Source organism: Megalops cyprinoides, chromosome 8, assembly GCF_013368585.1.
Source record: "Megalops cyprinoides isolate fMegCyp1 chromosome 8, fMegCyp1.pri, whole genome shotgun sequence".
Lineage (NCBI taxonomy): Eukaryota > Metazoa > Chordata > Actinopteri > Elopiformes > Megalopidae > Megalops > Megalops cyprinoides.
The window spans coordinates 29,329,114-29,459,093 of record NC_050590.1 but is presented as its reverse complement, the minus strand read 5'-3'; the positions used below and the strand labels follow the sequence as shown (position 1 = coordinate 29,459,093).

The window sequence follows — 129,980 nt, the reverse complement described above, 5'->3', positions numbered from 1 at the left end:
TGCACATTTCTTCTGTGGTGTCGGTGTATTCCCCTTTGAAGTGCTAATACTGCAGTAACAGGTAAGGTACTTGATGCCTCCTCTTTGACTTGAGTTCCTTACCATTCTAGGTCACAGACAAAAGGAGAGCACACACACACACACACACATAGGTACACATGCAGGCTACAAATATACACATAAAGCACACACACATTCACAGATAGGCTACACATATGCACAGCATACACACATGCACACCCACACACACACATAGGTAGGTGGCAACTATGGGGCGGCAGTGTAGCATAGTGGTTAAGGAGCAGGACTTGTAACCGAAAGGTTGCCAGTTCAATTCCCCACTGGGACACTGCTGTTGTACCCTTGGGAAAGGAACTTAACTCACAGTTGCCTCAGTAAATATCCAGCTGTATAAATGGATAACATAAAAAACTGTAACCTATGTAAGTCGTCTCTAGATAAGTGTCTGCTAAATGCCAATAATGTAATGTAATGTAAAAAGGTAGGCTAAACCTATGAATGTACACACACATACACAGTGTCACACACACGCACATGCACAGTATGTACACCTGGACATGTGCATAAATACACACATATGCGCACACAAAGACACAAAACAAATGCACACACATACATGCTCAAGTACACGCACACATGCACCTGCATACACACGCACACAAATGCATGCACACATTCAGACATACACTTATACAAACATATACACACATATATGCACACATGCAAAGTATCATACTTTACTTTAAGTATTATACTTTTCTCCACTTCAACCTCTGTGGACAGATAGGTGTAGGTAATCATCTGCGCATCCTCTGCTAAACATCCTCTGTGACTCCACTCATATTCATACAATGAGGCTTGGAGGCATTTCACTTATACCCATTTTCCTATATCTGGGATATATATCTGGGATAATGATGCTGGCCCCAGACTTACTTCAGGGTTTGTTTACGTCTGTTCTCTTCTCCCCTCATTACTCATGCTGTTTGAGGGAATCCCTATGGATTTTGCCAGTTTACTGCAAACCTTTTTAATTTTATGACCAGGTCTTGCCAAAATAGGATTTTTTTTTTCTCTTTTCTGAGCAGCAACTCCTATGCCGACCCTGTGTTGTAACTCCAGCTAATCTAACATTAAGGAGGTAGTAATAATTAAAAATGTACTGGCCGAAAACAGTAAGAACATAAGAAGAGAAACAGAGAGGGCTTATTATGAAAGCTGCACATACACACCATATAAGCTCAAAGAGAGAGGACCCTAAGGCTTATCTTTGATATTTTATATTCAATACAAACCTAATTGCTTAAAATATTTACAAACTTAAATTACATTTTAGGTCTTTGAGGGTCTACAAGATCTTGCCTTAAGTACACATTTCTGTTGAATCTACATCGATCCCATTTCATGTCTACTCACAGGGGGGAAGCTTGTTTTTTTTAGTCTTCTTTGTAGTTTAAGCAGTGTATTAATTTTGTACGTCTCCATAGCATTCCATTCCTCCACTTGTTGGTGTCTTTGTATTAATGTATTTCTGAAGATATTTCAGGGGGTTATGTCTTAATCCGGTAATTGTTTTTCGTAAAAGCTTTGTGTTGCAGTGATAAATACCATTGTGTCTGTCAATTTCCACACATAAATAAGTCATCAATAAGCCCTTCCATAATGCACAGGGGCTCAGATTGTTGATAGAAGTGCTAGGTAGGAAATGCATGGCAGTGCTCAGTGCTCAGATGGCTGGCAGTTCCTCTTTGGGCTGGAGCTTCGAAGAAGGTCTGAGGTGGAGGGGTGGGGAGTGTCCTCCTTTCAGATGCTGTGAGACTTAATATAGACGTATCGGAATGGCTGTTCTCCAAGAGAGCTTGTTTTACTGTGTAAGGAATTAGTGGAACAAGAAGTCATCTATTGGTTATTTCTCCAGACGGTGCGACCCCTCCGGCTTGTCTGGCTCGTCCAATCCCTCACACTTCTGCCACGTGGGGAGTGGTTCGATTGCTGAGCAGGCTTGCAGCACTTTCCTCTCCTCTCCAGACGATGCCTTTTGTTGGAGGACCACCGGTTCCACATAAACAACTGGCATGTGTTTACAAGGCCTGTACAACAGCACCTATCTGCCAGAGTCGAGATTGTGTTCCTGCGGCCGTAGATGTTAATCTCATACCTGTCAGTTAGAACAGGCATTTCCTCTAGCCGATAAGCCCTTGGGGTATTGGGGTGGAGGGGCCAGGGGGTTTCAGAGAGGGGGGAGTCGGTTTGGTCAAAGCTACGGCCAGACAAAGACCCTTTATAGGTGACCTGTACTTCTGAGGCCTCCCCGTTCTTTCCCACCCAATGCTGAAGACAAGGCTACAGAGGGTCTGTCTGTAGCATCAGAGCACCAACCTGCTCTTCATTCACCCTGGAAAAGCAGGGGATAAGTAATAAATGACCTGCAATGAGGGAGCAACATCCACTCCGGGATGATCAGGATTGGTTTATGCATTGACCTCTTCAGAACAAAGCAACACCGAAACTCAGAGGCCCAGGAAAAGATTCGCTGGGCAGCCCTCCCTCTGAACCCATCCCCATGGAAAGCACTCTCAGCTCCCTGCACATGAACTGGTGTTGAGCTCAAACTGCCTTTGATTTCCCTGCTATTTGCCATATGCGGCTCCATCGTGATTTTATATATGAATTAGAATGGTTTCCCCCCCAAGGCACTTTCCTTTAGCAGCTATTTGGTTGGAGTGTCTGAGGAACAAAGTCTGAGAGCCTGAACTGTCACTACACATAGTAATTGTGTGATCCATTCCTTTCAGCCTGGTATCAGATCTCTTATGTCTCTCTCTCATCTCTTCCAAGGGAGGTGAACAGTGGGGGATCAACATTGTTGCTTTGGGGTAGAAAACCAGCTATTCCTGAGAAAAATTGATATATATCTTGTGCATGCGCAGGAGGAAAGCCATCCCCAGTCATTCCTTATAGAGCCATAAACATGCCAGGTCTCTGCTCTGCCCAGCACTGCAGAGTGACCTCACTCAGCTACCCTAATCTGCCAATCAAATCCAATTGAGGGTATCACGATGCATTTAAGAGAATCACTTAGATTGTGTGGCAAATTTATTTAACCCCCCCGCCCTCTGAATCCAATGTTTTATTAATTCCACTTTAAAAGTCAGATGACTTCTGCCTGTGACATTGGTGGGCAGCTCCTAAAAATAATCCAATAAACAGAAATAAAAAAGATGAGGTTTTTTCTTCACTTTCACACCAGCACCTATAGGTATCACTTTGCAGGTGAGAAACATGGCAATGGTGTGGTGTACCTCTGACTCCCCCAGGCATTTCGGCAGCAGGGAAAATAAAAGTGATCAGCATTTTGGAAAGAGCGAGGAGCAGGGTGCCCCTCCCTCTGATCCGCCTTGTCTATCTTATCTTGTCAACTCTCAAAAGCACTCAAACATGTTTAAACAACTCCCCTCTCCATTTAAAAAGCGAAACAGTGTAAAAAAAACCCAAAGTGATGTTTGCCGAACATCAAACTCTGTTTTCAAGTGGAGGGGAGAAGGGGGGATTGCCACTGGCTGTGTCTCCTTTGAATTTGTTAAAAGACAGTGAGGTGCATGGCTGCTGACAGGGGCCCTGTTGTATGGAGGAGCTGGTTGTATGCCTCCATTCATTTCACTGTGTCTGCCGCTCTTACCTGTATGTGTGTGTGTGTGTGTGTGTGTGTGTGTGTGTGTGTGTGTGTGTGTGTGTGTGTGTGTGTGTGTGTGTGTGAGAGACAGACAGGAGAGCACATCCAGCAGGAAAGAGGTTGTGTGTGAATGCCATACAGACTCTCACACACAGTATGTGTGAGGTGAAGGTGCTTAGCTTTGCTGAGTCCTTCCCTGAGCTCAGACTCTGTTAATCTCACACTGGGTAATCCCACTTGATGATTTTTTTTGTGCCACACCCTAAAATAAACTGGTATTTTTGCATATTATATACTTTCAGTAATGATGCAAAAGTGTTTGCTACTAGTACTGATTATCCTAATATTTTGTTTTGTTAGGATTTTTTGCAGCACCATTCTTCTCTGGAGAATTTTCCTTCTGTACCCTGCATAAGATTGACATTATTTTGTATTAGAGCTTTCCACAGAGTATTGGAAAAGCTCTTTCTTCTTCGGACATGACAGATTATGGAGAAGGCCCACTGCGGTTTGCAGTTATATATCACTCTAAAGGAGACAGATTGCAGTTCTGTAGAAACTAAGAGCTGGTGGGGGGTAGGGGAATGCCGCCCGCATCGGGTCACCTGTATCCATGATGCGCTGAAAGGGTGGGGGCACTGGCTTTCTGTGTGTGCTGCCACACCGTCAGGCATCACCGGTCGCTGCCAACTTTCAGTCTGACTGATTGCTACAGATGCTCTTCCTCAAGTATTCTGAGTCAGATCCTTAGCAGCAGTCTTTTGGGACAAACAATGGCACCTGCTCCTCACAAGACAGTGGGCCCGTTAGCCCATTCATGTATCTTTAATGAAGCTGCAGGGCAGATGGCAAGAAATGGCATTATCCAGCACTTAGCACCTCCAAGACAAAGGCAGAACAGCGGCAGTGCAACAATGTGCTGTATTTACTGCAAGCAGGAGGAGAAGGTGCCCAAGCGCTCCTCTCACATCTGCCGCACTTCACTCTCCCAGACGCCCCAAGATCACCCTGCCAATTAAAATATTCTGGGCACAAAGCCGACCGTCATGCCAACTCCAGAGTAACCCTTGCAGGGTTGGTGCAGGGCTAGCAAGAGCTGGAAGGAGGAACAGACTTTTTTGTCTTGGAGTTGATCTGTAATATGGCGAAACTGGAGCGGGATTAGTAGTGAGAGATGGCATTCACTTTATGTTAAATTGACATTATCATCTGTCAAAGGAAAATAATTGTGGTAATCCATTAAGTTATGAAATTCGCTCTCCTCGCTGATAGCCAGAATTTAATAAAGGTTTAGAAAAGGGTGCTAGATATTTTTTTGTGCTGCTGTTGAGTCATTTATTGTTTGCTGGCATGCTACTTGCATTTTGTTTAATCACAAGATATTAGCCATTTTTCAATAAGACAATGCACCACTGTGATAATTGGATGATCACATTATATTACATTAACAATTTAGTATTTGAATTCATTTTTTCATATCAATTATTCCTGCAACATTATTTTACATTTCATGTATGCATAAAGATGATGATCATTAGGGTGTTTGTTTTATATTCTGCAGTGTTCATATTAATGACAGAATAAATAAAAACAGAATTAATTACTTTGTGAAATTAATTATGCTTTGCTGGTTGTTATTAAGCAATCTTTCCCATTTTAGAAGAATAGCAGGTCACTTTGAAATCTTAGCTGTTGAATAGTTCATTTTGCTAGGTTAATATGTGGGGTTAATCTCAATTATGCATGCAGCTACCTTTGATGACTTATAGCAAGGTGCTTGAGTGGAACCCAGATGTGAAATGTAACACTAAAGACTTGAAACCACTTCAGAGAATCTGCTGTCTATAGTGTGATTGTGGAATAACAATTCACTGCTGTCAGAACAGAAAGCTATGAACGGGGCCAGATGTTGCTTGCCATGATGAAATGAAGCTTTCTGACATGAAAATCTACACCATTGACCATAACCCGTGTAGTGACATTAATCTTTCCTCATGTTGTGGGTCCTTTAGTTTTACCTGGAGTATCTTTCATCGGGACATCAAATCATGTTCTCAAGCCAAAGTGGATTCAATCAAAACTTTTTGAGAAATAATGGAATCGGTTTAATTGTAAAATGGGAAGGTTAGGTTAAACCCCAACAGGCTTTTTCGATGTGTAACGTTGAGTTTAAAAGCACTGTAGGCAGAAAGTGAATGATTTCACATGAACTCACTTGAACAGAGGGGTCAATTGAGTGATCTGATAGGCTTGTATGCGCAGAGGGATTAGGGCCAATTTAGCCAAGACTGGACTGCGCAGTGGGTAAAATGTGGATATCATAAGGAGGCTTAGCTCAGCTGTAATGCAGGGAGAAATGGCCGCTGGAAGTGTGTTGATTTCATGCCCCAGTGCTGCAGCAGTAATTGTGCCCAGGCCTGCTTTTATTGCAAGTTGATTTTAAAGAGGACCGAGTGGCGAAACGTACTGTAAAGTGTTTATTTTCGTGGGGTGACCTTTATTAACCCCGTTTTCCAGGCGGGTTCCCCAGAGGTGGGCAGGGGTTGGCTGGCGGATTAACCCTTGCGGGCAGTAGCACAACTGCACCCTGTCAGGGAGAAGCAAGAAGGGGGACATGACAGGAAGATTGGACCTCTGTTTTAACTCCAGGCACCTGTCTGAATAAAGTGAGTGCCCGGGGGACAGCGACCACATGTGGCACTGCTCTACACCCCCGATGCTCACCCAGCATTTAGGCAGCCACACTCCCTTAGAGGGGGCTCGGAACAGTAGAACCAGCTGAATGTTGAAGGTTAATAACGGCAGATGGAAACCGCTGAGACAGTTTGAGGGCTAATGCGTGATGTACCGTACCGCCAAGCATGGCAGCTGATGTTAAAATGAAATATCGCAAACGGACGAGGTCCGCTGGGCCCCTTCCAGTTTAGTGCAGCTGAAAGCAGACACCGTAAATCACCAGCCTGCCCAGCCTTTTATTGTCTTTATAAATGATCTTCCAAAAAATATTAAATGGGGGTAGTATTTCTGAGGGAGCTTTGCCCTGTCAGTCAGTGTTGGGGAAAGGTGTTCTGCTGAGCACTCCCCTGCTTATCCTGTTCCTCTGTGGGAGCCTGACTTTGCCACCTTTTCTTCCATTATTGAAGGTCTTGGCACTGTCTGGACTATGCACAGTAACGTCACCTGCTGAAATTAGTCTGCCTGTTTTTTTAGATGAATCAAACCTTTAAACTGGTGTAATCCTTCCTTAGGTTTGTATGTACAAGTACAGTGTGGTTAGTGGATGGAGGCCTCCTTGTCTTTGGCATAAAAGTGCTGAATCCCAGTGATGAATAATTTTTTCATGATCATGTAGTCCTGAGATGATTCTCTCCAAGTGAGTGTTGGGGGATTTATTATGATTCTCACTTTAGACACCTGTAAGTACAGATCAGTCTAGTGGTCCACATGCTGCTCCTCTAACGCTTCTTGCAGTGTGTACCCCTTTCACAGTAGTAACAGCAGCAAAGCACTGAAAATGAAATCATGGTATTGTTCAACTACCTCAATTCAAGCTACAGACCAGTTCTGGGCAGAATACAGCTGTTTGTCATTTTATGCCCATTTACACAAATCAATAACTGGGAAAAGAGAAAATTTGACACATTGCTTCACCTTTGTGTGGTGGATGTGATGTCTTGCACTGTTGTTGGCCTGCTGCAGAAATTGCTAAAGAACACCAGAGAATTGAACTCTGAGAACAGAGTGTTTACAGCTGTTCAATCTGACATCAAGATGATTACACCTTCACAGGCAACATGAGTGTTGTATAGAAATACTGTACTCTACATCTTATTGTTTGGACATTCATCATTAACCAATCTGAGTGGCTACTAAAATGCACTTTTGCTGCATATCCACGGGTATCATACATGCATTAGAAAGGGGAAATTGGGGTGTGCTGAGGTTCAGAACACACAGCTAACCCGGTTGCTTGCTCCGACACGTAGTTAGTACCCAGGCCCCGTCCCGCACTTTCCAGAGCAAGGCAAAAAGTACATGCAGGCAGGGGGATACAAGGCCTCCATATCCACATTGTAACACCTTTGACACGGAGGAAGAAACAAGGAGAGCCAAGCCCTTTGATGTGATAATGTGAAATTGGTGGGGATTAGGTGAGAATGAGGCTGGGCCGGAGATGCACCTGTCAGGAAGCATTTGGCTGTCGTCTGATCTCTGCTTTCTTTGTGTTCTGCAGGTCCAGGGACACGTACCGCCGCTCATGATCCCCATTTTTCCACACGACCAGCGCACTCTGGCAGCGGCAGCAGCCGCCCAGCAGGGCTTTCTCTTCCCTCCTGGAATTACATACAAGCCAGGTAAGCTCTCTCTCTCTCATTCATCATCCATCTCTCTGCCTCTCCCTCTCCATTCAACTGGATTTATTTCATTCAGTGAGCTTTATTGGCATGGACAATAAACATGCCTTTGTGTCATCAAAGCAAAAGAAACTTTCTTACAGAGAATACACAATAATACAGACATGCCTTTTTCCTACACCACTTATCAAGATGAGTTCCTGGAGTGATATGTATGTATGTGCATTTATGTCTGTGTCTGTAAGTGTTTGTATGTGTGTGTGTGTGTGTGCGTGCGTTAATGTGTATGTGTGTTAATGTGTGCATGCCTGTCCACGCATCCTTGTGTGTGTGCTTGTGTGTGTTCATGTATTGGGAGGCCACATTGTCCAGCATGGTATGTTTTCACAGCTTGTGGCTCACTGAAACAATGGCCATCTCCTCACACGCCCCGCAGTTTATTTTCACTGTCTGTCACTCAGTCTCCCTCTCACTGCACTGTGAGGTGGAGTGGAGCATCCACTTTTTCCTCATTCTCCTCCAGTTCATATCCTCCATATTTGCTATCACTGGATCTTCACTTTCCTTTTCAATGAGCTTTTCAATTATGTTTTTTCATGTACTTTCATTCCTGTACATTTGGAGTGAAGTCATCACATGGGGTTAACAACCCCACAGGGATGTCTCTCCTTTTAAACTCCCAGAGCAATCCTGTCACCCTGTCAAAGCAATTAATGTCCTGTCCCGTGATGGGTGTCACCTTGTTGGTGTCAACCTCAGTGCACACGGCCAGGCATGGGGAACATTAAACTATGAGGCGGTTTACATGTGGAACAATAGATTGGATATACCAGCGCTGGAATGTAAACAGCACGTCAACATGAAAGTGGCTTTATAATGTGCTGATGGAGGGCCGGTAACACAGCACATCTGCTGAGTAAAACACACAGGGAGAAACAGTCTCAATGTGCAGCGCGCGCTATTCCCAGGGCACAAGGCCAGTCACCACCTGCTCACGCAGTGTGTTTTTAACTCTGGCTTTTTTAAACTGCATTCCTGCATACATTCTGGGCTGGGAGGTACAAAACATATAATGTGCACAGAACTCCATGCTCAAATTGTAACTTCTAGGTCAGTTGTTTAATTGGTATGTTGTGTGCATTTAATGGGACTAATTAAATTAAATAGGAAAGACATATTCAAGAAATGATAGAAAGACAGAATGAGCGCAAGAAGAGGAGGATAAATCCTTCCTTCCATGTGAAAATTGACCGTGACAGGTCAGGATCAGAAAACGCACTGCTGTTGTTTGAACCTTCAATGAAAGGCTCACAACTTTTCCTGCCTGAACTGAATGCAGCACATACTCTCATGAAGATGAAACTATGCAAGGTGCAAATACTTCTTTCTCAATAGCACAAGTGCCTCTTTTAGCTTTGTTTGCAAACAAGAATATTTCAACATTAATGTTATTATTTCACTTTTATTATGTCAGTTTATATAAAGTTCAGTAAAAACTGGTCCCTTGCTGTGTAGAATGAACCGCATATTGGTATACCTAGGACTCTGACAGTGGGTCCCATGTTGGCTGGAGTGTATAAGGGAATGGCATGGCTGCATTTCTCACAACCAGCCGCCCCCCAACCAGGACAAAGATAGCTGGAGCCCCAGGGGTAGAGTGAGGTGTGGTGGGTGCTCCCAATACCTGTCCCAACACGCCACTGCCTCCCTTTGTGCAACTGGAAATAGAATTGCTCCTCACGCGAGCATTCCAGCACCCAAAAGAAATTTAGAAAAAAATATCTGGGCCCCAGCTGGAGCAGACATCCTGGGCTTGGATCCTACCTCCTTGTGAAAGGTGGAGCTAAACAGCATCCTTAACTTCTCTATTCAATCCCTGCATTCTGTCTTGGCTCTGAGAAGTGCCAGACAAGTGTCTGTCTGCTCCCTGTGTTATTTCTGCTCTGCAACAAGTGCTCTTCTCTGGTTAGCACAGGCTAGGGCTTTCTCCTGTATCAGACCACATCATTGACTCATCAAAAGACCTCTTGGAAATGAGCATGTACAGATCAGGTAAGGTGCAGAGAGAGCTGTCAAGGATCTGTATGAAACATAAATTTGGAGGGAAACCCCTGATATACACAAACAAACCTTTTGTTTCCAGTTCAGCCTTTGATTTGTTGTCAACGCCTCATCAAAAACACTGAAGTAACACAAAAGGTGGGTGTGTGTGTGTGTGTGGGGGGGGGGGGGGGGGGGGGGGGGGGGGTAGTAGTCAGCAGGTGAGTCTCACATCATGCAGGGTGTGGCAGCTCTGCCAATAAATGAACTATAAAGCTACGCACTGAAAGGAGAAACTCAGCTGTTTTAGAGCTACAGAGGCATGACAGGCCGGAACAAAGCGCCAGAGGGGGTTCTTTTTGCAAGTTTGACTTTTTAATATGTTTGACATGGAAAATGTTTTAGTCCAAATAACAGGAGTTATTATGAAATCTCCAGCATGGGTTGCCTTGTGTATGGCCCATGCATTATGCATGAGAGTGTAAAAAGGAGGAAAGCACCAAGGGGGAGAGAAGACCGCAAAACAATTCTTGCAGCTCACTGAAGTTACTAGCAGTCTATTTTCTTTTTCATCGCACACAAACACCCCATCAACACGAACCCACACACACGCACACACACACACTCTCTCACCAAACACTCAAGCATGCACTTCTCACACCATGAACCTATCAATGAAAGTGGTCAGGTAATATCGCTTTGCATACACAAGACTTACCTGCATGCTTGCTCATACACCTGTTTCAGTGTAAACCTGTGAAATTCCACTAAACATATCATCAGCAGTCCCCAGTGTCAGAGTCATAATATGAAGCCATCAGCACGAGTGCATGCGAGTCACGCTGTTCATGACCCATGCTTCCCGCAGCGCCACCAGGAGGCCAAGCCAGTGTAGTGGCATGGCTCAGCGCTGTGCCCAGTGGTCCGGCTCGGTGTTAGAGCCTTAATGCAGGCCATTCTTTCAGAAAATAGACGCAAGATGAGCTGGAGCAGGGCCCGCCACTCCACAGGACACTTTGATATGGGGCCACCCCCGCTGCACTTATGAGGTTACAATGGCTCATGGACATCCTGCTGGAGATGCTGCTATTCCATTGCATTCCTCTTAATCAGCCATGGTTGCAGTTTTGAGCATCTTGTTTCTGTTACTGCACTTTATCACAGCACTACAGCAGGAAGTCAGACTCAAGCTGGACACCCGTGCTGCAAACACTAACCTTATCCTAACCTTAGCTTTTCAACTGAAAACTTAGAAACACGTAGAATCTGGCTCATTTTTGATGGGTACATGTCTGTGGCATTTCTGTAGTTCTCTCAAGCAGTCTGCCAAGAGAAGACTAGTTGCTGACAGAATATTAAAAACCTGTTTGCCCTGGGCATCAGGTGTGTGAACATGGAGTGGCACTGGAGGGAGCCGCACTCCTTCACCTTCTCATTACTGCTGAGAACAAGCTTTCGTGTCCTGAAGCATCAACCAGAGGCAGCCGGGTTGCACTGGGTAAGACACGCGGGCGCATAAAGACAGAGGGGGACGATGTCGAGCGTGTCATCTCTCTCCTAATTGCCCGCACTCCTTCTACAACGTGACATCTGGCTGAAAAGGAATGCACTATGAGCTTTCCCACTATTATCATTACAAGCAAAACCCTTTAAACATTATTTAACAGCCCTGCTCTCTGCTGGTCCTTTAAAGAAGGTGCAAAAATGCAGTGGTGAAATTATGAAATTTAACAGTCACTGTTAGGGTTTTCTCTCTTATTAAGCATCAGGTAGAGAACTGAGAAGAACGATGGGACTTTGATAAAGCTTTTTGCTATTAAAATGCTCCTATATGTTATAAATTATGAGTCCAAGAAGGCACTTGAAGGGGCTTCCTTATGATGTTGAAGGGAGGTGGAAGCCTCAGGCTAGATTTTATGGTTTTCTAAAGTCCAGGCTTTCACACTACCTGATACTCTCAGGTCAAATACCCCAGCTCCAGACAATGGAGGGGCCCTGGAGGCCTCTGGCAAAACATAGAGTCTTCAACAAGGCCGTTTTAGGTGATAGGTAAGACTGTGCTGGGACAGGAAGTGATCCAATCCCACTGGATCAGTGTGAACCAGGTGCAGGAGACCCCCCCAACCCCCCTGACTCAAGTGGCCTTCTGAACAGGATTCAGTTTCATAGAGGAAGACTTGCACAGAGGCCCAGCCTGCCAGATTTTAGACTGCACCTTCGACTCCACTCTCAACTGCAGAACTTTGTCACATCACAATTGATTCTTCTCCCACCCTTCTATATACACAGAAAATTATCCATTCTGGTGACAGACAGAAGCGGATGCAACACCAAAGAAGTGTGGCACACATATTAGCTAAATGGTATCCATTACCAGCTTCCGCATAACTGGTTTAATTTTCCTTTGTTTTAACTTTGCAATTTGATGTCTTGGATGGGTTTTCTAAGTGAGAAAGTAGGGGTGAATGAATATGTTGGCTAGTAGAAATCAAAGGCATAAGAGAGATCTAAGCAGGGGCCATCTCCCCTTCCCATGTCCAGTTCACTCAAACATGTGCTAGAGCCAGACTCTCTGGCCTTATCAAGCATGTTCTTTCAGTGTGACCAAACTGAATCCAAGATGAGTTGTTCTGAAGAATCACACACACCACGGCTACCTCAGCCAATTTTAACTCTTAAAACATTAAAAAAAAAAACAAGAACGCAAACAGTCTTTCAAGAGCTGTGTATCGTTAGTGCTCTACTGAAGGTGCTGGCCTCTGAACCAGAGGGTCCATATCCTAGATGCTGCAGTTGTATCAAAAAGCAGAGTAAATTGCCTCAGTTGCTCCAGTAATTCACCTTTCAGTGGGGTTGCAGAAAGTTTGAGGGAAAACTGTCAGCCTTCAGAGTTGCCCTGGAGGAATGTGCTATGCAAACACATTGCGAATTGGTATGAAAAAGCTCCACAGGCAATGATAAGTAAGAAACAAGGCACATCCTATATCTGGGGTTCAGAGTGCACCCCTGGCCAGATCATCCATCCTGATTCAGCAGCTCACTGCCCAGCAGTGGGATGCATGGGGTGCAAGGGAGGGCGTTGCCCAAACCCCCAAGCACTGAAGACTAATTGCTCGCACAGTGCCCGCTGGCTCCCAGCACTGAGGCACACAGGAGCAGAGTTTGTGAGTGATCCGGCACGGTGCGCAGCCCAGCTGAGGCTTTTGTCGGTGCAGATGTTTGGGCGGGGAGCCGAGGGCCATGTTGGCACTCGCCCGGCTGCCGTGGGGCCGCTCATTGTCTCAACCTGTGCGCATTGTTCTCTCCTCCCGACAGGTGATAACTACCCGGTGCAGTTCATTCCATCGACAATGGCAGCTGCCGCGGCGTCAGGACTCAGCCCGCTCCAGCTCCAGGTATGTGCACCGGCAGAGAGAGTCCTCGGGATGGCCGCCAAGCCTGTAGCAGAAAATTGCTAACCAGCTGTATTCTAAATAATGGCCTGCATGCTAAATCACCCTGGAGCCCGCCCCTTCAGCTTAACACCTTACGTGTGCAATTTATCCCCTTTTTATAGAAGATTTAACCCCCTAGTACTGGCAGCAGTGGGAGCAATAATGGCAATCATAACAGTGATGGCAGGAAATAAAAGTCACTCTGACTCCCTTGTTTAAGTCCGGCTAAGGTGAAGCGGTGCAAGAACAGCACACTTTCTGAGTGATGTAGACATTTATCTGCAGCCTGTGGCTGATTGTACTCTGCTACTGTGTGCTATTGTTTGTGCATTTTATGTTAAAGCACAAATACTGTTTTTCACTAGGGTGGTGGGCCTGTCTGTGGAGATGTGTAAGTGTGTTCCTCAACAGAAGGGTCTATGGTTAATGTGAATTGCTGGGGTGAGCAGGGAATGTGGGTTAACACTGGAGTTAAGACTGAATCCCCAGACAGGGAGTGATTCTAAGGCCCTTCAGGGGGCTTTGGGAGTATGCCCAGGGAACGGTTACACTGCTGAGCTTGTGTCATAGGGTAACTTCCAGCTCTTATGTTTAATAAAGATAATCTGTGCTCCTTCCACAAATCTCATTATCATTATAATTATCACTGTTATTAAGCTCTAGGAAAGCCTTGGTCTTGGTCTTTTCAAATTGGCAATATGTATTCCCTAGGTGATTTCATTGAGATGTATTTACATAACAAATACTCAGAACAGACTCAGGAAACAAAAAAACCCTCTGTACAATTACAGTAATGTCATTGCTCCTGCCTGCTCCGCTCACCAAATTATCAAAGCAGCCTCGCCGTCCTGTGAACTTTGAGGATGCATGATGTCTTTTGAAACTTATCATAAATATTTAAGGTTCCTTGAAACTACTTGAATAAGAATCTTGAATGTAAGGAGTGCCTCCTTAGCACTCCTTTGAAACAAAAGAGCAAGTGGGGGTGGGGGTTGGTGGGAGTGAGAGATGGAAGAATCTCTGCATCTTACTTTTTTTGTGGCTGTGGTTGTTTTGTCAACAGTCGTCGATAAGCCATTGATAGCGAGGAGACATTGAGGTTGACGATAGCCTGGGACTGTTGCGAAATGAAAGGGGGTGCATGAGAGGGAGGAGTGGAGAGAAAAGAGAGCCTCTCTGATACGCCAGCCCAGCGTGTCCTTCAGAGCTTACCACTCTGGGCGCTAATGGGCCTTGGCAAGTCCTGACAATGCCTGCAGCTGTACATGAAGGGTCCTGCTTTATCAAGAAGCCATAGAACAATAAAGAGCACGCAAGGTGCAGGAACAGTCTGCTCATGTTGAGCATGGGGTATCCATGTTTGCGTGTGTGTGTCTGTGTGTGTGTGATTATAGGTCTGAGAATGTGTTAGAATATGTTTGTGACCATGGGTGTATGCATGCCTATATGAACATTTCAGTGAATTCACCTGTGTGCATGTTTGAGTGTATGTACATGCATGTGTGTGTGTGTGCGTGTGTGTGTGTGTGTTTATGCAAGTATGTCTCTGCGTGTGCATGCATGTGTTTGTAGGTATAAGTGTTCATATGCCTACATTCTTGCTTTTGTGTGTGTGTGCGTGTGTCTGTGTGAGTGGGTGACGTGACTAGTCAGTGCTCACTGGATAGAAGACACCCCTAGCTAGGCTGAGGATGGCATGGTAGAGGCAGAGGGAGGCTATATTTAGTGGCGTACTCTCCCAGATGGAGGCAGGGGTGCTCATATATCTGAAGTTGGAGGGACTCCAACCATTAATTCTGATCATGTATTTAACCCTGGGAAGGAGCTGAGACGAGGTCTCCAGGACCGTGACTTGGCTGACCTTTAGAGAATACAGTAAACAGAAGAAGGTGCATTCCCAGTAATTGAAGTCTGTCCGCCCACTGTATATTCCAGCCTGCGGCTGCTATTTGCTCTGCACAGATACTCCCCTAAAACAGCAAGGCTAGTCAAACATGCCCTTTCCTCACCCGCTGTGATCAACACATCACGTGACTGCTCCTGCTACCTCCACCAAGGACGGGCAAGGTAGAATGATTAAAACATAATATCAAGAGGCAGCAAAGGAAATGATTAAATTCACTTTCTACTTGGCAAAAGCATAAGTGCCAGTCTCTGTACCAGGGAGGGAAGGAGGCTGTGTCTGCCTCACGTTGGAGTCAGCCAGGGACAAAAGGCAGCCGGCTAGATGTGTAAAATCAAGATCAACAAAAGAGGGAAGAACTCGCAACACCTGATATGCAGTGAGATGCAGCACTACCTTGTCCAGCAGTCAGTTCTAGTCTGCTAGGCTGCGCTGAACAGCAAATTTCAGTTCATCCTCTAACAAGCCCAGCTTTTTGGCTCGTCTTGGCTGACATTTACTGTACATGCAAATATCTCAAGCCTGAAGTACAAATTACTGTATGGAGTCATGATTCATGAGCACAGCCTGTAGTTGAATCAAAGTACTCTGAGCGGCATCTGCAGCAATGGTTGTATCACTACCAGTGCGAGTGGCATTGAGGAAGAGGACCATGCTGTACCTGTTGGGTCATGCTTGCTGTGCATTCGGTGCAGGGCAATCAGAGGCCAGCTGCATCCATTTCTCTAATCACAAAATCTCTCCTTGTCAGCATCCTGGCAAGGTATCATTTTAACCACTTTATTCTGTTTAGATTGTGAAATATATGAACCTTAAAAAATCATCTCATTGGAGGAATTAATTCCCACAATGCTGCAGAGGTAATGTGCTCAGCCATCCAGGCACCAGCTGGCCACACTGCCAGTCTTTATGTCGGCAATGCACGCTTTAACAATTTTCAGTGTCATAACAGTCCGGGGACAGGAGCGCAAAGCCTCTGACCACACGCACACATGCACAAACACACACACGCACGTGCACCCACACACACAAACACACACACACAAACACACACACACACACACACACACACACACACACACACACACACATACACACACACACACACACACACACACACAGACACACACTTTGTCCCTCACTCTGCCCTGTTTGAGAGGAAAAAAAACAGGAACAGCTACAAAAGGTTTTCGCCCAATCAGTGAAAATGAGGCTTGGCCGGTAGCATTTGGTAGCAGTAGAGTGTTAGAAAGTGTAATTTGCTTGTCAATACAAGGCCGCGGTGAGCGCTGCTCCCGGCCCTTCCACTGTCACCAGGCATTCCACCACGCACAGTAATTTCACTCAATGCTTCCCTGACAGATTGCTCCCCGTCCACAACTCACAGGAGAGAACACGCTTAAACCATTCCATGGACTGAGTGCCTCTCTTCATTACCTCTCATTGGGGGCTCAGATGAGCATGGGAGGCCCAGGAAACAATGGCTTCTTCCGGGGCTGTCCTGGCCTTATTAAAACTGACACCTCTCACCTAAGGTGGAAAATTGCGTTGGAGATTGCGCCCAATGCTGTGCCTGTGGCAACCGAATGCCCTGTTCAGTTGAAGGGGAAAAAACACAAAAAACAATAACACCTTGGTAGAATTATTCTAATTTAAGTAAAGAATTGCACTTTTATTCTGTTCAGATTGCCACTTAATTTGTTTGCCAAATGCGATCACCTTGCGTCAATTGCATAGAGGAAAACGATTTCTCTGAAGCCATTCTCTGCCTGATATATTGTTTGCTCGTTTTTACCAGGATTTATAAACAAAACAGAAGTGAACTTTGAGAAAGGCCTGTTTTTTATCATTAGAAGCAGACTTTTCCGTTTAAGCAGTTTAAAAGGCTGCCTTATTGGATAAAGCAGAACATCTGTGCCTGCCCTGTTGCCTGACGTGCTGAGCGCAGGCCCGTTTTGGGTCCCACTGGCTGCCCATTCTGCTCTCAAACCTCCATTCTTTCTTTTCCCTTTTCTAATTGCTCGGCCCCTGCCACATCCTTAAGCTTTAAAGCATTGGATGTTAAATTGCTTGAGTGGTGATTTTACACTGCAATTACCATCCATCACTCTGGAAGTGGCATTATTCAGAGCCCATGGTAAGGTTCCTTCATCCCCTGTGCTGTAAACCAATGAAAAGAGCAGAGTGCTTAGGATTGCAACCACAGAAACATTCTACATGCAGCACTGGTAGAAAAAAAAAACACCATGATGAAAACTGTGATGGTGATGGTGAACACCTAGAGGTGGAACCCCTCAGATGGAGACAAGGACAGAAGGTGACATCAAAGTGTCCCTTTGACCACATGCAAATCTGCTCCCTGATTGGGAATGCGTGACTTGCAGGTGTCTTCTGCTTTTTGCTATGAAATGTAGTGCTTTGGCTCCAGATTTAAACACAGAGAGCAGATGTTTTCTATGACTGTAGGCATAAATGTGGGGCCGTACTGTAAAGCAGTGGCACACATTGCACAGTAGATCCTTGGATGTACAGGTGGGCAGACAGCGGGACAGTGGGAGGGGCTGTGTGTTTGGTGCAGGGTCAGCAGGTAAAGCTGAGTTTGGAAGGATCCAATGTGATCTAATGTGTGGGTGACTGGGGCATGGAGAATGCACCCAGCACAAGGCAGCAGGAGCACAACCCAGGAGCTAGCCTGCTTTAGCAGCATGCATCCAATGCAGCAGGGACCTTGTGTGTGTGTATGTGTGTGTGTGTGAGAGAGAGAGAGAGAGAGAGAGAGAGAGAGAGAGAGAGAGAGAGAGAGAGGGAGGGAGGGAGGGAGGGGAGGAGCTTGGGCTCCAGCAGATGAGACAGATGTTGGGCCATACTGGAAAGCATCGGCGCTCTGCACCAGGGCACCTGCCTCTCCCCCCCGACATCTGGGCCATCCTGGGTTGGCTGGCCCGCCTCAGGCAATGAGCCTTCTGCAGGCCTTGTGGCGAGGGAGGCTGCACTGCCTTTTAAGTGCCTGGTGCAGCCATGCAGTGGTAACATAGTCCTGTCGACCCCAGAGCACAGCAGTGGCAACACCACCGGAACCATTGGGGAGGGGGAGGAGGGGCAGACAGACACCCACACTGCATTAGACTGACCCCTCCAGATTGCCTCTGGAACAGCAGAACACTGTGATGAATCAAAGCAAAGAACACTCTCCCTTGGGCTCAGTTGATCTGGTCCCAGCGAACCAATAAGGGGGCTCTTGGTTTCTCCTGCTGTCTGAGAGTGTAATGTACCATCATAGCTAGAAGCACAAAAGCTGTCCATACGCCACTCAAATCTGCCACTGCTTTTCATGACATCTGTCATAGAGCTCCCCCCTCACTGTTCAAGAACAAACAAGATGCAGGAATATGTTTTTCTTTAGAGAGATGTTTTTGTTGTCTTACATAGCCAGTAGTGATCCTGTTAAGGGCTGCTGCCCCATAGTCTGTCCCCTATCCTCCCTCTCCCTCTCTCCCCCAGTCTTTTTATTTCAGATTGAAAAACACATCAGTGCAAAGAAAAAACTTTCTCATGCATATTTGTGCTGCCCAGTCACTCTACCTGGGAAAGACCACCCATAGGCTTTAGTCATTCTAAACCTTTCTGATCTCAATTTAAATGACAAACAATTCTATATTTGACATGAACTTTAGAGTTTTTCAAAACATTTTCATTTCATTGATAGAGGATGTAGTAGTAGAGTACCTTGTTTTGATAGTCTTGTGGTTGTGTGTTGGGGTGTCATTGTGTGATCTGTGTCATCTTGGCGTGGCATTGTCACAGGGGGAAACCATTACCTCTCACTCTTCCACCTTCAGCAACTCCAGATGAGCAACTTTTTTTTTTTCATTTTTCCATTTTCTCCCCAATTTGGAATGCCCAATTTGTCATCGATGTTCGGTCCCATTGCTCAACCCCCACTGTCAATCCGGGAGAGCGTGGACAAGTACTTGCCCTCCTCCGAGACACATGATGTCAGCTGCTGCTTCTTTTTCGCACTGCTGTCCACAAGCCAAGCTAGCACAGAGATGAGTCCGAGGAAGACATTTCATATGCAGCTTTGGCACGTGGACCACAGGCGCCTGATCGACCAGCAGGGGTCGCTGTTGCTAATGGGACCGAAGCCCCTGCCCACGTACCCACCCCTTTCCCGGGCGGAATGAAGCCAATATGTTCTGCCTGTGAGCTCCCGGTCACTGTCAGCTAGTGACACGGTCGGGATCGAACCCGGGCCATAGCTTTCAGTCTGCACTCGGAACGAGTGCTTTTACCGACTGAGCCACTCGGGAGCCCACCAGATGAGCAACTTTTAATTAGCAGAGGCTAACCAGCTGAACCCATGTCAGGCCTTTGGTGGCCTACTCTCTGAAATGTGTTCTGGAGGGAGGAATAGAGAAACAGATGGGGGAAAAGAGTGAAAGAGCTAGAGTTTGAGCAGTGAACGAGAAAGGTGGTGTACAAGGGAGGTGGAGAGAGAGAGCAAGGGAACGGTAGAGGCAAGGAGGAGTGTGTGTAAAGTGTGTGTGTATGTGAGGGAGAGAGGTAGAAGTGGGGGCTGGTGTCATGGTGCTAGGAGAGGTGGGGGGTACATCTGCAGCACAGGAGAGTGAATTGAAAAGTGCCATTTCCCAGGTCTCTCTCTTTCTCTCTGTCTAACTAAGCTGTATTGCAGTGAGTCATTTAATGCTCAAGTGGACAAAGGTATTACCTCAGTCACTGGTGTGGATCAAGCCCTTTCTCTGAGGCCTCCTCCTGCTGAAACTGTACAAGGAGATGAGCTCTGCATGTCCTCCCAGCAGCCCTCCTTATGCACACCTGCACCCACACACACATGCACACCTACACACACACAGACACTTATAAATATACATACACACACATGCAATGCACACACACAAACACACACACACATACTCAGGGTAAAAATGTAGCTGTAGCTGTACTGGAGAGAGTCTCCGTTATGCTGCTGGAGCTTTGTTCTGTGACTGTCTTTTGTTCATGTTTCTGTGATATGGCAGAAATAGCAGCATCCCCCAGGGGCCACTGGGGGCAGTACGTCTGAGCTCACCAGCACAGCAGAGGCGGAGAGGGGGAGAGGTAGAGGTGGTGCCCCCTTGTTGAGTCAAGTCTACCAAGAAAATAATGAGAAAGGAAACTTTTCTCTTTGCTTGTATGATTGATTTCAGGAAAGTGTTTAGTGAAATAATAACCTGGAGTTTAAAAACAGCAAAAGACAAACACTGACATTTGACAGATCATTTGAAGAGGAAAGACACGCATGGGTACAAACACTGTAAGCTCTGTGTCTTGAAAGCATCTATTAACTGTTTCTGTTTTAAGTGTTTTTGATTCCTCATGCATACAGTACTGTACTTTAGAGAGCTGGTAGAAAGTAATGAGTCTATGGAGAGCCCCCTAGCCTCAATGGAGTGAGGTGCATCTACATGTGTTTTCCTTGAACACGATAAGGGTTCAGAATTAAACACTGTCAATGATTAGAGGAGGAAGAGAAGTGAGATCTGAAATGTCGCTGCTCTGTTGGTCAGCGGCATGGAGCCAGAACAGCCTAGCCCCCAGTCCCTGTTTAGCCATTGACTTTCAGCTTGACCCTCGTTATGGCCGAAAACTTCTGCCGCTGTGGTGAGGCAAGATGGCGGAGGATGGGGGTGGGGGGAGGGTCTTGGTGAAACCGGGCAGATGTCCCCCAGTCAGAGTCTCTGAACATGTGTCTAGCTCAGTGACTTCATGCTGGAGTCACTGAGGGAGGCTTAAGCCTCATCTCTTCTCAGGCATTGAGCGACTGCTTTCTTACATTGTTGCAGGAGCAGCTGCATGTGTTTCTGTGTGTCACCCCTGACCAGAACATCCAGGAATCTTTCCCAGTGCACTGCTCACTTCCTGCCCTTTGATTGCTTCTATTTTCCTAAATTCTGGTATCTGGCTGTAAAACAGCACTGGGCAGCCCGTGTGTGTCACCATAAGCTGAGACCCATTAATCAGTCCTCACAAAAGGCAGGCTTGCTGTCTCTAATTTGTAGTGAAGCTAAATTATGCTCTTTTCCGGAACAATGAAGTTCTCTCTGTCCAAGGTCAGGGTCTCTGCCCATCTACAGCACTGTTAACAAACATCTGTCCAACAGACAATGCTTCAGCTCCCACCCAGAGCCCCCCAAGTAGCCTAGAGCCACATCGGGATGTTCTTCCATATTCACAAACGAATCAGGATTAAAGCCACACCATGCCCCACCCCACCGCCACCTCACAACCACCATCACCTCCAAAAAAGCCTGTAACAATCAAAACAGTCGTTACACACCACAGCCTGTTATGTGAACTTTACATTGCTATGATCACTACAAGTGATATTTAAAAAAAACTATTTTGGCAGGGGGAGGTGTCCTAAAACCAATGAGCAACTGTTTTGGGGGGTGTATTTGGTCAGGGCCTTTCGCAGTGGGAAACTACTACTACTAGGGGCCTGTCGTTCCCACTACTGATGTAGCGCTGTTCGCCCCAGGTCTGCTAAAAGAATGACCCCTTTGTGCGGCGCTAATGTGCAAAAGATAAAGTTTCGTATAGCAGACATATGTGTTTACATCATGAGATGTGCCTCTCGACAAAAAGTTTCAGCTCCGTCTGTGCAGTTGAAGGCAGTGCTGGGCCACCATCGCGATGCGGTCAGCACGTCTTCCCCCCTGTTAATAAATGAAGAACGTGTGTGGTTGAGCTCTGCAATGGAAATGTTTTTTTTTTTGGGGGGGGGGGCCTTAAAATGCTCACTGTGCTATACGGACACACTTTGACCAATGGCTCAAGGACCAGTAAAGGAGAATCATTGGCATGGTCGAAGGAGGTTCGTTCAGAGTAGAGGGCAGCATAGAATGAATTGTAAAAAGTAAGGCTTGTGTAAACTAGGTAAATGTTTTACGGGTTTGGCTACTTCTATGCATGAATTAAGGTCTCCCCCAAAGAAACTGGACTGTCCACCTGGTCTGGAGGTGTGGTGAGACAAAGACTCTTATTTAGGGTGATGAAAGGGATGGAAAGCAGGGCAGCGGGCGTGTGTCCTGCTCCCTCCATGCTGCGGTATCTCCCCCTGAACTGGGGCCTGAAAGGGCTGCATTTAGGTTTCACTCTGAGGAGGTCGTTGAACAGGCAGCTCATTTTTGCCCAATCCTCACCACTTGCTGAAGAAGACAAAAACCTATTTAACCATTTTCCTGGTCGCCAATCAATAGCCACCCATAAGGCTGAAAGAAGTGCAGCCCCCGAGAGAGAGTGGAGGCGGGGAGGAAAACACTGTTGTGCTTGACCCCAGTTATTTACTGTGCACTTTGGAAATATACAGTAGCACTTCAGTGGGCACATTATTGTGCTGGGGTATCAAAACTGTTATTGATGGAGGGAAAATAATAGAGCAGTCATTTGGATTTAGTCAAATTAGCACAAAATGAGCAAAAAGCCAGTTGGAAAGGTTTCGGAGCTCTGGGATTTTCAGGTCTGTTTGTCAATTTGTAATTTAAAAGCTGTCAGCATTTTGGCCACAAAGGGATGAAGTACAGTATGTTCTCAGCTTCCAGTTGTTGACTTTGTGTCTCCTGGTGATCGGACTTTGCCAGAATGTGACTGCGGTGCCTGGAAGTTTGGACATGATACAGATTTTTCTCTCTCTGTACATTCCACACTGGTATCATCTTGTAAATTTCTACAGTAAACAACTGGTTAATGAAACACTTCAGTAATAGCTCCTTTGTAATGAATTCCTCCTGTTCTGCCTTCCTAAAAAATACCCAGATCTGGTTAAAAAGTCCAAATCTGGATCCAGAAGCGTTTGAATCAGCGCTCATCAGACATTTGCCCTGGCGGTATAAATATCAGCCCTCACAATCACAGAGAGATAAACCTATCGTTGTGTGGCTAGATGATTGACATTTTGCGCCCCACCAATCATTCAGACCACATATTTGCGTGAATCACACATCACCAAAGGTTGGTTCAGTTACAGATTTCAGTCCAAGAAAAATAAGCACTATGACATCCATGCTTTTTGTTCTGGGTCAGGCCTTTTTATTTGTGTTTAATACGGCCTGTGAGGGCTGTCCAACTTTCTTTGATTTCCTGAGAGTGTGGCGTTACACAGAGGGACGTCTCAGGTGTCCTTGTTGTTACTCGTTATGGCTACGAGCTCCAGGAAGCCCAACAGCGAGACGTGGGAGAAATCAGATCTAACAACAGTCTTGCATTCAGTCTGGGAGAGGAACCTCTGATGAGGGGAAAAATCTCAATCCAAGGCCGTTGTACTGAAGCCATCGCTGTGTGGTTTGAAGGCTGCTGTCTTCCCCTGGATTCAAGCTTTAATATACAGTTAAAACCTTTCATGGAGGGCCCCTGCCAGGATGGAAAAAAAGAGGAAAAGGGAGGAAAAGCTTTGAATGGTGGCTGGCTCTGGACGTTAACGCTGTGTCGGTTTCCTTCCCGCAGCAACTGTATGCCGCCCAACTGGCCAGCATGCAGGTCTCTCCTGGAGCCAAGATGGCGTCTCTCCCACAGCCCCCCAACTCGACTGGACCCATTTCGCCCACTGGCCTCAAGAGCGAGAAGAGATCCTCCAGCCCTATCACTCAAGTGAAGGTAAGCCCCACCCCTGAGCAGAGGGCACACCTTCTTTCACTATGGTGGAGAGGTGCTTGACCCAATCCACCCCTCTGTGCTATTTCAGTAAATCAGTAAAGGTACTGGGGCTTGGAGCTCAATGGTGCTTTGCTCAACACTTTGGAGGCCATCAATCTTGAGGGCTTTAACTAGGCCCTCTCTCCTCCTGGCCATAACTCTGTGGACATGGTTGCTATGGCTATGGTTGTTCCCGGAGAGCAATTCTTTCTTGGAACACATGGCTTGTGATGACAAAGACAAGCGCAGTCTTTTCTGTGTCAACAGGGACTAAACAAAACTTACAACAACAGTGCACTGCACTGAAAATGTATTAATAAAGTGAAAATGTTTTCATGATTTTTTTTGTACTTAAATAACAAACAGCAGCCCCTCCAGGGTATTCAGTGCCATATGGTCCTGCACTCCTCTTGAGAGCAGAGAGAGTATGCATCATCTTTATTCAATGGAACTGTAATGAGAAACACGCGTCCATTTGGAAAAGTTTAAAAGAGTATCACAATAGAGAGGGGACATAAATCATGTCATTAAACAGTAGTGTGCTGTACTGGGAACCTATTCAGTTTGCCCTGTTGACAAACATCGCTCCCCGTATTCCTGGCATATTGCCCCAGGGGGCCCAAACCGCAGGACAGCATTGCGCTGTCTACTCTGGATGATCACTAAATTGGATCCATGTCAGTTAGTGTTTGTGAGAGAAAGGGCACTGTTAGGATCTGACACAAATATTCCCACTGCTGCAGCTCTTGTGGCTATTTTAATATGGCTCTTAATTTATTTTTCTGGTTGCTGCTTCAATTTGCTCAGAATTCCTGAACAAAATGCAATCCAGTCATGAACTTTCAATGTAAAGAATGAGAAAAATGCTGCCAAATGCTGGAGGTCTCCTGGCCACTTCAGCAGACATCTTTAGGTTAATGAGATAGTTGAGTGCTTTATACATCCACTTTTAGCTTTATTGAATGGCAAACAGTAATTACCACTGCAGTATCTAGCCTTGGAGACTGGGCTGTGCTAGGCCATATGTTTTCCACAAGGAAGCACTTCAGCTTTGAAACCTGATGCAGTTAAATCCTAAACATTATAATAATCTTGTCTGAAAACACTATCCTAGAAACAGTGCTTGTTGTGGCCATCTCCACCCTGGCATCCACTGGTGCGTGTGTGACATTCACCGCTTTGCCAGGTCACTGGTACTCTCAGATAAACAATGCTTCCTGCGTGGGGGCCAAGTACAGTGCCCTGGGGGACACTGCAGCTCATATCCCATCAGCCTCAACAATGCCTTTACTGCCCTGCACTGTGCTGATGTGCCCAGGTTCTGATGAGCAGCCACAAACCAAGTGGAAGCTCACCTCACACAGCCTTCTGCTGAATGGCCAAAAGAGCTCTCCCTGGGTCTGACAGGCTATTCCGCTTGGAATCATTCCGCAAATTGACATCTACTCCAATCGGCCAAGTAAACATGTTTAACTCAGACCCCGCTGTTATAAAGGTTGTGCCCAGTTAGCTCTTGGAATTCATGCACTGTATTACCCTGCCTGGCCTTAAAAACAAAAGAACACATTCCAATGTACTGAAGTGTGCAATATGTATTTAAAGCAGCAAATGGATATGGATGGCATTTTAATGCAAATGCTTTGTGAAAAGAATTGTGTAATGAAAAAAATGTGGCATATGGTAGTATCAGGAAATTATGCTCTCAGTTGTCAATATTTGATGTGCCTAAGTACTGTAATCCTTTATTTATTTGCACACCTAAGTGGCTTTGTTTGATGTTTTTGAACCTTTTTTGCAATAATACCAGAAAGAGGTAACCTGGGAACAGAGTAGGGAAAATGAAGCTGTATTGAGAGGCAGTACCTGCAGTAATTAGTCTAAACAAAGCGGCCCAGTGACTCTGAGGAAGCCATGATGGCAAAGAGCCGGGAGATGAATGAGGAGCTGCAGCCTTAGAGGAGTTGGGTAATTAGTACGCTCAGTGCTATGAGCCGACAGCATTGTCTCGTGTGGTAGGTGTGAGAGTGCTCTAATGGAGGGCTCTTGCTCATGTCTGTCTCCTCTGTCTCCCTCCACAGCAGGATGAGGGAACACAGCCCCTCAACCTCTCTGCTCGGCCCAAAATAGCCGAGTCAGTCAAGTCCCCCACGTCCCCCACACACAGCCTGTTTCCAGGCAGCAAGACCAGCCCCAACAGTCTGACTAAGGGTGGAATCCCCAGCCCCATTGGGGCTGGCATGGGACGGGGCTCCTCTCTGGGTAAGAGATACACACACACAAACGAACGCACGCACGCACGCACATTGGCACGCATGCACACCTGCACACATGCACACACACACTCATATACACTAAAACACCCTTAAATGCACACACATATATACCCATAGTACATACATGCCCACAAACACACACGTGGGCATGTGTACACATACACACTCTTACAAACAAGCACATTCACAATGCACTGCTTCACACACTGGTGGAAAGGCTCTCTGAAAGCGTGCTATTAAACCCAGGGAATGATGTTGCTAGACATAGAGAAGCAAGCATTTATAAATCACTCGGTGAAGGGTTCTGTTCTCAGAATAGCTCATAAATCCCAATGCCAGAAGTCAAAAGTCACACCCCGGTGTTAAGGGACATTCCAGGCTTTAGTGAGGAGAGGGTCAAATTTAGCCCTCAAATAAGGCCATTGATGATAATAGTCTTAATGACTTTAGGGAAGGGTTCTCATGAACTGTTTTTCCCCTTGCCAAACAACCTGTGGCAACAAACATTTGTTATAGGACTGCTTGTCATAATCTGTACTTTTCTCTGATTTTGCACATTTAGATCAAGAAATTGGGAACTTGAGCACATTTGGTGCAGGGACAGTGAAGGGAATAACTTCAGCCAGTCCTGCGCAATCCTCTGACTGTTGGTCATTATTTATGCTAATGAAACAGTTGATAGATTTCTATTTCAAGTCAACATGAGTGACTGGCACCACTGTAAGTGCTTACTATTCAAAACCCTCCTGTATCTAAGACTCTGAGAGTTGTTGGAGCTAGTTGTGTGTTATTTATTTGGAAGAGCTCTTGGGTGTTATTGTCCCCCCCATATTAAGCCTTTTTATCCAACCTCAGCTATATGTCATTAAATGCAGTCTAAAACCTCTCATTACACCAGAACAATTTAGCTGGCCTGCATATATTTCCATATTCTTGGATCTCCATGACCAGGGCTTTTAAAACAGTAACCGTGTTTGTTTTTCTTCTATTTCTGTGCTTTTTTTGTAACTGCTACCCGGTCTCATATCACTTTGATCTGTTAATTAGACGAAGAGGGCAAAACAGCAAGCTTGCTACCTCATTTAAAAAACACACACACACACAAAGTAGTTCCTAGGTAACAGGAGAAAAGGGAAGACAACTCTTAAGACACCATGCCATGTCTCTCTGAAACTTGCCTTCCCTTGTCGCTGTGACTTATAACCGTGAGGTTACCTAGAGTGGTGTTGCCATTAGGGCAACACACTGTTATACACCTTGCTTCAGCTGATGGCTGCATCCTGTGTCTGCAGACATCCTGTCCAGCCTGAACTCCACTGCGCTGTTTGGAGACCAGGACGCAGTGATGAAGGCCATCCAGGAGGCCCGTAAGATGAGGGAGCAAATCCAGAGAGAACAGCTTCAGCACCACCAGCAGAGCATTGACTCAAAGCTGTCTGCCCTCAGCGGCATGGGCCTCAACAACTGCAGGGTTGACAAGGTGGGAACAACATCTGCATCACACTCACGCATGTGTGAATGTGCACACACACACACACACACATACAGAACAAAACTATGGACTCAAGTGTTTTTTCCTGAGCCCAAATTCTTGAGAAAGTGTTTTCAGAAATGTTCCCCTCTGTAGCTACCAAGACTGATTGGTCTGATTGGTAGAGCAGACAGCGGGTTCTGTTGGTGCTGGTGCATCTTGTCCGCGTGGAAGGGGAAGCGAGGGCACTGTGGGTCCTCTGCTGTCCAGGGTGGGCAAACTGTGATGTCTCTGCCCAATTAAAGCAGCCCTGTGCCCTCTTCGGCCCCCGGTGCGGGACAGGGCCTGCTTTGTAGCAGGAGTTCTCATGCTCCCAGGGATTCCCTTTAAAAATATCTTCAATCGATGAGTCAATCAAGGAGTGAAAAAAAAAACACCATCTTCCAAGTGATTGATGCCATATTGCCAGTTGGCTATGAGGAGCAAGCAGGAACTGGGAGCGTAGATTCATTAATATTTCACCACCTGACACTTTCAACCACCAGCCTCAAGTAGGTCAATGTACATATAAAAAAGCCTATGAATATCTATTTTGATTTAGTTTATTTAATTTGGAATTAGGGGTAAAAAAAAACGACTTGAGAAGTGTGCTTCCTTGCTTGGTGGAATACATTAAAAGGTACCCAAAGTATGTCAAGATCAACTCACTGTTTTTGAGTGCCATTTGTCCTGGCAAACCAAATAACTTGAAAATTAGGTTTATGGCGTAAGGTCCCTGATGAAACATTCATTTTGGAAATTCTAAAAATAGTTGTTTCCTGTAAGTTAGTGGCAATGTTTGTTGTTGTTTGTTATATAGTGTTACCTAACAATCTTTATGCCATTCTGGCATTTTGCTTGTTTCCTCCCTCTTTTGAACACGTATGTTTACAATCTTTACAGACCCATTTAATAGAAATCCACCATCATTCTCAGAGGCATCCAGGGGGAACACAAAGTGGAGGGCAAGACTACTAATGTCGCCTACATACAAATCTAAAAATGACTCATTTCCAAAGGCTTGTAAGCAAATGAACACTTTTCATGATTGCAGCCATGTCAAAAATTCCTTATCTCTACCGTGCACAATTTCCAAATGGCCTTTGTTTCTGTTCCTTTGTGAAATTTAGTGTGAAACTTCCAGTAAGGTGACTGAGGCAAGTCAATGCTGCAACAATGGGTGTGTATGAGTGTGAAGGGGGGCTACTCCCTGCTCACATGCACACATGTACGCAATTGCACACACACACGAACACACACGGAGGTCCCTCTGTTGTCTGTGAGGGTTATTAGACACAAAAAGGTGCTTCTGTGGTCAGCCATGCACGAGAGAATGCGTTGGGACATGATGTGAATGTGTTGCCCGAACAATACTTGAAAAGGAGGGTTGTCAACAGGCAACAGGCGCACACCTATCTTTGCATTGTCCTCACCAGGTGGAGCTTAGCACTCACCCTCCCTCCTGTTTGTTCATTTCTGTTTTGAATCCATTGTGTGCGGTTCCTGTCAACCAGTTTTTAACCGCTCAGCTCAGCCAAGCAGTGTGGATTATTCTTTAGTTTTTCCACTTTTCACATCTGTGCTAACAGCACAATACAAGGTGTGTTCTCAAGTTTACACAGGAGGAAAGAATAGGCATAAAGGCTGTGACTTAGTGTGCTGTCATGAGATCCTTCGATGTGACAATGCAAACAAATAATAAGAGACTGCTGTGTTGAGGAGTGAGGAACTGCTTGAGGTTAGACACTTTGTCACTATTATGTCATCTCATCACTGTAGGTAGCCACACACACCATGGACGCCCTAGCTTTATGTTATTCACTTTCATTTTAACTCCCTCCCAGCTCAGAGAACCACATCTGCTGCCTGTGCCAGGAGAAATCCAGTGAGCATCCATGACTGGGCATCATTTCACTATTTGTGATCAGGAAACCCCACCTAGTCACATGCTCAGGATCTGTTGGAATGGGGGGAATAAGAGGGGGTGGCTACAGAGCCAACCCCCATGTCTTAAGTCTGTGTTTAAAACGCACAAATGCCCCTTCACAGGCTAATAAAAATCCTGATTAATACCAATGTCATACCATCCATCTGATGCAGTTTCTTATCAGGGCATGGAGGGTGTGGCTACACATCACACATCACTAGAGGGAAACAAGACAGTGCATCCGCAGACAGAAGTGTAGAAAAATTATTTAATTCAGCCCGGAAGCCAGATTTCTCATACCTGACCCTCCCCAGCACATTCCAAGTCTGAGCAGCTTTGTATGTTCCAGATAAGAGCTTTTGCTTTGGTCAGTTTCAGAATATTAATATTTCAGGGGAGTGCCTCACCTGACATAAATGCTGGACACTTCCTAATAGCTCCCTTCCCAGTTGGCTGTTTGGAAGTTTATCACTGTGAAAGCTTACATGAAGGTTCTGGAAAGGTAACTTAAATGGGATTAAGGAGAGGTTAAAATCATCTGCTGGGGCGGTTGGAGGGGATATTAAATATTGATTTATCCCAGTATAACGACCTGAGCCAGAGAGTGGGGCTAAGTGCTGCTTACAGATGGATCAATTTATCTTTTAATACAAAGTGTGGCTGCTGAGCACAATGGGAAGGCCCACAATTTGCTCCTGCTGTTCAGACCCACCCTCTTTTTCTTTTTCCACCGCCACCCTCTGAGGTAAAGGAGAGGTTGCAATTAGCCCTCCTGTCCTCAAGGTGGACATGTTAAAATATTCATGGCTCACAAAATATGAGAGCAGGCTATCTATACTTGGCTATTATCAGTAAAAGGAAATTCTTTCATGACCTATTACTGTTCCCTTTTAGAGCTATTCAACATTATTAATATTAATATAATTTGTTAACATAATTAAATCACTCATCCAGGGTAAACTACAATGCAGTTCTGTCGCTTTAACATTGCATAAATCTGGAACAATGACCCTGCCAGAATTCTGCGCTCATTTTCAGTGTCCTGCCTGCCACTTTTTCAGTACTGGCACTCTACTAAATACCATTTCTGTGCATTGTCCTACATGCCCATTCATGCATCTCCACTGTTAGACATCAGCACTAGTCCAAAAACAAGCACCTCTGTTTAACAGTGCTGACAGCAAAGGTGAAGACATCAGACACATTTATTTATATATTATTTAATAAATACTATATAAATACTATAGATTTTAATTTAATGACTTGTAAGGAAAGCTTTTGTTTATCCAAGGCATAAGGCCACTGGAGGGGCAAGGCAATCATGTGTAATCCACTGCTGACTCACTCCAAACTGGAGTCAAAAGGTGAAAGGTCACTGTGTTAACCTATTGAACAACTCCAGCCCCCAGCCACCCATCTCCCTGCTACATTATTGACGAGTGGAGTTTTTGCTCTCCCTACCCAGTAGCAGGGGTGCTGAGTATATTCAAATGGGCCTTTGCTGGCAGGCCACAAAATTCCTGCTCTGGAACTAGCAAATGTGCACCTCTCTCTCTCTTTTTCTCTGTGTGCGAGGGCTCTATTCAGGCCAACCCTCACAAAGAGTCAGAGTATAATCTTCTCTGGTCTGCAGCCCTGGAAGCAATTTTCTGCTCCTTTTCGACTGCTGTCTTGGAAATTGCCAACCTCGGCTTTTTGGCCACAGTGTAAATCCTGGCATACGTTGGTCTCAGCCGTCCAAATTTGATTACGTTCTGGTCCCAGACACTGGCTGCGGCCAGCAAGTGGCATTGTTGAGTATTGCCTTACCTTAATGCTTTCCTCAATTGTTCACATCTGCCAAAGATGTAAAAATAGCCCCTTTTTCTCTACATGAGGGGCCGGGTGGGCATGTGGGTATGTGCATGTGTGCATTAGTATGAACAAATGCCATTGCCTTTGTTACAGCAGAAGACAGGAAGATGGTGTCCCAAGTCAGTCTCTGACCTACGATTTTCCACTATCACCGTGTGAAGTCACAGATCGCTAAAATATGGCAGCCATCGACAACGGTGACGGGCCCCTGCACTTGCACCAGGGAGCAGACAACAAAGGGCCAGGGACAGCAAGCAGCCACAATGGCTCATTTATATCGGAATCGGGACAGAAACTTTAGAAATGGGAAAGAAAGGCCTCTGTTTCTGTCAAGTCAGCTGTGACTGATCTGTGCGGCAGATTGTTTTTTATTATTGAGATTATTATGATTGTAAATGAAATGCTTGATATGGGAGTGATGGGAGTCAGACTTAACTGTTCCTGGTGGAGCGAGTCAACAGTTCAGGGTCATTTGGAGCTGGAGACCCGGAGAGAGCAGGGAGCTAATGATCTCAACACCGTGCAGAATAAAATCAGTGTGAGAAAAACTCTCCAGCAGCTCTCCATTCCAGCACTGGAGTGAACAAATGAAGGAAACTGGTACTTTGCAATTTAAAGGAGAGGTCCGATTAAGAGGGGGTTAATTCAGTATGGTGTCTCCTAAATTGAGAATATGGGCACCACTGAATACAGTGCATGTTACAGCTTAGTAAAAATCAGGCTTTAATGTGTGATGATAGGGTATTTTATGTCATTAAAAGCAAAAAAAGCTACAAAGTTGGCAGCATGCCCAGAACAGCTCATATTTGCTGTCGATCTTGCTGCCTAATTGAGCTAAGATGCTGGAAATTCACTTCAGTCCAGGCTAGTCAAATCTGTGCCGTTGCAGTAGCGGGATATGAGACATTAAAAAAACCAACACAAAAAAAAAAAAATTAGCCTGATTTGTCCTACAGGGTCTTGGGTCAGTGTTTAGAGGGAAGATCTGTTCCCAGATCTGTGTGGCTCCTGCCTCCACCATTGACTTTGCACAGGGGGTGTATTTTCTTGAATACAGAGCTGCAGACCTCATGAAAGAGGCCCCCGGCTTACCACACAACTGGATGTGCTTAAATCTAAATGCCCCATAACTCCAACTACTGGGGAGCTGCATAAATTATAAATAACACCGCGATGGTGCACATGTGGGATTAAAGGCAGATGAGGGGTGAAGTGGATGTGACTCTTTGCACTGAGGTGCAGGCCTTGTCTATATCTGGCTGCGGCACAGAGCTCCTCAATCCAGCATCAGGACGTCAGGATAGCTTAAGGTCCAGCACTTGGGCTGCATGTGACCTCTCCACAGAGTCCGACAGCTGGTCTGGGCTGTGCCAGAGTGTCTGTGTCCCATTATGGTCAAACAGCGTTCCACAGTAGCTCCAGAGCCTCCCCATGCACCTGGTAGACTGCGATAGCTGCCATGCAAAGACTGAATGCACAAGGTGATAACGGCAGTATTTTGTGAAAATATTTTGTCAATTTGTTCCCATGCACCATTCATTATGGAACTTCACAGAGGAAGCAGGGCAGTCCTTTCGCACATCAGGCTATAACAGAAAAACGGGGTGTTCACTCCTGCTCATTTGAACCCCTTTTTGGTCAATTTGTCCCTTTTTCCTTGCTCTCTTATGTAATGGTCATTTGTGAGGCAAAGGTAAAACACTCTATAAGTTCTTTTTTCCTGAAAAACTGCATCCACTTTTAACATATTAAGGTTCCTTATGAGTGATTGTGTTTTTCACAGCAGTCAGGAGTGCTCATATGACTGGAAGGCATGTTGCTTTCAACATGCTATTTATAAAAGAGGGGGAAGTGCGTGGTGGACCGCATCTTGGTGCGTAAATACAGGATGGCCAGCAGCACAATGCAAAGAGCCTCCTCAACCCCCACTGCCCAAAATATGTCCTGTGGGCTGAGCAGCAGTTTTCAGGCACATGTTCTGTGGTTTGTGTGATTAAAGCCTTCGTTAGAGCAGCGGCGTTGGCTCCCTTTGGATCTGGATTAAAAGTTCATATGTTCCACCAGCGCTGCCATTGGCCTCCGCCGGCATTACTTCACTGTGCAACCATTCTCCGTCGAATAAAATGCAGTTGTAACCAAATTTGAGGCAAAAAAAGAGAGAGAGTGGAGAGGATCGGATTATTGTGGCTGCCTTTTTCCACTTCTGCTTGGAGGGAGTCACTATAATTTTAGATGTGGACTTGAAGGCCGCATGCTGGATTCATTTGAGGGAACGGGCAGTGGCTAATCAGAGGCTGCAGTCAGGATGGGAGGGGAACCTGATGCACTAGACCATCTTATGCATTGTCTTTCTGTCATTTAGCCCCCCCATGCCCATTCCACATGTGCAGTTCCCTCTTTCTTCCTGCAGGGGTGCAAGAGAAGTTCCTTGGCCATTTCCTCCCGTGTAATGCACATTATAAATATCATTTATGGCACACTATTTACCATAAACGGGTGGTGAGCATCTCTCCCCTGCCTGGACGGCCAACGTCCCCATGAGCTGCATGTCCTTTACTGCTCCACTGTGGCAGAGTGATCAGTAAAAATTTAATGACACCATAAAATAATAAAAATGCCATTAATTTATCACAGCACTTGATGCGCAGATTGTAAAGTAACATTACTTCACTGAATATTTTCAAGCCTTGAAAAAGAAAAAAAAGAGAAACCTGATGTTATGCATATAAATTACTTCCATAATTTAAAGTATAATCCTAATGCTCAGATATAAATTATACAGGTTATAACCAATAAGTATATAAAACACAGTATATAAAATTTTAGTGGGAATTCATTCTGCACCACTGTGAAGATGAGATGAGTTAGTTTAATGGTCATTAACGCATTGCTCCTTGTAGATTTACTATCACAGTGAAGAAAAAGAACTTTGATCAAGGACTACGATGTGCGTTGTGTTTGCTCCCTGAGCATTTGATAAACAAAGTTGCACATATGCTTGCCCCAGTTTATATGTGCAGTTATATAAACAACCCTTTACATTCTTGTAAGTTTTATATAAAAATTAAAATTGTCATCAATATGACCTGACTATAGCATTAACACTCCATCAGTTGCTTATTTGTGGAACAATAAAAGTATTTTACCATATGTGGATAGAAGTGAGAATTGAAATGCTGTTATGGGCATCACTTCATTTCATGAACTCTGGCTCAGATTTAGTCCCCATGGATTGACGTTATGGCATTCTCTGATCAGTATCCACATACGATGGGTGAATGGAGGGGTTATTTATGACACACACTGATGAATGACCAGCGTTCAGCTATGCTTCCCCCACTCCACCCTAATATGAAGCTTAATTATATCATGAGTATGTGTGTGGGTATTTGTGTGCATGTGTGTCTGTTGGTGGTGGTGGGGACTCCAGCTGATTTATCACAGTTGTACTGCTTGCTTCCCAGTGGAGCATCCGAGGACCATCAGTGGGATTGCAACACCCATCCTATGCTAATCATGCACCCGTCCATTTGTCATCTGGCTGTACGAGTCCTTCATTTAGCGCGATAATCTGGCCCAGTGATCAATAAGGTGGTGAACAGTGTGTCACACTAAGCAGAGTGCTAGGAAATATCTTAGCTTTACACAGTGCCCAGTGGGGGCTGCCGTGTCTGTCATAATTAGAAAACACTTAAATGAGCAAAGCGCATTCAGATAGGCAGGCAGCCTTTAATGACAGGCCATAAGCAGGGAGTGGTTAATTGTACATCAGAATCACTCAGATGTCCATAAATAATTGTGGCACCTTAAAATATAATGGGAAATTATGTCTGCAGCACTTTGTGGGTCTTTCTCTGTATTTTTGCGTAACACTTACTTTCATGAAAAAACAGGGAAGACTTGCAGCTCTATGTAAGTTTTGAAAATAGTATTCGAAGTGGCTTGATGCCTTCTTTTTCCTCTTCAGGGTTTGTCTTTGTTAACTGGCATGGAAGAACTCTGAAGGCATTTTTAAAATAATTATTTTGGAAGAACAGTTTTTAACAGGTTTCTCTCGCAATGCATTTATCTTCTCTGTGATCCTTTGTAAACAATCTGTTTGGTCAGTGTAAAACAAAATCAACAAAATGATGACTGAAGGCTGAATAAGTAATTGTGTTTGGAATCAAAACAAGCCCCTTCGGCTTCCTCCACTGTGGGCTAATGAAGGCTTTAGCTTCACTAATCGAGTTTGGTGTGCAGAGAGAGCAGTCCAACGCTAAACCACTTCGGTCAGAACCGAGATGTAACCAGCAAGCACGCAAGCAAACAAAGAGGCTGATCCGATCCAGGTTGGGTGGTAGGGGAGCTGCTAGCTTTGTGTGGGGAGCCCACCTACGTACATCCTCAAACTGGTTGTGATGAGCCTTTACAGGGGAGAAAGCAAAGGAGCCAGCACACTTTTGGCAAAGATTGAATTCTCACCATGGGGGTAACACAAATGCTCTCCTCTCAGAATCACAGTGATGCTCCTGTTCTTAGTACCCTCCAGCTGAAACCTGGGGCAGTGGGGGGGGATTATTTGTGTCATGCCGAGCCAAAGAGTCCATCCCCGCTGCAGACTTTAAAGGAGAGGATCTGTGCTGATGGCCTGTACATTTGGTGTAGAACTAGGTCATTTAACAATGGAGCAAGCAGCAGTCAGCACTCCACTCCTGGATAATACATTAAGTGTAATGTGCGACAACTAGTCAGAGACCCCCAAACACTGTTATTTTATGCTGGACATGTCATGTAATATTGTCGTAGAGCGGAGGACGACATGGTTTCGTTGCATGCGCAGTACAATGCAATGCAAGGTTTAATGTTAGCACAGGGGGAATGGGAGGTGAGGGAAACACAGTGCGTGCTGCTGGGATCTGAGCAGCTGGGATGGGGGATGCACAGACAAGATTATGACTAAATCTGAGCACAAACAGGACTTTCACCACCCCATTATACATGACACATTCAGGATTCCTCTTCCCCAGATCAGCTTCTCTACTATTTATTTTCCCCTTTTACAACTTTACATCTTTCATTCCCTTTTGAAAGACCAGTAGATTATGTTAAATGTTTGATATTAGATGAATGAACTTCATATCTAAAGCACAGAGTATAGAAAGTGAAAGTGGCAGCACTGTTTTTGCCGTCTTGCAAGAGAGCAAAGAGGACAGCAGTTTGGGGTGTCCTGTTTTGTGTGGTGTGAGGCCCAGTCAATAATCAGCATTTTCCCCCATCCTGCAGGAGCGGGTGCATTTCGAGAGCCTAGGCCACCACCTTGGGAAGCTGGGGGAGGAGGGGAAGATGGGTCACCGGGTCATCGACCTCACTCGGCCAGAAGACATGGATGGTGAGCTCACTCTTTACCTTCCACCCTGTAGCAGAGCAGGGGCAAAAGGGTGCGGCTGCCCCGGGCCCACGATTCTTCCAGTTACAAAGGGGCCCACCTTGGGCCCAATCTGCCTGACTGAACATGCATTTTTGTTCTTTAGTTGAATATTTTGAATAAAGTTTGTTTGTGTGTCTTGATTGCAGCAAAAAAATAAAAAGTCAGACTGAGGGTGTAATGGTTTCAAACTACCCCTAGCTAAGTTTCTCGCCGCATTATTTATTTTGAATGAGCAGAGACACAGTATAGTTACAGCAAACTTTATGCGCTGTCCAGTATCCTTGTGTAAGTGTACAAATAGAAAAATTACACCCTCTGTTCGAGTCCCAAAGTAGGAACTAGGCGATTGCTGCCTGTCTTGCTTTACTTCCCATTGCTGTCACTGCTGATGGAGCTGCGATATTTAGCTATTTTGAATGAGCAGAGACACAATAGTTACAGAAACTTTTATTCGTTGTCCGTTATCCTTGTGTAAGTGTACAAAGAGAAAAATTACGCCCTCTGTTTGAGTCCCAAAGTAGGAACTAGGTGATCGCTGGCTGTCTTGTTTTAATTCCCATCGCCATCACTGCTGACGGAGTCGCGGTATTTAACAATGGTCTCATGCAATGAGGTGTGCTGAAATAGTACACCTCATTGTAATCCGTATTTCTGTCCATTCCGCCCTTCTGTCTCCATAAGTTTCCCCTTGGGTCTGTCTTGCATCTCTATACAGCCTATAAGAGGCTGTATACAGGCTGTATAAGAGCCCACTACAGGTCCTCGCCCCCTCTGCAATGAGCCATCGGCTCCACCTGTGCTTCCACCCAACTAGAACAGCCACTGCTGCTGCTCATTTACATTCTTCTTACCTTCTTCTTCTTCTATTTCTTCTCCTCTCTTCTTCCTTTATCTTATTACCTCCATTACTTTTCTCTACCCTGCTCTTTCTCTTGCTCTCTCCCCACCTCCTTCACCTTCTCCTCTAAAGGCCTAAATCTCACTCTTTTTATCTATTAGAGATTTGTTCCACAGCCTCATTTTATCTTACCTCCATAGGAACAGTCTGCATGCAGTTTCAGCTTTCTGCTTTCAGGACATGTCCCTAATTTTATTAATGGTTTTCCTGCGGTCCTCAGTTGTTTAAGAGTGGTTTCAGTTTTTTAATATATAAAAATACATCCAATGTGTAGTGAGCTTGGGTGAATTAAGTTCAATGGCAGCCTGCATTCTTGCAGGTACAGAGTCCACAGTGTAAAGGTGTGAGGTCAGTGGCTGGTGCCGCCCCAGCGTCTGTCGACTTAGTGCCGTTTAAAAGTTTTCGCAGGTAGGTGAGGCAAGGAGAGGGGGCAGGAGGACAAAACTGGCCCTTCTCCAGCCCCTGCTTTGACTGAGACACTGCTTGTTTGAGGTCCTCAGCGTGGAGGTGTAAATTCTGGTAGCACTTGCATGACAAAGCGTCATCTCCCTTTGTGGCCCTGGCATGTAAACAGTGGGGGAGAACGATTCTGCCCGCCAATATTTGCCAGACGTAAATATTTGTAGCAGTTTCCATGGCTCTTCAGAGCTGAAGCAGACAAAAATGGATCAGCCCCATTTTAAAGCATTAGATAGTGTCAAGATGGGATGGTAAATATTTCTTGAGAGAACACGAGTCCCTGTCATTGTTAGATTACTGTTTGTCTCAAAACAATTCAGGCGAAAAAAAAAATTGTTCGTCCATTTTCAGAGAAGAGCACCGCACCTGCTTCCCATAAACCCCCTTGTTTATAGGTTATCGAGATTCAGCCACATCCATCATAGCTTAGTTTGAAATATAAATCCATAAACAGAGGAACGCGGACGTGGACGCAGCGAGGCCGGATTGGATGTTTACTTGCCCACAGGAAGTCCCACTCTGGGATGTCCCCGCACAGCTGTGCCCCAGGTTCCCCTTGCTAGCAGGAGCTCTCTTTGTGGACAACACAGAGTTGCAAGAAGGAGAGGGAGGGGAGACTTAACACCAGTCTGGGTTCCCAGTGGGCCATGGGTTAGGACGAGGAGCAGTGAGAGGGGCCAGTAAGGGCTTTTCCCAAGGGTAAGAGGAGCCGTGGATGGGCGCCAGGGCAGTGCACCAGCACAGTCACCATTTTCATCTTTCTACACATATATCTTTCTCCCTCGACAACCCCACCAGCAAAACAAGGATGAGTTATGTCAAAAACGTTTCGTGGTGACGCACCCACATTAAAAAGTTTATTTTCGCTACCAGAATGCATTTAGAAACTCCCGAAAACAGCAGTTGCACAGTTTGTTTCGGAGACCCTGAACTGGAAATGCTTCAGATGGGCAAATCAGAGAAGATCTACGTCTGCTCTTTAAAGAGGGGAACATGGTTACATGCTGTGTAGCAATCCAAACAAACGTAGAATGGCCTAGCTGAAAAAAAATATCGGAACACACATTAAAGGAAATGCGCCTGTTGCATCAAGCTAATTTTTAGAAGCACAATATAAACACTTCAAAGGTCATGAGGTAACCACCCACTTAAAAGACTATCTGAATTTTTTTCAGATTGCAAGAACTTTTTTCTAATAAAGAGTAACCAAACATGAACACCTAACATTTGTTAGTGAATTGAGGACTCTGTTAAGACAATTTTATGGGTCATGTTGATGCTCTTTCACATGATAAAAATGACTGGCTGCAACAGAACAGAATCAAGTTGTGTTTAATACATTTGCCAGCACATGGAAAAGAAATGCAGCTTTGTAAAGACCATCAGTATAGCACCGCTCTGTCATCGCTGCAGCTCTCTGAAAGCTTTAGGTTGCTTAAACCAATATTTGTAATGTACGCAGCAACCAAATTAACAGCTGCCAAAGTTCTAACAAGGGACTTCGGAAAGTAGGAGCTGGGATATGGAGCTAGATAGAATTTCCTTCATTTCACAAAGCCACGAGCCACATGCATCAGCTTACCGCAAAGTCATTAGGTCTTTTTAAGCTCAGATGAAAAACATTAACAAATACCACAAAAGGCTTTAGTATGGCCCCTTTGTACAGTCACATATGGCAGTTCATAAGTTGTGTGCCACTTGGGTCGTGTGCTTGTTTAAACTGCCTCCGTCTGACAGGGCCTAGGGAGAACAAAAGGGACGTTGAGAGATCCTGGGCAGGAAACAGACTAATCTAAACGCGGTTTGTGCTGATATCAGGGGAGGGGACACACAGGGAGCAGAGAGGGGAGGGGCCGATCAGCTATTAATGGCCACTTGACGCCATATGGGCAGACCTATAAAACAGGTATTTTTTTCCTGTTGAGAATTTTTTTTCCTGTAGTGTTGTCATTTTAGCATTTAATAATATGAAATCAATGTTTTTGTTGTTTTCTCAGCAGCTTCTTAAAACATTCACTGTCAGTTTCCTGTTGAGAATCAGATGGTATTACAAATCAAAGATCTTGGAGAAAAATTCTCATCTTTAACAATACCAGCTTGTCAACATTAGAAAACCTATTTGTTTATTCCAGGAAAAACTTAGTGAAATCAATGATTTGAGTTTATAACTCACAATATATTTTTGGGTAAAAAAGTCAGTTTACTACACTGAAATTCTCAATGATACCTACTCATGAAAAAAAACAAATGTATAAATCCATATTTTGAATTATTTATAGAATAGAGAAAATAACATTTCTCAGAGTGGCATATTGGAGCATCTGGTGTGCTAAGTAAAAAAGTACCTTTATTTCTGCACTTGTAGTCCTTAGGTAGAGTTAGGTAGAGTTTGTTTTTCAAGTCCTTTAAAACCATAAGCCTGCATGTCAGTCTGGGTTACGTTTTATTGATATGTTCAGAATCACCAGAGGGGACAATGTTGACATGCCTGGCATGGAGTTTGCAGGCATGCAAGGTGAGACATATCAGACAAAACAATATGTACAAGATGCAAGTAGTAGCATGTCAAGCATTTGTCCTGATATAAATGCAGCAGAATTCAAAACATTCAGCTTAGATGTACAGTAAACACCCACAGATGTTGAAGTAGGCCTTAAATTGCTTTTCAGAATGGAATTTGTTATGGTTTAATTGCTCAGATATGAGTGATGAATTGAATGGGGGCACGAGACAATGTGTCATATCCGTCATGGCCATGTGTCCCGTAAGCTTATCCCCTTCCAGCAGAGAGGCTCTATTGTCAGCTGTTAATACTTTTATAGTGAGGCCTCTTTTTACATGAGACAGTAAGGAAGCTGGCAGGCTATTGGGATTGTTGCTTGACCGAGCACATTCCTCTGTGACAGGCTGTGTGTGTCACTGGAGCAAAACCGGGATGTGAGGAGTGTTTCTTGGCTCCGCCCCCTGAGCGCCCATCGAGTTAGGGCCTGCAGCAGACAGGTGTGATAGCCTGCACCCCTTTTTCGCACTCTCTCTCTCTTTCTCTGTGTCTCTATCTTCGCAGTCTCTCTGGCCTTCTCTCTAGGTGCCAATAACTCACACAGCCTCCTTGTGCTGTCCCCTGCCCTCACCAAGAAGGATAAATTTAAAAAAGATTCATGAATCACTCCATCATATCACACACAAGGTCTCATAAATCACAATAAAATATTTAAGGTGAAACCCCACCCCAGCAACCTGCCGTACGCACACACATACACACACACACACACACACACACACACACACACACCTGGGGGGATGCCCTTGTCAACATTAAACATCTATATTTATATATTTATTTACACAGTTGCACACCTTACTAAGTGCTTCCTAAAAAATGCCTGTCAGACAAGCATCAATTAAGGCTCATTTTTTGAATGTAAGAGTAGTAGTTGTGCAGGTGTTTTTTGCAGGCTGAGGATGAGAGGCTTGCTGTGCAAGCTGGTCCTGCAGCTCATTGGCTGCTGTTCTCTGAGGTTGATCTTGATGATGAAAGCAGGGTGTTGCAGGACCACCCATGGACCAAAACAGGGCAGAGGACAGGATCTGTGTCCAGCAGCTGGACACATGTGTGCTGCCACTTCTCATTCCCTCAAAGATGCAGGTCGTGGAGATGACCCTCCTGCATCACGGAGCATGGGGCTCGTTGTCGTGGCTCAGATGAATGATTGCATTCAGAGTCAAGAACCATTTTGTGCCACAACAGAAGGGGTGACCAAGTGTGAAAGAAAAGGCTTCCATAGTTATGGGGGGGGGTTTATTTTGTAGCTATGCATACAGTGCTCCATATGCCGCTTTATGTATGCCAGATCAAGTGCACCGCATAATGAATCAACCGGTCATGAATTGCCATGGCAGGAAGGAACTGAATCATGAATGTGCTGAAAACATAAATGAAATGAGATGTCTCGCTCGTCACCGAAAGCCAACTCTCAGCACCAGAATCCAGGCCTTGGTGGCCTGGTTCTAATCAACTGATTGAGACACCGCTCTTCCTCCCCGGTGATTTTGTTTGCGTTGTCGTGTTGTGGGCTCACCTCCAGCTCTCACCCTCTCTCTCTCGCACGCGTGCATGTGAGCGTGCGTGCTGGTATATAAATAGCTGAATCAGTGTCAGCGGTGAAGTAATGGCGCGAGGGGGTGTCGTAAATTAGACTGTGCGATCGGCGGGAGCAGACACTGGCTGTCGCGTTTGAGCAGGGCCTCGTGCTCCTGGCGTAATGGATGCCTTCATCTGGCCTGGCAGTCAGCAGATTGCCCCCGCGCTGATGGATGCTGTCAGGCCCGTGCCACACTACATTTCACCACACAATAAACAGGGCTGTCAGAGGCGCGCAAAGTGAGATCAATTCATCCCATGCGAGCTTGGGGCATGCTGAAACGGGGCTGCGGCGAGGCGCTGCGTTATCCTCCTCCGCCCCCCAACGACCTATGCACGCCTATCTTCAGATGCCCTTTTGTTTGCCACTAGATGCCAGTGTTGTGGACTGGTGCCACTGACATGTGGGAGCGCCAACACCTGTGGCTTTTTGTGTTCAAGAACTACCTGTGAAAAATGCTTGGACAGTGATGGTGGCATTTTTTGCAGCAGATCTCACTTTATTCTTTTATCGGGGTTTCATGTAAAGCAGGGGAGAAGTACTGAGCGGACATATTCTGTGTTATATCACTGTGTTTATTTAAATGACTCAGCATCTCTTTCTTGTTCTATAAATTGTCTCGATGTAAAAGTAGGATAAGCATGCTGACTTTTAGGATGTTGAGTTGCGAGGTATGGTACCTGGTTCACTGCAGTCAGATAGAGCCGTCTGCCACTTGGCCAAACATCTGAAACACTCTGCGTCTGTGGCAGCAGCTCTGTGTGTCTGCCGGCAGGCATGAAACGTCGGGAGATTGTGCTGCCTGGAGGCGTGTAAAAGCCCCGGGACCCTGACAGATGCACCATGACAGTGTGAATAAGCAAAATGTCCTGGCTTCTCAGATAAAGAGGAGTCTCTCTGGATCATAAATGTGTTGGTATGATTGTTAAACATGAACCGGTGAGAATGGATTTCCAGCAGGATCTGGAGATCAGCGCCTCCTGCTGGATAGTCTGCATAAGACCTCACCTCACTAATCTGGGCAATTACAGCCAATTACTGCAGCCCCAGCAGGTACCAGGCTGGACACCTTCCATAGAGGCTGCATGTACATGCATTATACAAGAAAATGAAAGTCACCAATTTTTTATTCTACTGCCATTTTCATTCAGAAATACATGGAATGAGCAGTGGGTGAGTGTCTTGATAATAATATCACTGTCCTCAGCTCCGTCCACTGTCTGATTTTTTATTTCTTTATGAAGTGAAATGATAATAGAAATCAAACCAGGTGACGTGCCAAGATGGAGGGTTGAAGATCCTAATGAATGCGCATCGCATGTGGCAGATGAATTATTCATTAGTCATTCCAAGCTTTCTTATCCACTTTTTGGATCATTAAAGATGCATCGTAGCATATGGAAAGCTTCTTTTTTTTGTTTGTTTGTTTTATTTTTCAAGCCTTGTTTATCGACATGTTTTTGTTTGTTTAAATATTCATACGGGTTTTCTTTAATTCTTTCTCATCTTACATATGAAAGGAAGCAAATGTGTAAGCAAACAGAAATAATTTTCTCTCCAGCAGAAAGTTAAATGGAAAAAAAATCTAGCATTCTGATTGTGAATGTTCTGATTGAAACACTGTGCTGGAGTCCTCCGTATTGGCTGGCTTTCCTCACATTCATGTGTTTAATCTATCCTTAAAAGCTTGTTTTAGTAGGAGTTTGGCTTGGTTTGTTTTCTCCATCCCATTTCTTCTCCATACATGAATAGCTGTACCTCCTATTTGTTATTTACATTGGCATTCTTATATGTCCTTTTCAAAACTTTACAAATGTCAGCTTGAAACATATTGGGTCGAATATAGAAGGCTGAATGCTTGTGGAGACCCTGAGAAAATATTTAACAGTCATTCAGTGTCATCAAGCTCCTCTTCTTTTGGTTTGGATGGGCTTGGAGGGTGGCTTGCTGAGTTTCTCATAATAAAACCTTGTTCCACATTTAGAAGCATGGGTGGCCCAGTTCAGCCAGGTCCATTTGGAGAGGAAGTGTGAAAAATGTCCTCCACACAAGTCTAATGCCCTGTAGCATTTGATAAGAAAGGATGTTCTCAGATATCCTAATGTGGCTGGAAGGCAGTAATATGTGAACCACTGTTTCGGTGCTCCTTGTACTTTCACATGGCAGAAGGTCTGGTAGGCAGTGAATTCCACCATTTGATTAATGGCTTGTGTTGCTGTCTCTTCTTCCAGCTCTGGTGTTTACAGGGAGCAAAGAAGTCAATGGCTCTGCAGATAAACCAGAATATTATTGTTGGCCAACAGGAGGTGCCAGCACCACCGAGGCACGTGTCTACAGGGAATCTCGGGGGAGGAACAGCAATGAGCCCCACATTAAGCGCCCCATGAATGCCTTCATGGTCTGGGCCAAGGACGAGCGCCGGAAAATCCTCCAGGCCTTCCCGGACATGCACAACTCTAACATCAGCAAAATCCTCGGTAAGATGACCAGCTCACATCCTCTCACCAGCTAGGCCTATACATGCCTGTCTGTATCAAAGAGGGTGCTGCCAGATTCACTCGAGTTGAGACTGCTCAACCATCAAAGCAGCCTGTTTAGAATAGTGCTTGTAGTGGTGCTGGGTTCGAGAAATCAGGGAACATGAGTTTAGAAATCTAGAAGATGGTTGTCCTGTTTATATTTGGATAACAACTCACAGAATAGTAGAATAAATAAGATCACATTTGATATTAACATGGATATCATAATAATGAACAGCTGATTTAATGCCTAGATTAAAACATTGTCCATAAAGAACATGATATACACCATTTTTACCTGATTATCATTACAATCTATGACTGAGGAGTTACTAGATATGATTGATTTTTAAATCAGGACTACATAGTACACAACTGTAAGATTTGTTGAGTTTTCAAATTCCAAGAAAAAAATAACTTTCCTTTTTTAATGAGCAGAAGTCTTGCTGGTGGAATAAATTATTAAAATCTCAATACAGATTTTCAGTTGCTAAACAAGAAGTGTAATTGAATATAATTCTATTTAAATATGAGTTTGTCTGAATGTAAAATGTAATATGTAACACTTCTGAGAATCTACTGTAAGCAATTAGTGTAACAGATGAAACCATATTAAATTCTGAGTTACAGTTCAGCAGAATAAGCAGGCAAATACCTTCATGAGATCGTTACAGCTCTGTTGTATTTATTAGTGAGACGAGTAGACACTCTTTCCATACAGATAAGGAGGTTAAAATAATACCCACGAGCAAAATTTTCATTATGTTACCATAGTTTTTCATGCCTAAGAACTGTATAGTTTAGATCCTGATATGTTCCTAAGTGTCACCCCGCAACCATGAATACCCTTTCAGCTGTGCATAAGCTTTCTGCTGTTTCATTTTTGGCAAAGATGATAAATGTGTAACATTTAAATGCACATAAGATGAAACAACAAGAAACAGAACAGCATTCATAAAACACTGAAACACTGTCAGTCACTAGAATTCATTGGAAGAGCTGCACTATTCAGGACCTGAGAGCAAACTGTGAATGCAATTCAATGGCATGCTGGAAATGTTTTTTTTTTTTTTTTATGAAAACATTCCTATGTTGGCTCTAGTGCATGTTTGAATTAAATACTGTTTGGTACATGAAAACCCACAGAGAATGAGGGGCAATCTTGTAATGAATGTTAATTATATCAAGAGATAAAAAAATACATTGCTTTAAGCAGATTCAGTGCATGCTAATTAATTTTACAGCCGTTTTTACTAATTTGAGTGTGCTTCATCAGTTTAGTTTTTTCCCCTCTGCTGATTATTAACCAATGCACAACTGTGATGCTTAAAGTGTGCACATTTTTCTAATATAATTGAATGGTGGAGTCACTGGTGGAAGCAGGACAATCGTACAGCATGAAACTTCACCTCAGTCGAGGCGCCCTCATGTTCAGATGGATTTACAGCCTGTCACGGGGGCACTGTTTGTTATGAAAAATGACACCGCTAAATGGGTCTCTTCCCTCAGCGCTGAAAGTCAATAGATTACTGCTACTAAAAGTCCCGTCAGACAGGGGAAAGTGCATATCCAAAATATTTACTGGCCTGTTGTTTCTGGTAATACAGAGGAAGGCTAACCTGGGAGGAATCTGATACGAGTGTTTTTCAGCGTGGGTGAAATAACACAGCTGGAGAAAGGCTGCATTATGTTGTGAAAACGTCGTGTGGTGGTTTCCTGAGAGAAGAACAAGTTTAGATAAACCTTGGTAAACAGCGAGAGAGACCTGGATTCCTGGGCACATCCTGTCTGCTGCATGCAGTATTTATAATCTGTTGTAATTAGACGCTGCAGATGTGCACTGTTCTTGGAGCAATCCCTCTGAGGACCTCTGGGCCTGGTGATCAGCTGCTTCTGCACACACACAGACACAGACACACGCACACACATACGCACACACACAAAACATTGTACAGGATGTCATTATTTCATTTCTAGGAAACAATGTTTAATGAATCACTTTTTTCAATCACCTCTGTGTTATGTCGGCTCAGAATAGGCTTGGATGTTATTCATTGGCTTTGCTGTCTGATGCACATGTCTAAACAATTCAACTGTATTGGTCTTGCTTTTGAGTTCATCATGGCTTTTAAGTAATGACTCACTAAAAAGAGGAAAATAGAAATTTCACCAACTGGGCATACACAAATATTGAGAAAACTGAAAATACCCCAGCCCTAATCAAACATTCAGAAGAGCTTCCTGTCAGGGTGCATTCTCCGAAATGTCACATGGGGTTATTATATGGTAAAATAAATGTGTTTCATTGGAGCGTGAGTGTGCCAGCCTTGGGAGGACCATTGATTTGGTCCACTAAGCAGAATGCTTTGAAATCCTCTTTTTGAATTTCTGTCCTGAAAATGTTCAAGGTGAGCCACTGAAAAAGTACTGTTGATCTCTTTGTGTCCCTGGCACCGCTGGCAGGCTCACGCTGGAAGGCCATGACCAACCAAGAGAAGCAGCCGTACTATGAGGAGCAGGCTCGTCTGAGCAAGATCCACCTGGAGAAGTACCCCAACTACAAGTACAAGCCCCGGCCCAAGCGCACCTGCATCATCGATGGCAAGAAGCTGCGCATTGGCGAGTACAAGCAGATGATGCGCTCACGGAGGCAGGAGATGCGCCAGTTCTTTACTGTGGGGTAGGTGCCCTGTATGGGAGGGCAGTGGGACAACAGAGAGAGACTCAGCCCAGCGCCCATGATAGCAGCAGCAGGCCAAGTGTCTCAACAAGCATGTTACCTTCCCCACATCTGCCATTGTTGCTGTTTAAATATTTGCTGTTCAGATACATTGGATGGGTACCAAGTATATTGTAATCACTGCACCCCTTTTTAAGAATTTGAATTGGAGTTGCAATTCATTCAGAAAGAATTAACCTCATTTACCATATCAGCGTATCACCCCCTTGATGGTGGGCCCTGATAAATAGACTGGAATAGATGAACAGTCCCCTAAAATAGATCAAATTACAAAAGTATACATTTCAGTACTTGACAGAGCTTTCACACATCACACTTACAGACTTACAGAAAGTTGTTTTATCGTATTAAGCATTGTTCTCTCAGTGAGTTCTAAGATCAAGTTAACAGAGACACTTCATGAGGGGCAGGCTCCAGGATTTCACCTCCCTCCCAAGCAAGCAAGCATGTGCCAACTTCACACACTGAGACCTTGACCCCATAATGGACTCGATTACATTAATACTGCAGCTCATTAAGTCATGTTTCTTGTGATAAATGGCTTTCGCACACAATCCTAATGAACAGCCTGTTAACAGTAACAAGTCTCCATTTTTCATAAACATTTGTTATTCTCACATTACACATGTTGGAGCGGAGACGGAAAGCGGTCCTGATGGTTCTAATGAAAAACATTTGGGCAGCGTTAAAATGAAATGCAGCCCCCATTCAAATGTGTTTCCGAGAGCGCAGCTTTAAATTCACGTGAATTTTAATCGTCGTAATTTATTGAATCAGGACAATAGCAGGCTGGCACGCAGTGAAATCGAATGCAGACATTATTATAGGGTATAAAATGTAAGTATTAATTTAAGAAAAGGCCACAGGGCAGACGTCTCCAGTTTTACTCAATAATTTACTGTGTGTGGCCAGCTATGAGAGTGCTGCTCCAGGTGTCCACACTTCACCAGTGAGAAATGCGATCACTGGAGTTTCAATCACGCTGAAAATTACAGGAGAGAGTGCACGAGCCAGCAATTGCCTCTGCATCATGAAAAACAGAGAATCTTTACACAGTTCAATCCAGAAAGGGATTCTGGATTCTCGTTCTGTCAGGATGACTCAATTATTTCTGTTGAGTTGTCTTAGCTTTCAGTACATATAGAAAACTAAAGGTAATCTTCTCACTTAATGTAGGCAAATTTCAAGGATTGACTTGAGTGATATATTCTCTTACTGTTCCTTCTGTTTTTAGATAATCTCAATTCCTCTGTTGAGTTGCATTATGGGAGATTTAGCTCCTACCAGGTGTAGTTCTCATGTCAAAACACACTTCGAAAAATGCTCCATTTGAGTCCTTTATAACAGAACAGACTTGTGGCAGAATGTACTAAATGTGGCAGACTGGAGATTAGAATCAGACAGGCTCCTCTTGGCTCCTAGCTCTGCTCCTAATCTGTCTCCCTGTCTGTCATTCACACTGCAGGCAGCAGCCACCAATCCCCATCAGCACCAGCGCAGGCGTGGTCTACCCAGGTGCCATCACCATGGCCACTACCACGCCCTCCCCACAGATGACATCGGACTGCTCCAGCAACTCGGCAAGCCCCGAACCCACCATCCCTGTCATCCAGAGCACCTACGGCCTAAAGATGGAACCAGGAGCCATGGTGGGTGGTGACACTGTCAATGGTGAGGACGAGATGGACATGTATGAGGACTTTGAGGACGAGCCCAAATCGGACTACAGCAGTGACAATGAAACGCAGGAGCCGGTCAATGCCAACTGAGCCTCCGGGAGTTGGAAAGAGACATACTGCAGTGAATCAGAGAGAAAAAGAAAGGACAAAACAAAGGAGGTCAAGAGAAAAAGAAAATAAAAATAAAGACTGACAAAAAGAGAGAAACTCATTTTCAAATGTATTCGTCAGGAGCCTGCATACAAATATGAGGCTCCAACACATTCAACAGCTATTGGTCTTAAGTGTTTCTTAATGTGTGAACCAGTTTGATTGTTTTTCATTTTTTATTTTACTTTATATTTTTATTTCATCATTTATTTTTGTTTGTTTTGTTCGCTGACATCTTAGACATATAGGTCATTGCCTATATAACTTTGGATGTCAGGACTTGAAATGTAACATTTAATATGAATCCATAGCTCTCAGTCTTACTTTATTTCTTACGAATATATACATGTTTTATTTTCTTTTGAATGCTTTTAGTAGCTTACATTACTGTTTATGATGGGGGTTATATATTGTCACTCAGGTATGCTGTGCCAGCCAACAGCTTGTGAATGTGTTTTTAATCTGAACTATTTAAAAGAGAGAAAAAAATACTTCAAAATTACATATTGAGGTAAAATATTGAACAAGTCCACAGTTGTGCTAATGTGCACAGGGGGAGCCTCAGATGCCCTGATTATCATAGTTGCTGTTATTATAATTATTATGACATTATTATTAATAAGAATAATTGTTTCTTTCATTTTATACAGTTGTAACTCCAGATGTGCCAAACTTTTCATAACTTTCCTTCAGATATATCTAAATTTGTTAGTCTTAAAGGAGACACTGCAACAGTCTTAGACAAGCTTTTGTATCTCAATGGAAAAGGTATAAAAAGGCCATCATTTCTCCATCCTATTTCCTTGTACGTAGTGAAGTACTCAGGAATCTGGAGACAGGATGTTGTCAGTTTTGGACGTGATTGTCACAGTGCACATGCCCAGTGGCTCCTGCCTGTCGACATCCCAAGAGATTCTAGAGTCACAACCACCAGTTTCCTCTGTCAGCTGTACCTGCAGTCTGGAGTCTACGGTGTACTAGTGCACCCCGAGATGGTCTTTACTTAGCCCTAACATTTAGTCTTATACTCCGAGTTCTTCATGGCAGTGACTTTTGTAATCGGCCCAGGATTCCAAGGGGCCAAAATCTTCCAATCTGTGGAATTGGAACGACAGCAAAAGACAGCTTTGGTTGCATTACAATCGCAAATTGCTGTGGTGCAATATGTACAGAACACTCTCTTAAACGCCTCAGCCCCTTGCGGGACATAACATTTAAATTCCTAGATCCGAAAGGCTTTTTCCTGCGCTTAAGTCTATACAGATACTGTAAATCTTAATCAACACAGAAAGTCTTAATGTGGAGCTCTCAAAGTGGGTTCAAATAACGTAAACATCATTATGAAGTCTTAAGAGAACTACCAGTCTGAAATGGTAGACCAGGCAGCTGCATTTCTGAATGAGATAAATTAATTATTGCCGGTTACTGCAGACACGAGGCTACCAACAATCACAGCAGCAATCGTTTACATAAGAGGCCATCTGAGTGTAACGTGCAGCTTCAGACAGATGCTAGATTCATTTATAGTGTACAAAACAACAGACAAAGGAGACCATTTTGGATCTCTCTGTTAGCAAATCAGAAAGATTCACAAGACCATATAAGTGATTAAAATGCATCATTGCTACAGAGGCACAAAAGGGGGCTGGCCCTCAGTGACCTCAGAGTCATGAACAGTGCACAGGTTGTCACCTTGGTAAAGGACAGCCATCAGAGGGTAAGCGGCCAAGGCCAAGCCTTTGGCTCTGGTCCCTTGCACCCCCACCCTGCCCACTCAAATTTTCCAACCCCCAGACCTAATTAAGTCAGGTGTACACACCCTCCTCTCTGCCCAGCCACCCAGCCACTGCTACCTGTGGCAAGCCCTACCCCAAGGGGGAGCCATCTGGCTCCGAGTAGCAGTGAGTACGGAGGAGAGGGAAACAATAGCCAATCCTCTGTGCTACTGATTGTGTTCCTTGCTCCAGCACTGGTGAGCAGATGGAACAAGCACATCAAGCTGTGGAGGATTATTAAAATGACTGACGAGACCGTATCACCTCAAATTCAGCATTAATAATGTATGATTCCTGTCATTTTCCATATGCCCTTGAACCAACAGATTCAAAAAATAAATTAATGATCTGGTTTCCGGTCATCTCTGTTTATTTGCCATGGCTGGCGCTGATGGTCACTGTATTACTCACAGCAGTAAAAAGGTACTTATTGGTGTTTTGTTAACTTCATGCACTCTGAGCTTTGGCTGTTGTGTTCCCATCAAATTTACATTACTCCTCTTTCTCAAGTAGTGTATTCAGCACATTGTAGGTGTTAAAGGATTTTAGGATTTCTAAATCTGATCCCCATTACTCTCTTGTTTTTATTATTTTGTTGTTTTTGTTTTTAAGAACATTATTTTTTCATTACCTTTAATTTGCTGAATAGGATTTTCAAACTGAATTTCTCTCCCCCCACAGGGCAACATTTCAAGGTGTTTTTACATTTCTTCTGTTCGCTGGTTGATTTTTTTATGATTTGTACATTCTTTATGACCATGCCAAAATAATACTCTGCAGGCTGGTGATAAACAAAGGACTGTTTTTGGGACTGAAACTTGATTGCGCTTGTATTACAAAAAAAAGAGAGAAAAAAGAAAGAAAAAGTTAACTCACACAGAGACGTTTCATAAGTGTTATGAGCACTGGATATAAATGGTATTTTTATCAGTTCTGACTAATGTGAAGCTGTTGTACGAAAAACAAAACAAAACAAAAAAAAAAAAACAAAAAACAACAAAAACTACATGAACAAAAGTCACCCGTTTGGACTCATGTGGGCATGTCCCACAGTTGCCAGATTTGAGTTGTTTTTTCTGTCTAGTTATTTTGTTTATTTATGCAAAACTTCATGTTATGAATGGACACTTTGTTTTAGCTCCAGTGCTGCCTGACAGAGAATGTTCAGTGAACTTGCCCAAAGGCGAAAACAGTGACTGGTCAACTGAGACACACCGGACTCCAGAGACACATTTTATTGGTCCCTTATGTTTGTGTTGTATTTTGTATTTGAAGCTATATAGTGCATATAGACATTTTATTGTATTTATTAGCCAGTGTTGGCTCTAAAAGTGTCAGTACAACATAATAAAAAGGACAATCAAAAAACACAAAAACAGTGAAATTTAAACCTGAATTGGAGCTCAAAACAAAGTTTCTTCAAAGTTTTTTCCTAATTCACCATGTCATCATAGGCTTTAAAAGAAAATTGTAAATATAACATAGGAAGATAGAATTCTATTTTTGTTCATGAATACATAGTGAAGTGTAAGTTATGTATTTGACTGTTTTATTATTTTTTTCCTTTTGGTTTTGTTACATCAATGTATGTTGGTCCATGTTATGAATATCTGACAAGTCACTGTACCTCATGTACACGCTGAATTTACAATGATGAAAGAGCAGTATTGGACCTCTAGCTGGGATGGCTGGGCACCTCACTTGTTAGTGTTTCAATTACATTCTTTGTTTCTGTTCAGGGACATGGTCGTTCCACACTTCTTATGCTGTTACTCTGCTGGTTGAAGAAGTTATCAGATCCCCAATGATACACAGCCGATGACAAACTCTTGTTCATTTCAAGGAGCTTTTGAATGATTTTATTCAGGCCAGCTCCACACTGGAAATGCAAAACTGATTTCACAACTCACAACCAATCAGTATAATGTTAAAAAACAAAGTCCTTGCATTGGCTAGTATACATAGCAAGCACTTAAAGTGTAGATGTTTTCTATACACAGTGTGTGTTTACAATTAAGATGTTACAAAATGTCTTGATCTCATTTGGTGAAGGGATCAGTTGTTTTTCAAGCAGCAGTTATAACTGCCTCAGTGGGAGAAATTAAAGATAACATAAAAAGAGAACTGCATTTTAAAAACAGATATGCATGCTTTGTTTGCATATGTTTATTTTTATTATAGAAATGAGTAGGTAACAAGGCTCTTCTAAATGCAGTCTATTGAAAACACAAGTGAGGTACTTGGTGAGCTTAGATTATAGGGGACGTGCAAATATTTATTAGTCTGTATGCAGCATACTTCAGAGCCACGAGTGTGCATTCTGCCAGTCCTTCTCTGTCTTGCTCATGATTAAAAACTGACAGGTTACGTTAGCCCGTCTAGCTTGTTGCAAGTTTAGTCCGCTTTGCATTTCTGTTCATTCATTATCGTCTTTGCCGTGTAAAAGCAAGGCAGGTAACTGAAAGACAAGCGTGTAAGCTGTTACTGCATAACTTAATCTTACTGTAACATTTTCCTGATGTTGGAATTTGTTTGTGATGTATATTGTGAGATTTTTTTTCTCTGTGTTAATTTAATCAGCACAATTCACTGACATGCTGGACTGACATGCTAGCTGCTGTTCAGAAGTGTAAAATTTTGCTGTTGGGGACAAACCCATGCTGTCATTAATGGTACTTTGCTTTTTTCCTTTTTCCTTTATTTTCTCCAGCAGCGCTGTGTGTGGCTCCTCTGTAGCTAGAGCTGCTGCTGTTTTGAAAACCGCCAACAGGCTCTCACAACAAAGTTCAGAGTAGAAATCCCTTTTACAGCAGGTACCGTGGCCCACGGCAAGGTATTGTTTGGGCGTTAGTAGAGATAATAAAAATTAGTGTCTGTTGCTGCTTTTGAAAGAAAAAAAAATGTTTTAAATCTGAAAATGTAAATAGTTTATCAGAATATCTTGTACAGTCCAGTGTAAAGTTTCTAATTGAACTTAAAAAAAGGTTGCCATCACATTTGTGTTCACGCTCTTCTTTATACAGTAAAAAAGACAGCTATTTGCTAAGGATATTATTGTTTAAAAAAGAAAAGAAACTAAAAAATTGTTTTTTCTGCTTGGCTTCAAATGTAAACCAGCAAAGTCATTGGTTTCCATGTGCAGTATTGACGTGAGGTAAACTAAAGGTAAAATAATTCTACAGTGGTACGTACAGAGATCTGTCTCCTCTGTTTTGTTAGTATTAATATATCAAAGACAATACACCGGTTGAGTGACACATTCAGGTGTATTTAGGCACCTTAGCTTTGTGTACAAATTCTTTGGTCTGTTTCCCCACAGGATATATTCCTGGCATATTGTAATGTATAACAATCGTACACACACACACATATATATATATATATATATATATATATATATATATATATATATATATATATATATATATATATAGACACACACACACACCTTAACAGCTGATGTAACATGGACATGGCAAGGGAGGATCCTGTTGGGGGAGGTGGGTGGATGTGGGTGGGAAAGAGTGGATAGGGGTCTGTTAATGCCTGTTTACGCTCATTTACCTCAAGAATATCCTCCTTTTCCTAAAAAAAATACAATGAAAAATGCATCTCACCATCACTCCATTTTTGTACTGCTGTTGACACTTACAAATTAAAGAGAAATTTTGTTTTAAGATATGACCCTCTGTCTTTTTGCAAACATGGAATATTTTACCACGTGTTTCCATTCAACGTAGATTAAATATTTTTGAAAAGTGTGATTAAATTAGGCTTATAACAACATACTAGCGTAAATCACATGGCAAAGGTCAAAACACAATAAACAAATCACTTGGTATAATAACTTCATGACGTTATTATTCAGAATAATGACACTCTGAATAATAATATCACGCCCTGTTGCTATTTAGTTTCAAAGATTGTATTCTGTTGCAGCCTGGAAAATGACATGACAGACTTCTTTTTATGAATGGAGGAATGTCTCACCTTAAAAACAACTGCTCAGTAGTAGATTCTGGATCCCAATCCCATGCACAGAAGGAGGTGTGACTGAAGCATTATCCAATATTTTCCCCCTTTGTATCAATAATAAACCACTTAATCTTATTTGCTTATCATCTGTATTAGAAAGTGTAAAAGAGCTCAGGAGTCATGAGCAAACACTGCACATTCTCCAGTGAAATATAAAGCAATATACACACAGACGCATGTAAAAACATTAAGAAACATATGAAAACCAATAAGGCCATATATACACAGTTCTATAGAGCAAAGGATCTATGGAAAGTTTTATACTGAAGCTTGTGATGAGTGGTATCTGAAGGGATTTTGGGGACCAAGACAGAATGCAAATTAAGCCTTTGACACATGCTGTTAATCAGTATGTAAATACAATAAGACTCCACATGCAATAGTTCATGTGCTCAGAGGGGAAATGTGTGGTTTACATTCTTTTGTAAATATGATATTGCAATTTAGAACCAAACCAGATAAATAATAATAATAATAATAATAATACAGCAATGAAATAAATTGCCTCAGCACATCTCCAAGCCCATGTAAGCAGTCAAGGATAATTTGAATCATAGAGAACGTTTGAATCAATGGAACGTTTGCAAGAAACACGTGTAGTGTGCAGTAGCTTTTCAATGTATATTCTCCAGTTTTATTGTGTGCTCAAGTTTGGTTTTTCCGGTTTCGTTACTCGTTCGTACCTATATCTTGCTAAAGTCCACTTCGATGTCCGTATAAAACAAATCGTTGATGTAAAGCTGTTAAGACATTTTAAAATGCACAACAGGTGAACATGCGGAAAGAATGCCTCACGGTCAGTGAAGTTCATTATGGGAACCAGACCAGAAGGAAAAAATGAAAACATAACTATGCAATGTATGGCTTAAAGTTATAAAGAATATATAAAATATATATATATATATATAAACAAATATAAAGGATGTGAGGCATTGTCAATCGATTGTATTAAAATTGTCCAAGATAACACCGACCACTGTATGTACACAAAAAAATTATTTATAAATTGTATTTATCTAAAATAATAGTCTAATTATTATAATTTGGATTAGCCCCCTCGATCTTATTTTCCTCAGATATAAATCGTTGCTACTCAATGTAATCCAAGTCAAAACGAAAATAATTATCCGTAAGGGACTAAAACAGAGAAAAACGCTGCTAACAAAAAACAGCAGTCCCCAGATAACAAAAAAACAAAAAAAAACCCCATTCTCAATGCCATGTAAAAGCAGGCCTAATGAGGCTACTCTGTATGTTGTATTTACCGTCGAACTGAAGAGTTCGGGGAGAGAAAGGCCAAAAAGCAGGTTTCTTTTTTAGCCATGCTCAGGTCTTCTGGGCGCAATTTATTTCATTTTGATGACTAGTTTTTAAAATATACAAGAAAACTGGAAAAGAATGAGAGAAGATATGATTTTGTTTCCAGACTGTCCAACCCCACGCGTTACAGTATATTGTTACCTCTTTTTATATAAAAAACGTACTTTTTATTTGACATTATGAATAAAACACAAAAATATCTATAAAAAGTTATATGTAAAACGCACTAAGATAATAATAAAGTCATTTATTCTGAAACCATTTAAATCATTCACGTTTATAGGCAACTTTCATTGTTACCTGAACACTATGGCTAAATCACTGACTTGCAAGTTAGGCATTTAATATATCCAGTACGGTTCTGGCACTGCTGTATTTACCTTCGTGTTGTGCAGTATTTTGCTCTTTTAGTTAAAAGTTAAAGTAAAACAAAAGATACTAATTACGTTAGCAAATGTTGCACGTCTTAATCTGTTCCCTCCCTGTTTATTCTGGACAGTGAAAGTGAGAATGACCGAGTGCACTGTGGGAGATGGAGTCCTTTCGCCAGTTCCTCACCGCCACTCTCCTTCACACTCCGCAGCCGCTGAGAATGTCTGTGGAGGAGGTGCGTTGGGCAAACAGATATAGAGTGGGACCGTCTGGCCCAGGTGTTGCAGGCAGAGAGGACCCGTAACCTACAGCAGGAAAGCGCGAGGAGGCCGCCGCCCAGCGTGTACTCTCGTTGCCGGGGCTGGCCGCGGCCGCCTTGTGGAAAAGCCTGATAGAAATAAATCGCCGCAAACCACATGCATTTATTCATCTCTCGGACTCCTGCCAACTGTCTCATCTCTGCTGGCACAGGTCTCCACTGTGCGCTCGCTAACAGGAGGCTCAGATCCCCACGTTTAATGCTGTTTAAATAGCATGTAAATAAGTGGCACGGCACCAGTGTTTCCGTTCGTTATTTTTACTTTTAAGTGGGGTTTTGATCTGTGATTGTTCTCTGTATTGAAACAATAGTGCGAAATCCTGTGAAATTAAACAATAAATATAGAAGTAGCCAAAAGCCACCACACACGCGCGCACATGCACACGCATATATTTAAAATGATTACTGATGCCAAATTGGGGCAGCTGCTTTTGACAGCTTGCATTTGGTTTGACATCAGATCTTCTCAATAACTTAGTTAGCCCCTCAAACAGCTGTGTTGCTGGATGAATTTAAATTTTGGGAAGCAGTCTAAAGGAAGGCAGCCTCTCACTCTCCTCCCTCTAACTTCTGTTTTTTTTTTTTTTTTTGGGAAGGGACTCTTGAAACATTTTGGAAAGCCATTTAAATGTGCCTTTTGTTCTTTGCATCAGTCATTTGTCTTCCCTGTGCAGTAAGCCCTTTTCCCCAAGAGCATGTGAAAAAGCCACATTTTAACTACTCCGTGTATAATAGGCGCCTGTGTTAGCTTCATCCAGCTCAATGTCCCAGCGGTAGATGGAAAATTAGACATATACTGCTGAACAATAAATCTTATTGTAATTCACAAAGCTAGCATCACCAAGAGTGGGCTGGGGAGAAATGCTTTGCATGTGTGTGCACACATGTGTGTGTATGGACATGTGCACTTGAAATCATACTTGTCCCCCTGCCATTTTAATCTCATAAAATAAGTTATAATAATTTACATTTTCCTCTTCCTCCCCCTCCTCTTTTTGATATAATGTGCTCTCTGTGGTTGCCATATGGAGGGATGGGGGGTTGTGCTGTTCAGCCTGGAGAGTGATGTCGCAGCCCTTAAGTGGCCTGTTTAGATGAGCTGTCACAGTGTTAGTACAAAGACGTAGGTGTTTGGGCTGCAGATAATAATTAATACGCCGTTGCTGTGCACCGGCGGCTGGGCTGTTATTTCATGACCCTGATGACTAAACATTGGAGGGAACTGTGCAGAACAATATTTTACTGTTCTGGAGCCCCTGCCTGCGCTGAAGCTCAATGGCATTGCCAGAATCCAATGAATCAGTCAGAGTGCACTGTCGTCTTGAACCTAGCTGCTGTTTATCTGATTTTCCCATTAGATGTGACATCAGGGCTTTATTGTACAGGGTTTGGCACGGGTGCAATGCTATCGCACTTGAGAGGATGAGGGTTGTTTAAAAGGAGCTTGCAATATATATGTAGCATTTGTCTGTTTATGGCTTTATTTTTCACCGCATTTAAACAGTGTTGGCCTTTTTTTTCAATCAACATGCAGTGCATCCCAAATATTAGAAAACCATGAAAACTAGTGTTTTTTTATTAATACTGTTTTTGGCAAATTATGAATTTGGCAGCTGAAATTTGAGATGTGTTTTGTACAAATGCAGAACAAAATGTAATTTAATTTTAATTCAGTATTAAGGACAAAGTGGATTTTGATTAAAGTGGATGAAAACTTTGTTAATTTAAAGGCAATACCAATCTTCATTGTTTCAGGAAATTCATTTATGTCCTAGGTATTACATGAAAGTGCTTAACAGTATGATCCTTTCTTGCATAATTATATTTTTAGTGTTGTAATTTGTCTTTGATACTGTGCATGATACAAAAATACAGTCATTCTCTGAGAGAGAGCTACATTTTCATTCTTGTTTCTTTGCTGATCGAAGCCACATTTGTAATTGTGCGTTACCACATGCTGGGTTCGGTTTCCTGAAGTAAATGCAGTGAATTTACAGATTTATGTAAATACAGACTGTGTGATTTCTGAGTTATGAACAGGATCTTGTGTTTGTTGATATTCCCAGAAGTATGAGTCGAAAGCAAAGGTTCAGTAACCTCAGCAAAAAAAGACAGAGTGAAAATCTGAAGTGATGCCGGGGAGTCTCCTGAATTGGCAATGTTACGAGAACTAAGTGCTCAAACTGTTTAGGAAATGTTAACTCAGATCATTGCATCGGTAGCAGCTTTGAGATATTGCACATACATACATAAAGTTGGCTGGGTCCCCGAGTCATTTTTTTAATCCGCCGAGGTGAAGGACTTAAGGAATCTTGCTACTTTCACAGATGGTTTAAAATAGATTAGTGTGGAATACTAGCTCCCAGAGATGTGTGGACCCACCAGGCTCCCTGTCCCTATGCCAGCACTCTTTGCCGAAATGCGGAAGTGCCTTCCAAAAGTCGTACAAGGTTAAACTCAAACTTTATAATCCTAAAGTGTCACCTGATTTACTGTACCTTGTCTCTGCCATATATCTTCCCATGTGTGGCAGTCACCAGCTTCCTGTGTCTGACAGGCACCTCTGTTATTCTAATGTTTTATAATATTCTGGACCTTCCAATACTTCACTTTCAATTAGCTTTCCAATTCCCCCCCTCCCCGCACACACACACATATACACACACACACACACACACACATACACACACACACACTATGGCATGACCTGCCAACTGAAATGTTCTCTGTCTGAATTTACTCGGCCTGAGTTTTTATTTTCCTTCACACAGTAAGCAGCCATCATCTCTAAATGTTTTCTGGAGGCCTGACCCCAATCATTTTCAGACATTTTACAGATTGTTCAGATTGTTTACAGATTGAGCTGCCCTCTTGGTGAGTTCAGATTTCTTGGGAAACAAAATTTTCCTTTTTTAGTGTCCTATCATAACAATGGCACTGAGCATAAAGGGCCTTGCCTGCCATTGAAGTGGATGCAGTCACTGTTTGGCTGGCAAAGCTCATCTTTAATTGTTTAACTTTTTCCCTGCCTCGTCGATGGTCTGACGAAACGCTTCCCCAGGCCAAGTTGCCAAGTCAGTCACAGAGAGGGAGGGAGAGAGGGAGTGGGAACCACAGAAGAGTCAGCATGATGTTTTGTGTAGGCCAAGACTGCTGACATGCCCAGGGAGCCAGACACACAACTGTGGGAAAGCTCAAAGGGTCCAGTTTGGAGTTAATGTGGAAACACAATGGGACAGGGCGAAAGAGCACACTGTGTTTTTGTTAAACTTGTCACCCGCCAGTTCTTAGGAACGCAGAGGAGCCCTGTGAATCTTATGCTCTTTTTTTTCTGGCAGGCATATTTTTGTCAGCTTTCGCAGGCATTTTTGTGACTGGATTTTAACAACGGAAAGATGTCTTAAAAAGTGACACATCCTCTCACAGGGGCCAAAACCTCCCATTCAAAGTAGGGCTCCAAAGGAACTGATGTCAGAACACAATAGGATGCAATTAATCAGTTCCTCTGTCGGCAGCAAGCGGCGCAGTCACCACGGCAAACTGCCCTCTGAGAATAGAGCCCTTTATTTTATGTGGGAGGAAATATGAAGCAATGCATGCTGCTGAGATTCAGAAAGTACTTTAAACACTAAATAGCTATTGCGGAACAATAATTTCTGGAGATGGAAAGCAATGAATGTGGGGACAAGGGGAGCGACAGGAGGTTGGGAGGTGGGTGGGTGGGGGGGGGGGGGGGGGGTACACACTGCCTCATACTTCCAGATTGCAAGCATTGCATTAGTCGCTACTCGGCTTGGGGCTACATACAGGCTGTCGACAGTAGCTCGCAGTGGAGCGCCTCTGGTCTTCATTAAGGAATAAAAGGTGTGCCACAGGGAGGACTGCTTCTGAGCACGACCCCCACTCGTGTAATGTTTCCATCAGATGTATGATGCAGGAGAAAGCTCCAGCTGAGGCTTGAACTGATTGTTTCAGTGTCTGGACTAAAACGGGCCAAACAGGCATCCAATGGGAGCCCCTTGGAGAACTCAGTACAGGCTTCTTTTTAAGAGGAGTTTTTAAAAAGTACCAGGACTGTGTCAGAAAAGTGACATGCTGACTGTTGATTGTGCAGATTCTTTTTATTCCTTTTGCATTGTTTTTTGCATATAATTCAGCCTTTTTAGCAGAGGCTTGTATAGTTAAATGAATGTTACACATTGTACTTGTATTTATTCAGGTCGTTGCATTGCTTTTATTTGAGAGCACATTGTGCATCTGTGAGAGTAGATTTTGAAGATTCTAACAAAATTAAAGTGTCTACACAGGCACGCGCAATTGTCTCAAAAGCTCACTTAGCTCCTTTGGGCATACACCAGTTACTTGGCCACACCTTTATGAATATGCATGTACTGCTAGAATGCCCCATTAATTAGGAATTCATGCATTTCTGAAGAATCCAAGTCATTTACTCTGAGCTCTTAAGATAGCTGTGTCACCAAATGAAGAGAACTCCTCCTTTCCTGTCTATGGCAAAGGGAAAACCTACATTGTATGAATGCAGCAGCCATGATCATTTATTTGCATTGTGGCTGTGCTGGAGTCTTTCTTATTGCTCGTGATGGCACTGTTGCATGGCAGAGGCTGTGTCACTCTGCTGCTTGGAGAGGTCGGGGCCTCTGTGAATGTGCCTGTGGGGCTGGGTCCAGAGCCCCAGTCTGAGAAGGGCCTCGTCGTCACGTCCTGCCAGGGACGTCTAACCTGCACAGCTGAGCCAGTTAATATTACAATACACAACATCTGTCACTCGGATTTAGGTTCGCTTTATCCGCCGACAAATCAGAACGCCCCCCCCCCATCTGTGAGCGCCTTATTCCACGTCTTTTGTGCTGTGTGCTTTGACTTTTGTGCTTTGGTACAGAGTTGAATTAACAGGTTGGTGTTGGCTGTAAGGCTTCCGTTACTCACATGTGTGTGACTCTGCCATACTGGCTGGTGCATGGTGCTGCTATGTGGCTCTTCATTGGTCCCCTTATTGTGTGGGGAGTGCGTTGCGGACTGTTACCCGTGAGACAGAGAGGATGCAGCGCTTTGGCTACAGTACATTCTAGGACTATGAATTTAACATGGGGGGGGGGGGATGTCATCTTTTCAGGGAATTATGGAGCATGACCCCCTGGACGCAGTCAATGAGTCACAACCTCCTTGTTTGCTTAGGAAGGTATTTTTGTAAAAGGCAGGGGTACTTCTTTGCTGTGCAAGAAGTGCACCCCAAGGAGATGCAGTCAGGGGGACTAGGGAAACTGTAAATATAAATGGCACCCGGGAGGGAAGGGGTCATGTCGGGGGGAAGGGGGTTAAAAGAAACAAACAAGTGCAAGTCATAATAACGTAAATATAACATAAAAATAAATCAATGACTGCCAACATTTTAATGAAATGACGTCAGCTCTGAATAATTGGGATTTCAGTTTGCTACCACAGCCTCCATTTAGGCATGTGCTGTGTGGGATTGATGGAGAATACAAGACTGGACATGTCAAATGGTAGTCAGAGACAAAAATCTTTCATATTGCTGTTAATGTTGTTACGCATATGAATGCTCTTTCTGGGGCTTTGTTAGGTACTTCATACGGTGTAAGATGAAAAATGATTTATTTTTTTGCGTCTCATTGGTTGTATGTTTAACAAAAATCTCAGTGAAGAGTGTCTATTAAATAAATAAATAATCAGGGTTCTACCAAGGTGCTTAAAGTGCCTGATGCCCAGAAATGTAAGTACTGGAATACCTAGAAAACATACCCTTTTCATCAAGTGCTTGAAAAGGTGCTTAAAACTAAAATAATCTGGTCTCTAAAATTGACATTCATTAGAATTGTCATCATTGTGCGATTGTGTCGCACTGTCGCGCACCTGCCAATGTGGCGCGCACCGATGCACAGCAATGTCGCTAACGCGCCTGTGTCTCTCACCCCTGGTTGAACCCACACAGCCGTTAGCTACCGTTTAGCAAACCGGAAACGTTTGGCTAACCGAGATGACAATGCTTACTTTTTTTAAAAAATGCCAGGAAAATATAAATTCAGCCCGGTTTGACAGGATATGGAAGACTACAGTAACTGGGTTTTGCCCGATAACAAGAATCTTCATCGAGTCCGCTCTAAGCTGTGTGCAAAGGACTTCGACTTTGCCAGCATGGGTGAATCGGCCCTGAAGATCCATATGAAGTCCAAGAAACATAATAGTGCAGTCGTTGTTGGTTCAGTGCGCGACTTTTGTGAACCTAAACTAAGGAATCAACAGGTAAGGCTATTAATGATCCTAATCGATGCGGCAAGTGGTCAGCCTAGTTAGCTAACATGATGATGGCTAGCTGATGATAACTGAGACCATGGTGACAGCCAACGTCCTCTGCATTGTTCTAACAGGGGCTGCTGTTCATGTTTGTAAAGCACAGAGTACTTATATAGATTTTTTTTTAAATATTTATTTATTTTACAATTGTGTTTGATCAATTGGTCATAGTAAGCTTGGGAAGAGACGCTTGTCCAGAAATGTTTGAAAATGACTAGATGATTTTTCCGTTCTGAATTTCAATGAGTATAATCATCACTGTGTTTTCTACATGAACCACTGGCATGGTTTCGTTTTCCCAGGAACATTAAGCAACAGCTGTAGCAGGCGGCTACAGATTGATTTTGTTTAACGCATCGCAGTATGAACAGCCTAGAAAGCAACATAACTTGGATACCACATAGGCCTACTTGGAAACAACATACTTAAAATTATATTGTGTTTAAGATAAATATGGTAATTATACTCAGATAAGGAAGATCACATTTATTATAGAAATTCGCTGCTCACTTGAATGCCAATCTCTTCCTATTACATTATTAAAATTATAATAATAACGGTTACCGCTAATTTGTAATTGGTTGGTTCGGTTATCTTACGTGATATATCCCATGGCTCTTTAGGCCAGCGTTACTTGCGCCGGAAGAGTTAAACTTGAGTCTACTTACAGCCTAGGTTGTTTTGCTTGCCAAGGCAACTGATCATTTGAAGCAAGAGAATTCATTGTTAGATGTAATAACTGTAGAACATCGTTTAAAAAACCAGAGCCAGTGCTTTGATGATTCCAGACTTTTGAGTTTGATCAGCAGGCTACGGTATGTATACTGTTTGTTTCTGCCCCTGTGGGTATGGAGCAGCAGCCTTCTCTATTATCTTAGCAAGATTTCATGCATTGTATGTGGACATGTGCATTATATAGTCATACCTTTACTTTCTACTTTTACAGCGTTTATGATTGTTTCAACACCAGTACATGAATATCATTAAATGGGGTCCACATGTGTACAATTTTAAGCAATTGTCAACTTTTTAATTATTTTTTTTTCTATCATGCTTTTAGAGAACCAACATACATTTGAATTACTTGTTCTATGCTAGGTCATTGAGAATGGGGCAATAGTGCTTGAAAGTACTTGAATGTAATTTCATGTGGTCTGCATGAGCCATAAATAATGAATAATTATATAGAGGTTTGTCCTTTCTATGAAAAAAGAAACAATTTATTTTCAGTTGCCACTGCCTGATGTTATTTGCTTTGGTTGTAAAAACACCAATTTCCTTGCTTTCATTTTTAGTCTCAAATGCAAACTAAAATGACAGAGTTCATATGATGTTGCTGTTTATTTGTGTAAGCAGGCAAAAAAAGGTACAGTTTGCGGATGGGTAAGTTGAGCGTGCCAGTCCCCTTTGTCCTGTGTGTTCAAGTAGTCAGCATGTGAAAAATTAATCCAACACAAAGAGCGTGATGCTCCAGCTTCCAACAGCTGCTCCTGTTAAACCTGAAATTTTTACTTTGTGCTGTAGGTAAGGAGCCATAGACAACATACATACATATTCAATTCACAGGCTACTGCCAAACTCTTTGACTGCACCTGTTGCAAAGGATTAGAACATCTGTTCATTGGGGTCTTGATGCAGGCTTTTTGAGTCCAACTGTCCTGTTTACAAATGGGACTAAGTGGTGAAATCCTATACAACAACAGAAAACTGCAACCCAGGAGTCATCATAAATGACCAGTGTACAATAGATTATGTGTTTTAATTGAAACACTCCTGTCAACCTTTTTGATTTAGACAACTACTTTGTTAATTCTACTGAAGATATTTATGAATACAGTATTGTCAAATACGTAATCTCTAATTCCTTAAATGTGAGAGGGGGTGATAATATAACAAGCATTGCTGTTTTGAAACCCATTGGTTAAAGTTTGCTGGGTGATATGGTGAAAGTGAGAATTTGGGAAGAAAACCTGTGGTGTTTAAGGAGGAGTGACTGCTGCTGGTGATGTGCACCACATCATCATGAGGGGAGGGGTCACAGTCATGGTTTCCACCCGATCCTTTACCACCTCTCTTTCTTGCTCTCTCTCCTTCAGACTCCAGTTAAAAAGATTGACGCCCAAATAAACTGATGTTAATTAGACACACTTTGAAATCCTTTGCTCTGTTCCCTCCATCTCAGGCATCCTGGAACTGGTGGCTTATTAAATCATTTGCTGCTCTTGGGTGATCTGCTTTTGAAACCCAGTCTGACCCTCCAGGCACAATTTATTTTTATTTCAAAAATGATTTTTACCAGCACATTTTGCTTCAGTTCAAGAGAATTATAAATCATTATTACACAGGCAGACACTTCAAACATTTTGTAAAGTGCTTTCTGCTCGATGAGGCATCAAAGGAAATGCTCTAGCTGATGATTGTAACACTGTCATGCATCCATTCATTAATACATTAAAGTTGGGCTAATATTATTAACATGCTCCTCAAACTACAAGAGGGTGTTGTTTTATTAAAAGGCTTTGTTACAACCAGAGGGGTGGTGCACTCCCAATATGGTATTACAGGAAACACCAAAGGTTTTTTGTTAAACGAAATACAATGATGGTGTGAAGCATCAAAAGGTGAATTATCTTATGTGAACTTCACAGAGGTAATTGTGAAGATGCGTGTACTCTTTAAAGAAAGGGAGAAGTAATGTACAAAGCAGAAGCTAACACAGGACCATAAAGAGACTGCACTGTAGGGCTAGCATTGTCTGAACTTATCTGTTGCCCATTTTTAGGTTTATCCAGTCCATGGCTGATACTGCTTAGTTCCAGTGTCTTTTGAGATGTTAGCTTTCTCAACAAACATTTCTGCAAAAGTTACTTTGAGGAATGTTAATGGGAAAAGCTACCATTTCAGATTCCCTGGATGATTGTAAAATAAATAAAAGCTGATTCACGTCCCATGAATACTTGGACAATTTTGGTAAAGAAAAAGTAAGCCATTTCATTTTGTACTATAAACTTCTGGTCCACACTGCTGTGCATCTCTAAAAGATTTGTACAGAATTCTGTAGTTACATCAGTCTTTTAAATTCAATTTAGAATGATCATAAGAGATTTGCATTGAAATCCAAAGAAGAAAGGTTAATGAAAAATCCCATTTTCTACTTAATTCTAAAGGCCTTGGTCTCTCTTTTTTAATGTTCTGTCTTTTAATTAAATATCATGCATTCAACAAATGATGTACCATAGAAAAGTGGTTGGATTGTTCACCTCGAAGGCGTAGTTGCAACCTTGATCAATGTAATTGTGTAGTGCTGTAGTTCTAAAGTTGTTAAGAATTGTATTGTTGCAGTCTTGCAAGGGCCTCCATCATGACCCATGGTATAAAAAGTGGCCCCGACACCAATTACAATTGTACAATTGCATAGCCTTGTCTCTCAAGCTCATTTAGCCAGGGACAAAAACATAGCAAGGCAGTTCAATTACCCTCCACCCAGGGGTGTCAGAGCTTTTGATTCTCCCCACTACAAAAATATTGCAATTTGAATGTGCCTCATTAATGCAGTGTTCCCTTTACATTTATTCCAACGCTCAAGATACACAGCTTAAGCATACACATTAAAACATTTCTGTATTGCTATTGAAATTAATATGAATTTAAACACTACAGAAAGAGGAAACTAGCAATTCATGATAAAGGTTTTTTCTATATTGTCAAAAAAAACCTTGAGGATGTAAATTCACTCAAACTTTCAGTCCATAATTTCTGAGGCTGTTTAGTTGGGAAAGGAATTTTAGAGGACTCATTAGGTATCAGTTATCCATTCATAACCTTTGGTGAGAGCAGATAAGTAGACGCAGCCCAGGATGGGTATGTCCGTTTAATAGGAAGTCAGTAAAAGCAAAAATAGTTATGAGAAGTTCATTTTAATCGGGTATCTGAGCTAGTCATAGGGGGTCTTGAACACTTCCTAGATCAAGAGAGTTCATATATCACCACTGACAACATGGTGAAACGAACTATAAAATATTAACAATAATAATAGAATGTGCCATGTCAGCAAAAGCAGGCGCTGAAATTTCCTCTGTATAATAAATGTCAGCATAGCCTTTTGCCTTTTTCCTTGGTTATAGTTCTTCTTAAACTTAAGTGTATTACAGTTTGGTCTGGATTTGTAATTGAAGTTTGAAGAGGTGAACGGATGGGCTAGAATGTGAAAAAAAAGATCATAATGAGAAGAATCATTAGCCAGTTTAGCTAATGATGTGCAGTTACAGTAAGTTCCCATTTTTGGGAAAGCACTAGCTGTGCAGTTACAGTAAGTGCACTTTTCATTTTTGAAATTGGCAAGTATCTCCACTGTGGTTTTGACCAGAAGACACAAGGGCTTCTGTTAATATGAAACAATCATCTATTTCCCAAAGTAAAAATGGATGAGTTGTAAAGTAAAAGGTATAGGTGTTTTAAATGGTATAAACCCATTCATTACATAAATCTGAAATTTCAAGGTGTCAGAAATTTGGCCCCCTTTTTAAACTTGCATGCTAATTTTCACTTCTAGATGTTGATGCTGGTAAACCAAACATTGCAGTCTGTATTCTATTAAGCTTTTGATTACTAAATAGTAATTCAATTTTTTGAAGCCTTCTCTTTTCAGTATGTTTTTTATAGGGTGTAATGGAGTGGTTTGAATTATAGTGTAACAGCCTCCCTTTGGAGCAGGCTGTCAGCATAGCAGTTGATCCTGATTTGGCTACCCAGCCCAAGAGCAGGCCAGTTGTCATTGTTTAACCTTTAGAGCTCCTTCTCTGGAGCCACAGGAGAAGTGTCAGGAGGCATAGCTCTGAAAAGCAACGGCTGGACCTAGCGAGGTGGTGATGTATTTGGATGATGATCACATCTAAATTATTAAGAATCAGCTTTGATGTAAAAATTGAGAAATGCTTGACATCTAGTCACTTATATGAAGACATTTTGTGATGTATTATACTCTTCATAAGCAAATACCCTAGTGGTTGGGAATGTGAAGGCTGTATGCTGCCTTGTTAATGCATTATGCCATCTTTGCCCACATGAAAAGAAAAGGCAGGCTACTGTATGGGATGGTGGTTCAGTGCATGGAGGATCGGTTTTGCATTTTTAAGGAAGATAGGTGTCACTCCACAGTCACTATTGTACACAGTTATTGTACTACCGGTCCTCCACTAATCTGATGCGGTTTTTAGTTGGTAGTACGTGTTTATGCACTATGTGCAAAACAGATGCAGAAAGAAGTTTACTTGTTTGGTGAAACTTGGGCTTGTTTCAGCCGTGACACAAGGGTACTGCTGATGTAAGTATTATGAGCAAAGCAATGGTGTGACAGGTGTTAATGTAAACACTTTGAAACTTCGTTTGGTGTGTTTTGCAAGAGCTGCGGAAAAAAGTCAAGCAGATGCTTGTCAGAGTACATGACTGCTAAATGTTCAAAATCCAATTTTCAACCCTACAACTGGAGTAAGATTTGTTCAGAAGACAGAATGAAGTGAGATTTGATATCCATTTTTAAGGATCAATCAAGCAGAAATGTTTAGTCCCTCTGAAATAAAATTAATGCACAGTACTCTGTAATTTATAACTTGATGATTGAGAACTTTGTGTCCATGTATTGACTATTTTGCTGTTTTACAAGGATGTCTGATACTTAATTACATTGCTGTTAAGTATATTTTTTTTCCCTCACTGCTTGAGCATGTCCCTGATAATATTCCTCTCCAAACAGAACAAACAAAAGAAACATTTTATGCAGCATAGCAATCTGTTCTTTTTTCCATTCTAGTTGATTTTGTATTTGCCTGAAAATAACCTTCTTATAGTTTTATGATCACTGTTTGTTATTGTGGCTTTAAATTGTCTGACCAAATAAGGAAACAATTACAGGATGTTGGCTTAGGAAGTGTGTCAATTTGCCAAATAAGTTTATCTTGATTTTCATTGTGGCTAAAAACATTTGGAGAGTTTTGCCAAGTCATTAAGCAAAAACACTCAGCTCCAAATGATTCAGGCAATTGTATTTTCAGCATATTTCTCAGAATTAGTTTGCTGTTGTACATTATCAGGGAATTGTATTTATCACTTACAATCCATTTAATAAGTAGCAAATTAAAACTGAGCTTAATCATATAAACATACTTATTTTGGAACATAGCAGTATAAGATAGTTAAGAATGATACAACATGATAGGATGTGAAATTCTTTATTAGCCATTTTTCATCTGCTATTTGTCAGTCATGACATGCATGTCACTTATTAGTGCTGTTTTTGATTAGGTAGTGTTCAAGGAAGTTTCATAGCAAAGTATTCATCCTTCTTTTTGAAGTAGTAGTTGAATCTTGCCAAGGCATACCTGAAAGTACAACAAAATAAGCATTGTGAAGAAGACTGGTAAAAAATGGTCCGCCAAGTAACAGTGTTATTGTTAATTTTATAGGTTTAAGATTCGGATGCCTTAACCTTACAGACAAGGGAATGATGGACATGTCATTACATTGGTGCTGAAACATATATTCATCACTACCTTTTGTATGCCCAACATGATGTTTACTGTGCAGTACCCTTTCCCCAAATTATGCCATTTTCAGCGTATTCTTTCATAGGTGAGTCAAATTTGTACATAATTAACAAACCATGGCAAATGTTTGAGTGATCCACAGAGTGAAAGAAGCTCCCAGTCTTATTGGAAAGGGTATCAAAAGGCAGTCAGTGCACTCGGAAGACATATTTGCAGAGTTCTTTGGAAAATATATTCAAATACTTTGCCTAGAATGTATTTTTCACTAGCATATTTGCATGAATATGAAAAAAGTGCAGAGGCTGAATTAACTGAAATCCGTTACCGGTGCTGCTGATCAGTGCCATGTCACCAGCCCGTCGTGTCGCGTCAAAGGAGATGAGAACTATTAGAACTAAATGACTAGGATGAGTCTTTTAAGCTCAGGCAGGAGTGTCTTTAAATATTTTCTGTGCCTGTGAACTCTTTGATTTAAAAAGTTACTGATTTCCATAGATGTGGCATGTTGCCATGATGCTTGCATTCAGGAGTGAAGCATTATTTGTTTAATAACCATTATTACAAATGGGTTTGAATAATGCCACATGAAAGTGGTTCCTTTCAGATACAAAAAGGATGTGATTATGGTAAAACACTTCTAATTCACACCCTGCTCTCAACCAGCATTTCTTTAAAGACGAAAAAGGGAAAAGTACTGCTGCACTAATAAAGTGATGAGGATAAAAAAGAGAAGTGAGAGATGAAGGTAGGATTAAGTTAAATGTCAGTAATGAAAGAGAAGATAAGACTTACCATGTTTAGAATAACTGAACAAGAGACTTGAGCAGCATGCAGGAAACAGATGGTTGTACAACAAACATTTAAATACAGTGTATTGTGGCATTTTGCTCCACTAGTGAGGAAGCCATTTTGTTAATAAGGTGGAAGGTAAAAAAAAAATCACTGTGCTTGTTTTGATTTCAAATTTGACATTCATAAATGTGTTAATCAGGATACATATTTTACCACAAAATGATTTTTAACTGGATATTTGCATAACTGGGAAACCAGTAGAGAAAATATTGTGACCTAAAAAACACCTTCATTTTTAGCCCCTCTGAGTTCAGTTGTGCAAATAAATTAATTAATTTTTTTATTTCCTAATTGAACTATAATCTGCCTGATGTATAAAAGGCCCTGTAAAAATGTAAAAAAAAAAAATAATAATAACCCACAGCTCAAATGATGTGAAAATCTTATGGTTCAAAACATTGATGCTTTTGTTTTTGTTGTTTTATATTGGAGCATGTATGTTGGATTGCTGTTCTAACTGCATGTTTTTAGTAACTTCAAGTGTTAACTTGAAGTCCATTGAAATTCTACAAAGGTATTGTGCTGTTTGTTGCTTTGAAGGTATTTGAAGTGATCTTTGAGCCATAATTTTCATTTGATGTGAATAGGTAAAACCTGTGTACTCTTTACAGGACTTCACAGGACGATACTCCTTTACCCATTGTGCAGTGAGGAAAAATGGTGCTTAAATGGGTAATTTTTACAGCAGTAACATGTCTTATATAAAAGTATAAGATCTCAGTAATATTAATGGCTGAGAAGTGCATTGTTATTTTGTTCTTTGCACTTGTCCTTGGAAATTGTGTGTCACTGAAGAACCAAATCTTCAATTTGACTACAGTTTAATGAAAGCCTGAAAATGGAAGAAATAAAGGACATTGTCGTGTGGTTGAGTCATGCAGTTGTGTACAATGACACTGAAAGGTAATGTGAGGATTTGGAAAATGAAGAAATGGTATATGGCATCATAATGTTCATTGACATGCTCAGGTCAGCCTCACCAGTGAAATGGATTTGAAAAAAGGGGATGTGCTTGGAAAAAAATGTAAAAGATTTCATTCTGTCAGAGGTAAGAAACCTTCCTTTGTGAAATAATTAGCCTGCATTTGTAATTGTTGTCCATCTTCTAAGTAGTATTATCTCCCTGTGATAGCAGCATGGGAGCTTTTTTCTGCTTGTGTCTTTGAAGAAATTCTTTGAAAAGTTAACAAATGTAAATGTCAACGAGGACGTCACATATATCAATAAAGGTGAATGGATTCTAACTACTGTACCTCACTGACACAATGACATAAGAGGCGTGGGGAAAGATGTGGTATGATATAGAGTACTTGCGTTCATATATTCTCTTTCTGATGTTATTCTTGTTGTTATCGTGATGCTCTGGCCCTGGTGAGTTTGCCTTTTTTAGTCTTAACATTGAGCATGATATAGAATGAGGAAAACCCACATTGCTCTGGAATTTCCAAGACTAAACTAGGGACTATGTCATATTTAGTCCCATATAACAAGCGTAATAGAGTTTAGAGTGTCTGGTCACCTAAATTTTATTGATTCAGACTGGGACAGAACTGGTGGGAGGAGCAAATGTCAAGAGACACAAGCCTCTTTTGCCTCCATTGAAATATATGGTGTCCATTTTTGGGAAAGCACTACATTTACATTTACATTTATTTACTACTCACCTTAGAAGTGTACCTCACCAAAGATATGTGGAGGAGCTGTGTCATGCCCCACTCATCAGTGGTAGAATAATTATTGTTTCATTAAGCAGTGACAGTCCTTGATAAATACATGCACTGTGCATTGGTGCTTGAATCACCTTTTGCAACACTTGGACCCACACACCACGTTCACACTCATCTTTCTGTCACATACGCACAGAGAAATGTAAGGCAGAGTAGTCAGCTTGTTGCTTTGAGTCACAAGGACTCTTGCTGGCACTCCCCAGTCAGTCCTGCTGATTTATTTTATTTTGTATTCATTTTTTATTTTCAATGAAAATAACTAACCTTGATATTTACTGATCTAAAACCTTGATGCAGCAATGGTATTTTAACAGAAAAACATAAAACTTGCCTCATTATTGAGTGAGATGTAATTTAATTGGAAATGGAAAAAGTTGGAGACTAAAGTTTTGCTTTTGTTTGAAAAGGAAAATAAAAAGCCTATGGATTATATGACCTCACTGGCCATGTTTTATCTTCTTAATTCAGATGTGGTTAAGGTCATTCTAATGTAATTGTAATTGCAAATTCTCTTTTAGGGAAAATTAAGATGCAAATTTCACTCATACAGTATAATGCTATTTGCAGGTTAAACACAATATGCTAGAAATTTTGTTTGGAAAAATGCTCCTATACCACCCGGGGTTTTCCTTGCAAACCAATATGTAAATGCACAGCAAAAGCTGTAAATAATACCTCAGTAGTGTGTCTCGGTTTCCAGACAGCATTTATGACACAAAGGTTTTGTAAATCATAGTTATTTTTCAGTCTGGTATGGCCATCAATTTTTATGTGCATTTGTTTTTTTTTTGGAAACCATTTTGTTACTACAGCAATGCAGAGATTACAATATGCATGATATTATCTTTAAATGAATAGTGATGGTAACCTGCATACTCTGGTTTTAGTCAAAGTTACTCCATTGTATATAACTGACACTGGCAGTCTTGTGTCCTGTCTGTAAAGATTATGAATTCATACTGAAGTCTGCTGTGTCATCTTAGAACTTGTTGAATTTTCTTGTCATCTCAGAATGAGTGTAGTGCTTTACTAGGATTAGCACTACACAACTCTTACATTGTTGAAGCAGATACACTCAGAGGTAATATTCTTCCTGTATTGCTTCTCAACAAACATTTACAGATCACAGGAGTTAAGATTAATGGACACAATTAGGATTTGAAAAAGGTTGACATTTAAAGCACTTCTATAATTTAATAACAAAAGCTGATGAATCCATTCCAAATTTTTTTCATTTAAAAATATTCAGATTTTGCACATAGCCTGGCCAAACACACAAGCCATTAAAAGATGTTTATAAACTGCATGAAATATCTACAGTGAAGGGGAAAGAGAGAGAGGCAAAGTTTTCCATTCTTCACAGTGATCTCCCCATTGTCACTTGCATTTGGCTTTGATTATGCGCTGGCCCGAGGCGTCTCCCAGCCTGAGAGGGAGCCAGCAGTAATTTAGTTTATAGAGATCATATGGCAAGGAAACCGGGCTTGAAAGACACAACTCCAAGAAGCGCATTTGATGAATTTCCTATGATTTTAGCCTGGCTTTATTCTTTCCTGTTGTGGAACAGACACCCCACAGCACACACACCGGGCTGGGGATGAGTGAAAGCGGGGTCCATTAAAATTACAATATACACACTGTGCATTTTTTTTTTTTTTTTGCACATCTCAGATTGCACTTCCTATCAGGAAGAAGGGGACTCTGTACAGGATCTCGATATGGACAGGAAACCACACAGAGCGAGGGTTGCCTTTGTCATTAACAATTAATGCAGTAGCAGTGCCCAGGATCAGCTGCCACCAGAAGCATGTCAGCACAGAGAAAGAGGACCTCACTCACAGAGGGAGGCAGCTGAGTGGCTGAGAGGGATCGCAGATATGGCTCCATAGAAAGACAGCCTTAGAAACATAAAACCCTGCTCGTGGAAAAGGGAGGCTTTTTAGTTTTGAGTTCCCCAGCTGACCTACCTTAATCACAGCACAGGGGTTGTCTGCTGGTCTCTCCCCTCTGATAACCCCCCACCACCAGCACACACACACATACACATACACACACACACACACACGCATGCCCCACACCCTGCCCCACCCCCAAAGCACCCTGCTAGTGCCACTCTGCATTAATGTGACCAAAATGTCATCAGGTAGTTTAATGCCCCTTAATATCATTGTATCGTTTACGTTCCTGAATGAAGTGGAAATGAATCCCATCTGGGGATTTTTGGAAGCCAAGAGAGAAGGGGGTGGGATGGGGGGGTAAACTGACAGGCTATTTAGACGTGCTACTTCACTTTGCATTAGCGTGTACAGTATCAGGAACAGGGAGCCAAAGGGAGGCAGATTCTAGTCAGCGTTCACTAGCCCTGCAGCGACGGATCACTTACCTCAGGAAATCAAAGTCAATTGTGGAGTATCTGGCTTGGAGAAGAGCCCAGAGGCCCCATGAAAAGTGTGAAACCTGCAGGAAGAAAGAGAGACTCATTGAGAAAATCCATTATCGCTCAAGAAGCCAGAAAGCATGAAAGGAGCTGTCTTGTTTAATACGCTGGTTGATAAAACACTGCTGTGGCTGGAGGGATTACTCAGGCAGCAGTGACACAACACAAAGAGGGTTATCGATACAAGGAAATGTTTTGAGAGTGACTGCATTATCCTGCTCTCAGGAACAGGCTCTGTTTAATGTGTGGAAGTGTATTTCTGTGTGTGTTTGGGAAAAACCTGAAACAAGTTCTGATTTCCCATCGGTGCTGTAGATTTCAGCTTTGAACAAGACAATCCTAGTGCCTGGCAACGTGACGTATGAAAACTGACTAGCCATTGAATAGACAGTATATTTCTGTATTTTGGTATTCCTCCCTTTTTTGCGCTTAACAGAACATTGCATAGAATGACTAATATGTAGTTCCCAACCCTGTCTCTTCCAAAAGCTACTTCATTTAGCCTGCATTGTTTATGACTTTCAGGGACAAATGTACTCATAGCTACCCATCTTTCACACAGCAGGGGCTGTGCAGTCAGGCTGCCTGATCATTGCAGGAAAGCTAGGGTTTCGCCCCATCGGGTTTAGGGCCAGGAAGGTTGCTATCGTGTCTCTGTGTGGATAATCCAGTGAAGACGGATCGAAGTGCAGTTTACTTTTGCGTGCCATGGTTTTGTCTTTATCCTGGTGTCTTGTTGCAAAGAATTCCAAGCCACCCCACTCCCACCCCTGGAGAAGATTTAGTAATGTTAATGCACAATGTTTAGTTTGTTATAGGTTACAATCTGTTGTGCGACAGTCTGGTAGTCTGACAGGAGTGGAGAAACACTAGCAATGCAGAGGTCCAGTTCCCCATATCTGAGTGTACAGTGACCTCCAAGGTGACATTTCTACACAAATGTTGCATGGTTTAAGAATCAAAGCGATTGCTGTTAGCTTAGCCTGAAGTGGCATCAGGTATGTGCCACCACCGGGTTTGAGACTGCTGACCCTTTAAGCTTCCTTCAGTCTCTTAAGCTGATGGGTGCCCCAGTAGATTTGTTTTTAATACGCTGTGATTTTTAAAGCTCTTTTGCCTTATCCCTGTCCCACTGTCTCTTTGGACCTAAGAAGTAGTTAAAGCAAACATCATATCCTGTACATCAAGAAAAATGAGCAAAGGCAACTAAAACTATAGTCTGAATTTTTCTTTTTTCACCTATATTTCATACAAATATACACATTTTATTCAAGCAATGTCTACAATAAAACAAGAAAAGGCCATTGTAGGTAGTTACAATCCTTTAATTAATTAGGGAGGATTTCATTTGAGCTGTCCTTTCATGTTAGTCAATTGTTTGTTCCCAAAAGCTTCAAAAGAATATTACCACAGCCATTTTCATTCAAAAATAAATGCTATAAGCTGTGATAAACTAAAGACTGCTTTGAATTTGTTTTTGATGTAAACACAAATGTGATATGGTCCCTTGCATTGCCCTCTAAGATGAAGATGTGCTTAGAGGAACTTGCCTGGAAGAGTTATGTTTTTATCTTCCCTTCTATTTATCTTCTGTGGTTAACAGCACTCCTAAATTTACTAATGAAATCAATGCAGATGTCAACCCTGTGGCCCAATGATGTAATTACTGTTTTATTTGATAATCAAATAATGGGTGGAATGAAATATGAGGATGTTTTGTTTTGGCAAGTTGCTGGCCCTTGTGTCTCTTCCCACACTGAGATGGAGCACTGCTCTAAATTATGAATATGAACTTGCATTAGAGATGTCATTAGCCTGACATAAAACATAAACCGTCAGAATCCGCCAGAGAAGGGAGTCGCCGAGAGAGTCTTGAAACAAAGCGTGTGGCTCTCTATGCTCGCAGCGTCCACACGTCGGCTGGAATGACATTGCGGAGCCACAGCGTTTGGCCCGGAGTTGTGGAGAGCCCTGTGTCCTTTGGCTAACTCATGCAAGGATTTTGATAATGAAGCCACTTCCCCTGTGACTGCAGCAGTCATTGGACTCTCAGGAGACACCAGTGAGTCTCCTCTTTTATTGAGCACTAGATCAGACTCATTTCTTGGGAAGTGTCCCACTTTAATCTGTATCCCATGCTCTTAAACAATGTCGTGTTTTGTTTTCTGCAAAAATTGTGGATGGAGGATTTGCGGAACGTAAAGTTAGTTGTCCTGCCTGTTGTTTCAGCATTCATGCATTCAATGTTGTAAATAATATTCTTAAGGGCTAGACACAAATATTTGTTCATTTTGATTAAAATGTCTTGTGAGGTGTATTGTTTTGAATTGATACGAATTTCTAAAGTGTTAAACTCTTTATTGTTTTAATAAATGCTGAGGTTGTTTCTTTATGCTGGAATAGGACTCCATAGTAATTTGCAGAGGATGCTGCCTTACAGTGGACAAGGGGAATATTTAACTGGATGAGAGATTAAGCAGCCTCCACCCCAGCGCCTGCTTGCACATGTACTGTAGATTCTAGGCATTCAGATGTAAATTTGACAGAAATTATTACCGTTCATACTGACTTTCATCCTACGTTTATGGTTATGAATCTGGCAGGAGTTGGGTATTTTAAAAGAAAACATTTAACATTTATTTGTAAGTAAAGACACTGTCACACCACTCTGTAACCTCTCAGAGAATTCAATGCATTATACTCCGGTTAAGAAAAGCACTGTTGGATTTGACTAACTTTGACTTAGGCTTCCAAAAATGAAAATTGTTCTACAAACCAAATGAAAATTTGGCAGGTGACCACAGTTTCTTTTGTAAGTTCCAAACCACTCTACATCAAGCCCACCAAAATACATAGAGTACAGTATGTATTTTGATCAGTAGATCAGTAGATTCAATCATCAGATAGTGAGCAAAGCATTGGCCTAAAAGAAACTTAATGCCAATGTAGTGCCTACACTTTGATGGTGTACTTGGATTTGTCATACTTTTGCATACTTTTTTGACCCTTGTGTATTTTCATTGAAAGTTGAGAATTTCTGTCAATTTAATTACATTTTAATTTATACATTTTATTGAATTGTCTCATTTTTATTCACATTTTCATTCACAGTGCATAAAGTATGAAATGAATATTCATGCACATCTATACAAACCTTTCAAGTATGGAATGACAGTGTTTCTTAAACACTACTTAATTTCAGTATTTTATTCCTCAAGCACACCTCCCAGTGAGCATAAAAATGGCACACTTGCACTCTTTCGTACTGTAATAAATATATCAATCTTACTTTCTGACCATTGGGATCCTATTTTATTAAGTAATTCAGCTAGTGTTTCTTCCCGCCACACCCTGTGGCGATGAGCAGTTTGATAAAGCACATTCATACCGTGATGTCAGGAAGCAAACCTCTGCTCAAAGAGGTGTGCACGACCCTGCCCTGGAGACACACCCAAGGACAGGGCATCAGAACTGTGTGTAAAACTGTAAAGCTAGACTTAAAAGGATGTAAACATATGGGTTGTTGGCGGGCCACGTGTGCTCGATACATTGGCCATGTCAGCATTAGGCAAGGGATTGGGGGGCAAGAAGTTCTAATTTGAAACATTCAGCCACACCAGCGTCCAAGAATAACAAGACCTACTATGTAAACCAGCAGTATTGTAGTCACCCAACAGCTAGTTCTATGTTCTCTCCCGAAGCCTAAGAATTGAAATGATACCTCTATGAATCCCTGGCCAGAAAAAATAGTTATATTGAAATACATTTTAAAGCTGCACCAGACCCCAACCACCCCTGCGCCCCACTGCCAGTCTTCTCACATTATTGAGAATATGTTTATGGTTGTTTTTAGTGGCTCAGTTTCCAAATGATAACAAACAACTTTGTTTCTCACTTCAAGTTATTGATCTCTTAGAAACATATTACTCATTTTGTACAAATTTAATGTATTTTTAACAAAAATTTTTAAAAAGTTTTTATTCTCATGGTCTCAGCTGCAGAGTGTATATCATGTTCACAATTTAGATCTGTTTAATTTTTTTTTTAAACTTGTGTTAAATTTGTCAAAAACCTGTTCATGTTCTGACACCATCTCATCCAGTGTGGGTTTGCTCAGGAACTATGAAACCAAAAATGAAACCGTAGCACTTGTGCAACAGATGGTATCCATATTTTTCGAGAGCTATCCCAGAGGGATCAAGAAAGCCAGAGTCAGTTCTTAACTGATGCTCCAGGAGCATAATATATTTTACCTATTTTCACTATGGTGGAAGACCAAGTGAAAAAGCATTGCATTGGAATCATATAATGCTTCACTTTGAAGAATAGTGGTGATTATTTAGTGCTCATTATATTGGTAGACTGATTAGTTTGGTAGAATTAGTATGCACAGTGTATAATGTGACTGTGTAGTTTTTAGGCCGCTCACGGAGTTGTGACCTGTGGCCTACTTTCCAAGAGATGCTGCTATGTTGAACTAATCATGCACACAAGGCACACTGAAAGTGTGTACGTGGCACAAGGCCGTCCCAACGGTGAGGCCTATGATTTCGAGCACTCATATAGCTGTAGAAATCACTCATGTAGCTGTAGTTCAGTATTAGGTTAGTCATGACATGTTTAACCATTTGGGATGATCAGCACAACCAAGGTACCTCAGTTCCTAGAAGCTTCTTTTATAATAAAGGTTTTGTTCTTAGGTGATATAGGGGTTCTCTACCCGGCTGAACTTTCTCCCACTCTGCCTCCCTTGTCAGTGTCTGTGACAAAGAGGAGTTGGGTCAGAGTGTACTCCTTATCAATCTAGAGATACCTTCAGAAGCAATGTTTTTCCAATTAGGCGCCAGACTCTAGGCGATGCAAGGACAGTTATAATTAACCACTCTGGACAGCTCAGGGATGGTATAAGATGTTCTTTGTTCTTTGTTTAGTACAGGAGCAACGCAACAACAACGTGGCACGGACCAGAGTCGTGTACATATATCTAGGTGTGGGTGCGAGAATTACCTAGCCGCACTAGAGACAGACTGAGCGTGAGGACGAGTGTGCAAGGCTTAAGACTCTAAGTGAGACTTAGTGCGTGTAGTACCTGAAGCCGACCTTCATGTATGAAGTCTTGCTGTATTGAAGACCATCAATAAAACCTGTTTCTACCTCATCTTCGACCACGCTCCAGACTGAAGTTCTTTGTGTAACAGTTTATTAGTTAGCTTGCGAGAACATCAATTCACCAAGAGCCAACAACTTGGTGCCGTGACTCGGATCCACGAGGAAAAGGAGAGATCCTGCCAGAAAGTGAAGAGAAGACACTTGCGCGCTTTCAACATCTGTTGATCTTCTCTAACAATTGGTGAGCCCCTTTCCTTACCTTGCTGGGTTCCAGAAAGAACCGAGACATTTACAGAGTACATGTAACACTATAAGTAAAGGCTAACAGTTAGACAAAGAACTGTGAAGATACGTGCCTACAATGAGGGAGCTGTAATCATTGTATGTTTGATGTGTACACGAGGGTGAAAGAAAATTTGCAAACTGCAAAGTGTGTGGTGCACCTTGACTGCAGAGAAAAAGAGTCTGTAGTGACCGGTTAAATGCATAGCTCCTTTGGGAGAGCGCTATAGCGGATATCCTACGAGTAAGGGTACACTGGTGGAAAATTGGCATTTGTATGTGTACGCTTGAATTCGTGGATGCACGTGCCTTGTCACGGAAGATCGCGATATTCCTACAGTTTGAAATAGATCTGTAGAAGCCCGTCAGGGAACGGAAGAGCTGTCTAGACGTTGATGTGTTTTATTTGTTTTATGTGTTTTTGTACTGTCGACAGTGAGCGAGTGAGTGTGTGTGTATATATCTTGTGGTTTACGGTGTTTGGATAAAGAGCTCTATTCAAACAACCGACGGAGTGAAACTCTCCGGGAGGAGGAGAGTAGTGTGTAAAAGACATCTGAGTTTTCCTAGTGAGAGAACTAGCACTGGTGTGACAACAGCCTGAGATTAATGATAATGGCGGGTGCTCAGGGAAACTCTGAACCTGGTGCTGACAAAACGGAGCAGATTCCTACTACTGAGAAGGGTGGGAGAGCTGCGCCCGATGTTGATTTTGAGACAATGGTGGCAATGAGTACGGCGTATTTGCGGTCCACTTTTAAATTGGAACAAGTTGAAAAAGAGATTGAGCAAAAGTATGGGATTGAGCTTGAATCTGGTGGTGTGTGGCCAATTGATGATGTTAAGAAAGCTTGGGGAAAGTCGCAACGTGTGCCTGAAAAAGAAAGAACTCCTGGACCTGATTTCGGGAAACGAGTAGCCCCCTCCATGCAACCCCTCGCAGCGGCAATTGAACAACGGAACGACGGACTTCATGTGTGTGCAACAATTAATCGGATAATTGAAATTGATTTCCTTTTGGACACGGGAGCTGAATTGACTGTGATACCCGCTTCACATTTGAATGGATGTGCATTACCTGTGACAAACAAGACACAAATAGCTTGTGGTGCTGGAGGAGAAAGGTTCCTATTAAGACAGACACAACCCCTATCAGTGACAGTGGGACCGGCAGAGATCATCGTCAGTCTGTGGGTTGGAAAGGTGACGCAACCATTACTGGGAATGGATGTATTGCTGCAACTGAACTCCAGTCTGACCTTCTCGGAAGGAAAAGTGACATGGAATTTGAGAAAACTGCAGAAGCCAGAATTGGCACAGCATCCAATCTGGGCACAGGGCAAGAACGACTGTGGCCTCCTGGATATGGAACCTGTCACACTTACTGGGAAACCGCCTCCATGCACACGACAATACCCCATCAGCAGAGAAGCAATAGCAGGGATAAGGCCAATCGTCAATGAGCTTGAAAAACAGGGCATCTTGAAGAAGACTCAAAGTGCATCCAACAGCCCTGTATGGCCTGTGAAGAAAGCCAACGGCACGTGGAGACTGACTGTCGATTATCGGAAGGCGAATGAGACCATTGACAAGCTGACACCGCTTGTGGCAGATCCGTCCATGATCTTCAATACGCTGAAGCCGGAACATCAATGGTTCACTGTGATTGACATGGTGAATGCGTATTGGACAGTGAAATTGTCTCCTGAATCGCAAGACTGGCTGGCCTTCACAGTAGATGGGCAACAATACAAGTGGGAACGGCTGCCTCAGGGCCTGCACAACAGCCCCACTTTGTACCACCAAGCTCTACGAAGACATTTGACCTCAGAGGACGTGCCGTCAATCACGTCTGAAGTGATTCAGTATGTGGACGACATCTTGATTGCGTCAGTGACGGAAGAAGAACACGACAAAGATGTGGCGGCCCTCTTGGATTACCTGTATGGGAAAGGACACAAAGCAAGTTTGGAAAAAGCACAGATTGCACAACAAGCAGTGGTGTATCTTGGACAAAAGATCTCACAAGGGAAGAGGGAAATCACACAAGATCGAACAGTCGCAATTCGGAACACTCCTGAACCAACAACAGTGAAGGAACTTCGGTCCTTCCTGGGCCTCTGCAATTTCAACAGGGCCTGGGTGGAGTCCTACACTGAAATTGCCCAACCGTTGACTGAAATGCTGAAAGGTCGACGGGAATCAAAAGAGCTCATACAATTGGATGAGAACCAAAAGGAAGCATTTGAAACTTTGAAGAAAGCATTATGCGAATCACCTGCGCTGGGCATCCCGAATACGGAAATGCCATTCACTCTACATGTGAATGAGAGGGATGGATATATGTCTGCTGTTTTGACGCAAGAGCATGGCGGACTGCAAAGGCCAGTAGGGTACTACTCTGCGAAGCTGGACAACGTGGCTCTGGGTTTTGGACCATGCTTGAGGGCTGTTCAAGCAGTCTTCCTGGCAATTCAATCAGTGGCCAGTCTGGTCCTAGATCAGAAGCTGTTTGTGAAGTGCCCCCACGCTGTTCACACTCTGCTGACAATGAGACGTGCGACACAGGTCTCAGCGAGCCGGTGGGGCAATTGGCAAGCAGTATTGGAAGCCCCGAACATTGTCATTCAGAAGGCAACAGTCTCCAACCCATCTACAATGATGAGCGCTGTTGAAATTGAGGAAGATGACCACGTCTGTGAAGACATTGTCGTCACCTTGGAGCAAGATCAACACCTCAGGGAGACACCTCTCCACAATCCGGAGTTGGTGCTGTTCACTGATGGATCTTCGACAGTGGAGGATGGAGTAAGGCATGCAGGATGGGCAGTGACGACTGAGCATGACATTCTGAAGAGAGGCTCAATGGCACCTGGAACGTCAGCACAACAAGCAGAATTGAAGGCCTTGATAGAAGCGTGCAAAATAGCAAAGGACAAAACAGCAAACATATACACTGATTCAAGATATGCTTTTGGGATTGCACATGACTTTGGCCTGTTGTGGAGACAAAGAGGATACATGACAGCTAAAGGAACACCTGTCAAAAATGGTCAATTGGTTAAGGAGCTCATGGATGCAATCCAGCTGCCAAAAGAAGTGGCAGTGTTGAAGGTCAAAGCGCACACGAGACAGAGTACCATGGAAGCGAAAGGCAATGCCTTAGCTGACGAAGCTGCGAAAAGGGCTGCATGGATGGAGGGGGGAGAACAAAGTGAAGACCAAGATGAAGACACTGAAGCTGACACTCCTAGATCACACCTGGCAGTGTGTCAGAACAGTGAACGATTGACGGATGTCAAGGAAATGCAACAGAATGCCAGTAGGGAAGAAAAATGGGGATGGATTGAGCACGGAGCGAAACTCCATGATGACTGCCTGTGGCGACATGGCACGAAGATAGTGGCTCCATCCAGTCTCTTACCATATCTGGCGACTCAGATTCACTCCTTAGGACATGTGGGAGTAGATAAGATGAGATATCGATTTTCACAAACATGGTGGAATTCAAACTTTGCAAGTGTTGCGAGACAAACGGTGCTAGGGTGTGTCACCTGTCAGAAGAACAACGACGACAGGAGAATCAAAGTGCCTGCCAAAAGGACATTGGCACCACCGGGACCGTTTCGACATCTACAGGTGGATTACATTTCACTACCACCTTGCAAGGGCTATCGAGATGTACTGGTGATTGTGGATAAATTTTCCAGGTGGGTGGAAGCGTACCCCACTAGGAGAGGCACTGCAACACACACGGCGAAAACATTGGTGAAAGACATAATCCCTCGATGGGGATTGCCGGATCAGATCGATTCAGACCAAGGAACGCACTTTACAGGAGCTGTTTGTGCGGAGGTTTGTCGAATGCTGGAAATCCAGTGGTCTCTTCATTGTCCGCATCATCCACAATCCTCTGGACAAGTGGAGCGAATGAACAGGACGCTGAAAGAGAGGCTGGCGAAAAAACATCAGGATGGAATTTCATGGCTCGAGGCCCTACCTGCGGTTCTGTGTAGCATGAGAGCGACACACAACAAGGAAACGGGACTGAGCCCCTTTGAGATCATCACTGGAAGGCCTATGTCTTTACCAGGAACAATTGACATGCGCAAGGCTGACATACACTTGACATCAGATGCCTTGATTTCTTATTGCACTGAATTGACTGAAGCAGTTCGAACAGCTGCCCAGCAGGTGGTGGAGGCGTGGAAACAGCCACCTGACGGGGGACATTCTTTAGTACCTGGTCAATGGGTCATGGTTCACAAGCCCCAAAGGTTACCATTGGAAGCGAAATGGGAGGGACCCTATCAGGTGTTATTGGTGACAGACGCTGCAGTCAAGGTGCAGGGGAAGCAGAAATGGATTCATGCAAGTCATTGTAAATTAGCTGAGCCCCCAAAAGAATAGGGAGAGTACAACAGCAGCGCTATGGGAAGAGTCGGAGGGTAGAACTGGAGGCAGTATGTTCCAGGGGTTACCTAAAGACGAAGAAAACATGAAATGACATGTTTCATGCTGTTTCATGTTAATACTTCTCATTGTGTTACGACCCTGCTGGAGGGCCAGACGGGGGAAAGTAGTGGAATTACTGGAATTGACAGTTAGTTAGGACGCTTAAAATGTCATTACGGCTATGATGTGTTGGTCGTTTTCCTGTGTGTTTGTGTGTTTGTGTATCTTTCAGGGTTCTGAGTCCTGGGCAGTCAGAGGTTACAGGAGCTGGCCTGGATCAACCTGTGGATCGAGTGACCCTCCTCCTGAGCTGCGACATCGCCTCGTTTGTCATCGAGAGTGCCTGAGGGACGACGACAGAATCTTTGGGAACATCGTTCAAGATCATCTATGAACTGATATATTGACATTCTGTGTGATAACATCTATGATGAATATGTGGTTTGTTGTGGTGTTTGTGTTGTTTTTGAAAGTTCAAGCACATTATGACAGTCATCATGATACGCACAGGGATAACACATTTCTAGCCATGGCACACAGCTATGCTAGGGCAAAGGGACAAGATTCATGTTGGGTGTGTGGGTTATTGCCAACATCTTCTAACACATATCCATACGTATCAGTTCCATTCACATTAGCCGACTATGCTACAGCATATAATGACACACAAAGCCCCTTCTTTGAGGGAAACGTGACCTTCTATACACGACCAATTCCATCAAGCCCCCCAGAGCGAGTGAAATTGAGTTATGCGCCTGAGGGTATGTTATGTTGGGAAAACAATGGTACGGGTATGTTTTTGGGACGAAGTTCATGTAACTATAGTCTTTCTACTTTAAGACCATGGGAAGCGATGCATTGGCATGGACATTTTGCTGTAATATCCTTGTTCGTTTTAATGCCAAATTTAGGAGCTGAAGACAAAGCCGCTCCAAATGGGACAATGTATGTTTGTGGGAAGCATGCTTATTCATATTTGCCTGCTGAATGGTCAGGATCGTGCTATACGGCATATGTAGTACCAGCTATGCGTATGGTTAACATCAAGCATAGAGGTAAGAGGGACGTGTTCCACAGCACAGAAACTGTTGCTACCCCAACTCAACGTTTCTTTGCTTCATTAGTTCCAACTTATGGTATTACTGTCGCATTAGATGAGATTAGGCAGATGGCTTTTGCCTTAGACAAAATTGCTAATGATACAGCAGGAGCATTGACACTGATAAATCAGGAGCTACATTCAGTGCGTCAAATGACGTTGCAAAACCGCATAGCCTTAGACATTATTCTGGCAGATAAAGGCGGAACATGTGCAGTTTTGAAACAAGAATGTTGCACGTATGTACCAGATGCGTTTGTTAATGTCACCACATATGTACAAGACATTTACGAGCAAGTGGCCCACTTAAAAGCATCTCAGAAGTGGAGCTGGGAGACATGGTTAGGATCTTGGGCGGGAGAATTGTTACCCCAGATCATTCAGATTGTGACACCTTTTATTGTTTTGATTTTGGGCATATGTTTGTTTTTTAAGGGTGTAACCTGCTTGGTCAGCAGAGCTATGACACCTGCACGTGTGGCCCAGATGACAACGACGTTGAACTTGACTGAGACTTCGTTTTTCTATTAGCTTTCCTTTCCTTTTATTAATGCTAGAAACGCAAGATGCCTATGCTCTTGAGAGTATAAGATATATAATCACTTTATCTATCACATATAATCACTTTCCTTTTTTGTGATCATTGATGAGTTTGGGAATGATCAGACGGGGGACTGAAGAATAGTGGTGATTATTTAGTGCTCATTATATTGGTAGACTGATTAGTTTGGTAGAATTAGTATGCACAGTGTATAATGTGACTGTGTAGTTTTTAGGCCGCTCACGGAGTTGTGACCTGTGGCCTACTTTCCAAGAGATGCTGCTATGTTGAACTAATCATGCACACAAGGCACACTGAAAGTGTGTACGTGGCACAAGGCCGTCCCAACGGTGAGGCCTATGATTTCGAGCACTCATATAGCTGTAGAAATCACTCATGTAGCTGTAGTTCAGTATTAGGTTAGTCATGACATGTTTAACCATTTGGGATGATCAGCACAACCAAGGTACCTCAGTTCCTAGAAGCTTCTTTTATAATAAAGGTTTTGTTCTTAGGTGATATAGGGGTTCTCTACCCGGCTGAACTTTCTCCCACTCTGCCTCCCTTGTCAGTGTCTGTGACAAAGAGGAGTTGGGTCAGAGTGTACTCCTTATCAATCTAGAGATACCTTCAGAAGCAATGTTTTTCCAATTAGGCGCCAGACTCTAGGCGATGCAAGGACAGTTATAATTAACCACTCTGGACAGCTCAGGGATGGTATAAGATGTTCTTTGTTCTTTGTTTAGTACAGGAGCAACGCAACAACAACGTGGCACGGACCAGAGTCGTGTACATATATCTAGGTGTGGGTGCGAGAATTACCTAGCCGCACTAGAGACAGACTGAGCGTGAGGACGAGTGTGCAAGGCTTAAGACTCTAAGTGAGACTTAGTGCGTGTAGTACCTGAAGCCGACCTTCATGTATGAAGTCTTGCTGTATTGAAGACCATCAATAAAACCTGTTTCTACCTCATCTTCGACCACGCTCCAGACTGAAGTTCTTTGTGTAACAGTTTATTAGTTAGCTTGCGAGAACATCAATTCACCAAGAGCCAACAACTTGAAATTGAATTAATTTTGGAACTTGACAGTAAAACTTACAGCTTAACAACTACTATTTTGAGAAATGTTTCCACAAGGCTACTCACAATGTACGAACATCGTAAGACCATTTAAACACATTACCTGTAAAGCTGAGTGCAGAGGGAACTGTTTCCTTTGGCCAAACAGGGCCAGGAAGCCTACATGGAGGTCCTGATTTTTAATAAGGAACACTGCTGTCATTGTTTTAATTATAAGCACTGAAAATGCACCACCTGCATTTAAAAAAGGGAGCCGAAAATTGGGGGAAGAAAAGTGGACAAAAAAGGCATTGTTACTGAGAGTAGGTCAGCTGTGCCAGCCTGCTGCTCTAGAACATTCCGTGGTGTCACATAATACTCGGTCAGTTTCCTGTTGGAAGTGCCAGCCCAGAAAGAATGACTATGCCAGAGAGGGTGGTGTGAGTGTGTGTGTTTGGGGGGGGGGGGGGGGGGGGGGGTCTGGAATGGGACCCATAGCACTCTTGGAACTTTTTCTTCTTTAATAAAAGTTCATTATTCCACATTCTCCCAGAATGCCCTTGCAGCACACACTAGTGGATCATTTATTGTAGTCTTGTATCACAAATGAAATTTCAGGGAAACATGACAGCATGTGCCCCTTTGTGCAAGATGCTGCAGTGAAAAAAAATCACTCTAAACAGTCATTGAGAAGGGGAAGGTATTTCCTTCAACCCGCTGTGAGAGGACTGGATGTCATGTGAGGTTTATCAAAATTTAGCCATCAGTCATATCAGACCTCCCCTAAACAGAATCAAAAGGCATGTAAGGTTTATCACATGCTTCATGAGAACAATAATCACGCCTGTTCACTGCGGCACATTTAGGTGTTTCTGCTAAGCAAGTTCACTCAAAACAAGTTCACCAAGTGAAACACAGATAATGGATTATTTAGCACAGCTCCAGAGCATGTTTCTGACCTACGGTGAAGCAGCATTTAAATGACAGTGGCTTTGCCAGTATCTGGAGAGCTGTTATTTTCCAAGGAGGTTGCGTTTTTAAGAACTTTTAGATTTTTCTTACATGAAAAAAAGAGAGAACGATCTAAACTAAACTTCCTGTGAGGTTCAGAGTTATGTTTATGTACTGTTCATTCACATTTGTTTTCCTTTTCAAGTCACCTGCGGTATAAACAGGATAATAAACCGCATGGTAATTTCAGGGCAACAGAAAGCACAGCCTTATTTTCTTCACTTTTGGCACGGTAGCTTATGAAGTGCTTTGTACTTATTTTTTTATTTTTCGAGTAAACATCCTTTTTATGGAACATTTGTGACAGGGGAAAAGAAACTTAGATATGTAAGAGACCAAAAAACACAGTACCTAAAGTTGTGATGTTTTCTGTGGGAGTGCCAGCATTAACAGCAGTATGGCAAGGATGTGTTTTTACACATTGTGTGTGTCTCTCTCTCTTTCTCTCTCTCTCTCTCTCTCTATATATATATATATATATATATATAGAGAGAGAGAGAGAGAGATAGTGTGTGTATGTGTTTTTTAAGAAGCTCAAGGCTAGAGACAGGATAAGTTTGACTCCATTTGAGACAATTGAAGCTTTGTTTCTTGTGTTTGAGCAGCATTGTGTTGGAAGATGTTGAGCAAATTGAATTCCCAGTTGTTACCATGGTAAACTCCATCACTCTGTGTTTAAATTTTATTGGATCTATGGTGGCTGTGCATTAGATTTTCCTCCCCCAGTTGCCAGACCGCAACAGTTTAATGTGCCTGCTGGTGAAAATGACCAAGTTGTAGGTACAAAGGAAAAATATCAAGTTCAATTTCACTTAGCTATTTTCAAAGGCATTTGTACAGGCTGCAAGCCTGCATCAATGCAAATGCAGCCGCAAGCTATGCTTATCTGTGGAGTTCCACATCATTGGCCCTGATAGAGGGATTAGACCTTATTGGTGTAACAATTCAATTTCAAAAGCATCCCCTGCTCTGAGGTTTGTGGCAGTAAAGCTTTTTTCCTTTGGTTGTATGTCCTGTGCACTCTGTTGCTGCACTGAAGGTGAGAAGTTAAAAAAACAAAGACTGTTTTAGGTCTAGTATGGGTGTAGTTAAGTGTGTTGCACATGCAGATTAGATGGGCTGAAATTTGCTATTTTAGATTTTTAATGAACATTTTGGTGTACTTGTGGTAGGAGGTCAAACAAGACTTTCTGCATCTGCTTTACTCATTTACATCTACATACTCCTGGAAGAAATAAGTAACCACTTTTTACAGTTGCGTCTCTTACTTGTCACAGTGGTGCGGTAGTATCATTTTATAGCCTTCAGTCCACAGTCAAGCAATAATGAAGGAATAAATGGTTGGACGCATTTATTCTTTGAAGCTCCTAAGATTAACCATTGATATAAAAAAAACTGTTTTCATCAACATGTGACCAAAGCTCAGAAGAAGATCCCACAACCACAATTTGTGCTCCATAAACTTACAGTGAATCTGAGATTGCTTCTGTTCCTATATGGTAGTGTCACAGAGCCATTGATTATGTTTGTCAGCATGTAGGACCTTTTCACGCTGTCTGAATCTGACCAAACACAAACGTAAAAAAGAAACACCATGGTTCAAGTACTAACCACTTGTGTGAAATTATTCAAATTTCAGCACAGTGTTAAAAATGGGAATGAAATTAAAGTACTCTTTTCTCCTTACCAACAGTATGGTAATGTCCAAGAATTAGTCTGATAGCTGATATTGCTCAGGTGCACTGCATTGCTGGGCACATGTCTGCTGTAGGCTACTGTACAGCAACATTTTGGTGTCCTGTCTCAACACAAGCTGAGGAAAGAGCGTCTTCATTTGAATGACAATTAAAGCAACCCAAGCTTTTAAAAATATCATACACCACTAAAATTTCCCAGGAAATTGCAAGTATTACATTTATTTTGCATAATACTGTCATTTGGTTGACACATCACACTCATTTTTCTACCATTATTCTCTGATCTTCAATGAGGTGTTGTTGTTGTTGTTGTTGTTGTTGTTGTCCTTCTTCAGATGTGGCCTTGTCTAGAGTGACACTGTTTTAAATAGCATGTCTCAACTGGTATTACTGTGAGTGAATTTTTGAATTTAATGAAGCCATCCTTTTTCAGATCTGCCTAATATTCAAAATTGTCAAGGCTCATAAAATACAAAAAGAATCCTTCTTTTGCTTTCTGCAGCAAGGCTTCTCTTTTGTAATGACATTAACACTAGATGAGTGAAACCAGAACTGAAAGGAAAGTGTCATTGACCCCAGGAAACACAGAATCCTTTTGACACCAAAGTCCACTGTTGTGCTGTCAGCACTTAAATTTCTGCTAGACAAGGAATAAAATATTACAAACTTGCACCTGTTCTTTATTAAGAAAGTAAACTTTCCAAGTCCCAGTGCGAGACAGAGCAGCGAGTGCTATTTATCTTCAGAATAGATGCTCAGCCGAGGAAGGGGAAAACGCCCTCTTTGGTTATGGAAGCATGCCAGGCACTAAGTAAATCTTACAATAACAAATGAATTATAGATGTGCTAAACACAAAGTTTCTATGGAATTCCATTGAGTAGGAACAGATTGTCGGCTATCTTAACGAATGCAGATGTGTACCGTATAAATATGCCACAGAAAAGTTAATTTTGTTTCAGAAATCGAATGTGCAGCAGCGCTGCAGCAAGTCCATAAAGCATTTTACCAGGGGATTCCACACATAAATGCAAGTGCTCTAAGGATACTGATTTCTGAATTTTTTTTGTTTGAACACACTAGCTCTAGCTGCTCCTTAATAAACATAAACGTCTCTTATGAACCACGTTTTACAACTCTGAACCACTGCAGTCCTTTTACATGTAATTGGACACCATGGTCTGCTTGCAGTCGTGAAATTAAGTCTCATAGCGAAATACTCAAATTGTTAAAAAAAGTAGAAAAGATGATGTCAGTGTGTGTTTAACCCCTACTTACAGATCAAACAGAGACACACACTCCTCACCCAGTCTCCAGCATTGTGTAATATTGTTAGTGGGGGAAGAACCCTGTTAACATTACTGCAGTGAAAAAGAGAGAATGTGATTTGGCCTGGCACCGTACCAGTGTTCTGCATGTTTGCAAACCTGACATTAATGAGCTATAAGAGATTTCGTGATTTAAATGTGAAGCAGCCCCTTGGCACGCAATGGAGGGGGAAAAAAAACTAAAAAAAAAATAGATCTCAAGGCTATAATTAAAAGAATTGTGACTCAACAATGAAGTCATAATAATTTCTCTTAGCTGGAAGGAACGGAGCCAGGCAGTCACATTAGAGGTGTGATCACATCTTTTCGGTGGACTTCCGCAGACAGGTCTGCCACAGCTCAGTTCAGTGCCAACCTACTCTCAACTGAGACTGGTGGTGCCTCCTGGCACTATGTGCTAAGTGCTTAGCCTGGTATAATGAAGGAAATGCAATGAAAAGGTATGTTTATGTTCCAAAATTTCTTTTGGTAATATTTAAACAAGAAAATATATTTTTTTTAAAAATTATTGCTGTTTGCATCCTCAATTTGCCAGCTCTCCTAAGATGAAATTTGTTTATAAATATGGAATCAAATTTTGTGCCGATTGTTTTGCTTTTTGTTTTTTTTTTTTGTCTTGATGAGTAAATTAAATATAACAGAAGAGCATTAGAAGCATTTTCTACATATTACATTAGAAGCATTTTCTGATAGAGATTATTATTATAAATAATATTATAATTATTATTATTATTATTATTATTATACTGAAAAATGTACACTTCTGCCTTAGTCTTTAATCATTTGCTTTTAAGCAAATCTGAATGTGTACAAATAATAATGTAATTATGCCATACTGTGAAGGTCCTCATTTTTCATCTGACTACAAAACAATTCAGGACCAGCAGTCTTAATTTTGGTGTTTAGGCTCAATTAACAATGAATCAAAATATTGTTGTATAATTATACTGTAATAATAACATATAGCCAAATATGACAGATTAATCCCAAACAAGTCTTTCTTTATTACAGTTTAAACCAAATTCTAGATTAAACATGTCATTCTGCTTCAGAGAATCAATTTGTCATCTTCCTTGAACGGCACATTTGATAACTTGCCTTTTGCTAACTCGTTTAAATTACGAGTGCATGTATAACCATCAGCTTTCTCACATTGACAGTTATTGGCAGCGACAGATTTACCGACAGCAGCAGTTGTTTGAATTTCACTCTGCCTGCAGCAGCTTTGAAAAAAGGCGAGCACGTGCACACACGTGCGGAAACGGGAAAAGGTTCAGGCGATAATGGAGCTGAGCAAAGACAAAAGGCACCACACAACAACAAAGCCATTTACCTGAATACCACCGGGATACCCTGCTTGATCTGCGCAATCTAACTTTCCGCCACATTTACCTTTAAACGCGGTACCGGCGCCCCCACTGCAATGTGCCGATTTCATTTCATCGTCCTCGCAACAAGATTATCACAGCTCCACCAGGAACATCTGCACCCTGTCATATATCATCTCATTCATTTCTAGTTAATTTGGTCCTAATATCTGCTTACATGAGGAGCCAGATGTTGCACAAGACTCAAGCACACAAAGTTTTGTGTTAAGACTTTGCACGGTGCTAGGGAATTTCACCTCAAGCTAAGGCAGGAGAAGACTAGAAGTTTAATCTTTCTCATTAATATGTATAATAGTGTCATGATTTTTCATAGAAATTTTGACAATCAGTGTGCACAGATATCACCTACAGCCATCAATATCAGACAAGACCCTGTTGTGGACAGGTCCAAAGATGTTTTCTCTGAGTTCCAGTAGGCTTGTTTACAAAATAAGCTCATCTAGCATACATATGAATAGCAAATAATGAAAACCTGTTTTTTGAGTATAACTGGTTTAAGTACATACTAATAAGAAATGTGAATACCTGTCTTAATTTTTGTTCAGTATTTAAATTCAGTACTTAGTTTACTTTAAAAGGTAATGCATGTACAAAACAACAATAAATTAACAACAATTCTAAGACTACAAGAAAAATCTCAAGTGCAAAAGCCAACTTCTAATTCATATTTCATAATTTCACTGTGCAAAATAAGAACACTGTAAGAAATTAAGTTAGAGTAAATTGGACTTAAAAGGCAGTATTGGGGCATTATTCAGTAGTTATGCTGGTGTGAATTCCAGTTCTTCTTAGCTTCCTAAATCAGGAGGTTAATGACAACAGATCTAGAAACCCTAATTGCCTGAATTCTGTTTGTCCATTGACAACCAGAAGTCATTGACTGCTCTGATGACCACTGTGAACAGTTCTTGCAGTATGTTAGTATGATTCACTAATCCATAGGCAGGCAGTGGACGAGTACTGCTCTCAATGGTCCTGTAACACACTGATGCTATACACGGCGTTGATCAACTCACCAGAGAGAACTTACACACTTGTACATACAGTCTCTTCACCTCCGCATCTGAGGCGAAGGACTCCTGCCCCATGCACTGCTTATAGCTCTCCAGATAAGCTGTCAACCAGTCTCTCTGCAAGTCTTGACTCGGGTACAGGCTGTAATCTACGTTGTTGACACCTGTGAGTAAAAAGTAAAAAAAAAAGAAAATATCAGTGAACTTTCATGTGGTTAGACTTCATGCAGATAGACTTCATTTTAAGGCTCACTGTAATTTCTCTGGTTCCTCTGATGATGACCCCATCTGAAAGAACCCTAACATTTGATTAGATTAGTTGATTAAAATAAAGCACATTGTTGAAGTGAAAACAAAATTATTTTGCTTATAGTGAAAAGAAAGAGATGTGTTTCCACTGTTTACATATGTGCATCCTTTTGGATTTGAGGGACTAATTAAAATGGTAAAAGGGGAAAGTGTAATTTGTGAATAATATACACATATATACAGTTGGTTATACTTGTGTCTGTGGTTGGTCATACTTTGTCTGTATGAGTGATATGAGTGATAAAAGGGAGATCTGAATGGCAAGCGCAAAATATGGATGCCGTAGCAAAGCAAGCTTTTTCATCCATGATCGTATTAATATGATGCAGCTGAGCTAATAGTCAGAGACCAAACCATTGCATTCCTCTGATTAAGTGGAAGGTAACCCTATTCTAGCCCCTCGTAATTGGCACCGTATGTCCCCATTGTAGCCCCAAGACATTGCCAACCTGAGCTCGAAGAGCAGTTGGAGCATGAGGAGTCATGAGCTCTGGGATGCAAAAGGTGTGGTGGGGTTAAGACCTGAGCCACTAGACTTGATCCTCAACCATCGATTCCCCCAGTAACAAAACGGGACCTTGTATCCCCAGCCATTGTTGCCCTTCCTTTTTAGACTTCTAACTAAAGCTTAATTGGTTAATTTGGATGTTTTCTCTATCATACACCACATTAAGCAGGGATTAGTTCTTAATTAAGTGATCCTTTTAGTGGCTTTAATAGAATTCATGTGCTGGATAAAGATAAACGTGGTTTAGAGACATATTAAGGCGGCGGGGGAGGGGGGGGTAGCTCTGAGAGGAGAGTGAAATTAGATTTAGATGTAAACAGTCTTCACGTGCCAGTGGTTGATTTTGAATTTACATTATCTGTCACAGGTCATGGGGTCAATTGTGGCATTTTCCCGTGGATTAGAATTACATAGGGAAGTGAAGCTCTCCGCTCTGAGCAAATGCAGATTGCTTGCAGGATCAGACGGGTCTGCGGTGGGCTCCCCGAAACACACACCCGCCGTCTGATACAATGGAGGGACATCTGCTCCCATTTAGACCCCACGCTGTGCACAGTCAAGGCATTAGATTGGATCCACTATGCCGGGGGGTCTGTGATAGAAAAGACTTGAGTGGAAAGACTGAGGGTGCTGGTTCTGACTAGTAGGTGTAAAGCACCAAGTGGAAATGTTTGTTGGTCCCTACCAGTGAGCTTATGGTACAGAGGATATTCTTATCCCCTCCGCTGCTGGTTGGTTATGCATCAGCACAGTTCTGGTTCTTAATTACAGCACTGTGAGAACATCAGACCTTCAGGGCTGTGCCCATTGATGGCTCACAGCTAAAAATGGAGCACAGAGCACTAAACGCACTGGGAGCTGGGAGGGAGGAACTGCAGGGAAGTTGACATGACTGCATGAAACATATGAAAAGCCTCAGCGGCAATTGTCAGTAATCCGTTCATTTTGTCCTGGGCTGGGAGCTGGTCTTTGCTGTGGCTGCACGTGAGCCCTCTGTCTCTCAGAAGCAAGCCTCGCGAAAAGCCATCCTCAGCTCAAACCTGTTTGCACACTGCACACAGGCCTCTAGTCCCCCTCACCAGTCCTTCATTTACACAGCATCCTCACGGAGGGCAGACACAGCGTGGCAATGGTCACTGTGTCGGTGCTGGATGGGACAGTGCACCAACCTGCAAACTCATTGAAGTGGTTGCCAATGTCATATGCCTGGTAGTTGTAATCGGCATACTCATAGTCGATGAACCGCACTGAACCTAAAGGGGATGAGAGAGAACAGATGCAGTCCACATACAGTATGGCCTCTTGTTGATTGCCTATGATAAATATATTTTTAATGATCTAGATAGAGATGGAAATGAGATTGTTTGATGTCATTAGGGTGGAATTAAAATACCTTAAGCTCCAAGTGGAACACAGGAATAAAATTTTAGATAAATGTGAAAAAACAACTAGGAGAAATTCATTGCACTCTGGCAGAGGAACGACATACATCAAGTAAAAGAGGACTAGCACAATAAAATACAATTAAAATTATTCCAACTTTTTAAAGAAAATATTTTTTTTGTTATTGTTTGCATTTTGGTATTGTTACCATGCCTCTCTCCTTTGTTTGCTCAGGAGAACATCATGAATTCAGTGCTTTATTTGGATGTCTTCTTTCATGTTTCAAATATAACAAGCACAATACACATTGATCATTCAATCTTCTGTTGTAACAATCAGCAAAATGAGTTTGCATAAAGAAATTGGTTTTAAACCCAGCATACACTTCAACCAGGTGTTGTTGTGAAGTTTGATGTTAACAACAGTGATTCCAGTAATGTCCAGTTCTCTAAAATGAGAATGCAACAACAGCTCCAGTAGGCTTTCTTTAATCTTCCTTAATGGTCCTGTGTTTTACAACCAGGCTGTTTTGCACAAACAGCAATTAACATGCACAGAAGCAGAAGAGACACGTGGAGTCTGAGGCCCAACCATGTCCCTCAGATGTTGTGACTTCCTGTCTTGGACTGGTTGCTGGTTGACTGGTTTGTTGTATTTTTATGTGCTCATATGTTATGCTGCTAAAAGCTTCAGCCCCTCAGGCAAAATGGATGCAGACAGGCTTTGTTCTGCAGGATGCTATCTTGTCTTTATTATTGCCTTTTACAGTGTTTGATAAATATAAGTGAGCTTTCTATGTATTCTTAAGTGCAACAGTTGTGATTCTAGATCCAGTTTGCATATAAAGCATAACAATCACAGTTGAATGTCTTACTGTGTTTGATGCAGGAATAAATCTGTGACTAACATCCTCTTGAAATTCCCATGTCAATACATACAGATTGGCAGGAAGAAAAGTCACAATATGGTGGACCTGTTCTTTGTGAAATATTGTTCTTTGTGAGGAGAGGAGTCTGTGTTGCAAGTTTGAGACCTCTGTAATGTAAAAATGATTAACTAACTATAATTTTGTTTGACTGTTAGAGTGCTATAAACTGTCTAATAGACATTGAATGACTGGGGTGGATTGATGGCTTAAGCCTCTTCTTTCCTGCCATACTTCGAGATTTCAGTCATGAGGAATTCATAGCCATTTTTTTCCAGTGGTGGAAAAAAATGATCGAAAATCATAGGGTTCCATTGGGTGCTTGGGTTTTTGTACACCGTGGTGATTTTTGCTGCTGAACCCTTGTTATGTGCATCTTTTAGTTAAGGATAAATGATTACAAAGCAACGATCTGAATCCCAACCTGTCAGTAATGTTATTAATGATATTATATGTAATTAATAATATTAATGATAATATTTCAACAATATTAGAACATTATAATATTAACAATTACTATTCGTAATAATTACTGATGTTATATATTACTAATTCATAATATCAATACTGTTATCATCAAAAGATGAACAAGAATGGTTTGTCATTCCTAGTCCTAGATCTTTATCAGTATTATTAGAAACTGTTTAGTATGATGACAGTAATTATGCTATCATCCAGTGACTGAAAGACATTGTATCAAAGCATGTATAGAGTACAGCCTTGAATATATACATATATATATATAATAATAATAATATAAAATGACAGACGACAAAACAACTTACCTGCCATTTTGGATATATTCTGCATAAAAGGGAATGAAAGCACCATTTCTGAGCTATAAGCCATGATCTCTTTTCAGAAACTGCACTCATACATCTTGTGAGTCCACAGGGTTCGAGCAACAAATGCTATTCTATGCAAGAAAATCTGTTCACAATGGATCTTATGATGTTCTGTGACCTATTATATTGTTCATTAATGTACTGCCAATACAGCTCAAATAGCTCCCAAAGGCCTTAAAAACCCCTCTTGTTTGATCATGAGGAGTGATTTTTCTATGTTAATTTTGGCCCTACTCACCCTCAGCCTGGTTATAGATGATGTTTTTTATCAGGAGGTCATTATGACAGAGGACTGTTGGGGAGGTGATCTGGGCGAGGTGTCTTTTCAGAGTCTCCGTTTCACTCACAAGGACATTGACACTGGGCAGGTCCGAAGGGAGCCTTGGCGACACAAGCACAGACGGGAACAGAAAAATGGAGAGAGCAAGAAAAAAAGACTTAAGCTCAGAAATATAAATGTCTGAAATGGTCATTATTATTTGATATAAATGCCTTTCTTTTCTTAAAAAATTTAAGCTGCAATGGTAGTAGCTTTGCCGAGTATGTCAGAGGAAAGCCAGGGGAATACAGATGAATTAACTGCAAGAGGAGAGCATATGCTAAAGCCACATGTGCAACAGCTCACAGTAAACTGTAAATACATGGTAAACTTGGCAGGACACTGCATTTTCTGGAGAGTGTGCGGCCAATTTCTGTACAACAAAGATAGGTTTTCCATTTTACTGTACACAGTTTTATTCTTTTTGTTCCAAAGCATTCAGTGACAGTGTAAAAACCATATAGAAAATATTCATCATCAAGGCTAATAAATAAGACTTAATGAATGATGTGCATTGAAGTTTGTTATTATTTATTATTTCTGTTCTCTAAAACAATGAATCATCACGTAATATTGTTTACTAGTGCATCATTTCCTTGTGAATCATTCATAAATATAAAATTGTGTTTTTCCTTTATGTGTGCTTCCTATAATCTTGACAAACATAAATTTGGTAGAAAATGCATACAAATCAGTAATTTAAATAACTTTGGAATTTGTGGTAATTGGAAATTGTGTAAATATTCTGCCAGTAAGACTAATTTTTCAACTTTATATTTAATAAATATAAAATTTAATATCAGTTTTAAAGAGATGCCATACTATTTGACATTGTGGATAGCATAAATTTCATTATCTTCATACAAGTTTTTCATTAAAATCCATGTTGAATGGAGTTAACATTTCCACTAGTAATTTGCTTTGTGTTATGCTGGTCAGTAATGGCAACCGTCAGTACAAAATGCTTGAGTACAAGCCATCTTGTCGATGTTGTTTTACAGTTGTGCCAAACACTTAGATCCTTAGGCAAAAAGCAATGTTTGTACAGTACTTTCAATGTTCTTTCATTTTGCAGTGGCAATGCCATAGGGGGATTCCTCCTCCTGTACAAAAGAGCTTTGAAAATATTCCTACTGTAATGTCTGCCCGTGTGCTCCACTGGGCCCATTCTCATTTTTCTTATCCCTATAACACAATTACGGGCCTTACAAATTATGCACTGTGCTGTTTGGCAGTCATGAAATTCCCATGCTGGAGTGATGCAACGTCGGCACAGGTTCCAGCCCAGACCTGCAGCTCAGCTCAGCTAGCTTCCAGATCACCCACGCTGTCATTTCTCCTGTCTGGCTGGTAAGTGGCGGATGTGTGAAAGAGCTGGTGCTCCCTTGACATTACCCCCAATGGAGCCGTTTGAACACCCCATACACAGTCAGCACGGCACACACCCACTTTCATCAGGCCCTAGCGTTCAATTCAGGCGCATGAATAGAAACTGTAACGATCGGCTTCCAGTACCAGTAACAGCTTTAATGAAAAGTGTTGATTGATATTTTTAATATAGTTTAGACCTTAGACTGTATAATGTTAGAATTAAAGTTAATTGTCAGGTCAAAGGAGGTCATGTTTATTGCCTTGCTGGAACAGTCTTAAACACTAAAAAAAAAGCGAACAGTTAAAACAAGCTGCTGCTCTGGTTTGGGCAAAATACGTCAATTCTGTTGTTTTAGTAATGCCAACTTTTAGGTTTCTTACAGTGTGGGGCCATTTTATACAGTTTCAACCTTAGCACCTTCATAGGGGAAAGTGCATATGAATGAAGCCATAATCTGGTGTTCTTTATGTTATCAGAATGTTTGTTGCTATATTTTTAAAATTCAGCACTGGTGTATTAAAATACCATGTTTCCTTGAAATAAATCCTGGCATGACACTGTCTTTGATGTGTACTCCTTGATATCATTGGCCTATGGTGCTGCACCCCCACCAGTGAGCTGCAGGATTAATTAGGTGGAATAGGCATGTACCCATTAAAATCATAATATTAATTTAGCCAATGTACTGTGGTGTCACTGTGGGTGGCAGCGGCAGGACCTGGTTTTGTAGAAACTGCTTCATTGACGTGTCATCTAATGTAGCCAACACAAAATAAATTGAAAGGCAAGGAAGCCATGCAGCAGCTTCCAGCCTAACTCATTAATGATAATAAGATGAAGTACCATACATGAAACACATGGGCAAGGCCAAATTAGATCCCTAAGTTTGCTCGAAATGGGACTTGTTACTTCATCAGCATACACACACCAGTTTCCCCAACACTGACTGTACAAATAGATGCATATGTTGATTGTTTGGACGTGTGTCAAATCAAGTTTCCCAAGCCATTCACTAGAAAGTTCTGTCACCCTAATTACAGATATGCAAGCCCTAATTAGACAGGACTGAGTGTTTCACAGACAGTCCTTCGAAGCTATTTTCAACATGCTTTATTACAATGATATTTTACCCATCATTAATGGCAAGTGTTCTGTTTATAATTAGTTATGGGGTTATAGCATTACTGTAAGTGCTACAGTACCCACTTAACTGTAGACTGGGATTTAGACTTCGAAAGAGTGCAACAATATCTGACAGTAAATTATCATGTGTAAATATGGCCAGAAGTATTCAAAATGGGATGTATTATTGCTAAATGTGAAGCACAAATACATGTACAGTATGATGAACCAGATAGCTCCACTATAAAGACTGCAGTCCTAGGTCAGGATGAACAAAGTTACCAAGCTGTGTGGTTCAAAGTAACATTAACACAGTGGATACCAGCATTCCACTTACACATTGGACTCTTCCATACACATTACTGTATGCAGTAACAACATGAGAAACTCCAATAAAAATCTGCGATATATGTCATATTTGTCATTCTTCAGATTTATTTCAATAGAAAATGGTGACTAGCTTTCAGTACCAGCAACAGCACTAATGAAATATTTTGATTAACAGTTTTCAATATACTGTATAATACACCTTATAACTTAATTGAATTGAAGTTAATTGTCAGGTCTAATGAGACCATTGTTCTGCCGTAGACCAAATTCATACCAAAAAATAAAGCTTACAAGTAAAATGGACTTCTAACTCATTTAAGTTAAATAAGACAAATCTTAGGAAAATCTGAGGGTACATTCTGTTTGGTGTTATTGATTACCTTACCCATTACAAGATGTAGCTACCTGTATCTTCTTGTGACACATTTTGTATGTTACCCTGGACACTGCAACAATACATGGTAATTCAAGAAGAGAAGGCATTTTTAATGTGTATAGCAATGCCTGTATAGCAAAGGTATTCTTGTAGTTGTATTAGCAGGCCCAAAGTTTGCTAAAAGACAAGACAATATTTAGGTGTGACATTCCGATGCATACATTATGGTTGCTGATGAGAGGGGAAATTGGACAAAGTAATTTTATTTTATTCTTTAAAAATGTCTGAATTCTTTCCTTTATTTGAACATGCAACCATAGCTCACAGAAAAATTCAAATCAGTACAAGTGTAGATTTTAACATGATTGCAACCATTATCTATAAAAGTTTCAGTGGATTCAAGATTAGCCAACATATATAAGTTTGTGTTGATCTACTGACGTTGTGCAAAGCTTCTTAATGTTATGATTGCAGTAATGTTATCCAATTGCAGGCAAAAACCTCATGTCTTAGATTTGGTATTTACTGTTATTTTTTTCATCCTTGTCATCATTATCAGTTTATGGAATTAAATATTTACTTAAATGAGGCTGTTCAGGAGGGTGAATGATTTTTCATCTTTCACTCCATATCTGCTATGGAAAAAATATTCCCTGAAAGTTTTTTTGTTTCAGATATTTGGACCAACTTTTAGGCAAAATAAAAAATTAAATAAGTCAACAAATTAAAGTACATAAATGAGAATGTGTGCACACTGCTGCCTGTTGTGTGATCATCACATTTTTCTCTTGCCAAAGGGAACAGTGGAGGAACATTTTCATCAGGTGAATTATTTTTAAGAAGGCAATTAAGAAATGTAGTGTCTTTCTCAGAATTTTGTATAATTCACCAGAATAGTACATATTTTTAGAGGAGCATACCTATAGATCTCTGTAGCTTAAGGTTTATCACGACCACAATATTGAAATCTGAAACTGAACAACAAACAGCAGGCACAATGCACGAACCAGAAAATTCAATTTAAAAAACATGTATTATGTGCAGTCGTAAGGCATACATGCATCCTGAAATGGTTAAACTGTTTTAGCTGGTGGGGCCCATGAATCAGGGGCAGGGTATTTTCAAGGAAGACACTGTAAAAGCACCTGGTGTGCTGCGTAAGCATTGTTTCTGTCCCCATTGCTATTCTAATTATTTTTTATACATCCTTATAAACCAAAAAAAAGACTGTAATTTAAACACTGTTATACCTATTTATGCTTTGGAACAAACAGTTGTTGAAGTATTATATACAGTTGTCCACATAATTTAGTGGTGCCTGTTGGGAGAAGCACAATAAAACGTGGGAGACGGGGTTTCCTGTTTACGGGAGCGGCAGACGCCTCCTCGCTAATACACTAACTCATTTTGATGGTGCATCAGCTAACGTCATTTCATTCTTTCTCCACGTTTATGCTGACAGGAGATTGATTTTGATTTTTTTTTTTTTTTGTGGAATGTCTGCCATGCCAGTGGCTCCTACTGCTCAGGGTTGGAAAAGGGGGAAGAAAGTAGCAGAACTGCACAAGCTGTAAAAGCAGCTGAAGCTCAAGAATTATTCCTCATTCCCCCACTCCTGACTCTCTCTGGAAACATTTTGGTTCTTTGTTCAGTGTCCTTAAATTCATACTTTTTCCACAAAGCTGAACACATTAGATGGCATCCCTTTTTCCCTCCAGATATATGAATTTAGGGTACTGAAAGGGATGCATTGAAAATGTTTTTTAAATTAAAGCTCTTGACAGGATGAACTAGAAGGAAAACCCTTGAAATGATTTTTAATAGATTTTTCCTGTTCAATGGATTTTACCCCTTTCCCTTCCAGTTTACCTCTGGCAGAGAGAAACCGCAGGCATCTGTATGCATTGGTGTGTTGCAGTGAGCAGGTAGAGAGGTAGACTGCTGCTAGTAGTTGAAGCATAGGGTATTACTGCTTGCTGTGGTGTAGGCTACTCGTATGGACGGGTTCTTTTCAAGGGTGCTGAAGATGAAACTGCAGCTCAGCTTAACAGAAGTATATATTTTGTTGTCATATGAAAAATCACTGTGGGGATATGGATTAGTCTGTATTGGAACACTGTGATCTCATGCAGTTTGTCACTGATTATAGTGTTTAATGAGACTGATTACAGGTTCCCTCTTTTACTTTATGAATGTGAGAAGAGGATGTGTCTTTTGTGACACATATTAAACATTGCGTCTGTTTGTCATCCGAGTTAAATATACTGTCAGGAACTGTGACAGGGCCTCTTTCGAAGTCAAAACTCAGCTAAAACATCTCCCCTGTGTCTCTTTTGGCTAACTTTATATATGTTAATAAAACATACAGAAAAATATCCAAGTAACAATGTAATTTAACCTAATAATAGTGTATGTTTTCACAAAATGGTACCTTAGAAATTGGGTTTGTAAAGAAATTCCATTTTATTATTTAATGACAATAGCTAATAGAACTGAGTGGAATCCTGTGGGATCTCCAAAACAAGAAGGAAATCAATAAACTAAATTATCATCATTTCATTTGACATATGTGGATCCTTTGATAAGCGACAGTCATATTTTGCCAATGCAAAAGTACCATTGATACATTCATGATGTGTGAATTTGGCCTGTTCGAGTAGTGATAAATTTGTCATTACATGTGTTATAAATGTGAACCGTTATTGAGTAAAGATAATTACTGGTGCCTTGGATAGTTTGTGGCTTGGTTATTTTTCTCACAAAAATGAAGTGCACCCTATGGATTATCATCTATTGTCCTCCCTCTTTGCAATGCACGGAAAACATGTTCTTTAAGACATGAAATATGTATCACTGATTGATTTCTTGTGATTTAAGACCAGAAAATGGGGCAGAATGTTAAATTAATAATCTGATATTATTAAAAAATTTATTACAAGGATTTTTCTTATAATTGTGTTCTACAGCAATTAATTATTTCAGCCTTCTCTGCTCCCCAGAGGAACTAACATTCATTCAAAATGCAACATATGATGATTAAAATCACATTTTCCACACTTCACATTAATGGCAGGACAGGACCATGCAGACAACTTCATTAGCATGTCTCATGCAGAGGTACTGTGTGTGTATGTGTGTGCATGTGTCTGCATGTGTGCATGTGTCTGTGTGTGTACCCACAATTGCATTAGAATGTTGTTTAAACTCATCAGAAAATAAAATGTGTCCTCTGAACATACAGCATACAGCAAAGCTTTGCAAAAGGAGCTTTGCAAAGGTTTTGCCTGTGATGTAATTCTTAGAGGTTGGTTGAGTGTGAGACAATATGTAGGTGATGAACAAAGTAGGACCTTCAGGCAAAAATAACTAATGGCAAAATAAATGCTGACCCTAGTAATAATCAGGATTTAAGGGGCAATTCACGTCATCTTTAGAAGCAATAAAACTGTGCTATTTCATTCATTCAAATCCCACCAAGAAATTCAGTTTTCTGTCTATATCCTCATAATATGTACAGATTTATCAACCCGTGGCATAATTTTGGCAGTCAGCTACAATTAAATACAGTGCTTGATTTTTTTGTTCCATACTGCTGTGCTTGATGGTGGATTATTAAGACAGGAAATCACAATTAAACACTTCTAGAAGGTCTGCCTTTTCTAAACTGCCTTGTGTTGCACTGAAGTGTACTGCTTTGCCAAACAGCATACAATTTTGAATTGAATATTGTAGTTTTGCCAAGATATGCTTATCAGTTTAAGGGTATCGCTGTCTTTTTCCAGTTTTATTGACCTTCAGGTCATCACGATACAGAGATGCATGATTACACCTCCGTCATGCTGTCAGTGGTGTATAGATTTTTGTAGACCCCTGATTTTCTCTCATTGTATAATGGTTTAACATCTTGAAGTGAGCTATTCTTGAGGGTAGAGGTGACTATAGGAAACATGCTGCTTGGGTAACACAGGAATAAGGGACTAGTTCACTGCACAGGTGAATGTGTAGATGATTTAGCAGAATGGTACAGTAATGTAGGGGCCAGCTTCATGACATGACATGTATTTAGGAATTTGGCTGTAAAGTTGGCAGTCTGACTTAAACTTTTCTTTGGGGGCGTGTTGAGGCATGAGTTTGAATGGTGTCCATTTCAGGTCTTGACTGCAAGTGGAGGAAGGAGAGCTGCACCCTGTGGTAATTGTCTTGCAAGTGCACCCTTTCAGCATGCCTGCAGGGGTGCAGTACTATGGGCTTAAAGGAGGCACGCCAGATCAAACATTCTTTTTGCTCCAGATCTATTGTAATAATAGAGTTGGCAATCATGGGAGTTGTATTAAAGCCATGGAGACAGCGAGGAGTGTATGTGTGAAAATGTGATATTCCCTTTACAGGTTAAGGATTTAGGAGCTCGGCTCCCTACGTTTAATAGATTTTCAGGGATTTCCATCTGCTTTTGGACCATTATGACTTTAGTATTCCGCTGAGCCTTCTGTAGCTGACTGTTCTGAGAGGAATGTGCTGAGCAGCCACACACAGGAGCATCAGCAGGAAGAGTCCTGGGGGAGAGTGCTGTGTCTAGAGTTCAAACTAGTGATATGTCCAGTGTTTCATTAGCACAGCACTCATGAGAGGGCATAATTTAATAACCACCTTAATGGCTGAATACAGTCTCTCTGTCTCTCTGTTTCACATCCTCACTCATACTTGCGCTCTCTCACAAACACATGCATACACACATGCACAAGGGGTACACATAGACCATGCCACACATGAACACTCACGAACAACAATGTAACATACCTAGTTTGCATGCATGCTCCTTCTTACACACAAACACACACACACACACACACACACAGACTGCCAGCCTTCCTGCCAAGCCCTTACTATCAAATCTTGCCGTGTTTCTTTGTCACTAAACCAAATATAGTGTACATTGTCCATCCCTGTGCACAATGCCACCGCACAGGGCCTCCGGTTCCCGGGCTGAATGCAGGCTGTTCTCTGCTCTGGGCTGTGAATGCTATCTCAGAGCACCAGCACACAGACTTCATACTGTTCCCACACCCAGCGACACCGCTGTGGGGATAAGAACAACACAATTGATAGAAAGTGTATTCTTTTCCACAGGTTCCCACCAGCATGTCGCTAACCATTTCCGGGGCCTTATCAAAGAACAAACGCCTTTGAAAGCTTAGGAAACAAAGCACCAGGCCGTATTGTTGCGACACTCTGACTGGAATAATCTGCCTTTCCCATCACTCTACATGCGCAGCCTGCAAACTCCACCTAACGCAGAGGGCTTGGGATCCAGCGATCTCACTGCCACTATCTGCCTCCCTGTCTCTGTAGGGCTGCTGCCGGATGGCAGCGAATTTCAATACTGTTCTCCCACTGCCCTTTGCTTTCTGAAGAATGCCCGGGAAACTGCAGTTGCAGTCACTCGACTTCAATCTCAGTACTGAACGTTCACTTAAAGCCGAGAGCTCATTGACTTCATAATAAGATAAGTGAATAATAACATGCGCTGTACAGCGCTTTTGCAGTTCAGTTAGAATGTTGATGGATCTCTTCAGAAAATAGAATGTATTCTCTTTAGGGATTTGGTGTACACTAAAGCTGCTTTTGCAAAATCAGTATTGCATAGTTCAGGGCTGATCCGTTACTCATGATCAGCAATCAAACATGGCTTAAACACGGTGTGTTTGCTGCAATGAGAAACTGGAAAGCAAAATTATATGGGGAAACAAATTGTGAAAGCTTACAAATTATATTAATGTATGTAAAATTACTGGTTGTATATTTTTAATTTTCTGTTGAGTCTTTGCATATGCAGAAATAAACTTGAATGTTGTTTAATATTGCATGGTGTATCAGTCACATTCAGAACCTTTACAAAATGGTGTGCATTCAAACCTAAATCCTAAATAACTCATGGGCATTATGTAACTGTAGTAATCAGTTTGTATTTATGGTAGAAATTACAAATTACCAATGCATACATTTTTTAATAATGTTAATTTTGTTATCAGAAAGCCTCAAGTAGTTAGTAATAGTTATAATAATAATCCAATTTAAAGTAACAGAATGCAGCTTCATAATATGGGTAGGTCTTTGGATATGTTATAGAATTATATATTATCATTAGACAGGAGTGTCATAGTGACTGATAGTTTTCGCTTAATTTTCTAATATATTTTCCCTAATACTAAACTTGCAATAGGATTTCTGCAACCACAAAATGTCAAATGAATTTATTTACAAAATGTATATTGCAAATCTAAGACATAGAATGGTGCACAGTAATGTAGCATTTACGATCTGTCTGCAGGAAGCACTTGTATTTTTCTGCAAAGGTTTGTCAGGCCCAGGGGCCTAGTTTCCTGATGGTGGACATATCTAGCGGGTACACCTGCATGCAAGCCTAATTTCCTCCTCTTAGGACATCTTCCAACCTCCCCTCTCTTGCTCCCTCTCCTTCTGGAGTCCCTCTCTGTTGTGGAGAGGGCTCGTGGAGCAGTCTGAAGCGACCATCCAGCAGGCCTTTCATGGCACACAATAAAGCCTGCGCTGGTAGATGGTCATTAGAGGCATTTCCTGCTCTCACAGAAACTGAACCAATTCACCATTCCTCATCTGCATACTTTATTTGCATAGATTTTCAACCACAATAAAGCAACAATGATTTTTCCGATAACCCCCTAAAATTGTGCAAGTTTAAATTGCAAATGAGTCTTAATTTCTTTTCTGTTTGTTTGTTTGTTTGTTAATGGGAATGCTGCAGTGGTGCAGAGTGCACATCCTATGGCTCTGTCTCCAGCCTCCGGCCCAGCCCTGCAGCTGTGTACTCTCCAGCTAAATGGTTGGGCTTGCAGGCTTGTTGGCCTGCTTGCAGGCCCCTGAAAGGGCAGTAACTGTACCCCCTTCCCTACCTCTCCACCCCACCCCACAGCGATGGACACCCTGTCTGTCTGGAAGTCCTACCCAACCTCTCTGTGGGTTATGAAGCGAAGCCCTGAGGTGGGTTGTGAGCCTCATTTTTACAGTACGTGGTCTCCTTTGTCGGCAGAGCCAGGGGCCTTTTGAACTATTACATTCAAAAGTTAGAAGTGTTTAAATTGATCCATTTTAAAAGATAAAAAGAGGCAAAAAAGTGAATGGATAAAAATAAAAATAATTCTAGAGTCTGGGTGAAATAAAATTTGTAAAAGCTTTAAGATTGACCAAACATACATACATTCTGAGTTTGGTTATCCAATTCACTGCAATATTATTTCTACCTTTTCTATAACAGTGATTGTAGAAAAGGAAAGATTTTAGTTTATTTTGTATTGTTGATTATATTATGCAATGTCATTACATTTTTCTCATTTTCTCCTTTTTACATTTTAGTATATTTTCTCTGATGTGGTATTTACTTAGAAGGTATCATGACAGTGGTGCATTAGTTTTACCACAAAACAACACATTTCCCCCAGCAATAAATTGAAATTTTCATCCAAGTAGAGAAGTGTCATTTGCTAGTGCCATCTACTGGAAGTCCGTATGCACTGCAGCTCCTTTGGTAAAGTACAAACTGCAGAGTAGTCCTTAACAGTGGACTAGATTTTCATAGTGGGCCCAATAAGAAATGGTTCATTTCCCTTCAGCACTCATACACAGATTACAAAAGTGATATATTAATGGGCAAATTATTTTAAAAATCAGGAACTTTTAAATCCCCTGATTTAATTTACTGCTTGAAATACAGTAAACACATTTTTGTAACTTAATATGAGTAAATATAATGCATTTCATTGTTATAACTATTATATATGTATTTCTAAAGTGGAATCATTTGCATGTTTGTAGTTTATTAACTCAACAATATAAATGTAATCATTCATACTTGTTCAGTATTTCATATGCTTTAATAGAACAGTCAGGGCTAAATTTGAAAGTCTTCATTTTGAGACAAAGCCACAGGCCTGTGTGTGTGTTTGTGTGTGTGTGTGTGTGTGCGCGCGCTCATAAGTGTGTGCATGCTTGCTTTATGGAACTAATGTTCACACACTGTAACAAATGCATTATACTTCTTCTAATTGCCAGGTCTATGGCAGACTTAATTTTTGCATATTGGAGAAAAATGTTGCCACTGAATACTTGAAGTGTGTTTGCTTGCTACATATCCACACCACAGTGTCATCCTTTATATTTGTGGATTTCAAAGCCCCATAAATATCTCAAATTTGCTAAACCAGTACACAGGATTTACTTATAAATTACTTTAGATGTGAAACCTGTCCGCCCAAGTATCATCACTAATTAATTACATATAGATTTAATTTAAATCTGAAATTTATTTAGGGGTGTTAGATCATTAAGGCTTTCAGTTGCACCAGACATGATCTTCTGTCAAACAGCTACTGTTGCAAACTAGCTTTGCCACTTGTAGACTTCTCATTTAAAACATGATTCAAGGAATTTAGCTGAATACAGAATAAGCATTTTCAACACTTGTGTTATCTGCCTCTGCAAGTGAAGAGGTGAAAATCTAGTACAAGATGTAGCTAGGGGAGAAATATGTTCTCACTAGTGCCGAAGCCAGTGAAAGATGAATAGATAAGTAAGGTGTTTGCACCCTGCTCTGGGAATGATGAAGAGGGCAATCATGATAACGTATATGGTGACAACTTAGGAAAAAAGCTGCACCGAGTTATTAGTGAGAAGAATATTAAAATCTCACATCTGTGCCTTTTTTTGATTGAGTTTACTTTCCAATTTCAAGAATCATTTTCTCTGCATCCTTTAAGCAGATGCATAGAGCTTTTTCCCCCATATGTCCAGTGAATGGCAACAGTTGTTTAATTTGTAATATAAAATGAATATGAATATAAAGTGTAGAAACTTGGAAAGCAAGGTTGTCCAGCCTGTAGTAACACCATAGATGGTTAAGCTGGCAAGCTTCTTAAGACAGCATCTTAGAACTACTGGAAATAATGTTATTTTGATAGAACTTGAAATTCAGGTATTCAGACGGCACTGACTATTCTTAGGGAACTGAAGAAGTTTAATTTTGTTTTGTTCATTTCAAGACAAGCATTTAAAAATCACCCCAGGACAAGAAGTATTGACGGATGTACTAAGCTTTTATAAATCTGATTTATAAAGATTTATAAAGATTTTTTTTTTTCAACCAAACACTTTCCCTGAGTTTTGTTACTTATAATGTAACTTCACATGCCTTGTAAAATTTGCATGAGACTTTGTTCACCATTAAAGACAAGTTCTTTGGAAATGAGGACAGTTTTTACTTTAGCCCCAACTTTCAAACTCTTTTGATCCTACACTGTCAGTGCAATACTTACCACCAATGCTCAACATGAACCTCACTTCTAAGTCTCATGAAAGAATGCATGTGTTTGGCCTTTAATATTTGAAGATAGGTACCTTGGACATCAATAAATTTGTTATAATTGGGTTTCATGTTTTCTGTGGATCAAAAATTATAGTTTTCATTATTGTGTGGCATTATGCATTCTGTTTAGCATTATAGATTTTTTTTTTCTGAAACCTCGGCCCCCCAACCCAAAGAAACACCACAAGTGGAAAACAGACCCAGTTACCATTGTGTTGCTGAAGTGTTAATGGGTCTTGTGTCCATTGAGCCTCAAAAAGGGCAGTTCTGCATTCACACTGCCGAAGGCTGTTTTCATAATCATATTAATGAGAACAGATACATGGAAATGTGTAGCACGAATGTGGTTGAGGTGCAGAGACAAGTTGTGTTTACACTATAGCTATACTTATAGTGTGGCCTTGCTGAAGGTACAGTAAATAACCCCCAAGGCCTCTATTGATCAGCCTTGAGTCGACTTTTACCACATTAAGTATTATATATCTTGGAGCTTGATGGATGAATTATTTTATCAAGTGCACACTGCATTAAGCATTTATTTTGAAATAAACAATTTCAAAAGGGGACTGTTTGTGCAGACCTTTCACCTGGTGGAGCAGGAAGACGCAGCTACATTGGTAAGATGCCATTCAACATGTGCCATACTATAAGAACCACACTGTTGAAATCACGCAGCCTTATGGGTGTTTTTTCAGCAGAATTATTGGATTGTATCAGCAGGTTACATATTGGAGTCATGGAGGGGGACCATTTGCAGTCAGGAGCCTGCTTTTACTCTTTTTGGAGAGTTTTTTTTTCCTTTCACATTCAGCTGCTTTTTACCTATACCTGGCCTAAAAATGGGAACAAATAGCAATACTGACAGAAAATCGCAGCATCTTTTTGAATCTCAGTTCATGCCAACTGGATGTATGCAGCACGGTCTGTTGTACTTTCCTCTGGCACATGACTTATGCTATCATACTCTACAAAGAACTACACAAAATTATTAAAGGTGAAAATGAGTATGGACATCCTTTATTAGGAATTCACATGCATCGAAGCACCGTCGTTGTGCATTATCAGTAAAAATAATTACCAGCAGCTGCTTAGGCTTTAGTGATTTTCTATTTGTTGACTAATGTGCGCTCATTGAGAGCAATTTTATTACATCAACAGTCTGAGTTTTGCCCTAGAGGCCTACAGCTCTCCCAGGGCTTTCTTTTTGTTTAATGGATGGCACTCTTGTTAGCTAATTGCCCCAGCTTCCCTGAACACAAAGAAAATCTGAAATTGTTTTACGTGTCTGTTAGATAATGAAGTAAAGCAGATACAGCGCTTATTATTTCTGGTCTGTCACGACTTCCCATTCAAGCATTAATATTTCAGAGCAGACCCTTAATGTAAACACAAGTGAACGTTTGACTGATAAGGGAAATCTTGAGAGGAAGCTTAGAAAGTCTGCTCCTTTGTAGCGTCTGGAAGTCGCCTTTCACCTCTGACCTTGGGTGCAGATAGTGCTGTAATTACCGGTACTCCATCTGTTGGTCTGCAGTTGGCTGTGTGCTTTCCTGTCACTGTCCAGCTCTATCAGTCTGCAATGTCATGCAACTAATGGAACTTTTAAAGAGAATTATCAAAATGCAAGGCCGGAACTTACTGTTAAATGCTATTGTGGAAGATCTGTCATTTTCACAGAGGAGATTCCTATACAACAGCTGCTCAGAATTTATCTTCAGCCCCAGCAATATTATTTTCCATTCGGTGTTATTTCATTTTGTTAAGTATAGATGTACTTGAGTTTATTCTGACTCGCTTGTTTGACAGCAATGCTGAGGAGAGCATCTCTTCTAATGATAATGAAGCTATTTCTATTGTGGAGTGTCCTTATTCAACTCATGTAGTCAGTGTGAATTAAGTCCTGTTAGACCAGGGCTTGTGGGACATATACCTGTCAGTGGAGATTATGTTATTTCTTTATAATTTAGATTAGTCTACACCTTCCAAGAATCATCTGTTGCTCTAATTTTCACCATCTGCAGTCCAAAAGTAATTCAGATGTTTCATTCCAAAGCAAAGTCTTAGTCCTGTGTATTCATACCCTGAAATCTCAAGAGAATTTGTGTGGCAGATGTAAAGCTGCACTTGAGCACTTCTAAGAAAATGCATTCTGCATGAACAAACTCCCACCAGTGTGTGGGTAGAAGCAGGCACCACATTGTCTTTGTAGTCGATTTTGTTATACAGTAGTTGTGGTGGTCAGACTCCATAACACGCACATCCATCTACATGTCTGTCACCCTCAATGCAAACATCCCCCCCAAAACCCCAGACCAATGGCCCCGAGCCTATCTCCCCCACTGTGCACGATCAAAACACGAAAAGAGATTTTATGAAGAGGGTAGACTCAGATCCTCACCCCAGCTGTGCAGGCATGTAAGTGGGTGACCCCTTAATGAAGAGAGGTCACACAAATCTGAAACACTTAAACCAGGATCCATCACACTGGCCTCTGTCTTTCATTTTTCCCTTCCCCTCATCTGATGCGCAGGGAGTCCCTTTGTAGAATCCTTTAAAAGGTACGGCAGTAGAGAGACAAGAGGTGGGGGATTACCTCGCCTCTTCCTGTATTTTGCCCACCACCTACCTGGAAAACCCACGGGAGTCGCAACTATCAAACCGCAACAAAAAGTGAACTAATTCAAACCAAATGCTCTGAACATTTAGCCTACTCTTTATAAGAGAGCCAGAAAATAAAACCCTGCCATAAAACCTAAAAGACTCCTATAAACGACTAATAGAAGTGGAAAAATGTATTCTGTTGGTGGTTGGTTAGAACTGCTTTTACCTGATCTCAGAAAATTTTCCCTCTTTGCAGTGTGAATAAAATGTTGCCTTTTATCATTCTTTTCACAGAGTGGTAACTGCTGTGGTAATTTAGTTTCAATTATGATTGAGAGGTGAATCTGGCACTATCCAAAATGGTGAGGAAAAATGTTTTTCCTTGTAACACAGTAGTTTCTGGAAAGGACAATAAATTAGTTTCCTGAACATCTACAGGAAATAAACATCCTCATTTAACATTGGCTTGCCAGTACCACTGTTGCTGCAAGGAACAGCAAAATGCAAGACTACCTGGCCATCACTGTGAATGGTGTGAATATCATATGAACATACAGCAGAGCAAAAGCAGATCTGATACAGAGTGGAATAAGAAGATTCACTGAGGGCAAGTTTCAATACCCCTGGCAAATTCTGATAATGGCCCCTGCTAAAAGGAGAGCTTTGGCAGAGAAACACATTCAACATGTAACTTACTGGGGAGCCATGCCTGGCAGTGCACAAGAACAGCCACCACCACTCGGGGATAGAAAGCAAGTCAAGAACCTTTTTTTAATTTGTTTTTGAACAATACAGCCTTCTTTAAATCCCCAAAATGAAATTTTTTCAAGGCCTTTCACCACCAGGCCTTTGTTATGGCTTTATCATCAGGATCTGAGGCCTCCGCTTAATTCAGCCTTCAATTACAGAAGGCCCAGCCGGCAGGCCTTTAATTGATTGCTTTAATTGATTGGTTTGGGGGTAACTGTGGCTGAAAAGCAGTTTATCTTAATCAGTTGAGAGCAAATTTAGAGCAGGGATTGATTTTCTCCAGCTGATCACCACTGTTCTCTGTGACAAACAGGAGCAGGAGCTGCTATCCCAGAATGCCCTGAGCGTAGGGGGTCACCTGTTGACCAGGGAGGAACACTGCCACTTTTCTGTTACATTCATAAGGTCAGCTTTGGGAAAAATATGGGAAGCTGTTTTTCCAATGCTCTGATTCTGATTGTGCAGACACACAGTGCTCTCAGGATGTTCCTGTAACATTGCTGTAGCATTTTCCCAGTTTTGTGACATCCAAGCAGTTCCTTAAATGTGTTACAGCAGAGCAAGCCCTCACTGTTTTTTTTTTGTGTGCCCAAAATGATAGATGTGTCATCAAGCGTGTTTGGATGTGAGGTTTCTCAGCTCACCACTGGTGCAGTGGTGACTCATTCTGAGCAGTTCGGACTAGTTGGAGGAATTCAGAGATCTTCTTCCACAGGACAGGCTCAGCAGGTGATCCGGTCTTTGGCTGGATCGAGTGGATTCTTGCCATTTCAACTGCAATTAACCTATAGAAAAAGATCAGTTTAATTGATTACAGGAGGAACTTCTTCTGTAAATACAATTTAGTGGACTCAGTCATGCTCTCAGTTTATTTGCATATGGCTAAGCCTTTCATGGAACAATTTTGTCAGGTTAAGTAAGCCAACTTTTGAAGCAGGTTTTGATTTTATTGATGCAAATTAGAGCATGAAACCAATTAAATATTATAGCGTTTTAGTGTCCACAATTACGACATGACATGTAGACATTTGGTAACAGTTTAACTGATGCTTTTGTATTTTTATTTATCATTGTGACTCAGGGCTGCTTGATTTAGGACAGTATTGACCTCTTAAAATGAATGACTGGCGTAATCCTGTGGGCTGCATGGAGTTCAAATCTTTCTCCCAGAGTAGAGCAGAGAAAATATGGTCCCCAGGATAACAAATGGAGAAACACTCCTGGCTTCTGACCTGTGCTGTCTATACTTGGTCCAGCAGCCAGACCCTAAGAGTAATTGCATGTGAACCTGGTCAAATGCATGGCCAGAGGATAATGGCCAGAATCAACTGTGACCTCATCTGAAAAAGGAGCCCCCCTCCTTCTGATCCTGAGAACTCGGGCTCCGGAATGCTTTCACGGGGCTCTGCTCTCCATCAGGCGCAGAACCCTCGCAGCAGCCACAAATAGCAAACAGAGTGCTTTCATGACTCCTGTCACTGACAAGAGGGCTCATTCCCATGGTCTTTGGTCACTTCATAATCCTGAGTATACTGGATTGATACCAACTCAGACAAAGAAGGCCTGGTTATAAGAAATCTGCCTCTGTTGAAATGTAAGGCTGCCAGCATTACATCTCCTTTCTACCTGGTTTGTACCTTGAGATTTGAAAACCACAGGCAAAGTGTTTGTGCTTCATAGTGATGCTATTGCTTCCTCATTTAAGTCTCTCAGTCTTTTATACTTGGTTCGCGGGACCTTTGTACTAACTGGGAACTTTGAAACAATGACTTTCCGTAATTGAGGATCTGAGAGGAACAACACCACATATTGTAGCACCAGCTCCCTTTCAGTGACTCCTTGTTGTTGATTGGATCCATCTTTCTGAATATATTGTTTCCATTTTTACCAGGAAAGTGAAGGAAAGGTGGAAAATGGAATGGTGAAGGATAAATGCTAAGCATGCTTCTGGTTGTCACTACAACCTTGACAAATGATCACCCTGCGATACCAAAGCGCATGTGTTGCTCCTGCCCATCTGGGCCCTGTGAAATCAGATTTCTGAATGTGTCTGTTTACCACAAACCAACAATTCAGTCACTGAGGATACACCACCGTGGTGTCCTGGGTAGCGTTTCTTCTGTGTGTCGATATGCAGTAAGACCAAGGCAGATTAAAAGCTTTGTGTGAGATCTCAGCCGGGGGGGCATTGTGTTAGCAGTTAACACTCTCAAAGCCTGTCTCTGCTCTGGGAGTCTGATTATACACTCACTGTCTGTGTGTGTGTGTGTGTGTGTGTGAGACACACAGAAGCACAATTCCTATAACTCATCTGTCTCTGAATAGTATGTAAAGAGAAACCTGTATATGGCCGGCTGTCTCAGCAGTCTGTCGTCCAGTACCACTCCCCTCACAAACTGGTAGCAGATGCCGTTCCTGAAGCTGCAGTAGAGCTCTGGGCCGCAGCCATGAGCATGAAACACCTGGAAGGTCTCCAGCTCCTTCTCCCGATCCACATACAGCTCGGTCATCCTCCCATACACACGCACTAGGACCACATCTCCCAGCAGAGAGTCCACATAGCAGCCCATCAGCTGGTTGGTGATCCCTTCTGTGAAGAACTACACAGAACAAGCATTGTTACCTGAGTATAACTTTACATTACCATTGTATCCCAGTGCATCTTACAATGGTATACATCGCACCTTCCTGTTAGGTCCTGTTCACACCTGGCATTAACATGTGTCTTGGGTGATCCGATCACAAGCAGACAGCGCTAAGTACAGGTGTGAATGCACCCAAGATGCATTGAGGCTGCATCGAGATCCGATCTCTCAGACCACATTCGGAGGTGGTCTGGGCCACATATAGCCACATTCTTTTAGCAATGTGAACGAAAATGCGTCCTGGCCCACATTGAAGGACTGCCTACTCACAGGGATTAAAGTTCTCTGTCGCTACGACGCAAGAGAGAATGTGTGCGCGTCTGACAGTGGCGCAAACTCACAGTGTCCCGTGGGCTATACAGCCGCCAGATTCACGGTGTCCCGGACAAGAATATTTTAATGCTTCAGAAAAGATTAATCACTGTCAGGTCAGCAAAGATTTGTGTATATAGATAAAGCTTAGTATCTTGTCTTTTCGATGAAGTTACACCTTGGATTTACTGATAGTGATTAATCTTTTCTGAAGCAAGGCTCTATTCATGGCACTGTCATGCAAAATAAGTTGAAAACACATTATTATACTAATGAAAACACAAAGTTCAAGTATCCATATGATTCTAAAGGCTTGGCTTAAATTAACCCCATACCGATTTTCAAAATTAAATACACATACATGACTTTTTTTTCACTTAAAAATAAGTGTCACTTTGACCCACTCCTGCGGTAATTCGCCAATTAACTTCACTGCGGTTCTAGTGTTAAATAGTTTATGGCCTTATAGTATTATAATACTATAGCATTATAGTTAATGACCCAAACGTGAATATTCATGTAGTTTAAGGACATGTACACACTGTCTACTTTTTTTTTTGTTGTTTTTTAGAAAAAGCAGTGGCTAGACTGGACGACAATAGTCAGACATTGGTTCAGGGCAGCGACTGATATTATTATCATTGTTATTATTTTGTCAACCTTTTTGTTGACAAAAAAATAGCCATGGTGAAAATGAAGAAATTATTAAATCATATTTAAAAATATGATTTTAACTTTAGAGGACAAAACCCAGAACTGGCTTCCTAGCACGTAATCCATCTCTTTGTCATGATTAGTCATTTGGTATGTGTACGTGTTTATTTGAAAATAGAGCAGGGAAGTGGGATCCGATCACAAGTCGTCACTCAAAACGCATGTGGAGATGCATTCTAATGCCAGGTGTGAACTGACGTACTTAGAGCTGTCCACTTGTGATCGGATCACCCAAGCCACATGTTAATGCCAGAGTGAACAGGGCCTTAGTACTCCAGTGTGTTCATTCAGGTGTGTCTGTGAGAAAACCTGATGGTATACAATACAGTCTGTAAGTCCTGTGTTGCCATTGTGATTTTGCTCATCCTGTCAGTCTAAATGACAGGCGAGAAGTATATATTGCAAAGACATGTGTTGTACGGCTTAAACAACCATGTGTATAAGTCCATTTGTCATGGATCCACGTTCTCTTGTACATTACCTTGTCTCTGTCTCTTTTTTCCCTACATGTCTCTCCCCTTGTCTTCTCCCTACATCCCTCATCACACTGTGGCTACTCTTCCCACATGAATGTTTCAGTAGACAGGCCTCAGATGTAACTCCAGAACAACACGTCCAATAGATTATGGGAGGCATCACTCAGCTGCATTCACCTTAGACCACAAAGCTGCACTTCCTCAATTTCTCATGTGCATCTTTTGGGGGGCAAAGCATATTTTAATGCTCAAAAGATACTGTCAAATAGTCTCCACATTTAAATAACTATCAAAGGGTTTATTCGTATCAGATGTGAAAGCTTAAAGTGGGTCATGGGCCCCATCCACTGTAATGTCACAGTAAAAATTCACCAGCTTATCATTATTTAATCATGTTTTAATGGAAAAGATCCCCGCCCAAATAGGGGCTGGCTTCCAAACTGAATTATTCTCTAAAATGTTAACAGCTGTAATTGTGCAGTTACACTGGGGTCTCGGCAAGCCCTGCCTCTGGAGCTGCACAGATAATGAATGCTCAGTTCATAAACAGAAAGGATGAACTCATAAATATATAAATTAATGCCTGTAATTTATGGCAGGGTTAAACGTCCTTCATCTTTGATCCATTTGTTTGATCCTCCAGACTTGAGCATAGATGTGCACATTTACATTGCTTACTCTACAGTGTCACAGCTTATCAGTAAATGCTAGCAAAAGTGCATTGTTTTTGAACAAAATTTCAGAAAACAAATGTGACTCTTTTTTGCTGTTCAAAGTGACAGGTAAGGCAGTTACAGTGCTTTAGACGAAGGATTCTTTTAAACGACAGCAATGAAGACCAGCACGACACAAGCTAAGTACACAGGCTATTTGATTAGCATTGAAATGGCAGCAGTTTGCCTGACATGACCATTAATCAGAGGGAAGATTACTTTAATTATATGATGCTTGTGGGCAACTGCTGTGGTTAACATCACTATATTTCCCATGCCAAACGGTCTTGGAACACGGTGCACTGTGTTTGTTTGCATGGCTGACCAGCATATTTGTTTGAAAAGGTTCAGAACTGTGTGGTGTGTTTCCCGGGTCCCAAAGGTATTCCTGTGCTGATATAATGGCTGGAAATGTGTGTCACTGAGCAGTGCTTGAATAGATACGGAAGTATTGACTTTTAATTAAGAATTCATAGCATGTGATTGAGAACTACTAGAGCAAACATGGCATTGTTAGAGCAACTTGTTGCGATCAAAATTGACTAGTCTTTGTCCTCGTGAGTGCACAGTACCATGAGAGATCAGATCACACAGACTGTCAGTTCTATGCATAAAATAAGCAGCACAAATAGGTGTTTGAGAGGGGAAAGTTTGCCACGACGTCAACGCATTCCCTCTGTTGTTGAATTACAGCAACAGAAAGAATGTGATTTCAGGCATCACAACATTAATGCAACATCAGTGCAAATGATGTGATAATTGCCTTTTCACTGCAACATACATAACCAGGTTAATCCATCATTGCCTAACATATGGTGAGCCTGTTGGAGGAGCAAAGTTAGTGCTGCTTTATTTTCTCTCCATGAGGATTCAGGTTTATGTGGATTGTTTATCCAAATGCATGGCCTGATCTATTGAGTGATTCTGTCAGTTCTATTGAAAGAACAAGACCCACTTGGAATTGATGAAGGCTGTGTCTGCTGCAGGAGTACTGAGAGCATGTTTCCAGTTTTTGAGTCCAGTTTTCTTAAATTTTAATGTGACATAACTTTATTGCATTCAGAGCAAGATCAAAGAATTCTGGCTCAGTGTTTGAAGTCTTTTCTATTTGAAGTTGCCTCCAAAGATGCTGTGTGTAAAACAAAAGTTTACATATATTTTCACCTCTTTTTTGTTGCAACATGTAGTGTATGGTGTATTGATCGTACATCTGAAATGGAGTTGGGGAGCAGTGTTGTTCAGTTGCCGGAACTTTGTTGTACATACATAGTTGCATTATAAAAAGGAACCTTTGCTACATTTTTTGTGCTTTGTACAAGTGAGGAGAGTAACGGCAACACAGAAGACCATGGCCTGGTCTGTGTATAACTCACAAACCACTCACTAATATATTTGCACAGGGTTTGGTGTAAACTGGGTGTGACTGACAGAAGGGTCAGTCCAGTATGGCAGGAAGGGCCATGCCCTAGCCACAAAGAGAGACCTGATCAGAGACTAACACAGAGATGCAGGAACATTGACAGGGTAACTGCAGGCAGCACCACAGTCATATGAGATGGGTAGAAACACTGCCACGATGCACCCTTTCAGAGCGTTATGGCAAAGGTGGCATGAATGTTCCCCTGATTGCATATCGAGACAGTACAGAACGTGCATAGGCACAATCCCAGTCATTTATGATGCAGATTGCATTGCGTTAGAGGATGTGAGACAATTGCATGATTTCTCACAAAGACTAGACCACAATGAGACACATTCTATCTGGCGGTTGCTTGCGTGAATCACAATATTTACTGCATAAGACACCAAAGACAAAAAAGACGAGCTGGAACACCACATTCAAATAATGCCAGCCTTTTATGTTTGCTTCAGAGAGGGGAACAAGCAATTAACACTGACACTAAAACTGGGTCCTCACTTAACTACAAGCAGGCTCCCATAAATTTGTCTATGTCATGAATCATGGAGGAAGTATCCCTGCTTGGAAGTGTCTGTTTATACTGTCTTGGAAATTCCCTTTTTAACTGGGACCCACTCCTAATGATTATTGTAATGCACCTTCAGATCACAGCAGTTTTTAAAGTTGCCAAATTGTGTCCTTCATGTCTGAGAAATATTAATAAAAATATTGTTTAACGTGGCATCTTGTCTTACAGGGTGAAATATAGTAAAGAGGAAAAAATGAATAGACTTTAAAATCCCTGTAGTGTATTGCCAACTTGTCATTACTTTGAAGTTTAATTTCTTAAGTCAAGTGACAATATCAGCAAAAGCTATCTCATGTTATAGTAAATATTGGATTCATATTGCTCTGTATACATCACATTTTTTACATTTGAGTTGCATTTATTTAGAGGCATCCATGAATTCCAGCCTTTACATAATATAATTTTTTTGCTCATTTGAATGGAATGGAATGTGACTATTGATCCTAAAATACAACTGAATTTGGCAGGGTATTTGAACAGTGTATTGTAAATCTGTTTGGGTGTGGGATTCTGTGCACTAAAAAAGTGATCTGATGAATTTTCATTTTTGTAATGCCAGTTTTGAACACACATCTGCATGTGCTTGGATTTACTGCCATCAATGTACACAGGGGCGACATTTGCAGGGGCGACATTTGAATACGTCAGCCCTTGCTGATCTCTGTACTTTTTCTCATATAACTGTGCACTGAACAGAAATGGAGAATTTTAGTGGCAGTCAGGGGAGATAGAGCCATGTGGGTAGCTAAGCAACCAAGGGGGTCAGCCTCCACTTATTGACCTCAGTCAATGAATTTCAAATGTGGCAGGGCCTGGTAAAGTCTGTATGTTTTATGGAAGGAATATATCACACATCAATCACCCAAGAAGTCATGAAGTGATTAGCCAACTGGATCCATGTGCCAGCAGCATAGTCCAAGTACTTAACCTGTGGATTTTTTTGTTTGTTTGTTGATGAAAAAAATTATTTGAATTAAAATGTTACACTTGCATTTATTTCAAGTCAAGGTTGATTGAGCTCGAGAATAAGTCTTGTTTATGTTCCACAGGAAGGTTTCTGTTGCTGTAAAAATTTTGAATAGTCATTGGGCACAATCAATAGGTACATTTGTATGTGGCTATAGGTGCTGGAACGGCATTCTGAAATGCCCACATTAGTGTGCCAAGGCCCTGCAGCCTTACAGATTTAATGGGAATTTATATTAACATCATTCCTTATACTCCTCACTTTTTCTTAGTTTTTTTTTCTCCAGCTGAGCATTATGAGATAGTTGTAGGGTGACGCATACCCTCTTTCACCCATAGAAATTTTGCGCTCCTTGGACAGTGAGGTATGAGATCAGTTGTGTCTTGTCAGAGATATGCTACTTACCTTACTTTTTCATCAGATAATACCATTAATAATTGTAGTACTGTATGTAATTGCTGATTAATTCCAAATTATTTATTTTACTTTTTTTAAACGACTCATGGGCATAGTCCTTCAGATGTCTCATTCGGCTAACTTGCCCTGAATTACATGTTCTTTTCAATAACATCTGAGAAAGAAAAGACTGTCATTTAGAATTCAAAATTGCTTGGCATGTCTACCTAGCAGCACTGTACTTAAAGTGAAGAGTGGATCTGGAGAGACTCAAACAAAGAGTAAAAATACAGAGACATCCTGAACTGAAAGCTGCTGATGAGGGCTGTTCTCTCTTCCAGCTGGACAGTGATCAAGAGCTTGCCTGTCAAATCAGTGTGCCTCTGTTTGGTCCCATTTCTGTTTTCTGATGGAAGAAGATTTGATTTGCTGACATAGGGTAGTTTTGTGACAAAAGCTGTCATTTTACCCTTATCTACACGTTAACTCGTGTACTTGGTATCTGCAAACCGCAGTCCAGCCCTTTGATAATTTCATACACTCAGCATTGTTGAGACGTCATACCCTTAACCATACTACGTATGTAACAGGAATACATAAAGTTGGTGGGATTAAAACAGGCTCATCTGAATTCTGTGCAATAAGTCTGTATGCAGCCGTCCAATATGCATTCACTGGTAGTCATCCAGCTCTTTTTGTGAGATGGACTTGTAGTTGTTCAGGTAAACATGCCTGTAATGTATGCTTCAACTCATCAGTGTGGTAGTTACAATGCTGGATCAACATTTCACCCCCTCACTCCAGGTGAATGAATTTTTTCAAACAGTGTTTTACTGAAGTGTCCTAATGTGTCAGTGTGGCTTCAGGTTGTTGCTGTAGATTTAAGAAGCCTTCTCACCCAGATGGAAGGAAATGAGATCTGAAGGGGCCAGGTCTGTGGTGGGGAAGTGGGTGTGAGGAGTGTGAAGTATTGTGCAGTAGCCTGCACACGAGCAGCAAACAAAGTGTTAAACATGCACAGCTCGTGTTCACATTCCTCGCGCGCAGTCGCTGGTGCCCAGCTGCATGGACAAATCGAATGTCTCTCAAAGGTAATTTGGGGACAATGTGAGATTTCTTTTCTCTTGTATGCATGCTTGTACGATGGCACCGTCTTTCAGCTGCAGCTTAGATTATCTTAATTGAAAGCTGTTGGGACAATGCCTCCTTTGTGTGTATGTCAAAGATTTAAATAACGTCTCTTTGTTTTTATACAGTTTTACCTGTCTGCTTTCAGTATGCTTTTTTCACTCATGCCCCCCCCCCCCCCCCCCCCCCCCCTTCCCTAGGCCTCTCATTGACGTGCGGCCCTGCCAAAGAAAACAGTGCCTGAAGCGAGGGGCTACCAGGGGGCAGGGACACTGGGAATTGCCTCTGCTTTTTCTGCCTGTTTTCTGTTTGTAGCCTGGCTTTAGATTGAAAGATCTTCTGGCTGCTCTGCTGGGACCCCCAGCTACACAAAGCCCATTTCTCAGGGAGATTGCCCCACTGTTTGCCGACATGAATAAAGCTGTCACCTCTTCAGAGCTGCAAATTTGCCAGGGGACGTTGCAGCCTCCTGCCGCCAGCCTGGCCTTAGAATTAACAGTCCCTGATAGCCAGTGCTACAAAAGGAAGGCGCCACACAAGCTTCCCAACACAGATTAAAAGGCAGAGAAAGAGGGCTGCATTGATATGCGTTTGTCCTGTCCAGTGCATTGTGATATGGAGTCCTTTCAGACCCACCGGTCTGCCCTGGACATCAGATCGCAAACAAAAGCACATAACCTTGTCTTCGTTTATATGGACTAAGAGTAAATTGTCAATGTTAAATGACTATCTGCACAAAAGTACCTTTCAAAGACAATATTTTGAATAATATTGTACATGCCTTTTGCTGCAATACATTGAGAATCATGCTGTACAAGTATTTGAAGTGAGGCCTGTCAGACTAAAGCAAATTACATGTATATAAAGCACAATGTGTGCTCTGTGGGTTGTGTGCTGGCCAGCAGCATAGGGGTAAAGAGCGCATTGAGCACGCTCCAATGCAAACACCACTGCATAACCCTGGCTTCCCAAGTTAAAGCACCAATTCAGTGAAACAGGGTGTCAAGAGTTTGGCCACTGTGCTGCGCTTCTCCTCTTTGACATTCCTGTCCTATGTACATGTTGTTATTGGCCGCCACACAGTTTCACCTCCCCCATGCAGCTCCTCCCCCATGCACAACTCATTTTGTCACCCAGAGCAAAATACAATTGCGGCTATGTGCAAAAAATCATTCAAAGAGGGAGTCTGGTTCGTAAGTTAAAGTATAAATTAAGTTATTTTGATGAAGACAATAACTGACCGTGACTTTCAGAGGTATAGAGTATACTACTGAGGAGGACATAACCTGAGTTCTAATTTGATATAGTTTCATTATTGGCAGTAGTGTGATGAAGTAATTAGGGTAGTGGACTTGTAATCGGAAGGTTGCAGGTTTAAGTCTCAGTCTTGGTGCTGGCACGGTGCAGTAAAATATCCACTACTTTAGAACTGGAAGTATTACAAATGTGAGTTATATAAATCAGCCAGGGTAAGGGTGACTGCAAAGCAAACACAGGAATGAAAGACCTAATTGCAATCTGTGCAGCCAGTCCAGGTATCAGTATTTGCCACTCATCCTCACTCTCTCACTTGCCTTCAGTTTGATGTCAGCTGGCTTCCACTTGGGCCGCAGGTGTTCAAGCAGCACCAGAACCCCGCTCCTGGGGTCATTTTCATCCACAGCCATGTCCAGGTGCACAGGTGAGCCTCGTCGCGTCTCCAGGCCTGCCTCCATCACTGCCGCAGTACTGCTGTCACAGTGGCACTCAGGACACGTCCCCTAGTGCCCAGTGACTGAGAACACCCACTGGTCTGTCAAAGTGCAATGTTCTGCTGGCCATCCTCGCCACTCCTGCTGCTAGTTTGGGGGGATTACATATTAACTGTACCCTCAACAACAGCTAGGAGAAACTTCAGAGTGATAGAATTTGCACTTCTGCATAGGCCTGATTTTTTTCCTGAACATCATCTAAAAAAAAAAACACCCTTACCATGATATGGAAAATGATATTCATTGTGCCTGAAGTTAGTGATGTGTATTGCACATTATATCAGTGTACATTTGTGGGCATGTAAACTGGCAAGCTTTGCATCTGCATGAAAGAGGCCCATCCACTATGCCAAAAGACCCACATCTCTGGCAAGAGTGGTCATAATAAAATTAATGGTGTAATTTATTATTATTAAGATTTGACTCTGTCAGGATCTAGAAAAATAACTCATGTGTTTACTCATTCATTCAGTGATAACCTGTCAGAGGCAATATTCAAACAGTAAAAAGTTACATTGCAAACAGGTTCCCATAAGTCTCCAACACAGATAAATAAAGTAAATCCTCCCTCTTTGGTCAAAGTCCCTTGTGGGAACTGACCTTTAACACAGTGAACCATTCCTGTCTGTTTGCTGCTGTGCGGAAGACCACAGAAACCTGTGAATCTGGTAATCAAGTATGAATGCACATAAACAGTTTAATGCTCCCATGTTATTTGAAAGATGCTGAATGCAGCACTGAGCCACACAGTTCTCAAGTTATGCAAATTCATGCATTTTTGAGTGATTCATCCTCGTCCCCGCAATCCTCAGACAAAAAATATGAAACATCCGGAACAATGTCTCTTCAGTAATAATTAAGCTGATGGCCTATTATGCTGTATTGCAAATCAATAAGTGCGTTATTTGGCCGCACTTGAAGTGGGGAGCGCTGGCGGCGGGCCAGCCCCTCTCGCTCTGAACGAGCAGATGCAGGTGCGTCGCGACTTGCCGTCCGCCATTTGTCAGGGGGAAGAAAGAATGGCTTGATAACAATCGTGGGCCAGCCTCTTCAGCATAATTGTGCGCAAGTGCTCGTTTAGGAGCATTCTCTTTGTCAGGCAGGTGCTGTTATTCTGTGCTCTTCCGGGAGCGGGAGGTGGGGAGCAGAGGGTCTGGAAGGCCCATCTGCCTGTTGGAGCTCGGGTCTGTACCACTCTTCTAGCTGGGCGAGCCCCTGTGGCCCTCCACTCACAGTCATCCCTGCAGATCACTTTTTAAGTCAGTGTGCTCCATACCCTGTCTGTTTGTTTAGCACTCGGGAGCGTTTTTGAAGTTGTACTAAAAGTGATTTTTCATTATTTGTAAAGCATGTTGCTGTTTTGGTGATACTCTCCATGGGAAACAAATGTCTCTTGTTCCATTACTTATTTTATCCCTTAAATTCCCTCTTGTGCATATTCTTTTATTAACCGTGTAGATCAGCTTTTGGGTCACTGTGAATCTAGGCCAAGTTAACTGGTGGTTATTGTGTTTTGTTTCGTTTGGGTTCTTAAATGAAACCATGGTTGTTAGGGAAAATGATAAACTGACCTTCACCCCTTTAATCTCACCTCAGCCTCTCATGGCAGTGTCTTTGCCACACCCCTTTGATGCAGACAGACAGACCTACAGCAAAAACAGACCTATTGCAAAAAACTTAGAATGAGGGTAAGAATACGCACTTGTCTCAAACAAGACATTTTCTATCAACAGTGAAAAGGCCTGACCATCACTTTTCTTTTCATGGTAAACCACACTCAAACATTTAGTTGTGTCTGTCTTTGCCAGAGGAACCTTCTTATATAAATTAAATATTTATATTGTATATTTCTGTATTGTAATATTTACAAGTCTCTGTGTTTATACATGAATTGTTTGTTTGTCATCATTCTCTTAATCTACATTAATTCTTTATTCTCCCAGCTTTTAGATTCAGATGTTCAGATGTTTAGCTGTCATCAAAAGGCCTCTCTCTATCAAAGTTCTTGTGTTTTGAAGGAGAGCTGAATATCAGCATTAAAAATTTAGGGCTTACTGCAAAACATCCCCTCATAGATGCGGAGCAAGTGTAGGAGCAGATGTTCCTTCAGTGATCTGTAAATAAGTGGAATTGTAGATAAAGACACTGAGGAGGTCGTTAGCTATGCAGGAAGCGGCAAGGCCTGCTTTTCTGACATCAGGAAACTGTGAGAAAACAGAAGCTGAAAACAGTCGTAAACTGTTAGGGTGCATTTTTGATTTCTCTCATTTCATTTTTTTCTTCCCCTTCCTCTCTTTGGACCCCCTCTCTCCCTCTGTCCTGTGTGAACTTGTAGAGAGACAGACCTTGAAGAAGACTGGAAAATGAATTAATCATTGATAAAAAAGATCAACAAAGTGCGCAAGAGCTTAAGGAAAAACAAGAAAGAATAACAAAGTTCTTGTAGGGAAATGAGAGCTCTGCCATCTTTTCTCTGCTGTTTGCAATTTCTAAAAAAGCATCTTGCTGGGAAAGAGGCCTTGCGCTTTTCTCCACATGGTTCATGTTTAATGAAATTTATAACAATTGTTCTTCAATCAGATTAAGTGCTTGTTTAAAATGCAAATATGTTCTTTTGTAACACACTGTAATTAAATGGAACAATGCTCTGTTTTTTCCATCTCCTATTACATGGCACTCATCAAGGGCTTTGAAAAGAGAACAATGATTGACCACCTGGTCTTGTTACAGTAGTTACATTTATTAAACTCGTGTCTCTATAGAAAATTAGTGTTTGATTGAATGGGTTTGTTTTGGGTCAGGCTTGTTTTTCTGTGGAAGGTATAACTAGCTCGACCTACATATGTTTGTGTGTGTGTTTGTGTGTGTGTCTGTGTGTGCGTGCATGCCTGTGCAGACGTGCGTGTGTGTGTGTGCCTGTGCGGATGTGTGTGTGTGTATACATATATAAATAAATAATATGTGGGGCATCTATTTAAGTTTTAATTCTTTATAGTTATGTAATACTAACTAATCAATGTTATAAACTATATATTTTTAAACTTCAAAATATGAATTGAAAAACACACTTCTAAGTTGCGTTAATTTGTTATATTTTCTTTCACCTCTCTTGGTTCATATTGAGATGCTTGAAAATTCTCTCCATATTGATGCATTAATGCAACACACTGTTTTGTAGTCACTGATCTAATTATAAGGTCATGATCCTAAGTCCTATCACAGTTTTGAGCCTCTTGTTGATGAAGGTGTCACATTTTGGCCAGATTGACACACCCCAGTTATAAAGAATATTGAATGTTTGGTATTGTGGTTGACATTAAGATGGCAATGGGGTGATTGCCAGTTCTGTTTAGCCAGTTTTAAAGCGGGATTCTTTAACAACTCTTTGAGCAAAGAGGTGCTTTTGCAGAAATAGCAAAATATATATCTTTAATATTCCCAGTGGGTCTGTTTTATATTTTCAGTCTTGTTTTTAAATCCGATTTGATATTTAATGTTTAATTTAGCCCAGTAGTCAAATATCTGAGCAAAAACCTATTTAGTCATACATTGTCAGGTATGGATTTATTGCCTTTAAAGTTAGGATACATGAGAGGGAGAGCACTGAGTGCCATCTTCCCTGTTAAATTTGTTTCATTTGGGTGAGTTTGGTTTCATCTGAAGTTATCTTTGTGGCGAACACTTCCATAGCAGTGAACTGCATCTCAATCATCCACTTGTGACATTTTTTAACGCAATTCAGCAGGCAAGGCATCAAGCGGATTCCATCACTGTGTACCAGATTGCGGTGATTAACGCGAACCCGGGCCGTTTCTCGGAAGAAAGCCACCATGAGAAACCAATTCTGCCATGTCCCCGGAGTCAACGTATAATTATTATTTTGTGTCTCAATTTCACTTAATCAGAGCACTCTCACAGCTCCGATCTGCACCAGTCCGTGTGGGATGCTGCCTGATGAATTTATCTCATTCTGCTGCACAGATGAATTAATTGGATTAAAATTTTGATCATCAGTTTCTTTGTGCGTCCAGCCTTGCATTTCAGACCCCCCCACCCAATGTGCTTCCCCCAAGCTCATCTCAGAGCTCACAGCTGAATTCTAAATGTCTCTACAGCTTCACAGACAAGGTGTCTGCGCCGACTAATTTAACATAATCGCTGTCTTCTAATGAAACAGTTAATATCGGAGTGACAGCCATCATTTTGCTGAGGGTATCCAATAGCTGTTACACCAATGTGACAGATGTGCAATTACACAGCTTGACAGACCTTGTTGTGTTTGTG

At 41.8% G+C, this 129,980-nt stretch overlaps 2 protein-coding genes across 10 annotated transcripts in view; one reads left to right on the top strand and one right to left on the bottom strand.

The window, feature by feature from the left end:
- The window catches only part of LOC118781774 (transcription factor SOX-6-like), a 169,655-nt gene extending 119,977 nt beyond the window's left edge, over positions 1-49,678 (top strand). For all 8 annotated transcript variants that reach the window (XM_036534832.1, XM_036534831.1, XM_036534835.1 and 5 more), the window contains 9 exons: positions 7,929-8,049; positions 13,405-13,484; positions 23,929-24,078; positions 26,196-26,376; positions 27,683-27,870; positions 36,947-37,052; positions 44,894-45,067; positions 47,573-47,789; positions 49,315-49,678. In XM_036534832.1, coding sequence (XP_036390725.1) covers positions 7,929-8,049; positions 13,405-13,484; positions 23,929-24,078; positions 26,196-26,376; positions 27,683-27,870; positions 36,947-37,052; positions 44,894-45,067; positions 47,573-47,789; positions 49,315-49,618 — 1,521 coding nt within the window. In that variant the 3' untranslated portion in view covers positions 49,619-49,678. The remainder of the gene's footprint in view (positions 1-7,928; positions 8,050-13,404; positions 13,485-23,928; positions 24,079-26,195; positions 26,377-27,682; positions 27,871-36,946; positions 37,053-44,893; positions 45,068-47,572; positions 47,790-49,314) is intronic.
- A 20,373-nt stretch (positions 49,679-70,051) lies between these two features.
- LOC118781909 (ethanolamine kinase 1-like) lies at positions 70,052-125,740 on the bottom strand. Of its 2 annotated transcripts, none has more exons than XM_036535054.1 (8): positions 125,520-125,740; positions 116,947-117,206; positions 115,251-115,391; positions 98,581-98,723; positions 96,359-96,442; positions 94,376-94,536; positions 75,337-75,410; positions 70,052-70,209 (listed from the first exon to the last, which is right to left on the bottom strand). In XM_036535054.1, exons 1-8 carry the CDS (start codon positions 125,658-125,660, stop codon positions 70,140-70,142), a joined length of 1,074 nt encoding a protein of 357 aa, XP_036390947.1. In that variant the 5' UTR covers positions 125,661-125,740; the 3' UTR covers positions 70,052-70,139. The 2 variants fall into 2 exon arrangements, with proteins under 2 accessions (XP_036390947.1, XP_036390948.1); XM_036535055.1 differs by having other exon boundaries at positions 70,133-70,209; positions 94,390-94,536.
- Positions 125,741-129,980: the final 4,240 nt, after the last annotated feature.

Coding starts and splice junctions, on each gene's coding strand:
- LOC118781909 (XM_036535054.1), bottom strand. CDS start 125,660: ATGGAGGCAGGCCTGGAGACGCGACGAGGCTCACCTGTGCACCTGGAC. Junction 75,411..94,375: donor AAGTGTGTAAGTTCTCTCTG/GTGAGTTGATCA, acceptor TTCTTCCTGCAG/GTTTCACACTTTTCATGGGG. Junction 70,210..75,336: donor ATTGACTTTGATTTCCTGAG/GTAAGTGATCCG, acceptor TTGTACTTTCAG/GTATGCCTTGGCAAGATTCA.